At 40.7% G+C, this 144179-nt stretch overlaps 2 long non-coding RNA genes across 4 annotated transcripts; both read left to right on the top strand.

Annotated features, from left to right (window-relative positions):
• The first annotated feature begins 65441 nt into the window (after positions 1 to 65441).
• On the top strand, positions 65442 to 68415 carry LOC138065584 (uncharacterized). Its single transcript, XR_011138630.1, has 3 exons — positions 65442 to 65579; positions 65874 to 66158; positions 68219 to 68415. It is a non-coding gene; the product is annotated as an uncharacterized lncRNA (long non-coding RNA).
• A 1524-nt stretch (positions 68416 to 69939) lies between these two features.
• LOC138065583 (uncharacterized) lies at positions 69940 to 138848 on the top strand. Of its 3 annotated transcripts, none has more exons than XR_011138628.1 (5): positions 69940 to 70341; positions 98423 to 98472; positions 128536 to 128628; positions 135396 to 135558; positions 138307 to 138848. It is a non-coding gene; the product is annotated as an uncharacterized lncRNA (long non-coding RNA). The 3 variants fall into 3 exon arrangements; XR_011138627.1 differs by having other exon boundaries at positions 138239 to 138848; XR_011138629.1 differs by lacking the exons at positions 69940 to 70341; positions 98423 to 98472 and adding an exon at positions 121595 to 121769 and having other exon boundaries at positions 138239 to 138848.
• The last annotated feature ends 5331 nt before the right edge of the window (positions 138849 to 144179 follow it).

Here is a 144179-nt window from a genome sequence, read left to right as displayed (position 1 = left end):
CCTTCAGCTTGGCAGCGAGAGCAGACTCTGGGGAAGACATCATTGAGTCACAGGAAGTCACCTGCTGCTAAGGAGAAAGCACTTTTTTTACCCAAGGCAAGGAGCTGAGATACTGTTGAAATCCTACCTTAGAAACCTACTGTAGGATGAGATGTGCTGTACCTGTAGGTGCCGGTTTTGTCCCACTGGCCACAAAGGGAGCTCAGATCTAGATGCTGCATCTGGTCAGGATGAATCTCGGATCTTCCTGGCTGAGCGCTGCTCTGAAGCTCTCATCCTGTGACATGGAAAAGTCCCAGTTGCACGGGCCTCTCTCTCGCACAAGGCAGTTCTTTGTCATCCCACGCCGTATTACAGAACAGACCCACCACGTTACCTTATCCCCCAAGCCCACAGAACTGAATCAGAACTGAAAAAGCCCCTCCAAAAATTCACCCCGACCTACCAGAAGCATTTGATCTGCTCAGCTCAGGCAAGAACCTCTGCAGGGTCCCCCCCGCGCCCGGCTAGATAGCAGTCGTGGAGATGAGAACAAGGTGGGCAAATTTCATCAGATATCCTGGCATGTTTGGGAAGAAAGTTTGAAAAGGAGAAAATGGGAGAGTTTTTCTTTGCATGTGTTTGTGGTGGGGGGAACAGTGTGTATTAGCAAGTGATTTATCCTCTAAAAGCTTCCTACAGCAACTAGCAACCAGATAGTTTGGCAGATGATAACGAAATGAGCACGGGGCAGATAGGATTCAAGGGCACTGTTATATGTACAGCACAGTTCAGTGCTGTCTGCGGAGCGATACCACATTCAAAAGGAATGAAGAAGTCGAAGAAATAGCTTGCTGAACTGAGAAAAGGGGTGACAGACAAAACAACTGCCGTTCTACAAAGGTCGTTTCTTCTCCTGCCACCCCCACAAATGAGCTTTAAAACCGATTCCAGCAATAGCAGCAATTTTTTAAAGCAGGAAGCTTTGCCCCTTGCAAAGATGAATCAGCGGATGAAAGTCTAGGACTGATGCAACAACTGTATATGATAGTCAAACCAATACTCCCCAGTGTGTTTTGTGCAAGCCATCTTTTCCTTTCATTTGTCCTCTTTTTTCTAGCAGAGAAGAATTATTATATGGAGGATTAAGTGCAATTTTGCAGGATGCTTTTCAGTAGGAAACAGAAATTTTAGTTGTGGTTGTTCAGTTCTATTTTTCCTCTAAAAGGGATTTTTTTTCCAGTCAAAATTTCAACTTTTCATTTAAAAAAAAAATCCTTAAACCCAAAACATAGTAGTTTTTTTTTGGTCAAAATCTGCTCAAATTCAGTGTGATTTGAGTACTGTCCTCTCTGGGCAGGGCTACCTTACTTCAAATTACCTCTTCCCCGGTGTAGGGGGCTCCCTGTGTCGGGAGATGCTGAGGCACCTCGGGAGCTGTGGGGTAGCAGGAGTGGGAGCAGGGGTGGGTGTCCTACCCCTGGTGGAGAACAGAGGCATTTAAGACTCAGCATTTCATTTTCAGCAGTACCATAATTCCCATGAGGCACCTATATACTTTACTGGAAACCAGATTTGTCCTTTACAGCTGAAAATGTTCGCATTTTGAGTTTTCACACCTGCTGACGTTCTCTAGAGGGCAATAAGGTGCAGGTGGAGAAGAAGAAAACAAAACCAACCCTTTTGCAGCCACATCCAAGCATACATCTGCCTGGTGTAATTGTAGTGCACCTACAGCTCTTCAAGCCTGGGCGTCCGGTAGCACAGCCTTGTTCTTCTAAGGTCGTCTGTCGGAGGGCAGAGGATGAAGGGAATCAGATTTGATCACGGGGAAGACATTCTCGGATGACCTCTGGGGGGGGTTGGGTTAAAAATAGGTGCTTGTTTGGGACAGGCTGCAAGGGGATCCTCCACACAGTGAAGCTGTGGCCATCAGTGAACAACCCAGGAGGGCCCTCAGCCTTCCCCATATTGCAAGACTGCTTTTCCCTTCCGCTTCATATTCCTGCACTCATCCAGCACTGGCAGTGAAAACCTCCGTCACCCAGTTGGAATTTCCATATAGACCATCGCTGAGATCCCAGCACACAGCTCAGCTCGAGGGTAAGAGGCTGCAGGCAGTTCATGGCTCTGCAAACACACCCTGTTGAGTCAGCAGGCACAAGACCAGATTACATCTGGCTTGGGGTACTACCCATGGCGGTTGAGCCTTTTACCTTTCCACCGCACGACTCTGTTTCCTGTGCCAAGCCCATGTCAAATGTCATGTCAGGCCTTTAAAATCTCCCTTTAAAGTTTTCCCTTCCAAAAAATAAAGTGCAGTTTCTAGGAGGTAGGAAGCTACGAACTGCTGTCTGGTTTGATGTGTGTGTATTTTTAAAAATGAATGAAAAAATGTTCTGGATGGATACGGTGTAAGCCTGAGGCATCACATGGTTAGAAAGCTGTATTCAGTGTGCGCACAGATGTAATTCACTGTAAGGAATATGTGACACCATGCAGCAGTTCAAAGTAGCAGGCTGGTACTAATTACTATGCTCTTAATGACTTCATCCATCAAACCATAACATGTTCTATAATTACACAGTACAGCCATATGACAACCAAATGCCCAGCCACTATTTCATAGGAGTTGGTTACACAGCAAATTTCCCCTTTGATTACAAGCAGAAAACTTGAAAAATAACTTCGTTTAAGTCATATGAGCCCCAAAAATGACTTGATTTTACCTCTTACAATAGGAAAAAGTAAAATATTCCATCAAAGGCCTGGGAGCGGGGAAGTTGCATACAGATAAGGCAGGGAGGATCTGGTGGGATTCGCCACTTTTTGTACAGATCTGGATGGAGCACATCTGTACATGTCCCACTTAGACCACTAAAGAAGCTCTATACTGGGGACATGCCTTGAACTAAGCAAGTTGCACCTTCTCCACAAGGGCAGTTCAGTGTTGGGACTAGCATCAAATGGCCATCAGAGGGACTGTCTCAGGCAGACAATGCCTCAGGCAGACAACGACCTCAGTAACCTTAGAGGCTGCAGTAGGGACCTTACCATTGTTTGAAGAGAAAGGTCAGGTTCTGAAGAGCACAAAACACATTTCACCAGCCTGTCTCCACCAAGATGGCCCAGGGTTGGAGCAAGAACTGCTCCTGGCTGAAGAACAACTGGCCTGGTGAGAACAAGCAAGAAGAAAAAACATGTGAGAGAGCAAAAGAAAGCATTTGGAAGAGGTCACAGCCATGGAAGAGTCCCTGTTAGGTAAAGGCACATCTGTGCCATCTATCAAATTCAAGCCTTCTTTTACATGTTGTCTTGGGGTCCACACTGAAGGTTATCACTTACTTAGCAGCCTCTATAAACAATACTTCCTACCATTTCAGTTTCTTCACTTCCTAGCTACAGATAACCCAATGTGGTGTGTTTTGCCTTTATTGCTGGTCAACAATGCTGTACAGCAGGACATGAAAATTGTCAGTATTTAGGAAAAGTCATAAGAACATAGAATAAACTTTTGGGTTTCAGTCCTAGTTTTGTCATCTGTAGCCTGAGCTCTCTTTTCTGAAGAGGCACTGAAAGCTCTGGGATGAGAAGCAGGGTTTGCAGCTGTACTCCAATAGTGTGTCAGTCTCTAGGACAAGGATGAAGGTCGTGTGTGAATGAGTCCCAACTTCCCTGCAATGCTGGCAGGGTTTTCCCGGGATCTGGGCACCATCACTAGTCACACCATCACCATCTGCACAGGCAAAGCCTGTTTCTTCACTCTTTCTAAGACAAACACACATACTACATCTACCATCAACAACTATCCTCCTCCCCCAGCAAAACAGCACACTCCACTGCACACACTTCTCCCCTTGGGGAGAGGGTGTGAGATTAAACTCTGTGGCAGATGTTATTCACGCCGCTTTGTGAACTACATGAAGATGTGCTGGTGCTAGGGCAGACTTGGTGTCTGGCCCCAAGTTTTTTCCAGCCTTTTCTTCTTTCCCTCCAGAGATCCAGTCCCTTCTTCACTTCCACCCACTCTGTGACACTGTGTTCAGTGGTATAAATGGAGTAAGTATAGTTTATCCACTTATCATTCAGTACTGACTTCACCCATTTCCCATAATCAAAAAAGGTGAGTTTCCCACGTTTTCATTTACTATTTCACCACTGCTTTTTCTTCCAGAATTGCTGCGGAGGGTGTTGTGCAGGAACCTGAACAATAAAACTGCAGATAAAATAGAACATATCAGGACAAACTACATATTCCCAAGCTAATAAACCGTGAAGCTAACATTGTACAGATATCCTGCAACAGACACCTGCAAGCATTAGAGCTGATTGCTGGCTGGCTGAGTTATGCTGCGGTGGGTCCGGATGCTCAAAGCTTTCCTGGTCCTGAACTGGTTACAACAAAATGGGCGTTTTGTTCCCACTTTGAAAGCCTAACTTGCATACGAAAATTAGGGGGCTAATCTCCCTGGAGTTTCCTTGTAGAGTTGAATGCTCAAAACACTAAATGGGTGACTCCACAACTAGTTTTATTTCACACTAAGCCATTGACTACGTGTGTTTGTGTGTGCGCATGCACGTCTGCAAGGTACACTGGCACAGTGTATCTTGTAAAAAAATGCTTTTTACACCGATTTTTACTTAATAGCATGAAAAAAACACAGCTTCAGAAAAAATGGTCAGGAGCAGACCAGGATGTACCAGATGGGTTCTTATATCCCACCTCAGTGGAAAAATTACTAAACTTTAATGACCAGGTCCTGTCCCCAGTTTGGGAGAGATGTAATGTCTGCAAAGGGCCTGACCCAGCCCCAGTCAGGCAAATTGAATGTTATATCCTCTGGAAAGCATTTGAAAACGCTGCTGTCTCGCAGGATTGCTTAGTCTTCAGCAGAATTTACGTTACATGTTGGCGGTGTGCTCAGACACGACACCAATTCAAGGGATGTTATCAGTCTATTGCCAGCTTTACCAATCTACAGGTTTTTACACAGATATTGATGACATTTCAGCAACTTGATCCCAAGACCCACTCTCCTGACTCAGAGATGCAAATTATTTCTCATACAGAAACAGCCAAAACCCTGAACAGATTAAAATAGTGCTTTCTGCAGGAAACAAAAGGAAATATTGTTTTGTTTTAGAAAGGGACAAAATGTACAATGCTTGCTTTCATTAGCATTTCCTACATCTTAAGAGTATTTCACAATTCAATTATTGATGTAAAACTTGCAGTTTATAAGCATCAAAACAAACATTTTTAGGTACCTTTATTCTACTAGTAGATAATGGAAGTATTTACCTCTCATGTTTTTTGAAAGGTTAATATAGTTGCAGAGAAAGAACTCCTTAAAATAAATCTATTTCACCAATTTTTCCATTGTAGAACAATGCTTCTGAACTGTATTGAACCCCCAAAGGTGATTTCACAAAAGGCATCTGCAATTCTTAGCTAGTCATGTCAATAGTTTGTCTGAATAAACACCTAGGAAATTCCTTCATTATGTCCCTGCAATGGCACCGTCTTCACTGTTACTCCAAAACATTCTGCATTGCCTGTAACAGTCGTTTGCCATTTTCCAGAAGTGTCAACAGCTGGGATTTTTTGCTGAGTGGAATGAGGTCTAATACTCACCTCAGTGGCATTTCTGTGTTTGTCTGTAACATAACGCCTTCAGAGGGCTGTCGCCAGGGTTTTCTCTCCTATCTCTGAGTGACTGCTGGCGGCAGGCCTACGGGGCTCTCAGAGCATCTTGGAGATGAAGATCTTGGATCTTAGTCAGGACGGCTGCACCTCCCAGGGCCTCGTCTTTGCCTTCTGTTTACCAAGTATTTTCTGTGGTCTTGGGGTGCTCGAGTTCCTGGAACTCAGTTACCAAAAATGGCTCATAACATTTGGGTTTGTTTATAAAGCCTAGGGCCACTGTGCGGTTCGTTTATGGCTCCTCTGGTTAAAACACATGGTTCAGAAGGACATGTGGCAACACAGGAATCTCCTGGAGCTCCTGAGAAGGTTTGGTAGTGAAACCCCATCACAAAAATATTTCCTTCCTTTTCCCAGATGGTTGCCTCCCAAGCAGTGCCCTACAGAGAGCAGGGCACTCCTCGTGCTCCATCTTCTGCCGGGCCGTGGAGTGCCCATTCATTTCTCTAGATGGACATCTGTCTCTGAGCAACTTCTCACCTCTATAGCTATAAAGCTTCCTTACAAGGGACTTTGCCAGCATTTTAAATGATGGAAGCCAGCAGGTTTTATCCCCCTGTTTGCCCTTCTGTTGGTTTCACAGAGAAAGGTCAATATATAAGCTCAGGAGGAAGCAGGTCCACCTAAAGGAGGACCTTTAACTTAGGACCTTAACCTCTTAACCTAAACTGTTAAGAGGCACAATGGGCCCATTCCTAGAAGGCACGAAGAGCTGCCGTCTAACACTGGGCCATCAGCTCAGTCACCATGACAAGGTGATATGCTGCCACCCCAGGGGATGGCACCCCAGGGGATGCCTTCCCCCAGGGAAAGGAAGGCAAAAAATCATCTTTGCAGTAGATGCAGGCATAAGGACCTGAAGAGACAGTGGTCACCACCAGCTTCCAGGAGTAAAGCCTTTGAGAAAATTTCACGGGTCAGTATCTCCAGCTTGAAGAATGTCACTCTTAAACTGGGGTTTTCTCAGGTCTGTCCTCAGCTTGCCCCTTTTTGGACTCTACATTTGAACATCAGCAAGTGAGCACAGGGGACATTGGCTTAATAGGATCTCTGCTCCCTGTGGCACCTCACCAGCTCCATGCATCATCCCTGCCAGTTTGCACCAAGGCAGCACAGTTAAGTGCCCGCTGCACAAGGACTTGTGCTCTCTGGCCTTCGGCATGAAAGGCGACCACCAAGGTCAAGCCTTCTATTGTTCAGTGGGCAGCACTCTGTACTGTGCCATGGGACTTTTTTTGCCTATAAGGCCTTGCCACAGTATTTAAAATTACATTCCACTGCTCTCTTTTACACACCCTGGTAATAGGTTGTACGCATGAGCTGCCTTCTGCACTCCTAGTCTTTGTGCCTTGAAGCAAAGCCTTGTGGGTTGTTTAGGTGCTCCAGGCTTTTTGGGTTGTCTCTGCCAATTGCTCATCTACTGAACCGTTGTGTACCTCCTGCCTTTAACTAAACCAGAGTTGTCTGGGCTTCCTGTATGTCCACTGCAAATCTCATTTTCTAATAAATTGATAAACAGAAAGAGGAAGGTGTTCAAACAAGGTCCCTCTAGTTAAATATTCTTCATTGCTCCCATTCAAAAAAATACAATTAAAATTAAGAGTTTTTCAGGGCTTTGCTTGATGGGGTCTGGGTTTGTTTGTTTTTTAATCATTAATCTGAGACAGTCAGGCCCTCTATCCACAAGCAAAGCAGCACACGGCTGCCCTATGCCACAGTTTGGTATCTGAAGATGGGACACAAAGAGTATCAAAGAGGAGAATACTGCTGAGAAAGCACCAGGACAAAAAAGGAGGACAAAGGACAACTGGAAAAAATTGCTTCACCCTGGATGCCGCATGTGTCATGTTCTTGGGTCACTGTGGTATTTCCCTATTCCACGTAATCACAGCGATGCAGAGACAGCACTGAAAGGGAGGGAAATAAACAAATCTGCAATGTGAGGCACAAGGGACACAGATGTCGCCATCAGGCAGGAGGGCGCGGACAGCACCTGCTGCGGTGGCCAGGGATGGGTTCGTGCCTGAGGAGTCGATTCCTGCTCTCCTGGATCTGCCTCGCCACCGCTGCCCCTTGGTGTTCACCGGAGCTGGGGATCCTCTTGCTTGTTAGAGACACTGAAATAATATCAAGAAGCCACCTCCCAAACGGTGGCCCCAGGTCACCCTGCCAGTGATGCTTGATGCTTTAAAGTTCTGCAACTTTTTCTTCTCCACCTCTTGTCCCTTTTTACACTCTCCATACCAACCTTTTCCTTCTGCTATCAGCACCAGGTCACAGTTTCAGCCACACCGCTGACATGTAACCCACCTCAGACTCGACTTTTTTTTTTTTTCTGGCAACAAACAAAACTTCACACTAGACGCTTATGAGGACACATAGTGTTAGGCACATTTCTCAACTCCCACTGCTGTTTTCCCCAAGGCAATCACAAATACCAGCTTTAGGCTGCCCAGATTCAAAGCCAATGAAAGAAATCTGTGGTTAGCAAAAGAGTCTAAAAAAGGTGGAGAAAATTGGAAGCCAATGAACTGGACAAAAAGGGTAAAAGATGACTGCCTAGTGAAACTGGTCTTTGCTTTCTATGCCTCCCAAAAGAAAGTGTAATTGAAGTGCTCTCATGCTTATAGTCAGTCTTGCAGAAAAGCATCATGGTATTATGCCAGCCACGAGATTACTTTGCTCTCAATATTATTACTCAAAGAAGAGTTAAACACGCTCAGTAAGACTGTGTCATGGACAAATGATCCTGTATAAAAAGCCTGTTCTATAGCTGTCAGTGTGTTATCTTTCCTGCCTTTGGGAAAAGAAGAAAAGGGAACTAATCACCAGCCACCCTATCCCTAGCATGACAGGCCAATGGGCAGGTGATATTTCACTCTGGTTATGAATAAACTTGGCAATTCATAGTTTTGTCTAATATGGAAGGACATGAAAGTATTTTAGAGGAAGTTCTTGGGACACCAGACAACGATATCGTAGACTTAGGAGAGGGACACGTTTAGCTCCTTGCATTTAAATACTGAAAACAATAGGGCAAGTCTTCTATGTCAGATTAAGAACAGGTACAATCACATGTGTATGCATATGGGAATACATACTTCACACACTCACTTAAAGGAATAAGCTTGTGTTTAGCATAATATAGCTGTCAAGGGCTGTAGCACTGCATTTCTCCCAGCCTTCACAGACATTATTTTTAAAAACACTAACAAACAGCTCATAGAGTTTAGGAAGTTTTGCAGTTCAGGATGTGGCTTGGTTAAATTTTTACATATCAGCTGTCATAGCTGTATCAATAAGCAGCATGCTGTCACCCAAAGGGGTTGGCTCCATAAAACGACACAGAGCACCACATGTGGTGTATGGGGTCAGCTGCTTGGACGAGGCCACTTTTCACTCACTTGCCATAGGGTCAAAAGATGAAAATCATGTAGAAGGAATCAGCGGGAATCAGGAAATCGTGCGGGCAGCCCTGCCCAGGCTGTGGTGGTCTCAAGTCTTGTCTGAGCTGCCAAGTGGCAACAACTGAGGAAAAGCATCAGAAGAAGCCAAAACTTCTCCCCACCAGGAGTCAGCAGCCTGGAAGCTCCAGGCAGACAATGGCCATTGCAGATATTTAGGAAGAGGAAAAAACAAGACCACTCAGGCACTGGAGGAGCAAGTCCCACTCTTCAGACATCTTGTCTCTACCATGTCACCACCACAGTTTTCCATCCAAAGACCACTACATCCTCCTACTTAGTAACAGTGGCCCTTGTCAAAGCTTGTCAGCTTGTGCCAGGGCCCTCCTGTGTGCCCACCAAACTAACAATAGGCAAAGAATTATTTTAAGTTGATAATGGCGAGGAACAGGAAATCCAGAAGCTAGACATCGAAGACTGAGGTTGCTACCCTTTTTAGGCAGCGGTGAGAAGCTGAGGTATCACTCCAGAGTGAAATAGCTGACTTGTTTTAGATGTATTCATCAAGGAGATGAACACCGAAGCTAGGGTAGATGAATCCTAGCCAGGCCTCTGAGTACCAGAAGACACTTAGCCACCTCCCTTGCTTCCCATGGCTTGAAGAAGGCCAAAACAGCCTTTGCTTTCAGTAGTCATTTTGGCTCTTGGGACGGCCCCTCTTTCCTTGTCCTCCCGACACATAGATATCTCCTTTCTGTCCCCTCCCTAAGCGGAGACCCTAAGCTTTAGTGGTCTGTGTAGACCCATGGCTAGAAGGAATCCTACTGCTCTCCATTTTTAAAGGTCCAAAGGATATTATAAGGAAGATAATGAGTGCCCCGCGTATTGGAAAATGGCTTATTCCAGTATGTTTGTCATGGTAAATGGTACTATCGAGCAGAGAAGGAGTGAGCCTAGAGATAGCAGAGGTGAGCTCCACAGTTAGTTTTCTATGTGATCTTTACTGAACATCCTCAACTCTGCAGCCCAGTTTCCTTGCCTATAAACTGTGAATCCTGACTTCAAGTGTTTAAAATGCTTTGAATGCTATTAATAAAAGGTGACATAAGGGAAGTGTTTTGCTGCTATTATTTCCAAATCAACATCTATTTTTTTCTCTGCACAGTTCTTTAAAATTAACAAAATTCTTAGACTTCATTCAGAATGGGTTACTAGTGAACTACTTACGCAAACCTCAATGATAAGAATGCAAAGAACCCATTGCATTAAAATACACCAGGAGAAGAGGGGGGGAGGTTTTCTGACTCAGTTACTTGTGAAAGACAGTGGGGTGGGGTGGATCTGAGGAGAAACAAAGATAGAAAGTGATTGTGAAATGATAATATTCTTTCTGAACAGAAGAAGTAGTGCTATAGCATTTCACTTATTCTTGGCTCTGGGCAAATGCAGATTCTGAAGAACTGTGAACCACAGAGAGTTTACCTGTTTTTGAACATTTTAAAACCCTTGCTTGGAAATAACTTTTTTTTTCATTTGGGATTTTTCTTTTTGGTATTAGCTCGGTGTCATGTTTAGTGCCAAGATGGAATTTATTACTGATGGATGTCAATTCCAGCTCCTTGCAGTTTCCATGCGTAACACCTAAATGAGGCACTGCGGGCTGTGAATAATGCCTGGTGCATGCCAACTGATTCCAGAAAGGGTGACTTGGAATTTTTCAAGTTCAACCTTTTCATTCTTTTTACAGTTCTCTGTTCTCATCTCCTCCCCCTCAGCATATTTCCTGTTTCCTCATCCTGTAATAGTTATGTACACTTAAACAGTGGATCAAACACCTTTTGAGCTGTTGTTGTCAAGTTTTATTAACATTTCCCACAACGTTTCCTGTTTTCATACTGATACCCCAGCAAAGGCCTACACGAGTGAGCAACATGTCTGGTCAATACCTACTCTGAACTGCTGGGAGAGCATACTCTTCACAGAGCATTAACCAACCTAAAAGATATTAAAGCAATGTTGTTGCAGCCATAAACTTAGGAGACATTAAAGGAATCATTTCACCCACCAACAGAGTTCAGCCAGCTTTTAGGGAGATGCTATAAACTTTAAATATAGCAAGGCTAGACATGGACTTAGGACAGGGAGTAGCAAAGAATGTTACAGGTGCCTGAAAGCGCAGGGGGATTTGTATGTTGGCAGAAAGTCTTTTCGCAGCCCAGGGTAGGCACGGTGCGTCTCGCACTGTGCACTTGCAAAAAACGACATCTCATTTCTCCAGGCCACGGGATCTCAATTCCAGGTCCCATTCCTAAGGTTACGGCTCCAACAGTGCCATGTCCCAAAGCACACTGAAGATAGGCACTAAAGAAGTTAGGAACATAAGTAAAATTTCCATGGATTTCAAAGCAGCAGCTGCAGGAACAAGCTCTCTGCTCACAGTGTAAAGGTTATTAACATAATCTTTAGTATTCAAGATGCCCAAATCTGTAAGAGTATAATGCTGTAGGAAAACTGAATGACTAAGCCAGTACCAACGAGTGACTTAATGAGTGAGCTGGGAACCTCATCCTGGTCTCTGGAGATTGCTACAGTGATCTCCCTGCGATCTCCCTGATAAATACAGTAATATTTCCCTACTGAAATACAAATTATTTGTGTCAGTAGGAAGGAAGACATCAAGTGTTTTGTGTTAGCCAGCAACACTAACAGCAGTGGATACATCAAGGCACATTCAGAGTATGTCAGACAGTGACTGAAAGCGGTAGGAGAAAGCCTACGTTCTCCCACATCAAGCTTCAACAGGGTTTGAGGGAGAGGATTGGAGCTTTAAATGGTTTGAGACTGAAAAAGAAGCTAAATCACAAGAGAAAGCGATTTCAGATCCAGTGCGTCTGCACTTCTAACCAAACGTCTGTGCAAAAAAGGAACAGAGAACTGTTTTTCACAATTGAGTCTCATGGTGTTTTGTTAACGATGTTACTTCACAGGATGTTTCATTGTCTTCACTGTGATGATGCGCAAAAATACCTTATAAACCACTGTGGGCTGCTATATAGCACTTGGTAACATGAAAGAAATGTTTTTAGTTTAAAGACTGGCAGACTGAAAATCAATATCTGAGAGTTTTACCACTCACACCTGGCAGGCAGCCTCCCTGGTTCAATAGGATTTAAAAGCAAGAATAAAAAATATTAAGCCAGCTGCATCCAGGATGGTTTGTTTGACCTCAGGAAAAATTTTGAGCTAGATTAGCAGGTGAGGCTGCAGTGTTAGGAAACCAAAATTCAGCCCCAGGAATTCTCCCTTGCTGTCTACTCTTGTCTAAAAACTCTTAATTTTGGCTCGCACTCAAGACCTCCTTCTCTGACTTTGTGATGCAAACAGTTGGCCTTGAACTTATAATAAAGCCATTCCTAGTCTTTCAAAATTCATAAATCAGGTCCCCTAAATTATAAGATTTGGTAAAGAAATCCTGAGGCTTAATAATAATCATGTTTTTTTATTTTTGTTTCTGTTGTGCTTTCTAAGAGCCTGGGAGGGTGGAAAGAGAACTGATGACTTTTCAGGCTTTCCAGGTCAGAAGACTGCGCTAGAGCCCAGCTACTTTTCCGATAGTATTTAGGGCTGGGATTGCCATGTAGTCAGGGCTGGGACTGCAAGAGGAAGCAGCAGAGCTTTTTTGGGACGATCATCAAATCAGACCTGGGACTCTGCAAAGAGCAGCAACAGTAATGTCTTTACTGAAATGAAGATCCAGCATCAGAGGGCAGGAAACCCAGACCTTGTACCAAAGATAAAAAGGTCGTTTTGCACTCCCGAACCTGGTAGGCACAAAGATTCATCCGTTCTCCCAGAAGCAAGGCCCTGAAACGGTGATAGCTAGAGATGGGAAAGGGCTGAAGTCCCATAAGCTGAGGCCACATTGCAAGAGGAAGAGCAGACCTGAGGGTTCACTTACATGACCCGCTAAGACCTACCACTACCACCTTTCTGTCCCCAAACCTGCAAAGGGCTGTAATTTGGGTCAAAGCAGGCATTTCCTCCCAGATGACTTTGGGAAGACAAGATTACAGAGCCCTACTCATGCCAGGTTCCCTGTCTAGGCAAAAGCAAAAGGCTCTTGCAGAGGGTAGTTTAGCCTGCTGAAGATCCAGACCTACTTCCAAGGACATGTCCTTCTCCCCATCAACTGGGCCCCTTAGTTGGATGTGATGAGTCCTACCCAGAGCATCCCTGCTGTGTGTGACCCTTGTTTGCTGCAAAGCCTCAGCTGCGGCATCCCCAGCTGTACCAGGAGAGACCGAGGAGGGAAGCCAAAGCCCAGCTGTGCTTCCTGGAGGCCTCTGGAGCACAGGCAGGGTAGGGTTCGGCTGCATGGCAATCCCAGGTCTGACAGTGAGCATTAACGACTGTGTCAACATACTCCACAGCTCCACTTTTCTCTTTCAAATGAGCCTGCTGAGGAGAGCCAGCCCTCTTGGAGGAGCAAGGGATGGAGAAGACCGTCCATTACCATCCATCACCGTCCAGATCCACCCACCACCATCCTGACAAACATGCTTCTCCTAATGCAAATCTGTCCTGCAGAGAGGTGCTCTCACAAGCATCCCCACCAGCCCACTGACCCTTTTTTCCACACCATGCCACTGACTACTGGGGCTTTCTTAGTTCAGGCTGCCCATCTTTGGCAGGTCTTTTCCCAGAAGCTGCCCAGCTCAGCCCGTTCCTACAGTCACAGAAGCCAGCCCTCAACCCGATGCAGCGTCCCTCGGCAGGGACAGGAGTCGTCGCCTCATGAGGACGTTAGCACAGCTCTCGCTCCTGAGGGTTTGAAACTGGGGCAGGGTTTGCTTCAGCTCTCCGATGCTTGCTACGCCTAGCGTTTTGCAGATAACTACTGGTGTGCATCCCAGATTAGCTGCCGGTTTTGTGCGTCTGCCCTTCTCGTTGTTTGTGCCCATGTGTGCTACAGCCTGCTAGAGTTTAGGCCACAAAACGTCCAACCAGACTCTCAGAGAGAGGCAAGAAGAACCAAAGTGCCAAAGTTACCCCTGCATGTGAGCAAGTTTGCATTTTTAAGGCAGCTACGTTGTGCCAAAGGTATTGGGGGTGGGGGGGGGCTACTCTGCGTCATAAAATGTCAGTAAGCTTTTATACAACTACCAAAAAAAGTCTTTCTGGTTTTTTTAACACCTACAGAGTCTTACACGTTGCCTTTTAGGCGACCCAAAAATTCCCCTTAGCACTTTTATCGTTCAGCATCACTCCAGAGTTTAGTCAGCCAAACCATACCCTTTTCCAGTGTTAGATAAACTGCATCTTGAAAACAGCACAGACACACAAATATCGCCTCATCCTAGGGCTGAGCCACATGTAAAATCTCTATGCTGTTTTTCTACAGAGATGAGTAAGATTTTCCTGTGTAATTAATATATAATATTTTTCTGCGTGTTTGTGTAAATATGCAGAGCAAAGATACCACTCTAAAGATAACAATTTGTCAAAGTACTTTTTGCATTCTTTCAAATGTGGTTGTTTTGCTTGCAGTTTACTGCCTTTTAGTCATGGTTTTACATATGAAGAATTTTCACTGAAAACAGAATACTTACTAATATCAGAACCCAACATAAAACTCATAGTAATAAGTAGTAACAATAAGTATCGGGTTTACTGTTTGTTATTTTTTGTGTATCAGTGCAGTATAATATTTAAGAAAACGGAAGGAATTCTAGTACTTATTTATTTATTGCAGTTAAAATACGTAATTTAAGTTATTTGTACATATTTAGCAGTTGCGGTAAATATCATTCACACCTATTTTATGACAAATTTTTCCACTGTGGTATATGCAGCCCTCTTAAAGGATGACAGATCTATTTCTATGAGTAAATCTTACACGTGTGAGGAAGGCAGCAAATTCAGGGACCTCTCTAACAACATGGGGATGAAGAATGATTTGCAAGCACATAAGATAAAGTCCTTACTGAAAGGAGCTTATGTTCCTATTTAGAGCCAGTTTTCTAATGTTCATTAGCCCATTGTTTCTGAGATCTACAGAGAGTCAGGAATTCGGTCAGATGTGGACTCACTATTTATTTAATAATGCAACAACTAGCCTAAAACAATCAAGCAGGCCAAAATATTCAATTTATCAAGTATTTAAAAACTACGGAGCAAGAAAAGAGTGAGAATACGATATTTTTAAATGCAGGCTCTTGAAGAACAACATGCATTTGACAAAAAGTAAAATAAAATGGTCACTGATTCATAAGCAGCAAACAGGGGGCATAGAAAGACCAGAGTATGCAGAAACATGCATAGAAGTGTGCAGCTCTGTCTACTCCTGCTGGTTTTGGACAGGAGGCCTTCCTCTTCCTCTTCCTCCCCCCTTCTCACCAGCCTCCCAGCTCAAAGTTTTCATATTCAAAGTAAGGCTGCTTGCCACCGCAGCTGCATTTGCAGCCACCAGGATGCCTGCTCGCGGCCGTGCCAGCCCCTTGCTCGCCGTTGGGTGGCCTTTGGCAAAGCCCTGCAGCCTATGTGCGCCCGCCGGCTCCTACGGTCACGCTGTGCTCGCCGTAAGCCCCATTGAGGTAGCACAAGCCATTCAGCGCAGCTTCCATTTTGCTTGAAAAAACGCTGACAAAATGAGTGTTCGCAGAAAACAAAAACATCAAGTAACGCAGCACTGCCTCATTTCTCACCCTCCGCTCTCACCTTTTTAGCATTCGGTTACTCCTGCATTAGCAGATGCCGGGAGCAGGACTTTGCCCGCGCGCCGTGGGGGCTGCGAAGGGAGGACGGACCCACCAAAAGAGCGCAGCGGCGGAAGAAACGCCCCGCTCGCGGGAAAGGTGGCGGAGTTTGGCTTTTCACCGGCTTTGCTCAGAATAATTAGGGCTGCTGGGGGTTGCAAGCTGCGTAGGCAGCGGGGAGGTGTCTGGTGGAAGCAGCCAGGTCCATCAGCCAGCCACCGCTCGGGTTGCCCCGCAGCTGCCTGCACCTCATTGTGGCCAAAGACGCGTTCCCGCATGCAGGAGCTCTTTGCGGGCAGCCCGTCGGCGCGACTTTATCAGCGGCATCGCCAAGGCAGAAGGTCAGTGATGTACCTTCACCCTGGTTCCCGAGGCGAAGGCTCGAAACGGGCCGTTTCTTTCAGAAACATGATCTGAACGTTTCCTTTTCTCCTTCTCTCCCCCCCGGTTCAGCACAACCAGGTCCCCCGAGCAAGCGGGAGCCAAGGGGACCGGCACCAGCGAGCTGCGCTGCGAGGTGGCGAACCCAAACCCGTAAGAACATCTCCCAAATGAACGGCGTCGGCCCGCTGCAGCCGACCTGCACCGCAGAGCCACGCAGTCACAATGTGCCCCTGTCATACAGAAACTAGGTTAAATTAAAGGAGGTTGAATTAAAGGACCTTTATTTCAGCAGCGTTTCATCTGTTCAGGCAGGAATAGGTCCTTAGGAGGTTTTTCTGAGTAAGAGCTAAGGCTGGAATTTGGGATTTGGATTGCTGCAAGAGAAACAAATATCGTTGCAGAAAATAAGCATCATCAGAAGAACAGTGCTATTGTACATGGGTTTTATCATGTTTTCATTTAATCCGCACCAAAGTAAACTTTCCCAGATCTTCAGACCTTGGAAGCTGGAGTTGCTCCATCTTTTCAGCCACTCTGAATCTCCTTACCTGCCCTGGGATTCTCCTGACATGAAAAAAAAAAATATATTAAAAATAAAACCTGAATTACTACCTTATGCCTGGGGCAGGGCAGCACCGCGCCGGGGACCGACCACCTTTCCCAAAGCCAGACATCGCAACGCCTGGGAGCACAACACCCTGCACTCTGACATTAAAAATATCATCCGATAAAGAACGTGCGAGAGCCACAAGCAACGTAAACTGCAACTCCGGGCACGTTATTAATGACTAACTCCTACTTGGGCTAGATCTTACTCAGCAAACACGCAGCTGGGGCCTACACTTGGGTTTCACAACCACTTTAACCCAGCTCCGGTGGGAAAGAGCACTTCATCACTTATGACAACGAAAGGGCAATCATGATATTGTAACTGCTGCTCATCCAGCGATTGAAATTTATACCGGGAGAGGGGAGAAGAGGGCTCATGCAACCCTGGGCCTGTGTTAAAAGACAATATACTCCTGGGAAAGGCAGTCTGAAGTTTAACGAAACAGAATTTAATCTAAAAATCTTGCAGTGCTCAAAGCCAGACTGTAATTATTAATTATTAAACATTATTATCAGGGTCCCCTTTTCTCTGCAGGTCGCATGCAGGAAATGCTCTCCCACTGAATTGCAGGTGGTGGGTATGAATTGGGTCAGTAGGTTGGTTTATGCTCTCTGTAAATTCAAGTTTTACTGTAGACGTGGTATTTCCATGCTGCTTGCTTATACCGCATGCCAATGGCACACAGTTAGAATATTAGTTTTTCCTGTGTGCCCATCATGTAGCCATCAGCGCTAAGGATTTTTGTTATGGCGCAGGGTACAGCTTTTCATTGCTTTTTTTTACCTCCAAACAGTACTCATTGGTAATAACAGCTATTTCAAAATAAGTCTATTCTCAGATTTGGAGCATTCTATCACCGCTGCACCCTACTTTTCTGTCCAGATACCTCTTGCTAAAATACTGCTTGATAAATTTAGAGGAAAGGAGAAAATGAATGTTGTCCTTTCTCATTTGAAGCTGAAATACCACCTGACAAGATTCTGTGGTATTAAAAATGACGTTTACAATGTGATAACAAGATAACAACATTTTCCCAGTGTGAATGGCACAAGTAATCATAAAAGCAAACACCCTGGGCCATCTCTATTGAGTGCAGCTCACAGCATTGGTCCCAGAGGACTACGAGGGCTTGGTGGAGGAACGTATAACGTATCTCCTGACCTGTACTTGAACCTACCACTTGCTGTTTTCCTCTTATAATCTAAATCTGGAAATGTGCTGTCCGGTCAGTAGTGTACTACCAAAGCGCTCAGCGAAATGCTCTAGATGCCATAAAAGCGTGCCTGTGCTTGCAGGGCGGGAGTGAACCAACTGGTGAAATATAGCCCCGGCGCAGCTCGAAGGCAACAGGCACATGGACTGCGGATGCGGCGGGGGGGCCACCTGCGCACCCCATAGCTGTCCCCGCCACCGGCCCCCCACCTGCCGGGAAGCGCCCTGTTTCGTTCACCATGAGCGAGCGGGAGCTAATTTCAAATTTGCTACTTTACAGCAAATTCTGCGTGTCAATGCAGGCCATGCGCATGTTTATGACTTCAGCATTTCTTAAAGGACACTAGTTATCCCTCCATAAACTTTCTTGCTATGACATTGGGTAAGAAAGACAGCCTTTTCACTTCTATTACAAAAAAGTTCAAATATCACAATTTTCAGGTTTGCCAACCACACTGGTAGAAAATCTCAGTTCCTGTTATGAGGGTGCAGGAGTGGGCCAGTTTCCACTAATAAGGCTGTCAGAAATATGAACCTTTAGAAACGCATCTTCTCACTGTAACTCCAAAACAGCTGTAGCAGCTGTAGCGGTGGCTAAAGACTTAAATGCACCACTGAGACTTAACCTTGACAGTCAAAGTGCATGATCTGACCTAAAACCTACCTAAAACCTATTGAAATTGCTATGAGTTTTTCTATTGACCTCAGTGATTTCTGGTTGCATCTCCGAGTGAGTAACCAGGATCCCCACAGATAAGACGGGTTAGATGTATACATAGACATCCATAATGCTTTAAAAGGGGCTCACCTGTCTTTAGATATTTGTAGCTTTCTAGAAAAAGCTGATCCTCTCCCCAAGTTGCTGTGGGTTTGCTTCTGTTTTTTTTTAGTTTCTTAGCAGAATCCCAACTGGCCATTTTAATTGCCCCTATAGGAAGGGAGCATTTTTAAGTGTAAAGTAGTTTTTTTCGGGCTGTATGTCGCATTGACACTTCAACAATATCAAACAGAGTCTCATCTCTTTGTAAGCTGTAATGTGTCACTTTGAAAGTTTTCAAGCAGGACCATACCCTTTGCTCACTCTAATGGAAATATCTGATTTTTTTAAAGCTATGCAAAACGTAGGAAAATACAAACAAGCATAACCTTCTTTTCCCTTCCCAGGGTAACCGTGCACAACCTCGACTCAGTTTTCTGTGCTCGTCACGCGCTCTGGCTTCAGCGCCAGTGCCCAAAACCCTTTCGGGCACAGGCGGTGGCAGAGTTCAGCACATAGAAATCTAAATCTCCAGGCCTATTTTGGGAGTAGGCAAAAACTGAATGTAGAGGTCGATTTCAAAAATAGCATCTTCTTTACAACTGTCAATACTAAAACTGCTGATCAAGATATCAAAATTGCAATGAAGCAGATCACTTTTAAGCAGCTACAGCAGAATATAGAGAAGAGCACTTCCGATATGCTTAATGTCATTCCTGAGGGCACTTGTCCTGGCTTGGAAGAAGCAAAGGAAGATGGAAAAATGAACAAGATTTTTTAAAAATCCTTCCCTGATTTTTTTTTTTTTAGCAGCACATCACCTGTGGGAACAAATTTGTTCTTTTTCTTTCTTGCCAGACCGCAGTCTAGATAAATGAGTTTCATGTCAGAAGCTCAGAAGAGGCGCAGGTTAGATAGCAGCAACAGTCAAAGAGGCACCCTGTGATGCCGGGGAGAGACCCTGCAGGCAGGGGATGGCTGGCAGGACAGGCAAGAGCGGGACGCTGCCCACTGGGAATCCACCGGGAGTGCAAGCCGTACACCTCGTCTGGCAGCACCCAACCTCCTGTCAGGCTGGGAAGGAAAGGATGGAGGTCTGGACTGTGTTACAGCAGCTGACTGTACGTGGTAGCCGCAACCCAACACCGCGTCCAAGAAACACTCAATGTCAGTAGGTGAATAAGGAGACATCTCACCAGCTGCGCTCCTGGCAATAGCCACTGGCTGACAAAGGTCCCTTCTCAACTATGAAGCTGCTATACCTTATGTAAAAAAAAGATCTTTTAAAGCAAACTGAAAAGGGGGAAGGAAAATCAAGTTACACAATGGACTTCTGCCCTGACTGCTCTCTTTGACGGAACAGAGAGGAGAGGCAGACAGAAGAGAAAGCTAGTCTAAAAGGAGTTTCAGCAGATTTTCTGATGTCTCAAAAACCCTTTGGCATTTCCTGGTACACTGAAGATATCTGAGCACTCATCTCCAACGGCAGCACAAATACCATGCATTGCATGTGAACCCAACACAAGCGCAGAATGTCATGGTACCAGAGTTGCTCCACTTAGACGGTATGAATGGCAAGTGCTGGTACCTACCCTTCAGAGTAGGTCTTCAGGGTTTGGCAAAGGGGAAACGGGACCACTTAGGGGACCTCTTTCTCTTTTGAAGAAACCAGCTAAGAAGCAGCAGGAGACAGGTAAATCTGCTGTTTCCAGTGAGGCCATGGACCAATGCTAGAAGCAAACCCAACTAATAAATCACATACTGTGTGAAAGCATTAAATCATATACTGTACAAAGTAGTGTATGTTAAAAAGAGTCCAGAAACAGTTATTTTCATTACCCACTGAGGACCATCTATCTAGCAACTGATAGACTTTGGATGTTGTTTCATCAGCACTTGCCAGACTTCTCTTATCAGACCTTTGCTCCTAGGGAACACGAGGCTAAAAGACCCCTCCTATGCTTATGACTTCTTCTTGGACCACAATGAATTCTTTATATTTACAAAATCTTTATTAGTCTCTGGAGGCCCCAGATAAAGACAAAAGACCATAAAAACGTCCATAGGAGGTCAGACCAAAGGTCCCTCTAGCCCAATATCCTGTCTCTAATGTTGGCAAGAGCAGATGCCTAGGGAAGAGTACAAGACTAGGGCAAGCATATAATAAAACTACCCTGATATACTCTTTCAACCTCCGGTGATTTGCAGGTCAGGGACTTCCTGACCCAGATACGGTATGTTTGTGTTTGAAGACAGAGAAGGATTGAACCTCCATTCCAAGCATTTGAATACTATAGAAAAAAAAACCTCTACCCAACTTGAGGGAAAAATAAATATTCACTAAAAATACAAAGCTCATGGAAGCAAACTGAAAGTGTATTTCCAAGCCTGAGAAGTTAGCTCCAAGAAATCAATCAGGCTTCTGGCACTACGGCACGTCCTTCTGTTGGAGGGATGCCGGGACAGTCCTTGCTCCCGAGGCGGCGCACACCCATTCCCGTTCTTCCTTCCAGCTGATCCCCCGTGGGAAAACAAGAAGAATAAAGAGCTCTCGGCAACATGTAGGACTTGCATATCTCAAGACTTCCGAATCAATAACTCAAGCAGATATAACAGACCAGTTAAAGGTTCATTTCAGAAGAAGTAGTAGGTGTTTAGTCCAGGCATCAGACCAAAATGGTATCTAATTCTGGAATGTGATGGGCAAGTAAACCACTTACTGGCCAGAGCACATATATCCCTGCTGCCTGGGCAGTAAATGGAAGGAAGCAGCTGTGAGGATGAAATTAAGGGGGGATCATGGGTGGCCTGAACACAGGCCAGGGTGATGGGGACTGCCTGTGTGCTAGCAAGCACATGCTGAATACCTCCCTGGGGTCACACAGCCACCATGAAATGCTGCCGCGCTGCAAGCAGCTGCCTTCGGACCCAGGTTGCGAGGACAACCACTACAATAGGTCCCGGCAGCAACAACAACAAAAACAAGTGTGAGTCCTCCTACCACATGAAAGGCTGCACAGACGTTGCCCTGCAACATTTCTGCAAGGGCTTGGCGTTCGCATAAAAGAGCAACAGTGCTTCAGACCTACTCCACTTTTCTCTGTCAGCCACCACATCCCCTATTGAAATCATTTCCTGTTTTATTTTTAAGATGGTTGCTGTCATAAGCTATTGCTAGCATGGGGGTGGGGATAGGAAGGTGGTGTCTGCCTGCCGAGCACAAAACCCGGCTGGATTGAGGGGCTGGTCAGCAACTTGGCTGGCTCCGCAGGGAAGGGTGGTGGCAGAGAAAACAGAGGGAAGGGCAAAGGGAGGATGTTGCTGATCTCTTAATAGCATCTCTTTGGGAAAATCAAGGAAAACACGTCTGATAGGACACAGGGATAGAGCCTCATCCAAGGCTTTAACTAATGAGCTGACGTTTCAAGCCCTTGTGGTACCAGCAAATAAACCTGTGAGGGACAGCAGTACCTGTCCGAGGACGTGGGTCCACGTAAAGGGACTAGAGATACAATATCTTCTAGCAGAAAGAGTCACAGCCTGCATAGCTGGCCCCTCTTATTACAGTAAGTATAGCAGAAAAAGTCAAAAAAAGGGAAGTTCAAACTGCAAATGGTGCTAAATGATATCAGTAAGTTAGAACAGTAGTCTTCTTGTTAATATTATTTTTCTCTCTGAGTGCCAGGTTCATGTTCAATTTCCTTCAGAATAAGCCTACTGGTCCCTCATAGTCTCTCATGTTTTTTTATTTGCCTTAAAGATATGAAGCAGGTGGCACGGTTTGACTCAGGTGAGGGTGAGATCAAAAGGCAGAGCTGAAATTAATAACAAACCAGGTGCTAGAAACGATTTCACAGATTCTGAAGCAAACTCTTCAGTTTCACTAGGGGCCACTGTGCAGCACAGGATCTGCCCTTTCCACGGAGCTCTTAAAACAGGCCAATATCACCTCATGTGCAAAACCTGGGGGTTTTATGTTTTGCTGTTACAGATTGATTTCCTAAATGCCAAAGGTTTTCGCTCAAAGAACCCTTTTCAAAATTCACCAATAATCCCTTTCCAAAGCCAGAATAACTACAAAATTGAGCTTTTTTTCTATGCCAGAACTCCTGTAACTTTCATGGCCATGAATCAGAACGTCTTCATTCTTGTGGCATGTTTTTCACTTTTATGAACACTAATTTCACTACATTTTTAGAGTGGTGACTTTAGCCACAGCGTGGCTGCTGCTGAGTTCCCACGGCTACCAGTAGGACTTTTATGTGGGAAATCTGTGGGCAGCAGGGAGTCTCCCTGTTTGTATCAATATGAACTTCCCAAGAACATGAGCTTGACATTTTCTCAGCCCAAGAGCCGGAGCACACATGCTCTCACTTAGAGCGCTCTTTTCCTAAGCTGATGGCCATGTGTGATCATTTTAGTCTCAACAGTTTTCTAGTAGGCCTCTTACACACACACAACAACTCTTGCACAAATGAAAGTTTCTCTTCAGCTGGCCAAAACCCAAGCTCTGCAGACCGCCAAGTGCCAGCTGTAGGGTGCTGAAGAGCTGAAGCAAATAGCAGAAGATGCAAGTCGGGCTCACCTTAACCCAAGCCCCCTCGGCTTTGAAGCCCATAGAGGAAACCGAGAATCACAAGGCTGGATCCTCCCCTCCCGATGCATCAAAACATCTCTGCATCTGATATATCTTTTGACTTTTGGGGGAAGCCCAGAGCACCCTTCCACCCTGCGCTCTCCAAGTGGGCAGGAGTGCCTCAGGGCCACAGAGGAATTGATTTTCCCTCTCTGCAAGCAGCAGTTCAGCTGTCTGGGCTAGCAGGTCACCGCCAGCACGGCCGCCTTTCCCAGCCTTTCCTTTGGCAGCTCTGCATTCCAGAGATGGCCAGACACATAAACACATCTTCCGGGCTCGCACTCTGGCACACTTTTTGCAGCTGGATAATGAGATGAAGAGTACATTAAAAGCATATATATTGTCTTCATCAGTTGAAAAAGAAAAAAAAAAGTTGAATTTTTGTTCTCAGAACATAAAAATGCAGTGGGAGGGCAACAGGCAAATTGTACGGCTTCAGCTTTATTAAAGATAATATATTACAGGGAAAAATCAACTGTGGTGGTACACTGTGTTTATTCAACATTTTGAGGAGACCACATAACCCACAAAGACAACAAGACCAGGCTCAGTGATCATATCTCACTATAGCTTCCTATTCGCAGAACTGCAACCACAGTAATTGTGAAAAGGCTGAGGTCCATAATCACTACTAATGAACACCCGTACTCAGGAACGTGACACACTGGGAACCAAGGAGGTAGAAACCCTCATTCAACTGTTCATGACTTCAGTCAAAAAGACTGCATCAAAGACTTTGTCAATGATAGACACTAAGATTTTGCAGCACTAAGTTTGTTGTGAGACAGAAAACACGCCTGATCGCATATCAGTAAAGGTACAGAGTGCAATGAAAGCATATGAGACAACAGAGACTGTCATTCAAATTCACCATGTATGAGAACTTCATTAATACCTTATTCCAGTGCAAACTGGGAAAAATTGATCAAACTGATCTTATGCCTGAATAGATGACATTTTCCTAATGGTCAGATGAGTCTGTTCTAGACCACTCTTTAGATATTGCAGCCAGAGTAATTTTAAGATATTCAGCAGAATCCAAAAGAAAGCTCCAAGCCCCGACCCTTCAAAACGCTCAGGGTTCCCCATTTTTCAATTCGAAGCACCCAACACCTTTATGCACCTACACTCCGACAGCCCCTGCAACCTCCACTCCTCTTACCTGACTGCCGGTGAAGTCTGCCTTACACTGTTCCAGCCATATTCTTTAATACTGTGCCAGGTGTGTGGTGTGAAAAGGAATACAGTGAGATATACTGCTCTTCAGCCAGCAGTAATAATGTCAACATTTAATTGGGAGGGCCTGAAATGGGAAAGGAAATAAAGAGCTGAAGGGACTTTTACTGCTGCAGGAGGACCCAGGCACACTGAGCACCCACAACCAGAGGCAGCGGTGGGACAGCCTCCTCAGCCACTTGCTAAATGGCAACTTTAGAAATACTACAATACTACATTTGAAACACTACATTTAGAAATACAACAATACTACACTGGCCAAGGCCAGTGGGACCTTTCAGGAACAAAAATGTTAGAAAGAGTACAGCAAAACTCAGAAGCCGTGGGATGTGCCATAAAGATTTATTGTGAAGGATATGTGTGTTTTTCTGATGCTAGGACAATTTTTGACAATTTATATTAAAAGGTGCAGTGAAACATCTGAAATCTCCCTCATTCATGCTATGTCAAACACCAAAACAGTAGCACATCCCAGGCCTGTTTCAATCACCTGTGTAAGGCAGAAAGAGAAACATAGAGACATCACAGCTGGAGCAAAATTTCTGCTGAAAAATCACAGAATCAAAGAACGGCCAACGGTTGGAAGGGACCTCTGGAAATTATCTAGTCCAACCCCCCTGCTCAAGCAGGGTCCTCTAGAGCACATTGCCCAGGATCGTGTCCAGGTGGGTTTTGAATATCTCCAGGGAAGGAGACTCCACCACCTCTCTGGGCAACCTGGTCCAGTGCTCTGTCTCCCTCACAGGAAAGAAGTTTTTTCTCAGGTTCAGATGGAACTTCCTGTGGTTCAGTTTCCGCCCGTTGCCTCTTGTCCTGTTACTCTTCATCACTGAGAAGAGTCTAGCCCCAACCTCTTGACACCCTCCCTTTAGATATTTGTATACCTTGATGACATCTGCTCATTCTTCTCTTCTCCAGGCTGAACAGGCCCAGCTCTCGCAGCCTTTCTTCATAGGAGAGATGCTCCAGCCCCTTCATCATCTTAGTAGCCCTCCGCTGGACTCTCTCCAGGAGTGCCATGTCTCTCTTGTACTGGGGAGCCCAGAACTGGACCCAGCACAGCACATGTGGCCTCATCAGGGCTGAGCAGAGGTGGAGGATCACCTCCCTCAACCTGCTGGCAATGCTCTTCCTAATGCAACCCAGGATATACTCTTGGCCACTAGAGCACATTGCTGGCTCATGGGCACCTTGCTGTCTGCTAGGACTCCCAGGTCCTTCTCCATAGAGCTGCTTTCCAACAGGTCAGCTCCCAGCCTAACCCCCCTGCTTATGCATGGGGTTATTCCACCCTAGGTGCAGCACTGTGCACTTGCCTTTGTTGAACTTCAGGAGGTTCCTCTTTGCCCATCTGTCCAGGCTGTCAAGGACTCTCTGAATGGCAGTACAGCCTTCTGGCGCGTCAGCCGCTCCTCCCAGTTTTGTATCATCAGCAAACTTGCTGAGGGTGCGCTCTGTCCCTTCCTCCAGGTCATTGATGAATATGTTGAACAAGACTGGACCCAGCATTGACCCCTGGGGGACACCAAGCTACAGGTCTCTAACTAGATTGTGCCACTGACCACAACCCTCTGAGCTCGGCCATCCAGCCAGTTCTCAATCCACCTCACTGTCCACTCATCTAGCCCACACTTCCTGAGCTTACCTAGGAGGATGTGATGGGAGACAGTGTCAAAAGCCTTGCTGAAGTCCAGGTAGACAACATCCACTGCTCTCCCCTCATCTACCCAGCCAGCCACTCCATCATAGAAGGCTGTCAGGTTGGTAATTTTAGCCCATGGCTAGTGCAAGAATACCAAAATGGTTTCTCCACCATCTGTAACTTTAGTGAGTTTTATCAGGCTGTTACAGTGCCGGTGTGCGTCTGTGCCTTTCCTGTTCTAAAAGCTGATGAAGTCCTTGGCCAACAGAAGCTGAATGCAACACAGATCTCAAAGCTACCAGCGATCCTAAAAGCTGCATAAAAATAATTGACCAAATACAAGACAAAAAACCCACGGGGAGCCTCTAAAGGCCTACTGTATAAAAAAAGGCTGTAGTATCAAACTTTGTATTATGCACAGAGGAGACGCGAGCAGCAGGCTGGGCAGAGGAGCTGAAAAGGAGAGATGTGCAGGAGAAAAATGGGGAGCTGCAAAAACAAGGGGGAGAAGAGAGGATGGAGGGAAATGGAAGGTCTTTAGTCTCCCTCTGCAAAACCATGCAAAGACTTTTCGGTATAGAGTCATAGGAAGGGAAAGTGGGTGGCTCGAGAGATACAGTAAAAATGAGATTAGCTCACCTACCAAATTCTCACTCAGACTCCACTTATAACCGCTGCCAGGAAGTCTGATTAACAAATCTAAATTTAAATAGAACAAAAAAGACAATCCTATACAGTGTGACTAGTTCGTGAGGAAACCATGAATTTGCTCTTTTAATAACTAAGAGTCACCCAGCAAGTGTTCCAGAGCAATCTGCTCGTGTTTGTGGAATAAAAGGCTATCTTTGCTGCCCATGTATGCGGAGTGTGCTGCATTATCTGCCCAGATAATTGCATTATTTTGTCAGTTTGGATGAAATTATATTTTGTGAGAATGACAAAATAATTCCCCAAGTGCCAGTTATCTTTCTGCTTTCTTAGAAAATATAGTGTAAAATTGTTCCATTCAGGGAAGAATTGAAAAGTTTTAGTTACCTACTTGGTAGTATTTTGTAAATTACGGATGAAAAAATTTCATTGCCACTGCCAACATGAGACAAATGTTTTGCCAGTGCAAAAGACTAGAGCTGACACAATTTCTACCCCGAGCACATTATAGTTCAGCCCGGGGCATGCATTACAGACTTGGGTTTTTACTTTTTGCTGTACAGAGCAAGTATACTCCTACAATTAAGCCAGCGCTGCGTTTGCTTTGACCTTCGCAAATAGATTTCTAGATTTTTTTGCCCTTGGATATTTCTTTTATGTTCACTTCACTGAATATGAGAAATATCGTTAAAATCTTTATCTCAAGAGTTTTCCACCAGACGATATCTGAAATATAGCTTCTGAGGCACTTCCTTGGAGAAAGGCTTTACCACTTCTAAACCCCCGGAGTACAACTTAGGCATGCAAGTCAGTGAGAGTAAATACTACGCAAAATGAGTTAAGGTGGCAGAAGTGAGACTGCAGGCAAAACCCCCAGTGAGTCAAATTCTCCCCCAGCCACCACATTAAACTGTGCTGAGAGAGGTGAGATTGCACGAATGCCATTAAAAGGGCATTTGGCTCATTAATGTCCATGGGAGTTTTGCTCGAACGGGAGGGCAGTCCAAAATCTGAGGTTCATTAAAACCTACCAATCGCCCCAGACTTGGCTTTAAGTAAGAACACCAGGTCTGGGGGTTGAGTTTGACTAAATTTACTGAAGCAACCCAAGTCACAGGCTTGTTGGCACTACTCTAATCCAAATAAAAAAGGAAGCAGAGCCAAAGGGACTTCTGAGAAATTTCACAAAACTGGACAGGAATTGAACAACCTATCAAGCAATGGGGAAAGAGGCTGGTTCCTATAGATATGATGCATATCCCCACTTTGTTTATAAAGTGTATTTTAGCACCCCTGTAATCAGATCCATACATAATTATTATGCCACTGAACAAGGAAAAATATATTCTTTAACTATGACCATAAATTAAAGGCATAACTGGAGTCACAAACGGCATATCTTTGCAAATGTACCACTAGGCATAACAATTTTTGACTAAAAATTAGTAATGTGTTGCTTAAAGTGCTTAAATACAGAATCTTAACAAGTCTAATTTCATGTTAAAAATCACTAGCCTTTGCATTTTATCAGATAAAGAAAAAGGAAAGTATCACTCTCTTTTTCATGTTTCAGAACAAAAGCATGAGCTTTGAAGTTCTGTGTTAGTGAAAGAAACAGTTGCGGCCTGTTAAACAAGCTTTTGGTACTGAAAAGGTTAACTAATTTGGTTTCCATGATAAGTTTATCTGTGATCAGAACTGAGTCATACAGAAAATACTCCTACAAGATTTGACCTTTTACTTGTATCCCACACTGAGATAATATTATACTTAAAATGGATATCAATAAGAACTTTGTTTTAAAAAGTATATTTAAAATAAATTACTTTTAAATAACAGAAACTGTTTTCAATTAGCCCAGTTAAAGGAAATCAACTAGAAAGTTATGTATGCTTTTTTATTTTCTTTATATAAATTATACCCAGGAGTGCTATGATAGCAGCACTATACAAACTATGCACTACCTTTATATTTATTTCTTATCAAAATAAACTTAACAAATTAGATTTGTTTTTACAGCACTTTATATCCAATAATGACAATGTTGTATTGGTCCCAGGATAAAAACAATGAAAGTAGCAGCTGAATGGTATTTTTATTAAGAGTTAATAAAAATGTCTTGTGCAAACACAATGTACGAAGAAAATTAATTCCATAATTCCTTATGATGAAGGTGTCCTTTTCTTTTTTCTCACAATATCAATCTCATTTGGAAAGATCATTCTGAGGGGCAAACGCTACTTTTTAGCATGACTTGCTCAGCAAAATGATACAGCTGAACTTAAAACACTGCTGACTGCTGGGTATTAATAGTAGGACCTGGCAAATGTTTTGATAACTTAATACTTTTTAAAAGAAAACTTGTTTGTTACTGAGCCCAGTAGAAATATAATCTAAAAAATAACAGAGCTAAAGATCCAAAGAGATGTTTCTTCTTTTTTCTCATTTTCCCCATTTCCTCTACCTCGAACTGACTCCCCCATTCTAGCATTTTTAGAGGCCCTTCTTACTGGTAGCAGATTCAAATGTCTCCAAGAGATTCACTGTAGAAGTCAGAAAGAGTGTACACTTTCCTTCAGCACTGGGAAAATGGCAGGGCTGATAGCTTGGGTTTGTTACTAAAAATGAGTCCTAATACGAAAAAAAAATAATAAATTGTTTAGAACATGTGGTTTGCTGCTATTAAGTTAACAGTGGAAAATCTCATTACTTTTAAAGTTAATTTTATTTTGTGGTGGGATTGTTTTCTAGGCTGAAGCAGTTTTTCTCTTAAGCAGAGCCTGTAATCCTACCTTAAAGTCTTCTGTACAAGAAGTAACTCTGCATAGCTTGGCTAGATGCATGTTTTAAGTCAAAGGGAGAGGAGAGGAGAGAAGAGGAAAAAAGAAAAGGAGAAAAGAAAAGAAGAGAAAAGAGAAGAGAAAAGAGAAGAAGAAGAGAAAGGAGAAGAGAAGAGGGAAGGGAAGAGGGAAGGGAAGAGGGAAGGGAAGAGGAGGAGAGGGGAGCAGAAAGGAGTGGAAGGGAGGAGGCTTTTTCTCACGCAACAGTCGCTCATGGCAATCTTCTTCAGCTCTTGCTCTGACTAGAGTAGTTTTGCAACGAAGATCTTGGATCGAGAGTGCTCTTAGAAGACTGTAGAGGTTTCTAGTTCTGATTTATTTTCAAGTTTTAGATGCATCTAATCTGACTTGTGCCTTTTAATTGGGGCCTTTTCGTGATTTACAGTAACAGAGAACCAAATCTGGTATTTGAGGTGAAAATAAGCCCAGTGCTGACGCCTTGTTTACAGTTGGCATGCTATAGATATATCCTACTTGCAAATTACTATGATGATTCAAGTCTGAAAACTCTGATGGTTCAAAATACCAAGTAAGACTCGGGGTCATATGAGACATATTTTCCACCAACAGGCTTCTGCGGTGACATATGCTCACACAAGATGAACTTCTCTTCTGCAGAGCTGAGCCATTATATCGTAAGGTCCACTCAAAATAATCCCCCTGTAACTCAGTTTGTAAGCTGTACTTCAAGATACCCTGAAATCTTCAAACTTAACCATTCCTTGGCACTCTGCACTTTCCTACGTACAGGTTCTCCGTGAAAATTTGATATCTGCCTCCTGAATAAGCAAAATACATGTATACAAGACCATCAGTTATCTCATATCACATTTTGTTTTGAACATCTCCCTAATCCTTCTCAATAAAGCTGCCAAAGTCTGAGATCTACACCTAGAAGCTGACTTGCTTAGCCCCACTGCTGCTTAGACCTTGCGTTTTCCATCAGGCATAATTTTGGAAGCTCAGGAGCTCAGTCTCTCAAAATTTTCTGGAAACTGGGAAAGGAAAGGGATCAGCCACTCAGTAAAAGAAGGAACCCTGACCAGTCTGAACTCATAAACACTCAGTAATACACTGCTAAAAGTATCACTGTCTTGGTGCAATTCATAGGTTCATTTCTAGCCAGTTCCACTAAAATTTTACAGGAAGGTAAAGCAGAACAGAGGACTGTTCAATGTTTCATTTTAAATACGAGCACCTTGGGAGAAAGGGTCTGATTTTCACAAATGCCTGAGCACCTGGAGCTCCCAGGGAAGCCAGCAAGAGCAGCAGGTGTTCAGCATCTCTCAAATATCAGGCCCCGAACTTAAAATACCTGAATCCCTGGATCACCTCCCAGCGGTGCAGGGAGTGACCCCTGCTGTTTTGGGACTAGGTGCCGTTGGGAGCATTATTAGAGATTTAGGAAATGAGTTCAGAGCTGGAGATCAATATAAAAAAACATACTGACTGGGATTTGAGTCTTAACCTCATCTTGTTTTACAGATGAACAAAAGCTAAACGTAGCTAGCCTGGGACAGAGAAAATTTCATCTCTTGACGGATGTCTGAAAACATCAGCTGAGAGAGAAGTAAGAGTTTAGAAAGCAAGAGCAAGAGGGATCTTACTCTGATTGGAGTGACGCTTTAGAGCTAGAGAATTCACTTGTCCCGTGGGGTAGTGAAACCAGCTCATTTTTGACATCACCAACTGAAAAGTGAACTTGCAAAAAGAGGATTATTTCCAGTGCTGAGTGAAACTAGCTTGTTCAGTTTGCAGAGCTTTTGTTAACTTTCTTATGTTTTGCTTCATACAGCCCTATACCCCAGGAGTTTTGCTTTGAGTTTTAGCTTCAAACAAAGCAAAACCCATTGTAAACCACTCAATTTTGACGTTTCAGGTTGAAACCAGATATGACCCACAAAGTTTCAAAAGCCAAAGTGCAGAGTACTAGCAGGCTGGGTTTTAGCTCAGCTCGTTTTCAAGCTGTCCAGTCACCACATTGAGCGTCAGAGATGAGCTTTCCTGACGCGCCATGGTGTTGAGGTCTGGCTTTTCTTTGCAGCCCCGTATCTGGATGAAACTACTCAAAACCACTGAACTTCATATAGTGTATTCTAGGATTAATAGGTGAAGCAATTTCACCATCAACTGTCAAATTAAATTAACGTTAAATAGTGCCCAGTGAGTAATTGTTGACCTTAATAGGTTTGTTTCTAGCTAAACTAAAATTGTTACAAAAAGGTAAAGGCTTACTTCAACAGAAAGCAAGAGGCAGAGTTAGCGCTATTTACTACTTAAAGTTAAAGCCATTTGCCATCTTTATTTTAACACACACGGCTTGTCAGAAGCAGTACGTACAGGGTCCGGCAACATCTTCCTGAAGAAAGCTTTGAAGACACACCTTCGTATACATGTTTTTATCCTTTACTTTATGCACTTCACACATTTGTTTTCTTAGCAGCCCTTCAGCCCAATAACTAACACATTGGATTATAAGTCTTACTGGCTACACAAATCATCTCCGTCTAAATTACAACAGCACTTATTATATTTCCGTGGTCATCGTTTAATCTTCCAGTGTATTAATAACTGTTGCCAATTTTACCTAGCAAGCAAGCTAAACACTCTAATTTGACCAAAATATTATGTGCTTATTTTTCTTTCTAACCATCAAAGAAGTTGACTACAACTATTTCAGGTATCAGCATTTTTACCATGTGATCCACTTACATCAAGCAATCTCTCTAGACCTACGTCCTTCCTTTTTTGAATTTCCACTTAACCAACAGGATCAACAGGTCTCCCTCTCTGTGGGTGGTGATAATATTAGTATGTTATTGCCCAAACAACCTTTCTCTATAGGGAAAAGCTAACATTAAATTCTTTAAATTTAAACCACATGTATTTTGGTCTCAGAATTGTACTCTGTATTAACTCTCTTCTGTGATTAATTTGTGTTGCTAAAAATGGTTCATAAAACCAGTTATTTAAACTGGAAATGTTAGGATGCAACAGACACCTAAAATTGAGATAAGGTCTACAATACATCAAAACATTTAAATAGTAACTGCATATTTTCATTGCAAACACTTTTAAAGAACTGATAATCACAAAGCTCTGGATATACTCAGTGTAGATCTATGTTTCAATAGCTATGCTCTTTAGCCTGTGTCATTGAATTTAAGCAATTCATCAAGAGGTTTTTGAACGGTTCCTGTAAGTGACTTTCATCTTATCCAACAAAAGGTGTCGTTTAAGTAGGGTACATGAGATATCCACTAAGGAGGACAAATTATTTGTGGGTTGACCACATACAATTTCCTCTCAGTACTCTCTAGAAGAGGTACTGCCATTGTATATATTTTTTGCATATATTACCGTAGGGTGACCACAAATACACAACTGCCAGTGGAGTAAAAATAATGGTATTTGGGACAAATACTTGGGGACTTCTTGTTCAAACAACAAGAACCATGGCTGGGATAAAATTTAACAGTTTTCCAAAACTAAATTGTTCCTCATTAATATTTTTGATGCAGCTGCAAATATTAAAAAACAAATAGACAGATTAACTCTTAAACTTTGATTACTTTATAAATTTGAAGGGGGTCAACTGCATCAAATTTTAAAACAGTTTCTATAACCTCTACAAATGAAAGTGTTTATTTAAATAATATTTACATATATCAATTCTTATAGTTATTATTTTAATTATACATTTCATGTTTCATCATATAGATGTGTTATTAAATATGTACAAAATTGCAAACCTTTATGTTGCAGATAACAGAGTTTAGACACAAGCACATTATCCTTCGGACTGCATATTCTAAAACATGTACCATCTCCTAAATGCAAATTCACACTGCCAATAGTTGTGTGTTTTTTTTTTTAATCTGGGCTGCTGTTGCTAATTTCATAAGCTAAATGTTTCACTGCCGAGAAAACATTTTGCAGTCTCTCCCTGGGCTAAATTAATAAAAGACACATCTTCTCCCAGATTAGCTGGGGAAGCTGGCTGGGGTCAGTAAGTAATATCAAGAATAATAGTCACCTTAGGTGGTTCAAATAACTCAAGAGATGTTCTGTGGGCTTGGTCACACATTTCAGGGTGCTTATGTCGCAGGTCTCCAGGGCTTCCTGTGATAAGCATTCTTTCCTGTTCCACAATCTTTCAATTAATTCACAATCCATACACTTCTACGATGTGTTCTGATATTTGGTAAAAACATTAAAAATCTCGTTACTCCCTTCTTAAGGGACAAACCATTCCAAGTTCTCTGTAGGAATCACCTTCTGTCTTCATCGAGGCTCAGACTGCCAGTGACCAGTGAAATGAATGAAATGAAAAGGGTGTCTGTTTCTTGTTTCAAACAACCATTGCAGCCATGCCTTGGGGTTCATCCTAAAAAATGTAGATAAAGACTTAAAAAAGAGTATAGCAAAACAATTATTCTGCTTCATTCATAAATTATAAAATTGATATTGTACACTACAAAATCAGATTTTATGATGGCTTTGTAATTCCTCCTTCACCACACCTTTACTACAGCAATTTGTTTTTTTAACCTTTTGCAAAATTAGTCCAGATTTCTATAGATTACAATGCTAGTAATTGATAAAAACAGCTAATGGGAAAGTGTTTTCTGCCTATAAAATTCCAGTTAATGTCCATCGTGAATTCTATCCAGAATTCCCATCTCCAAGAGCTTTAAGTTTGAGTTAAATATTTTATATATACAAAATATATACTTGTAAATATTATATACATGTATAACAAATTGTTCCTGTTATACAAGATCAGTTCAGTAATACGCAACCCGGCGTTGTATAATTCACATATAACTACATTAACTAGCATATTCAAGGCTTTTAACTTCCCAAATAGTCTCTTCTTAAAGTCTGTCAAAATAAGCTTTTGTTTTGGCTTCTCTTATTCAGTAGACCCTCAAATATGGACCTGATTCACAGACGTTTGTAATTACTGCAAGTATTTCTCTAATTCCCTCCAGCTGAGTGCCCTGGCACCTCCAGTCACCAGTTTCTTCCATGAAATTAGTTTGCCATATCATGCCCAAAACTGAGGAACTATGCTGACTCTTGCCAGACACCTAACAGTTGGGAACGTCAGACCACTACGTTCCTCACGAGAAGCCCGTTTTCTAGCCAAGGCCTGCATGCATTGATTCAAAGGGAAAGTTCAGTTACTCAGTGCCCAAAACAAGCAGCCCCTGCAGTATTATCGCCCAGCACGTCTTCTTGCTGACCGTGGTGCCTACCGGCAGTATTAGCAGCTGCAAACTAATACACAGGTTGGGCTCAACCATCATAATGCAAAACAGACTCTTGATGGCATTCTGTTAGACATACTAACTCCGTACGTATTAGATATAAAATTACTTTTCCGCCTCTATGTCTTGTTAAACTTAAAAAAAACACCTTAGATGGAATAACCTTCACAGCTGTGCTATCTTTAATTTTCTTAAACATTTGCTGAGATATATTATCTTTTACAGTGTTTTCAGTGGCAGTATCTAAGGGAGAAATTCAAATGCCTAAACAAGGGCACCTAATGCCACCTGGAACACCCCAGCACACCCAAGGTGCTTGCACAGGGCTGGCAGATACGAGGCAGGACTTACAGGAAAGCCCGCACCCTTTGACCCAGCAGTCAGAGGCCAGCTAGGATCCCCAGGGGGTCCAAAACATCTATATTTAGGCACCTGCATTTCCTCTAGAATGAATAAAACATTAAAATAAAGCAGAAAAAAGGAAACAAAACTTGATACGATTTCACTTAACTAAAAACATTAAAAATACATTGTAAAGACTCCAGGGAAATATTTTTCCTTTCATATGCAGACTAAATCCCATGTACTTTACTGTATGACAACCTGCTGGAGATGATCACTGCTTGTTATCTACGTCCCATAAAAATAAAGAGCATAATTAGTCACATGCAGAATGCTTCTATACTTTTTTACTTCAATTTTTAAAAGATAGCTACATTTTCAAAATTAAATACTCAGAAGATCAGAAAGCACTAATATAGGCTTCATGCAGATGCAAGACTTCTGCTTTTAACTATTTTAGAGTGAAGTCTTTAATTCTAAGTTTAAACACTATTTTTTGTCATTCAGAAACTGAGTTCATGAGAAAAGGGTTGTGACATTCGTATTTAATAACTTATCAAAACAGATATGGCTGTCTACAGTACAATTACCTTACATTTCTTCACTCCAATTAGAATTCTTAAAAATGTGAAATTAATTTCCATTTTACTGTGTTCCTTGCCACCAAGCCCTGGAGCCTGTCCTCTCGCCTTTCCTCAAGCAAACATCCCTGTGGTTCCAGGAAGAGCTTTGGCTGAGCATCATATCACAGTAGTAAATGATCCTAAATTTATCGCAGCACTTCTGAGAATGGCTGAGGGGATGATAAACCTGGCTGGGCTAGTCAACCGCAACATGACTGTGATGAAGATCCAGAACAGGTAGGCACAGAGCAAGGATATATCAGACGAAATATTTCCGGTAGGGTGTGGAAGTATTAATGATGTATGCAAGGTAATAGGGAATGATACACACTTCTGCTTCGTGTTTAAAACAGATTAATTTAAGTTAAAGCAATGTGGAGGGATAGAAGAATAATCTTCTGAGAGAAAACTAGGCAAATTTTACTAGTCTAGTCTAGGATGCTGGGGCTCAGCCTTCACAGCTATGTGCTCATTCAGACTGCAGGGAAAGGGACCACCAGGGCCATCACAGCCTCCCCAGCCCACAGTCTGTTCCTGAGGTAGGTGACCTTCAGGTGAGATGTGTGCCTTGGCAAGTCACACACAGCACCCTGGCCAAAGGTTTAGCACCTCCGCCTTACAAAAATAAAGCCTGAAAGAGACCATCATTGTCTCTTCAAATACCCTGGTACGGGGGAAAAACATGACAGAGGGGAAAAAAAGCTATTTAAGATAAAGGGACAATGTTAACAACAGGGCTTAGAGTAGCCATGGGTAAATTTGGGCTGAAAGATAGAAAAATGTTTGTGATCATCAGAGGAGTGATGGGTTGGAAAAAACTCCCAGTAGGAATAGTGGGGGCAGGACACCTTCTGCACAGATTTCACAGCAAGCATGTTTTTAATAGCCAGAAGACTAGACTCAGTAGACTAGCAACAAGACAGTAGGATCCTGGTTCTCCATAGTTCAGCCTTAGCTTTCTCAATGTGTATATCAGAAATCAAAAATAATCTCTTCATACTAAAAGAAGTGGCCACTAATAAACAGATGTACACTGAAGGGTGAACACGAATAGCATAAGAGACATTAAAATGATTTGGATTTTTTTCTGCTCAATTGTCATTTATGACAGCAGAAAGTGAAATCCTACTGTTTGTTGCTTCAGAGTAAATCCCCAGCAATTCTGCTGATTTCAGTTGTATCAGTGAGATTACTTCAAGTTTACCCTGAAGTAAATGAGATATGAATTTAACACCTTCATTCTGTGTGTCCTTTGGGGGAAATAAAGCCCAAAGCCCATCATAAAGATTGATGGATATCACTGGCTTTAAAGTCATTGGGGTTGAATACGGAGTGGTGAAGATGCCACAGAGAAAAGTGAAAGGCAGGAGGCAGCTTTAACTGGACATTGGTTTGCCTTGCCAATCATCTGCATTTTGTTGGTTATATGGCAGGATTACACGGTGCACTACAGGTTCTTAGAAAATATGCTGGTAGGCTGTGTTTCATGCAAACCAATCAATTTTGTCTTGGTTTTTATTTGGAGTAGCATATCTTTCAAAAGCTATATTTTAAGCAAACATTCTTTTTCTTCATTGTCACAGCCAAATTCTCCAGTTCTGGGACTTAACAATATTTTCCTTTTTCCAGAATGACACCTGCTGGTGGGAGAAGCATGGATGAACTGCAGATATTTTTATAGATTCAGCTGCAGCTAACCGGAGACACTCTCTGAGCATGCTCATCATCTCTGTCCAAGCAAACTGCTGATAAAACAGATTTGGAAACCGTAGGGATACCATAAGGCACATGTGGTATAAGCAATACAGTTTTCCAATATGACTTAACATTTTATCTTATTACATCACCAGACTACTAACACACTGTTCCAGTGTTGGAGACAATATTTTGGGAAGCCCACAACATGGCTATGTCAGATTGAGGTAAAAGCCACAAGGAAACCCCTTCTATCTTATGCAAAAAGCTGCTGTGCTGCTTCAGACCCTTGAGGGCAAGTAAAATCAGCTGCTAATGCTACTATTTGTGCCTAACACCCCAAAAGACTAGCATCTCAGAGGAGAAGTATTGTGCACAGGATCCTGATCCTGTAAAGCAGGACGTAGCTAGGAGAGACAGAGAACAAGCTGTACCTTTGCCAAAATTGTGACACACATGCCAGGCAGCACTAGGCTCTGTAACAGGCTTCCATATCTGCAGCATCTCCATCTCCTGGATCTTCAGTAGTAGGCTCCCCTCCAGCTAAACTGAAGCCAGACTGGAGCTTTTGATCCTTCCAGTGCATTTACAGCAATATTTCCAAAAGCGACTTCCAATACCAAGAAAATCCTTGTTGGACATACACAACTTCATTTCCTTTTTCTAAGATGCTAGCTAGCCACAGTTTGCTATAAAGGCAAGGTGAAGTGCAGATGCTCAGTGCCCTGAAAATAAGTTTAAAGTTGGATTCTGGAAAATCTAGACATCTGAATTACTGAAGCTACCCTGGGATATTTTTGGAAATGAATGTGTGGTAATTTTAATAAATTTTAGATTTTGAGAACCGTGTTTTAAACACGACTTGTGAATAAATATTTGTGAAAAAATGTCTAGTTAAAAAGAAAAGAGTATTGAAAGTTCAATTCAGAATTAAAATTCAAAGAATTATTCTAAATTATTTACAAGAGCACAGGCAAACATACACATTCAAATGTGTTCCCCTCAGCTAAATTATGAATATACAGGTATTGCTATGGCTTACCCCATTGCAACATCAGAGGGCAAAATTTCTTCTTAATTAGAGCTCAGACTGCAGCTTAGGAGACTTGGCTTCCATTCCTGGGTTTGCTACTGGCCTGCTATACAGCTTTGGGCTAGTAACTTCACATTCCTGTTTCTTCAGCAATCCCATCTGTGAAAAGAGGATGACATTGTTTTATTACAAATAGTTAGATGACTGATTTCCAAAGATTGTTTTTATTTTGGTAAAAGTAAACATATGAAAAGTGGGTACACTGTTGTAAACTCAATGGTAAACGTAAGATACTCGAGGCTGTCTGTTTTAACAGATTAGATCTGGAGAGTTTCTTTAGCCATATTTCTCGCAAACTTGACCAAAGCTCCAGTCCCACCTGTGGCCGTACACCTTTCTGTTACAGCATCTTTGTTTTTCACGCATGTAACTATGACTATCAAATTTGAAACCGAATAATAACGTCAATTTACCATTCTGAACCTTCTTAATAAAGCAATGACTATTTATGAAGAACATGCTTACATCCCACTGCCTTCAGAGTGAGACTTTAGCCCAGGCTAAGCACTCTGCTTAGAAAACCAGCCAAAAAACTGAAATAATCCCCACATCTGTGATAGCCTCACCACTTGGGCAAGGTTTGAACTACCTGAAAAGTTGAGGGGAAATTGCAAAAAACATGCTTCCAGTTAGCTCAAGCAGACCCTCCCTTGAGCAGGTCACTGTCAACAGCTGACTGTGACTTTTTCAATTCTGTGCTAGAATTCAGCAAAAAGACATTTCTGATCCAAAAGTGACAGCATCACTTCTGTTCTCAGATTCCTTTCAGAGGTTAGCGTTAGTTTTGAGCTCAGCTTACTGCTGAGCCTTAAATATAAGACTGTCCAGTTTTTAATGCTACACACGTAGAATGAAATTCATGCACCTGGTAGAAACAGCCTAGGGTTCAAACAGGCCTCTGCACAAGGATAAGGGCTCTGAATTTGACCAAATTGTTCCACTTTCTCAGCTCTATTTATTTAACTCACGTTGCATGGGATAACCTTAGCATTGGAATTACTTTCATGTTCTTTTCTTTTTATTCCATCTAGGATAGGTGAAACTTATCCTCTAACACCTTGCTCACTGAAGTGAGAGATATGTGTGATTGCCGTAGACCTGGTTCACTTCTTATTAAGCAATTACCAGAGAACTGTATTTGGATCTGAATACGGCTGGTATAAAGTTTTTAAGTATGCTCACTGCTTTTGGTGCCACATTACTAGCATCACTTCCACCATTACCAGCATCAAGTCCCCCATCCCTTCCCCCATCCAACAGCTTATGCCCTATAACTAGTTTCAGATCATCCAAACTCCATTAGCTGCTTAGCCACACTATGTCCCCAAAGCTCCCACTTGAAGGAATTCTGGTTTTCAGATGACCTCTTCAGGGACAGCCACAGGCTCTGCAAAAGTGATCTCTAACATAATTAAGCATCACTTTAAACTGCACAAGTCATCCCTGTAGAACAAGAAAAATCCATATATCATGCCTTGGTTTAAATTTTTCACTACTTTTGTATGCATGGCTTTTTGTCTGCCTGATGGACATGCTTCTCTTTCTCCTGTTACTAGCTTCCTTTAACTTGGGTGGATTCTGCACTTCAAAGAGTACTTCCTTCCCCCCAAAAATATGTCATTACCTTGCTTTTCTCCAGCACTCTTTGTTTGTCTTGCCCTCATAATTTCTGTATTTGTAAGGGACTTTATCAGTACTAATCTTTTTGTTCTTTCACTTAAATCACTCTCCTTCCAAGCTTAGTCCTTTGCAGAGAAGTTGAAGAAAACTGCTCATCTCTAGGGTGCTGTAACTTCTTTGGTCTCTGCAGATACACTTCATCCCACATCTCAGTGATCAAGTGCTTATCCCAGAAAGATGAATGACACGTAACTTCTTTCTCTTTTCTGAATGTTGCTTACCTAATGTCAGCCTGGAGCAATCTGGAAGGCATAGATTTGCAACTGGGGAAGTGTGCACATTTCTTCAGAGCACTAGAGGACAGTGTATGCTGGAATCCCCTGGTGTACAAGGGGAGTACGCGCACTGGTGACACCAGGAACTGAAACGCTGTGCAGAATGCTGGAGCTTCCCAAAACCTCAGCCAACCAGCTTATCTATACTTCTGTTTCTGGGACAAGGTCTGAAAATAGCCATGAGTACAAGCTATACTCACTACACATAAGGGAACTTCATTATAAGGTTAGGTTGGAAATTAGACAATTTTTCTGCTCTGTCAAAGCACTTGGGCAGACAGTGTCTCCACACAGACCATGGTACAGCAGAGTAGGTTTATAGTTCTCTTTCCTTCCCATGTCCTTTAGGAACGGTTAGTGACGTTTGAGTCTGAAATGCAGAACAGATACAGAACCACAACAGTTCCCTAGAATGTAGGAAGTAAGAAGGTTCCTGAGCTTTGTATATGTTTGTATTTCCACTTTTTTTATTGTCCTAACCACTGCATCCAAACAAGCTGCAGGTAAACTCCATAGTAAATTTGATTAGAGAATGGCAACTGCATTCCTCTTCTTCCCAATTCCCTCCTTTTCTACTTCCCTATTTCTCTCTCTCCTTCCAAGGAAAAAAGATATTTTGGAGAAAAAAGTGAATAGAAAATAAACACACAGACCTGGAAGGATTTCTGGCCAGTGAATCCAGTCCCACCCGTCATTGGCAGCCCGTTTATAAACCAATAAGCTCCATGTTACTTCTTTGCTTTGACAGAGCAGAAAAATTGTCTAATTTCCAGCCTAACCTTACTCATTACCAATTTGTATCCATTTGTTCATTTGCCAGCCTGTTGCCTAGTGCAAACAGTATTCTCTCCTTCCTTAATGCTTATCCTTCGCTGTATTTACAGAGAATACACCCCTTCTCAGCCCTCCTCCTTGTTAGTCAGGAATTTTTCTGTCCTTTCATAATAGTCTCTCCACTCTCCCAGTCATCTCAGCAGCTCTTTTCTACTCTATTTTATTGTGAATTCATCTTTCGTGAAGACAGGTAGCCAGGACTGCACACAATATTCCAAATGAGGTTTCTTCAATGCCTTGAGCAGCAACTTGTTTCTACTGAAAATAACTCTTGCTAGGATCACAATTGAGTTTTGACTGCCACACCAAGCTGATGGCTCATTTCCGCTCCTCAGTAATTTCCAGCCAAAGATCTCCCAGTATGCAGACTGCAGACTGAGGCTAATTGCGGAAGCATGCACCTCTCTTCATGTTGTTACATTTTATCTTAAGTGTGTTCTTACATTAATGACTCAAGTCTACAAGATCATCCAATTCGTTCTGCAGGATATTCAAAGGTGTTTTTTTTTTTTAATTGGTTTCATCGTGCAACTTTGTTTCACTGACAAGTCTTCTTGGGAGACTCCAACCTCTGTCAAGGTTATTAATGAAAATATTTAATAGGATCAGAACCAAGTCTAGTGGAATTTTACTAGTAGCCTCCTTCTTATAGCTCTTTTCCCTTTCAGCACAACACACTATATCTGCTCTTTAGCCAGACCCTTACAGTTCCTGTGTTAATCCCCATTTCTCCAGTTAAACTAATATTATATACCATAGAAAATTCTTCACTGATATCCAGAGAGCTTAGATTTACAAGATGCCTGTTTTTCAGCAAACCAATGTATCAGATTTGACTAGCATGGTCAAGTTTTTTTACAAAATTGATTATTTGAATATGGTTTTCTATTTACTCCATATACATTTATTTCTTTCAAAATCTGTTTTAAAGCTTTGTACCATACCCTTGAGGTCAGATTAATAGGCATATTCTTGCCCACTAGACTTTCTCTCACCTTCTTACTTTCTTACCCGGAGAAATTGTGTTCCAGTCACAGGTTAGCTTTCTCCATATGAGACTCTCAAGCATGCAATTTGACACGCTTGTCCTGTTTGAATTCCGAAACAAGTTATCCCACTCTCTCTTAGTTGCTTTGAGGTTTGTGTTCACACTGCATCCATTTCCATACCTCCAGTAAGCATCCTGACTTTGGCCTGTTGATAGATCTTCATCAGTTTAGCCTAGAGGTCCAGTACAGATTATCTTTCATCTTGATCTTGTCTTCACTGCACAGGAGCTTTCCTCTCTCCTTCATTTTTTCTGGATGTTTGAAGAACCTTTTGCTATTTCTTTCAAGCTCCTTTTGGTGATTCTTACTTTATCCCTACATACCTTGCCTTCTAAGACACAGTCTTCTTTTCTGGTCCCTCTTTTTCCTCTGTTCTTCTACTACCTACAGATATCCTTTCTGTGCTGATTACCCATGAAATCAGATCTGGTGTTCTTCCCTACCATTTTTTCTTTTGCTTGGGATACAAGTTCTAGTTTTCCAGCTGAGAGTTAAAAAAACCTCTAAACCTCCTCCACATTTCAACCTATTGGCTCCTTAGTCTAGATGACTTTAATAACTAATCATATTGTTGATCAAAATTTTCCTCTTCAGAATCAGGAACCTCAACTACAGTTTCGCTTATGTTTATTTTTCTGTTTAATGTAAACACACTAAATCTGTGAGTGCTTCTTTCAAAGCTTTTTTTTATCTTTATTCTTCTATAACAGCCAGAACGCTCATCAAAACTAAGTCTGAAATAGGAGCTGGCACTTGTGGAGAGATTTGGTGAAGAAATAGTTCATTTATCATGCGTAGGGCCTTTGAGAAGCAGGGCCATACTTCTGTACTTCTTCCTCCAACCTGTATCTAGGAAGCTTAAGTTTCTTTAACTAGCTTTGGCAAAAGCCATTTTGACAAAGACAAATTTTGTCCTAGGCCAGCAATAAACCAGGAATAAATATCGATAATCTACTTCTTTCTGAGGGAGAACTGGTGATAAACTTTTTTTTTTGAGAAAAACAGTATATGAAATTTTCAGCTCACTCCCAAAGCAATTGCATCACTAGGCTGCACAAACCCCAGAGCTGCCGGACTCCTGGCTGCTGAAACAGTCAGAAAGCTCAAAAAGGCAGCAGCCCAGAAACCAGGAAGCCTAGGAGTTCTGGTTTCCGCCTCTGAGGGAAACCAGAAAGGTCTGAGCCTCCACCAGCGTAGCAGGAGGAGAGAGGAGGAACCTGGAGAGCCTGGTAGCCCACTGCATGGACAAGAAGGGAGCTGGCTACACCAGCTGGTGAGGTGAGCTTACCCATTTTCCTACTTATCACTACGGTGCTAGTCCAAGCGTCTCAGTGGCTTGCCCACTGGAGCCCTGAGCAGCTGACTGGTAGGTGGGCTGCTAGGGGCCAAAGCAACCAGCCTCCCTGCTTGGTTTCCCTCTGAAGTTTCAATGGGACTGACACATTCCCAGGGAACAGCTCACCCCGTAGAACTGGCATTTTCCAGCTGAACACTGCTCCATTAGAAAAGTTTTGCCAAGCTCCTCTTTGTAGTGCGGTACCATCTCTAGTTACTAACAAAACAGTTAAATCTTTTGCAAGCATTAAAAATGTGAAGCAAGACATTTCAGCCACTAAATTAGTATTGCTTCTGAGGCAGACTCAACAAGAAGTTTGTGGGAATTTTTGTCTAGCATTGTTTACTACTACAAATAGTTTATCAAACCTAGTCCATTCAAACTGTTCAAACTGTTCAAATTAAAAAAAGCTTAATTCTAGCAGTATTTTTTTCTTTTGGTGTATTCTCACTCATTTATGCTAATACAATAAGAAAATGATGAGCACGTTTACAATAGCATGATGGAAACTTTCTGCTACATTTCAGTGAACCCTAATGTGTATTTCCAGGAACACTGTCAAAACTGATCACATGAAAAATACATGAGAATTAGGAACAAAACTGCTTTATCAACTTCTTCCATTACTCATACCATGGGATAGATGGAAGATCAAAACCAAATGCATAACTTTCAAAAGCCTTTTAAAAATTTGGCTGGAATTCCCGCTTTGTCACTTTTGTGAGCCACACAGGGTGGCCCACGGTCTTTCCAGAAGCAAAACGCCACCACCTAAAATAAAGCAACAACATGTTTGAGGATTAGGCCGAAATACTGAATTGTTTAATTCAAGAACAAATCATGTTGTACTTTACTTACGCATCTGCAAACAGAGTCGTATATGATGAAACAGAAGACTCTCCTTGTGGTTTTGTGTATATCATCCTTGTCTCTTTCATAATTAGAGGACCTAGGCTATGATTAAAGTCAATTGCAAAGTTCCCATTGACTTCAGTAGATGTAAACCAGGCATTAATATTACGCTTTTCCGTTTTCTTGAGGTTTAAACACCTCATAAAATAAATTTACAGATGAACTAGTAAATGTACACTTACAAAGAAACCTCCTAAGGAGTCCCTGAAGCCATATTTTTTAATGCTGCTATTCATTCAGTTTATATCAGATAGATTAAGGGACTGTCAAACAAGGGTGCATAGACCAAGAACAGTAATAGCAAGTGCTGAAAATATCTTCCAAAATATAATTCCAAAAATATCATTTGATATATTTGATAAAACTGACTTAGAAGCCGGTTTTATATTATGCAACATATTTCATGACCTCAGAAAAACCCTGTTTATTTATCTGTCTATCCCTTTCATTGATCTGTAAATGAAAACATGTACAGTATATGCAGCAATTTTTTTTCAGGAACCCTTTCAAAACCACTCATATAAAAATATGAGTAAAGCTAATTGAGAAAGAGAGAAAGAGCGAGAGAAAGAGAGAGAGAAGCTAACCAATCAGAAGTCAGAAATACTACCCTCTGGAGCTAACATTTTCTTCGGTAGAACTATGTGCCCATTAGGCATAATTTTTGATCCTGCAGACTTTCCACATGTAAAATTCCAATTGACTTCAGTGTAAATGAATGAACTGCAAGATTTAATTAACCCTGCTGAGGTCTGAAAAACAATCTCATATGCTGCCTGAACATTTCCATGAATTTCAGCAGTTTTCAAGATAGTCTGCCTAATTCATTGCCAAGTAATCATTTATAAATACTTATAATGTGTAAATATAAATAGAAGATGAGCATTAGATACAAGAAACTAACAATAACCCAAACTCACTTGATGAAGGCTTTATTAGATGCAACAGTATAGATTACTTTACTAAATAGAGTAGCGATTGATGACATTTGCACAGTCACCTCATTCCCAATACTACCGGCATGAGCAGAAAGGCTCTTTTGGTGACTAGTAACCACCTGGGAAATGTTTGTTAAGTGATTTGCCTAATACCACACAGGAGCGCCGTGGAAGAGGCAGGGATATGGTCCAGCTCTCCAGAGCAGAATTCAACTGCCTTAACCAGAAGACCCTGTTTCCTCTTTCTACCGTGCTCTGCTTCATTCAGTAAATACTTTGCACCTTTTCAACAAGCAAGCAAGAGTTGTGCAGTTACATCCACCAGTTGTGCCCAGTGCTGATTAATCTACAGCACAGATCCATGCTACATATAACAGGGCTGAAATCACGTGAGAAAAAAATAGCATAATCACAAAACTAGAGTCAGTATTGTAATGCAAACACATATGTTGGAAACATACTGGGGCTCACAGATCATTCTATTACTCTTAACTTTAGGATACTTGTCCTTGTAGCTAATATTGTCTTAATGCGGAGTTTTGTATATACTTACATATTTAAAAACAAACTAATAAACTAATAAACACTATTGCCAATATGTGGCATCATACTCATACCCACAGACACGCATCAACTAGGATGGCGACTCCAGAACCAAGCAGACTTCTGCCACACAGACTAAAAGAAACCCATGGCAGAGAATCACAGAATCATGGAATAATTTAGATATTGGAAAAGATGTCAGGAGGTCATGTGGTTCAACCTCCTGCTTAAAGCAGGGTTAATTTCAACATTAGGTCACATTGCTCAGGGCCTTGTTGAGGTTGTCCGCCCTCTACCCACATTTAGGCTTAGTGGCAAAAGGAAACTTTGCCAGAAGCTTGCTGACTGCACATGAATGATAAGATTTAGGAGCCCTGAGTTTCACTGCAGGTCAGGAGACAGGCTCCTTGCTCTCCCTTCTACCACTTAGCTTAGAGTAATAGCCAGGGACAACATTACAGGGGTTGTCTTTGGTTTGGGCTCTGGAGCACCCAGCTAGTAGCTGTTCAGCCATTCTGTGTGGATGGTGTATGGAAAGTCTGATCACGGGATGGAGCTGTGTGAGGTGAAGAAGATGAAATCTCTGGAAATATTTGCTGTTAAGCTTTAGTAAATCTCTATGGAATATTTGGTAACTGTGTTTTTTCCACATCTTGAAACAGTTGACCAAATTTGAAGGGTTTTGTGAGGATGGCAAAAAGGCACATAACCTAATTCAAAGGCAGGGAAAGGCCTGTCTTTGCTCCAAAACCTTTTAAAACATAGGGATCAGATTTTTTTTTTTTACATAAGCAGAAAACCATACATTTTACTAGCCCTCTTTTTACAAATAGTTCAATCACTTTGGCTGATTCAAATCCTTTTTAAAAAAACTAGAGTTTGATGTTTAATATAAATAATTTTGATCTAAATCCATAAAGTTCGGCAAAGTTTTCAACAACTGAAAACAGAATCTTGTAACAGAAGTGTTAGGAAACCTTCACGGGCAGAGCTGCCCGTCCTGCCTGCAATATTGTTTGTTAAGCACTTTGGAATCCTTAGAAATGAGCAGAACCACATAACTGAAGCTGCTGGATTGCACTTCTCTACTCCCTACTTCTGAACACGCTGCTGTAATATCTTACTGTTAATTATTGTTGTAAACCGCAGCTGGCTGGTGGGAGCACCAGTCAAGTATGTTTTCCTCTGGAACTAAACTCCAGGAAAAGAAAAAATTCTGAATATGCATTGCATCAGGATTAAAGACAAATTTTCAAGTTAGCTTCCAGAGAAAATGCTGGTGCATTCAGACCCTATTAATATACAGGGGAGGGAGTGCCAAAGGACGAGAGCACTCCACAAATACAGCTGCAATTCCATGAAGTCAGAGCGAGCAGCTCCTTGCCCACAAGATGAGGTAAGTAAGGGATGTAGTATAACAGCCCACAGAACACAAACGGATCCTGCAGCTCTAACCATCTGGGCCACGAGGCCTCAAAACTAATAATATTAAGCATACCGTACTTTTGTTTTCAGCTTGGATTTTGTTTATGTTTAAACCTATTCCTTTGACAGTTCTAAATCTTAATTTTTTTAATGTATTCTCTTTGCCATTGTTATTATTAAGAGGGCTTTTTTTTTTTCTGAGCTTCCAATGTGCAACGTCGCTAGCTGGTAAGGAATCGCCAATGAACTCTCTCGATCCTGTCGTACTCAGCAGAAAGTTTGCTACTGATTTCAGAGGAGCAAGACTTTTACCCTGCAGGAAATCAAGGTAAGTGGGAAATAGTACTCATTTCATCCAATTAAATAGTAAAGCTCACACGTTTTCAGCGTCTCAGTCCACAGACATTTCCTTTTTCTGTCAGGAAAACACAGTTGGGAGGATATGTAACATAAAGTAAAAAAAAAGTGCTGTAACACAGAGTGAGACAAGGGGACCAAAGCTGTAAATTCCTTCCATCGACATGGTAATCTGTATTTGTAAAAGGCCAATACTGAGCAGACAGCGAAAACAGAAACGCATAACCACATCACATCATTCCACTGCCAGCAACATTCATACTAATTTCCACCATCAAACACACAGTATGATTACTTAAAGGTTTTTTTTAACCAATTCTACTTATAAAAACAAAATCCTCAAGATGGTATAACTTCACATTTTCATATTCTGTAACATTAATATACATCAAATTGGCAACAATCTGTACCTTGTGTACAAGCCTCCTTCAGGGTCGTTAACACGGAATCAACTCCTTGCAGTAAGTAAACACTTCTTTTTCTTGGTTTTTATGTTAAAAATTGAAAATTAATCTTGCAAGTCATTTTGAACCAGCAAAACAGGGCTGACAAAGCAAGCACTGTAGTCTGATATCTTTTATTAGACCAACTTAGAGTTCAAAAATATGCAAGCCTCCTTGACCACACAGAAGTTCATGCATCCAGGACTCCAGGCTGGACCCATAAAATGTATTAAACTACCTGCTTTGTCACTACATATATACTATATATTATATATATATGTATATAAAATATATACATATATACATTTGAAAGGCTTTGGAATAAACTGTTCATTGATACAGGTTCAAAACAACAACTCTGAAGGACTTGTGTGGATTGGCATGTAGCCTTGCTATAGATCAATGGGTTTAATATAGACAGCTCAGCAGTGCACAAAATAAATCCTGCTTCTGATTTCTAATGAGGTCTAATTCCTATGAAAAAAATCATGACTCTTAATAATAGTACTGGCAACCATATATTCTTGGCTGCTAATAGTAATAATAACAATGAGAATATCTGGCAAAGATATAGCAGCGTCTTTCATGTGAAGTGTTTTACAAAGAACAATAAAGAGAGTTATTAATCATATAACTATGGTTCCTCAGGATGTTCTATGCAGGTATAATCCACTCTAAATGTATATATATCTTTTGCATAAGAATTTAAATGGTTTTAATAGATTTGTCCATAACAAGTTGCTTACATATCCTGCTCATCTCTGCTTTTCCTCTCACAAGTGTGTAAACAGATCACCATCCAGTTCTTCAGCCACTTTCAGTCCAGATGACAAGACTTGTGCCTGTGGAGCAGAGGGGCTAACTGTGGGAGCTACAGACAAAGAACATAACAAGGAATTACAGTTACAAAGGTAACCACTCTTCTTTCTTCAAGTTCTTGCACCTGTGAAACTCCTTACTGGTGTTTAATTAGGACTTCAGTCCAATATCGGTAATTCATTGGAATGAAGAGTGAAGAAACAGTGTCTTTCTGCAGTGTTAAACCTTTGTGCTACCACCAATGAGTACTGTTTTGTAAGTATGAGGATCAGTGATCGCATGGCTTCTTAGATACTAGACTTCTGCCAGGGCACGCTGTGGAGATAGTTTGTGCTGTAGTTGCATATATCTTGGTATGATTTGGTGGATCTAATCTGGTATCACCAAATGAGGCTCTAAAGCAATTTGCTAACTCATTCTGAATGAGCTTGAAGATGATACTACGTCTTTTTAGATTTGTTCATATACAGCAAAAGTTGTTTGAGGCCACAGAGCATCAGAGATTTGCAGAAGAGCTTTGTCTAGCATAGGTAATACATTAATGGTCTTTCAGCATTCCAGAAGGATCAACATTTTGATCCTCCTACCAGTAAACCTGGTCCTGGGACAAAATATTGGTAAGTGGATATATTGATTAGTAAGAAATCTGAAATCACCTTGAGAATAAATTTAAGATGTGGCCTCAGTGTTACCCTATCCACCTGAAAATAATATGGAGGGTTAGACATAAAAGCTATGACTTTATTTATCCTGACGTAATGGCTACTAAAAATGTGGATTTCATTGATAGATGATTTAGTAAACATGACGACAGCAGCTCCAACACGGCTCCATTAAAGATAAAAGTAACATGCTTAAATCTCATGAAGAAGGATTTTTTTTCTTGTTGGTAGAGAATGTATGTCAAGCCCTTTAGAAAGCTAAGAACCACATAATGAGAAAATAACAAAGAATCAGCACTCATACGTGTTTGACTGGAATTCCCACTGAATTGACTTTGATAGATCGTTTTTTCCTGACAACAAAGAGACCAGAAGGATTGCCTGGACTGCAGTTCTTCATTGCAACCTATGATTAAAAATACTTCATGTAGCCAAATGGAAGCCAAGGAAGGGGCTTTCTCCCTATAAGTATGATTTTCTGCACTGCTAGAGTAAATCCTGTCCAGAGATCTCATCTAAGAACATCAACACCAGAACCAAAATAAGGGATGCTTTTGCTTCTGAAAGTTCAACCTCCACTGTCTGTTGCAGTATTACCTTGAAGGCACTGACTCTGTCCACCTCAGTGTTTTGTGGCCTTTTCTTGTTTGGTATCAGTGGAGGGGACCGAAAAGCTAAGAACTGTCCTCCCTTCTTCTGTGGGTTTCAACAATAGCTGACTGCTGTTGCAATGCTGGTATTCTGGAAACAGTGGTCTTTGGTGCAGCTGATGACAGTGGGTGGCCTCTTTCTGCCCCCTCCCCCCCCCCAGCAACACCTCGTTCATCAATGGGACACTACAGGTGGAAATCACTTAGTCACTGGAGAGAAACAGGTACTTTTAACACGTGATTCTTCTTATCATAAAGCCAATGTGAAAAACAGGTCAGATGAATATTTCCCCAGAATAATCTGCTCCTCTCCATTGACTACAGAGGTTTCCTAAGGTGACATGCTCAGATAGATGCAAATATCCACATTGCAAACATCTGCATTTAGATAAGCTGAATCCCACCCTAGCTATCTGTATTTTGGAAGATACTGATGCCTTATGACACAGAATCACCTATGAGGTGATACTACCTCACAGTCTTCCAAATTATAAAGACCAACAATTTTGACTTCCAGGTCTTTTCCAGACATTGATAATGAATGACAGACTGCACATCTGAAAGGAAAATGGCAACTTTTCTCAAGAGTAAAACATTGATTACGTTCATCATGTCATCCTTCCTTAAGATACAGCTTAAAGCATGGGAATTTCAGTCTGTTATGAAGCTGACTTGTAAAAGAAATTGCATATATATTACCTTGCCAGCAAACTCAGAGAAACCCTTACCATAACAAAAAATATAGCAGCTATGAAGTACAGTAGTAACAAGCTATCCCTAATATCCCTAATAAGTAAACACCAGGGCTGGTCTAGTTCTTTGCCAAGGAACCATCAGGAGGAGCTCTATGCAATTTGGGGCTGCTTGTTACCCTTAGATGGAGTCCTGTGCAAAGAAAACACACACTCTGTGTGTTAACAGATGCAAAGAAAAATAATAAACTTTTTATCTTGTCTTGTAACAAGATACCTCTACAATAGTTTCATGAGGAAAAATGAGGAGAGGCAGAGCTGTTCCATGTGAACAAAAAGATAAGAGAGGAAGGCATAACTGAGGCTACTACTTCCAGTTCCTACAGCACAAGCTATAAAATTGCTCTGTCTTTCTCAGGGAGCTCTTCTTACACTGCTTCATATTGTCTTCCAAGCTAGAGCAGGCCTAAGGACCTGCTTTAAAATGTTTATATTGAATTAATTTTAAGTAACGATGAAGGGTAGAACAAATGATCTGTTCAGCTGACCATATGTAGACATCTACCTAAGAGTGATATGAATTGTCTGAGCTCCATTGACTATATTGACTAGCCCTCCTTTGACTTCATCAGCCCTTAGACACCTAGCTCCCATGTGCACACCAAAATTTACCTGGAAGATAAACATCAGAAATCCATCCCAGGCTTCACAACTTTCATTGGCAGAAAGGACAATATTCCAGATCAGTGTAGTAATGAAATAAGTGATCTTAATAAGAAGGAGAAACAGTCTGAAAAAACAGGAGGCAATTCTACTGAGACAAGAATAAAGCTCTACACTTAGGCAGCAGATAGAAGATGAGGGATGACAGGCTAAGTAGCAGTTCTTAAAAAAAATACCCTAGGATTATAGCTGACCATAAGCTATCAACAGTGTCATGTTGTTATGAAAAAGCACTCATAATACTAGGATGTATGACTGGAAGTATAGCCTATAAGACATATGAAGTAATCTTTCCATCCTGTTTGGCACTGGTTACATTGCATCCAGTTTTAGGCACCGCACATCAGGAAAGATGTGAAATAAAAGTAAAGTTGCAAGAATGGCTGGAGGGTGAAGTAAAAATAAGCTGATCTCAAGCCTTTTTAAGTCAAGAGACAACAGAGGTAGCACCTGGGCTTAACTTGCAGCAAAGGAGTTTCAGGTCACAGATCAGGCTTGCACATGTAACTTATATATTTCAAAAAGGAAAGTTGCTTTTTTTTTTAATGATTAAGCACTGGAGTATCACCTTTGAATCTCCATTCCTGGAGATCTTGGAAAACAGGTTAGTTAAATTTCTGTCAGGGAGAACACAGGGTATATTTAATCCTCCCTTGGTCAGAGGAAAGAAGTAGAAACTCTCAGGTCTCCTGCATTTATACTTCTGTGATAACACCCATCCTAGGGATATGCAAGCTAAAATACAGTTTGGCTTAGTCTACAACTGTGTGGTATAGCCAGAGTCAGAACACCTTGACTTATCTCATTCCTCTTCAAATGACGTTAGCCAGTAATATTTTACCTGCTCTTAAGACAGGCAAAATTTGTTTTTAAGGGACTCATTCTAAAAATAATGCCCACTTGCAAATTAAAAAATGTGTATATAGCTACAAGTTTACTTTATTGTTGAATCTGTGCATATAAACTGAGCAATTTTGTCATTCTAATGCATAAAAATCAGACTTGCATTTATAGCCGTAGCAATTACTCAGCATAATAAGTATGTTCATATTACATAGCAAATAGTAGTACAAAACTGTGTGTACAGTTTCATGCACTATTTCTGTATTTTTGTATCTTTTTAGTTGCCTGTACAGTCTCTGGCACAAAGGTACCAAAAAAAAAACTTCCAAAGGTGAAAGAATGCAACAGTATCATTTGTCTATCAAATGTACAGATCACTTTCAATTTCTTTAGTGACTTCCCTGCAGAATGGTATTAACACAGCCCTAAAAGCATGATTTTACTCTTTGGCCTTTTCAGAACAGATGGGTTGGGGGATCACTGTGAAAACTGCAACTTCTTAACCTTCTAACATAACTGTTAAGACTAAGTACCTTCTTAGAAACCCTGCCAATCATTAGCACCGAATTAAGTCAATTTTCTGGCATTATATTTAGCTGATCTTGTGCTCAGTGTACAAAAAATAGCTTGCAATTTGTTCTAGATGGCCCAGGCATGCACCTACTACTTCTGTGCGGTCCTATGGCAATATTACGGATCCTTCTAGCAAAATAATGTTTGAGAGACATGACAATTAACATTTTGAAGTCAAGTGTTCTTCTAAATGTTTGAGAGCTTCACCTGCCTATGTTTCCTCCTTTCTGCAACTAATTATCATGTTAGCACTTCTGTTATCTAGTTCTTAGGAGTTTTTACTCAGTTTTTGAAAATAAATTCCACTCCAATTCAATTTCAGGACAGAGCTGCTAAACTGTATCATAGAGTTCTGCAGAAAAAGTCTAGTATAAACAGTGTATCTCATGCTCTGCAACCACTAGAATTGGATACATAAAACTGCTCTTTATGTGCCCTGGGAAAATCCTCTTCAAAACTGTTGTTTACAATGTTGGGCTTTTAGAAGCTGAGCCTGAAAAAGTAGCCACGCGTGTTGCCAGGATTTAATAATATTTGTGACCTTATAACTGAACGAAGTCATCAGACCTGTCTGATTACAATAAAATTCTCATGCCATCTTTGGCTTCTGCAGCCCCTCACATAGTAAAGCAGAAGCCAGCGGCTCCAGGGCACTATCTCCGAGACCTCCATCAGTGACACTCACCATCCGGATCTACAGACGTAGCACAGACTAGCTCTGTCCCTTCACTCTGTTATCACGTTAATGACATGCTCAGGATTTGTCTACACAAGGTGCTTCATGAAAATTAACCTGGATTAACTAAGTAAAGTAAATGATATTGGATTTAAACTCTGAGTATCTGCACAGGTGTTTAATACTGTTTAGTCAGTCGGCATTACAAATGAACTGAGATTAACTTCCCTCTTTCACGGGGATGAGTGTTTGATGCCAAGAACTCTGAGAGCAGTAGTTTCTTACTGGGTATTTCTTAGTGTAAGCCATAACGCCCTCTCTTTTCCCAAGGTGTTTTCAGGGCTGGGAGAGGATCTAAAGCTGCAATTCTTAATCAGGCAACAAGAGGAATGACGGTAGTTATAAGAGAAGTGACATAGCCAGTAGAAGAGAAGCTCATAATTGTATATGGGGTTATTACGGGATACATTTGGATACTGTACATTTAAATGGTGCCTTTTTGATATCAACCTTTCCTAAAATTGAAACAGGGCATTCCAAACGGGGAGCTTTTGCCTCTCTTTCCATAACAATTAATGGAGACTGAAAGTGGTTTGTAATGCACCTGACACCAAAAGAAAATCTGTATAACTTAACTTTAGATATCTAAAATACATGTCTACATCTGACCTGTCAGATCAGGCTCTTTACAAACGGGCATTTCTGCATGCAGTTCCTCTCCAAAATAGTTAGATGAATCATACCCTCGAAGCACCTATTTCTCCCCTGTGACTATAAAGGAGCATGATGTGACACAGAGTGTACACTCTACACCTCTAACATGTGAATGCATATCGGGTTTTCCATTAGCCTGATATTTGTTTCATTTTGGCATGCCCAACGAAGGATGATCAAGCTAATGACTGTATGGTTCACATCTCCGGATGCATGTTGTATTTTCCGAGTCCCCACGCGGAACATTTTCATTACATATCTGAATGAAAGTCATATGTTAATGGTTCATTTTTTCTTTTGGTGTGCTCCAAAGATACAACCATTTTCTTTTGCTTTTGCTAAAATTAGTATCTGAGTATCACTTGACTCAGACACTACTGTTTTAAGACACCGTACTCATCGGTAGAAAAGACAGATGGAAAAGACGCTAGGGTAGTGCCTAACATAGGATGGCTCTAGCAACCCTACTACCCAGCTTGTGACCTTGCCAGATGCACTTCAGCTTGGGAGCCCCACTTCTCCGATTTGATTTCAGTTAGGCTGGTGCCTCCATTTAAAGCATAGTTTGGGAACTGCTGCTCCAGGCCTTATAAAGGCTTAAATTATGTGTATGTAGTCTTTTTTGAATAAAATTAGATCGTTATATATTAATAAGGTTTCTTTCTGCAACAGGGTAACAGACAGGCAAACTGGAAGGTATCATATCTTGTCCATTTTTGACACTGACACATGTTATTCTTCTAGCCATGACAGACAAACATGATTTAGAGAAATAGGAAGAGCACAAACTGGCCAGAAAGTCACTAAAGCATTTATCAATAGTTAATTATTGGAAAGATGTATAGAGTAGGATTCCTCAGGAGTCTGTGCTGAGTTTGGGGGCTTTTCAATACTTCCACTAACAACCTAAATGATGGAAGACAGAATATGCTTATTCATCATTGCAGACAATCCCAAGCTAATAGAGATTGTTAGCTCCCTGGAAGATAAGACTGAAATTCAAATTATTTTTACAAATTGGAGAAATAATGTTAAAAAACAGGTGGCAATTCAATAGGGAGGTATGCAAAGTTCTGCACTTACACGCCACACAAATACAGGATGCGCAGGAACTGATAATACAACAGCCGTGTAGAAAAGCGGCTAAGGGAGCACAGCCAGAATACAATCAACTGTGCTGCTGCAAAAAAAGGCAAATCTTGTACTGGGATATATAAAAAGGAAGACAGCCTTTAGGAGACTTGACTTGTCTCCTCCTTCAGCAGTGGTAAGGTCTTAGCTGGAAAACTGTCTAGTCTGTGACACAACGCAAGAAAGATTGGATAGAGTTCAGAAAAGAGAGATGAGAATGATCAGAGGTCCAGAAAATATGACCCCGATGGAGAAAAAACAAAAGAACTTGCATGGTTTAGTCTAGAGATGATTAAGGAAAACATGCCAGGAAAAGCCTTCTGACGTGAAGGACAGTTAAACACTGGAATAGTCTGCACAGGGATGCTGTGAAATCTCCATTCTTGGATGTCTTTAGGAATATGTTAGGCAAACATCTGTCAAGAAAGACAACGGAATAGCAGGTAGGTCTTTGGGGCATAGGGAGAGGTTCGATGACCTCTGAGATCTCTTCCAACACTATTTTCTAGGATACAGTCATTCTGCATCTTCTAAATTTTTTGTTGTACTTTGGAACAATTGTACAAAGAACAGCATTTCTCATTCTGCATCCTTGGAGTTGAATGCATCTGAGCTTTGATACTTGCTATAAATTCACAAAGTCTGCTAGTTCTCAGAGTTCACTGCACTAAAGCGAAGGCAGTTAGACAGCCTGCTTTTATAATGCTTTCATTGAATAAACTTGCAAAGCTGCTACCTAGAGTCTACAGTATTGCTCAGCATCACTTTGTTAATTTGGAATCCAGATCTGGTGACTGATTTAGGAAAACAGTTCAGCTAATCCCTAGTGAATAGAAATCCTCAGCCTAAGACTGTATGGCTCACCAGATTCCCACACGTGCAAATGCAGCAGCTGCCTTGCAAAGGCAAGTTAAAATATCAAGTACTAACTTCAGGGGGGTTTCACATGATGGGTCTATTTTCCTTCCTTGGAGTTTTAAGGCTCCAGCTTCAAAGCATGGAGTAGAGACAATCAGGAACTGCATAAGCCTACCAAACTTTCCTACTATTCAATTTTTGTAGCAACATAGCAAGTGCATATATGCGTACTGGAAAGCTCTGAGTACAGCAATGCCAGCAGGAAAATATGCAGAGCTACTGCTGTTAAAGAATACATTTCAGCTAATTAGCCTTGTGTCGTTTCTTCAGGCAGTCAACATGAACAGCATGTATACCCATGGGATATCAATAAGCTATATCTTTTTAACTATGTTCATGTAACTGCTTTCTGCACTACAAAGCAGAAATTCAGAGAGTGCTATGGATAATAATTCCTCAGTGCTTCTGGGAGCAATTTTTTTCTTATGGGGAGGCCCCTATGCAGATTGTTTCCTACCTTACAGGAGGCCCATGTTTGACTCAAAACCGTTTGAGCTTTGGGAGAGTGAACAAGGCCCATCTCTTCACTCAAACTTGGTACGGGTTTGGCATCTAGCTGATTTTCCCGGGATGTTGAGAGAGGCCAGCCAATTACACATATATTATACACTCTATGTGCCCCTGTAGTAGCAATCAAAATTTAGAAATAAATTAATAAATATTTTTTTAAATTATTTTAATTATGGCAGCAATGAAAAGTCAGTTATCAGAATTATTGCAGAGCCATAATAACTGCTTTCAAGTGATATTGCATTCTGAGTGATATTGCATTAGCGAACAACTCTAGTTTCCACTAAAGCCACCACTTCCACTGGAGCACACCAAAACTAGTTTCCACTAAAGCCAAGCGCAAAACTTCCACTTACCCATAATCATAAGAATATCAAAATCCCCTCTACTACTTACAGGATAAGTTTTGAGAACATCATGTAAGTTGCCCAGTTATATATTGGCTTATATACGATCCCAGATGTCTCAGGCGCATGCCTCCCTCTTCTCAATCCTTGCTATAACCTTCCACTCTAGCCCTTTCACACACTTTTTTCCACCGCTTTTCAGGAGAGATTTTTTTTTTCCTTCCAACTGAAGAAAGCTGTATGGGATTAACCCTGGAAGGTGTAAGTACCTTTTTAAAAGACTGGTGCTTCTCACCTGCTCTTAGAAGCTAAAAGATTTATTTCTACAACACTCCCACTTCTTGTCAGTCCAAAAATGGAACTCATTTCTCTAATAGGCCAGTGCAAAACACTAATACTTGTAGACCATGACAGCTGAAATCCCTTCCTTATCATTATCCCTTCAACTTCCCTTCCCTTAGAAGCAGGATATTCTTGCCCACGGGCATGTTCTAGTAGATGTACATTTGCAATGGAAGATCTCTGAGATAACGCCTAAGAAAAAAGCAAGTCCCAAAATCTACAGGTATTTGGATACCCATCTCGGGCTAACCAAAGAGAAATGATGAAATGGGAGTCACATGCCCAAGGATCCAAGATGACATTTGAGGATCCACGCCTATGGTCCCATCTGAGCTACCCAAACACCAAATAATTCAAGATGCTCTTTGTATGGAGGGAAGTTTCATGTGGTAAACTTGGCTGAAGTTTCTGCACTAAACATACTTCTGTGCAGTGTATCGGGTGTCGTTGGTCTGTTCCCTGAAATCTGTATCAGAAACAGCGGATGTATACTACTACATATAATTATATATCACATATAGAAAGCAAGGATAAAACTATACAAAGATATGCTGCTTTTGTTAACTTAGTAACAGCTTTTGTGGTGTCACACGGAGTGCAGCCACTCACTTGAGCTGTAATAACAGGCAGGCTGTATTTACTAGAATGAAATCACTGCTTTCTGATGAGTAATTAAAAACTTGCTGAATACCCTTTCATACTGGCATTCTCTTAATAACTTTTAACAACTAACAAGACTCTTTCTTTTCATATGACTTTTCATAAATGTTATCTGTCTTGCTTATATCCTTAGGCCATCATGGCTACGACAGGACTAATGCATTTTATAAACATGCTGCAGCCGTCCATAATCCTTATACATTAATACATAGAATTGCTGTAGTGTTACACGGTTTCTGGACTCCCAGAAAATGACTTTGCCCAAATAAGCTTATAAGTCAAGTAGGCAAGAAGAACAGTGTGTAACAGCTGATAAAAAGTAAAACATACACACACACACACACACACACACATCAAACTGAATAAACGCTGATCCTGAGCACACGCTCTTTTCTTCCAGATGTTTTCCCTTACACCCATTTGATTCTTTATGGGGGAAGAATAACCGCACTGTAAGGAGAAAGGACATAACTAACACAGGACCTACAAGTTTGATGCTTCCGTATATAGACTTTAGGGACCTAGCCCCTAAGGTAGGATATAAAACCCCAAATCAAGGGCCTCAGTTCCCTGTGGGATACATGAGAGAAGTCTGGAATCCCAGGGGAGTGATAAAAACATATTTGCACATTAAGTCATGTAGAACTAGCTGATACAAAAGGCCAGGCACACGAAGCTGCTGAAATCTCTTTCTCTCTACTTTGCACGCACCGAAGCAACAACTCAGAATTAATACAGACTCTAGGCTGCAACCTAGTATCGCTCTTAAGTACTGAGCATCGCTATTATGAGTAAGCACTTCATCAGGACTAATACTATTACACCTGCACATCACAAATCAGCTCAGCCACAAATACACACTCTTTGTCACCCAAACTACTTGCATTTCTAGCCACAAATACGTATATCACAGATATTTAATAAAGTTTCTCCATACATGCGCCCTTTAGTACACTAATCATTTTGGTTACTCTTCCCTGAATTCCCCCTAGAGCACTAATTAATTTTGGCAGAAAAGTAATACTAATTAGTCTATTAAACTGAGGAAATATTAATTCAGATGCATGCAGAGACATTTTTTTTTCTGTGTTTACTCTTAATTTACATCTGATGAGTCAAATCCCCAATGGTACTTTGCCAAGTTAAATAAAATTTCACTGGCAATTAAAGTTGTCCTATGGGATTGTAGGAAATACACATCTTAATGAATTTGCTCCACTAAATGGATATGGCCAGGAGTAAATTACATTTAATATCTCTAAGCAGAAGTAATCAAGAAAACTTTTGTTAAGAGCTGCTGGCATTTCTGAGTGCAATTTATTTTCAATTTAAATAGCTGAATACTGATATGGGTAATATAACGCTATATAAGAAGTTTGCTCTTTCTCCGGGAAGTGCTGTCCCACGCTTGCACGCTCCAAATAATGCACAAAGAACTCCAGCAGCTTGCAGCTCATGTGAGAGCTCTGAAGTGCCACAGCTGAAATGCAAATTTGACATAAATGTTATCCAAAAAAAAAAGTTCATGGTAGTTTTTATGTTTATCTTTGTCCTTTAGTTTTCAGATTACAAGGACCCACTTCTACCACAACAAATGGAATAGCAGAATGAGATCTATTAGGACCAATGTTTCAGGTTTCCCCTGACCTGCAAAGGAAAGTGGTGGTGTGGTGTGCCGCACCTGGGCCTCGCAGAGCCGTGTCCGGTCCCGGGCCACAGCGGGCTCAAGGGTCCGAGCCTCTTCTCCAGTCCCAGGGCACGGTGGGCTCAGGGGTCCCAGGGCACGGTGGGCTCAGGGGTCTCAGCCTCTGCTCCGGTCCCAGGGCCTGGCGGGCTCAGGGGTCTCGGCCCGCAGTGCCGAGGCGAGGGGGACGAAGGTGCGCTGGAGCCAAGGGCTGCGGGGACGGCGGTTTGCTGTTTTAGAGCAGAGGGAGGGGTTAAAAAAAAAACAAGGGAGGAAACCAAAAGGTGTATTCAGCACCGCTGCGGGGGGGGGGGGGGAGAGGGGACAGAAAGGGCTGATGTTATCAACTGTATCTTCGAGCTCTAGGCAAAATATTGATTTTTTTTTTTTTTTTTTTTAGACTGAAGAGCTCCGGGCGTTTCTCAAACACCGCGGCGCGACACCACCGTAGCACTGGCCTTGTGCGTAACGCGAGAGAGCGACGGCGGCTCTCCGGGCGGCGGACGGGCCCCGAAGCCCGCCCCGGGCGCAGAGCTGCGGGGAAGCCCCGGCGGGGCCGCCCCTCTCCCGGGGCTCCCGGGCCGGGCCTGGCGGCCGCGGGGCGCTGCCCGGCAGTCGCCCCCGGCGGCTCCGCGGGGCTCGTAGCCCTGCCCGCGGCGGCGGCGGCGGCGAGCAGCCTGCCCGAGGTTTCTCCGGAGGAGCCGGCCGCGGAGCGCCGAGCGGGGCAGCGGCGCGGCCAGCGGCACCCGCCGGCGCCGCAGGCCCGGCCCAGCACGGCTGCTGGCAAAACACCGGCGGCCGCTTCGGACACCCCCCCCCAAATGAAGCCGCTCCTAAAAAGTCAGGTTTCCCCTAGAGAGCTCTGGCTGGCACTGCAAACCCGGCAGCGGGGCGGGCAGGGGAGAGCTCCCACCTCCCCTCAGCCCCCCAACCCCCCCCTCCCGAGGCGCCTCGGCCGCCTCTTGGGGGAGAGGGGGGCCGGGCTGGGGCTCAGCGGCTCCGGGGCCGCCTCCCCCCGCCGTCGCTGTCGCCCACCGCGGGCGCGGGGCCGCAGGCGGGTCCCTCCCTGCCGTCCCCGACCTGGCCCGGCCGCTGCCTCCTCCGCGCCCGCTGCCCTCTCCCAAACTGTCCCAGCACTGTCCCAGACTGCCCCAGCACAGTCCCAGACGGTCCCAAACTGTCCCAGCACAGTGCCAAACCGTCCCAGCACTGTTACCGACTGCCCCAGACTATCCCAGACTGTTCCAGCACTGTCCCAACACCGTCCCAGACTGTCCCAGCACTGCTCCAGCACTGTCCCAGGCTATCCCAGCACTGTCACAGACTGTCCCAACACTGTCCCAGATGTCCCAGCACAGTCCCAGCATTGTCCCAGCACAGTCCAAGATTGCCTCGATCTGTCCCAGACTGTTCCAGCACTGTCCCAAACTATCCCAGCACAGTCTCGGACTGTCCCAAACTGTCTCAGCATGGTCCCAGAGTGCCCCAACACTGTCCCAAACCGTCCCAGACTGTTCCAGCACTGTCCTACTGTCCCAGCACGGTCCCAGCACTGTCCCAGCCTCTCCCAGACTGTCTCAGCACTGCTCCAGCACTGTCCCAGACTATCCCAGCACTGTCCCAGACTACCCCAGCACTGCTCCAGCACTGTCCCAGACTATCCCAACACTGTCCCAGCACTGTCCCAGCACAGTCCAAGATTGTCTCGATCTGTCGCAAACTGTTTCAGCACTGCCCCAAACTATCTCAGCACAGTCCCAGACTGCCCCAGCACTGCTCCAGCACTGTCCCACTGTCCCAGCACGGTTGCAGCACCGTCCCAGACTGTCCCAGCTCCTCTGCGGGTAGCGCTCTCGCTCCGGCGCGTCCGCCGCCGCGCACCCGCCACGCCGACCCAAAGCACCGGGGCTCGGTGAGCGCAGCGGCTGGCAGTGACTGTCCAAGCGCCCCCGCACGGGTTAATCGCTCCCCAGGACAGCTCTGGCCACTGCCACAGAGGCACAAACGATTTGTCTTCTCTGCTAAGGAGAAAGGCAGCGGGGCTCTGCCGAAGGTGACCTACAAGTTATTTTGCAGCTCAGATACACTGTTTGCAGTGTTACCATTTAACGGGAAACTCCAACTATGTTTCCGCTCCCCCAGGAAAGCGGAGCACAGACAAATCTGCAGCTCGGGGGTGTCAAGTTTGCAGAAAATGGCCGAACACAAATTTCTTTTTGCATTTCCCTCCCAGAAGAAGCTGAATCCGGAAGATAAATGACTGTTTCGTGGTAAATACTGACCAACAGCAGCAGCTGGAGACGAATCACCAGAACACACCAGCATTTTAACTGCAGCGTTTGGAGGAGAGGGGGAGAAAAGGGAGATTTCCGAGCTGCCGCAGCTGCCTGCACGCCCACTGGTTTCACTGGTTCGAGCGTCTGCGAGGAAAAGATAAGAGGCTTGTGCAAAAAAAAAAAAATCAAAAACTAAGCAGCACTAATTACTTGAAAGTAGGTGCAACTCTGCAAAGCTGCTAATCCCAGCTGGGCGCTGGGCTGGCCGAGAAGGAGCGCAGCGCACGTGGCCGAGGCGGCGGTGGCAACTGCGGGCTCTCGGAGCCCCTTGCCCGACCGCTGCTCCCTTCACGCAGCAGCAGCCGGGGGAAGATGAAGGTAGCAAAAGCCAAACGAATACACAGGTCCGGGGAAAGGCGGCGGCTGGGAGGGCCGGCGGCGCGGCCGCGGCGCCCGCCCGCCCCGCGCCGCGGGGCTCAGCCCGCCGGGCAGGGCGCTCCGCGGAGCCCCGGCTCCCGCCGCTGCGGGCGGCAGCTCCGCGACATCGGTTAAGCGCGGGAAAGGCGGTAGTTAACTGACAACTCGCCGGCGGCTCTCGAAGAATGATCAAAAGTGAAAGTCTGAAAGACCCCCCCCACCCCCAAACCCATACGTTTTGGTTCCAGTGGAGCGGGACGAAAATGATTGCAATTATCGACGAGATCCTGAAAGTTATTCTTGCTTTTCAAGGAGTCAGAAATTACTTTTCGCGTTGGTGTCACTATCATTTCGGTCTGTATAGAAATGCCCGATACATCAGAAAGTTTCTATCGAAGAAATTTTAGTATTTTACAGTAACTACTCCTTTTCCCGGAAGCCAAAACCAGCCCGGGAAGCAGATCTGCAGACACATAACTGCGAACAGCTCTCGACTCTGCTTCGCCCGATGAAGCTCATTGCAAAAAAAAAAAAAGGCTTCACTGCCCGGATCCCTCTTTCGCACCGGATCCTGCTACAATGTCACCGTTAACTTCCCTGGGAACAGAATCGGGCCCCTGATGAGCACTCCTGCCTCACCGCCCAATGCTCGGTATCTCCCCTGTACCAGTACGTAACCGAGAAGAAGAAAGCACCTACGACAAGTTCAAAAGCCGGCTATACTTCAGAAAACAGTTGTTGTTTTTTTATAGTGATAGTCCAGCCTTTTCTGACCCTCTGAACTTTTTTTGCTTAACTGTACCGTTTGACTTTCTGCTAAAAGGAGGTAATTCTTCGCTTCTTTTTATGTGCTGAATAACTCTTTATGTGCCGGGAGAAATGAAAGTATCAGCAAACTCCCAAAATCCCGAGCATTTGCACTTGTTATTTGTAACAAGGGAATTTAAAATCGCTTAATTTAATTAAGCCATGACAGCAACGTAAGGCAGTCGTCTGCAGAGCTGAGCCTGCCTGAAGAGCCAGGGGAACGGACGCCCCAGTCTACGCCAAGTTTGACAAGGGACGAAACACGCAGGTAGCCCCGGTGCCACCGGGGGGCGGGAGGGGGATCGGGGCGGGGGCACAAAACTATGGGCTTGGGGACATCTCCGAGCAACAGGGTGTCCGAGAACAGGACGTTCAGCAAGCCGACATCGAGGGGATGAGCCTGTCAGGAAAGTGAGGTGGCGGATTTGGTTGTCCCCGTCAGCCAAGCGTTCGGATTGAGGAAGGCAACGGGGCGACAACCAGCCCTTGCAGCTGGCGACAAGGGGGCAGCCGGGCCCGCGCTGCCCCGTCCCCTGCCCCGCGCGGCTCCGGGGCCACCGGAGGCACTACACAAACGACACCCCTGCTCTTGGCCACGGATCTGAAGCAACTGAAATAATAATAATAATAATAACAAAACAAAAAGAAAGAAAGAAAGAAAGAAAAAGACAAGCCGTCGCTGGGAAACCGCTATCCAAACCCAAGTTATTGTATTTCTTTCGCTAAGGGTTGTCATTATTTGCTGTATATATCCTCCCTCCAGTCAGTCGTGACGAGCACTAATTTACACAGAACAAAGACTACGACTGACACTTTCCAGCTACACTAGAAAAAAAGAAATCAACTCAATTAAAAATAACGATTTTCTTTCTGGACAGCTACCAGAGTTGTGCCCTTACCGTCCCGGGATTTCCATTTAACCTCCCTAATACCCTGAAAGGCTCTAATCATTTTTCATATATGGTATCGTACCTTTTCATTCCTGCAGTACAGAATAGTACCGGGCTGACCACAGACTGCTCAAATAGTTAGTTTGCTCAGATTAAAAAAAAAAAAAAAGGGAAAAGAAAAAGAAAAAAAAGTGATCAGGCGCACGAGGTTAATTAAATCCTGCAGAGATTCAGTTGCATGAGCAAAAATCATCCAGTCTTTAACAACCTGATAGCACATGCTGGATAGGTACAACGATGTCTGAAATAATAATTACGAAATTACGCAGCTCTAGATATACAAAAAGTTTCCAGATCATTAAAAAAAAAAAAAAACCCTCGGTAGGACTGACTCGTGTTAACCGAGGCTGCTGATCCTTCAGCTTCCCCTTGACGCGCAGATCACGTCCATTTTTCTCCACAGGTTTCCCAAAATCTCGCTTTTCGAGCCCATTCTGCGGGCTCTGCTGCACGGAAAGCAGAGCAGCGATTTGGGGAAGCGCAGGGGGCTCGAGTGCCCGCCCTCGCCCCCCTCCAGGGCTCTCCAGCCCCTCCCGAGGGTTTTCCAGCGCGGAGCAGAGGCAGGTCCCCATGCCCCGCCGTGCCCGGGTCCCCGCCTCGCAGTCCCCAGGGGGCTGCGTTTCCCAGGGAAACCTCGGGGCTCCCGGAAAACTCCCATCTCCTGGCAAGCAAAACGCCGAGGAACGGAGTGGCACCCTGGGGTCTCTCCTATTTCGCTGGAAACGGAGAGACACCGTGTCAGGCTTTGCTGGCACCGGCGCAGCGAGGACCCTTCCCGCTGCCTTTCACTCCTTCCCTCAAGCTCTTCTCCTCTTTAAATAAATCTGCTCTTTTTTTTTTTTTTTTTCCCCAAGCGCAAACCGTCCCCACATTACCTTCTCAGCTGCCTTTGACGTTTGGAGGTTGCGAAAAAAGGAGAGGATTGAAGCTGTGGTTGCCACCCGTACCTTTCCGTGACACCACGGGGGAATTTTCCTTTCTTTGAAAATCGCGCGGGCGAACCCATTTACTTTATTTGGTGATCGCTGGCCAAAGCTGCGCAGCACACAGCCGAAGCTGCATGTGCCAGTGTGGCTTATCTCCATTATGAGACAGTGGGGATATCCCCCTCAGCAGCAGGCTACAGTCTCATCCGTCAGGTAAGGCATGCGCCGGGAAACGGTGCTTGGAAAGGTGCCATTTCCCCCCCAGATACCCCTTCCCCGATCCCCCAAGTCAGAACAGGCATTCTCCTATTCTTCTGGCTGCTTAGGTACACATGGAGCTACTTTCGATTGCTATGTGACAAGCTCGCTGGTTTCGTAAGAAGGGAGACTGAAATATAACCATTTCAGGAAACACAGAGCTGCTAAAAGTTAGTAGTAAACAGTATCAAATCAAATCGCGATCACGGTTGTGAAAGGACTTTTCAAAAAAGGCAAGTAAACTGAATTCGATCTCTCTGTCCCATTCTGGAATCTGGAAAGTCGCTTTACTTCGCCAATAAAGTCCTAAAAGTTTGCAAAAAGTTATCAATAAAAAGCACTTTGGAGCGGTGTGCACACACGGTAAACGCCTGACCGGAAAATCCAGGCATCTGGAGCTGAAATTTGTCGTTTCTCTCTGACTGCTGGTGTCAACGGCATGTTGATAAATAATAACTGAGAACTGAGGGGGAGCAGCAGGGGGGAAGGGGGAGGCAGAAAGCACTTCTTTCCAAAAGGCGGAGTTTTTGAGGTCATTTCAGCTAGACTCTTTCGTCATTTTGAATATAAAAGAAAGCTGAGCGGCTGATTTCCTTAGTCACTCGTCTGACTCGGATGGTGCAGTAACATCGCGTACAGATTACTTTAATCAAGATGTTAAAACATGCTTGTTCTGCCCCTGATGTCCGACTGTGCGTTTAATAAAAGGTCAGCGTCACTGTCCGAGCTCGCTGCAAACCGGATTAAACCGTAAGCCTTGAGAATATGGACACTTGGAACATAACCGTTGCTACGTTTGTATTATATTACAGAAGGAATACTGAAAGCTGTTCGGGAAGCAAGTACTTTTTGAGAGGAACTTCAGCCCTTCCTTATCTGTCTTAAGAGGAAAACAGTACGCACCATGTAGTAACTTTTCCCTATAAGGCATCTACTATCCGGTGCAGTAAACAATCGGTGTCCCTTCAGAAAATGAAGGACGGTTCTGTCACCGGCCTCTTAAAAACCCGGAGGAAAAAAAAGGAAAAAAAAAACCACCCTTCTACTCTGCTTAAATCAGCTTTCCCTCTCCCAAATCAGCTAGTAAAATAACAGCGAAGCAGGCAACCCGCGCTGCCTCTTCTGCCTGTCCGAAAGCCTGCAAAAGCAGAGGCTCTCACTCTTGCCCTCAGAAGTGAAAGCGGGCGGATGCAGCCGCGCTGCTGTGTGCGCCGGGGGGGCCGGCGAGCGGCGGGGCTGCGGCCAGCGGCGGCCGGAGCCGCGCGGCTCCCGCACGCCGCCGCCCGCGGCGGGGCTGGAGCGCACCGGGCGGCGAGCGCCCGGGCTACGGCTGCTCGCTGCTGACTCAGAAAAGCAATGTAGGTCATAACGAGTTTCCTTAAGTTACCTAAGTACGAACAATTAAGCTTTTCTTCGGAGGCTTCTAAAGTGCTGTTGCAACATTTCTAAACGCCGTGGCTTGCGCTGAAGTTCAACCCCCATCTGAGCAATTACGCTGCGGCTAACCAGATAGCGTTTGGAGTCTGTACGCCTGCTTTTTGGTACTCGCACATTTAACCTCTTGCTTTTATCTCCCTTTGCCAATTTCCATCACCACGCTACTTTTTCTTTTCTTTTTCTTTTTAATAATCTGCTGTCTCAGGGGAGTGTTCTTTTTTTTTTTAAAAAAAAAAAAAAAAGCGCCAGTGCATCACGTCCCATTTTCTTCTAAATTTTCAGGAAAGAGGAAAGTGAATTGCCTACCTACTCTCTCTTCAGTTTTGAACTCTTTCCAGGAAAGCTTATTCGCAGTTTATAGTATAGGTCTCTTCTTTATTATCACTACTTACTAATTCACAGGACGAGTCGATCTTTATACAAGCAGTTAAGGGGCTATTAAGAGATTTCATTTTTACCAACGGTTTTAACACTATACATAAAAGACGATCCGTCTTTTGAGTGACACTGAACACTGTCCGTCTTCGAACTAGGTAATTTTCGTTATTTTTTTCCTTTTCTTTTTTTTTTTATTATAGCAGATAAGAAGAAGAATAGCCATAGTCCCCACGGAAAGTTCAGCAGGGATAAGCAAGCATCGCGCTCTGCCTCAGCAGCAGCGAAGTGGGACGGAGATCTTGCTGCGAAGCACAAAATCGTAAAGAAGAGGAAAAGGCAGGATCGGGAGACAATTCAGGAAAATAACCGCAGTAACTGGTTTTATTTTATTCATTCAGAGCTCTGGGTAACCGTTCCTTCACCTGTGATCCGCTCCCCAGACCCCAGCGCCTTTCTGCAGAGAGCTGAGCGTGTGCTTGGGCTGGGGCGGAGGGGCGGATGTCAAAGGGACTCGGCCACTTTTCGGGAGAGGCATAATCGGAAAGGAATCCGTTGTCCCGAAGCATAACTAACAAGGGGAAATCATCCGCCCATAGTGTTTCGCGAAAGCAAAGAGGGGAAAAAATTGCAAAGCTCGCCCGGTCCAAGCGCTGTATTTCTGTTCGGCGGCACACAGCGCCCGCATGTCCGTTACAGAGATTTTCAGGGCGATCACCCAACTCGCTTCGCTGTCCCGCACACCTTTAGCCTCCCTCCTTCCCGGCAGTGCCTCCCTAACCGCGCACTAACTCACAGCCGGCCTTGGTGCTAGCAAGAAAGGATTTCCCCTTCTAAACCGAGAAGGCTGCCAGCGCAGCAGGAGTCCCACGAATGTTTCGCCGCAGCAGCAGCAGCTCCTCGGAGCGCCGAGGCCGGAGGCCGGCAGCGGCCGGCAGGCTCGGGCAAGCCCGGGGCCCGGCCTCCGCCCGCCCGGGGCACGGCGCCTCCGCCGCCGCCTCCGGGCACCGGCCGGCCGGCCGGCGGGGGCGAGCACTCGCCCTCCCAAAACCGAGCTCCAAGTACGTCCTTTCTGCAGCCCGCTCCCGGCGCCGCTGCGGCCCACGGAAAGCCCCTCGGTGCGCCGGCAGCTCGGGCCGGCCGCAGGCAGGCAGTCCCCGGGCGGCCCCGGCACGGGCTGAGCTCGGCGCACGCCGGGGGACGCGCACCGGGCGGCGGGCAGGGACGGGGAGGGAGGCTCGGCACACGGGGAGGCCACCACCGTTTGGGAACACACTCGTTCGCCTCGGCTCCTCTGGAAGGCCCTCCTCTTGTGTTTGCAGTTTTCTTTGTTTACATTCAGTTCAGAAACATTGGCCTTAGGCCAGAAAAGTGCAGTTTCATTTCTTGGATGGCGGAGGAGCCTTATAACTTCACGAGCAGCTAAGGAAAGGGCTCAACACTTTCCTCGGCGACCGCATCCCCGTTAACCCTTCGGCCGCCTCGCCTGCCGTCCTTCCCTTCCCCTCCCGCACGCCGGAGCTGCGAAGCAGCAGCCGCAGCCTCGGTGCACCTGCGAGAGGAGCCGCACGGCCGGCCGCGCCGCTCCCCCTTCCCGCCGCGCTCCGGCCGCGCCGCCGGCTGCAACAAGTTTTTCGCCTCTCGCCGCCTGACCGGGCAGCGGAGCCTGTGCCCGGGGCAGGCGGCCGAGGCGAGGCGGCAGGCGCCGGCGGCCCGCGGGGCGCTGCTGTGCCGCCCGCGGCAGCCGAGGCAGCGCGGCTCTGCCCGCCGCGGCCGCGCGTGGCACGGCGGCGCCGCGCCGCCCGGCTGCCCGCGCGCGGGGCGCGGCTCCGGGGGGGGGGGGAAGAGAGGCGGCGCGGCCCCGGCGGCGCGGAGCGTGGAGGGGAGGGGGGGGAAGAGAGGGCGGCGGCGCGGCCCCGGGGGGCGGCGGGCGCCTCGGGTACTTCAGGTCGCGTGTGTGCGCTGGGCTTCTCGCCCCCCCCCACCTCCATCCCCGCCCGCGGCACCCCCCCCCCCCCGCCGCGGAGTAAGTGCCACCGCTCCGCCTTCTCCTTTTCGCAATGTTGACGCAATCTATAAATAGTGGAACAAAAGGACCAACTTCCTCGCAGCTTTGCTGAAACTGCACAAAAAAGGCAACGGGGGGGGTGGTTATTTTGGTTTTATTTTTTTCTGGTTAAAAGGCGAATCTTCCCCCCCGCCCCCCCCCCCGCTCCTCTCTCGCTACTGGAAGATTTTTTTTCCTCGCTGTCTCCTATGCTGGCAACGTCCTGCAAGCGGCTATTTTGCTTTGCACTGAGAGAAGGGCTCCCCCCCTCTTCTGACAGTAAGTGCTATTTAGATATTGCCTTTTCTATGGGGAAGGGAGGGTTCCTGCTCGCCTACCTGCTACACGGGAAAGTGGGAGGCACGTAGGAGAAATAAAGAGATCGGCGGCGGCGGCGGCGGGGAGGGGGGGTTGGGGGGTCTGAAGGCGCTTTGCCGCGAGGGGTTGTGTCACAGAGCGGCAGGACACGCGAGCGCGCCCGGCTCTGCCGCCGGGCATGTGTGCGCCGGGCGGCCGGGGAGCGGGGGGGGCCGCGGCCAGCGGCGCCAGGGAAATAGGTTAGAGCGGTGAAACGGCGACGGGGACACTTACTGCTGCTTCCCGAACAAAAGCTGACGCACGATATTAAACGGGCTTTTGTTAGGGGGAAGTGTGTGTGTGTGTGCGCGCCCGGGGGAAGCGGGGGGGGAAGCTGCCTGCAGCAAGTTGCCGTGCGGGGAAGGGCTACCTCGGACTTGTTTACCGCCGCCGCCGCTCACCGGCGCGCTGACTGCACGCGCCGAGGGCGCCGGGGAGGAGGAGAAGGAACCGCGGGAGCCCTTGCGAGGAGCGGGCTCGGCGGCGCTGCCCTCCGCCGAGCTGCCCCGCACGCTCACGAGATGCTGATACGAGCGCACACACGCGCACCCCCCGCTGCCAGGCGGCTCCGTGCGAGCACGGGCAGTTACTGGCCGGAGGGAGAATTACATCATCCCTTCTCCCAGTGATGCTACCTTTCGTGCCGCTACCATGCGCGCAGGGAAAACAGCGGGCGCGGGGGCGCGCCTCCCCCCCCCCCACGCACCCCGCTCGGGCGTGCGCCCGAGCGGGGTGCGTGGGGGGGGGGGAGGCGCGCCCCCGCGCCACACACACACACACACACACACACAGAGCCGAGTGTTTACAGTGCTCACACAGGCGTATTGTGACGTCACGTGAGTGACAGCCCAGCGCGCCAACGGGGCGCGGCCCCGCCGCCCGACGCGAAGCCCCCGCCGGCCTTCCGCTGCTGCCCGCCCACCTCCCCCCGCGCGCGCCCGGCCCCGGCCGGGGGGGGGGGGGGGAACTGCGGGGGGGGGGGGAGGCCGAGCCGCGGCGGCGGCGGCGGCGGCTCGGCCGGGCTGCGGCGCGCAGCGGAGCCCGGCGCAGCTTCCCGGTCCCCGCCGGCCTCTCTCTCTTCTCCCCCCCCCCCCCCCCCCGCCATCGACCCGGGGCGCCGGGAAACGGCTCGGCCCGGGGCCGCTGGTGCACGGCTGGTTTGTTTGTTTTGTGGGAAGGGTGGGGCTCGGCTCGGCGGATCGGGAAGGAAACTTTTGACAGGCTTCTGGGGGAAGGAGAGAGGGGAAAGGGAAGGAGAAAAAAAAAAAAAAAGGCAAATTCGCGTTTGGCCCCTAAACGTATTCTTAGCGCCCCCCCCGCCCCGCCCCAGAAATTAAATTGGGTTTCCCTTACCTGCTTTTGTTGCTTAACCTCAGTCCCCTACTGTGAGAAGCGCAACCCTCCCCCCCCCCCGGCCAAGCTTTGCACAAATCTTACTAGCTGTGAGATAACTCTGCCAGTTCTTAAAATGTCTCGTTGGGGAGGAAGCCTAAGGCAAACCTGCAGGTGTGGCGGTCACCAGGTTGAGCACGCTGTATCAATACCGCTCGTATGTAGCAGCAAAATACAAAACGCATCATTTTGCAGCAAGATACTAAAGCGACCGCTCGAGGTAAAACAGTCTTTACAAGACTAAACGCTCCAAAAGTTAACAGCAAACTTCGCATGCCAGTAAACGCCTCTTCGGGGTAGTTTACGTGATGTTGATTAATCTGCATTTGACATTTTAAACAAATAGTGTATGTTCAAGAAGTAATTTATTGTAAGAGATTTAAGATTTATTTGTAAATTTAGAAGGTTTGTGAGCTTAAACTGCCGTCTCAAATATTTAACACTCAATTAGGAAGAGGCTGGAACACCATGGGCCGTCCTAATGCAAAGCAACAGGCTTTCGATAGTGTTTTTATAGGAGACACGAGCACAGAAACCATCAGACCGAGCGTCCCCATACAAATCAATTGTCAGTAGTGGGCAATAAAAGGTTGATATTGGTTCAGAATATTTAAAATATTAGGGAATACGTTTAAACATAGCAAACAAAGCTAGATTCCCCACATCGTATACTTTTTCATGTTTTACAATTGTAATATTACACAGTTAGAAACTTAACGCAGTACACTACTGGAGAAAAAAAAAGATTTTTGTTTTACTTACTCAGTTTGTCTAAGTATTGAGGTAGTACTTACCCACTGCAAAGTCAATAAATCCATATCACACTAAAAACAACAAAAAGTGTTTTACAAACTGATACTTGTTGAAAAAACGTTTGCCAGAATGCAGTAATATAAAATTACTACGAAATCATAAGCATTTACTCATTGCAAAATGGAAGTATCACGAACCTCTGTTTAGTAGTACACATAGTTTTTAATGTGTTAATGGTTTTGGTTTCTTCAAAGTGTATTACTTTTTGAAGTCTGGGTGTTTCTATTTGTGCAGAAAATAGACTGAAAAGCTTTGAGCTCCTACTGTTACAAAAGTTAAAAGGAAACAAAGTTGAGCTGCTAAGTCGGCAGTCTGGAATGAGTCAATAGTATCTCCTTTGTCCTGCTAGCTTTCTCTTATGCTGTATCTTTGCTCTATTTCCTCTACACAAGCAAAAGAGCATTTCTACCCTTAGCTAAATTAGAAATGTATTTAGTAGTTACACTTCATACGTCTCCTCGTTTCTAAATATTCTGTTCTGCCTTTAAAATTCAAATATATCTGCTTTTTTAGACCACCATACTGTACACAATGGTTGCGATACTGTCAATGACTGTATACTCACTTCCTTAACCATGCAGATACTTACACATTTTCCATTATCTATAATTAATGGAGCAAATTATTGTTGTTTTGTTGTAGTGCACCTTCAGAAGGGAACAAATATGCATTTTTAAAGCATTCCACCATTTCTCATTTTTACATAACTAGACGGGGACTGAGACATGAAAGAGATGAAAATAACTCCCTCTCTAGTTTACTTGAGGATTCCCTAGGAGTCTCAGAGGGCAAGGAGGTAACATAGCTGGCTTTTACGACAGGATCACAGGTCCTGACACAGGGTCAGAGAGAATCCATGCTTGGCTAGCCCTGTGCTCCAGTTCTCCTTAGCTGGTAGCTAGTCCCCTGAGGGATCAATGTCAACTTAAGCATGTTAAAATCTACAAGGAATAGGTAGACCAAAGGCTGAGAGAGCTGTAACAGGCTCCTGGAGGGCTCCCTACTTCTGGGGCACTTGGAGCCCTCGGGCAGCTGCTTGCTGTAAGAGCTCTGAAGTTGGTCACAGGAAGAAATCCGAGTGGCAACAAAATAAAAGAAACCCCAAGGTTGTAAGTTTTCTGAAAACAAGAGGTGGGTGGATGCATTAGGTGGACAGGAAAAGTGGCTTGGGTAGAGACGTGGCTCATGGACTGAGGTCTGGAAACCAGAGCCAACTCCCGTCACTGTGCACTAGATCTCTGTGTACTTCAAATCTACTTTGCTCTGAAATTCTGGCCTTCGGATTGGTATTAGTTGTTCTGCAGATCTGCCATGCTCCCAGAGAAGATAAACAAATGTCAATTCAGTATCCCACATGTCAGGGTGCTAGTGTTCAGCTAATAAAATATCTCTGTATTACATATGTCTCACATATAATAATGTGATAATCCACTAACGTAAGGAGAGAGAAGTATATATACATACACAGAGTTACATCTCCTCACATTAACAGCCCCATTTGTTTTAACCGTCAAAAAGCACTGGAAATGAGAGTTGGATCACTAGTCTGCACACAAAGAAAAGTGAAACTATTCATTCACTAGGAGGTTGAAATCTGTATTTACATATATACAATATATAGCTTTAACTTAATTTTATGTTACAGTATAAATGCTTGTTACGTATGTGAGATCAAGATAATATTTTGTTGGTTTTATAAACATATACCTTGCTTATTATTAATTTATCTAAACGTGCTTTTCTTCTGATGATCTGAATTACATAAACGATAAATTTAGCAGATGATTACCTGAATAGTCATTCTTTTCCCTTTTGAGACTCGAGAAAGATTATCAGGGGACTTATGCTGTAGCGTTACATCTGTGACCATTCTAGCTGTACCACTTTGAGTCTGATACTTTTTACTTCTTAAACATGATTTTATACTTCATCCCCCCCTTTTTTTTTTTGAAATACATTGGAAAATGCAATCTCCTGATTCCTAACAATAACAAGAAGTTTTCCCCAGTGACAATAAAGGCCTAGGCTATGAATTTCTACAGCTTTCATTTAAAACTTAAAATATGGTTCTATCTTTTTGGTTGTAAAGGGTGCTATTAGTATTAGTGAAATTTGGAAATATCACTGATACAGACAACATAGTCTTCCTGGTTCTGCAAGGAGGCAGTTCCAGTGTTTCAGCTGTTGCACAGTAGCACTTTTACAAAGTAGCAGCCATGCATAACTAACAAGACTGAAAGTCCAGTTACTGCTGTTTACAAGCCTCTACCTAGCTCTTCAATTATCAAAAATGTTCATTTCATATTGTTGCAGCCCTTTGACAAAACTATTAACAGTAGAAAAGTACAGTACTTTTTCAAGATTGACAAGATACAGGGGAGAAAAAAAGTTTTAAAAAATGGAGCCTGAGGCAGAGAAAGAAAGCAGCACAGATCCAGCTACCCTTTTATAGTAACTGGTGTTTCTGGAAGTGGGAAAGAAAAGAAAACTCTCCTCTCCTTCCAGCAGCTAGAAAGTGATGGTATGACCCTTTTAACCGAAGACTGATAGCGTTCTGGGAGAAAACTGTATGCAACTTTCATTTCTAGTATCTGGAAATGAGAAGTACCTATTTTCCCCAGTTCCTTCTCTTGCACCTACTTCTGGATTCTAGGTCATGTCCTATAGTTATATTAATAATATAATAGAAAATAGAAAATAGAAATAGAAAACTAACAGAATAGTTTTCAAGTTTGGCATTTATGCTTCATAAAAAGTAATATATTGTCCAGAATACTTTAAAGTATTATAATTTAGTTTTCATGAATATTTTCTATTCTATCTGTACAGCTAACATTCTTAATACTATACGATAGCTAAAAAGGGCATTACTTTGAAATCTGCATATAGACACACATCTAGCACAGACTAAAAATATACACTTAGTATGGATTACAGATACATAAATTTTTCTATAAAAGATAAATGCAAATTAAGAAATCGGTAATAGTTCATCAGATGAGAAATATGCATTTTAGACTGCACAAAGAATTAATAAATGTGCTGAAAACTAGGCAACATCGACTGGCGAAACAGAATATTGAAACCACTGTGCTTTTTCAGGACTCTTACTGTGCTTGTTTCTGCCTGAATGTGATACATACATGAACATCTTTTCTCATAAAATAATAAATTTCACAAAGATTCCACTGTATGACAGTATACTGATTAGCTGTCACAACTGCTGACTAAATATTAATTTTTGTAGTCTTTCCACATTAAATCTATGAACTACTATATCTTGATAACTTTTCAATCTCTAGCCACAAGCGCCATTCCAATAAAATAAATCAAAATTATTACATTTTTGACAAATTTATTTTTATTTGTAGGTTAGAGAAGAAATAGATAATCTCCTCTGATGAGGGCTTTACTTCATTTTCGTTTTACCATGCTAAACAGTGGGATAAACACTGAAGACTAACTAGAAGGAGCTACACATCGGTGCAATCACTTCAGTTTCGTAACTCCTACACATTTTTATCCCTTATAAGCATTAGAACAATGATTTACATGCCAGTGAGGGAAAATGAAAATGAGGGGGAAGCTCGTTATAACACTTTAAGTGTATTTAGTTTCTCATAACACAGACTAGATTAAACCTGGCCTTGTCTTCATATGACACAAGAACTGTGAAGGGTGAGAGCAAAGGGTCCTTTCTCATAATGGTCACGCACAATTAATGCACTCTTCACTCAACAGAGTAAACCAGACCCAAAATGGGAAGGACGATCTGGGCTGCTATTCTTTCACCTTCGCTCCCCACCCCCATCCCTTGAGCTGCAAAGAAAGGATCAGGTTGCACTATTTTAAAAGCTGATGCAGTATGCACACTTCCTCAGTGTACTGCAGAGCACGGGGAGAAAATCTCTCGCAGAGCTCCCTGCAGGAACCCATGCTACTTTACAATAGGCTTTGCTCAGAGATGTGCCTTATCAATAGAGCTGAGCTTTCAATTAAACAATGAAAAGTTCCTTTAAGTATAAAAAAAAAAATTAGGGAAGTATACAGATAAGAATGTTATTAAACTAACTTACCTTTGACACATGGTTTGAAAGCTTCAAGCTTAACGCAAGTCATAAAAACCGTAATATTACAATAGCTCAGCACTATAGGTAAAGCAGACCTGTAAACAAATAAAAAGAAATCAAGCAACTCAGTATAATTTTCTGAACATGCTTAACTAAACTGCACAGATTCCAGTCAGAGCTGTGACCAAAAGGTAGTCAGTGGTACACAGAGGCTAGAAGAGCTATGCAGTTATGGTAGTGTCTGTCAAGCAGCCCAACAGTGAGAAGGTATACATGTAGTTTAATCTCACCTTATTCCACTTCTACCTGAACTCTGTGAAAGATAGAAAACCTCATTCAAAGCTTAAAAAAGGCTTTTGAGTTCTATAGATAAAACGTTGTATATTAGATCTAGGTACTCTGATTACAGTTGCTAATAATATATGGTTAAAAAACAAAGACCAGCAAACATTTCACTTGAAAGAATTAAAATAATGACAGGTTGCATCATATGACAACAAATATATAAGTAGTAGTAAAATTGTACATTTCTCATGCATGAGATTCATCATTCTAGGGGCAGAGGCTGCTGGAAATATGCAAGAAGTACATGAAAATGGAGGGAAAGACAGGAAAGGAATTAAAGTTTAATGGAAGATGGCTGAGTTTGATGACTGAAGTCTCTAACAAATAAGAAAGCAGTATTTTATCCAGTTTATAATGCTGTGTAAATGAATGAATCAAAGCAACACATTCTCTTGCAAATCATCTCACAAGGATTCTAACTCTGCTGAGGTTACAAGTGCCCATGACTCTTACTTTCCTTTCTCTAATACAGATATCACCTCTCTATATATAGAGGTGTATATATATATATACACCTCTCTAACCATATGAGTGCTATACATTGCATGCTGCCTTCTCCTTGCTTTTTATTTTACCAACCTATTCCAAAAATTAAAAAAAAACAACTTTCCCTACCATCTTTTATGTCTCTCTATAGCCTTTCTCACATTGAGGAGAAGTTTCTTGGTACTTAAGACGACAAATATTAAGGTGTAAGGAAAAATATAAGAAGATTACTTAAGGGAGAGAGTCTGCAGCTTTGCAGGAAAAGGAATACTTCACTTAGTAAAATGCAATTTCAGTTCTTGAACTGAAAGAGACTGATGTTTATATTATCACTAAAACTTCTACCGAAAGGGGAAGAAACAGTAACTTTAGACAGCAGTTCAAAAGGAAGTTCCGTCTCAGTACAGAGCAAGAAATTTAAGTTCTTACAGTACAAAAAATATTAAATCAATGCCGAACTTCTATTAGCCTTAAATACTGAGGCATGGGGGTATACTGCTCCGCTGTCAGTCTTTAATTTGTCCAACAGCCTGAATGCTGAAACCTATACAAGAAGATAATTACTACAATAGCATTCATCAAGCACAAAACTGAGATACATAGAAACTTCTCCAGCTCTAACAAAGACACCATTCAGAAAAAAAGCATTTCAAAGATCGCTGTAGATGCTGGACATAGCTTGAATCTTGAGTTAAAGACAGACATCCGCTAGCCAAAAGGAAGAGATCTAACAAAGGAGAGACTTTCAAGTTCCAGACTTTCAAGTTTGAGACCTCTAGTTTGAACTTATCTATGTTTTCACACATTAGTAGATTCACTGAGGTTAGAAATACCCAGCATGAACAATGAAAACAAGCTCTATCAGTGGATACAGCATGAACACGATAACATAAGTTTTCCAAGTCTAGAGCAATTGTCAAGCAATTGCTGTTTGTCAAGGCAATACACTTGATAGTCAGGGTCATCTAACTTTACGGCATTTCATTCCATCTTATTCTGAGTCAGTTCTTAGTAACTCAGCTGGCCACCTTTCTTCACTTTGTGCTGAGTGTAAGGTGCAGATACAGGTTTCTTCCGCTGCATGCACTGAAAAATCTCAGGCAGGTAAAATCCATGACAATGGATGCAGCTACCACACCATGATGCCTTACACAAGCAACAGTTCCTCGAGTTTTGTTCCAAGATGCATGAGGGCCTGTGCAGGTCCCAGGAAACTCCTGGCCAACTGACCATTGACCAGGGCTTTCTCAAGTGCTTGCAGCGCCCACGTCGCATCCAGTTAGAACTACAAGTGGATACAATCAGCAGACCGGTTGGATTCATTTAAGTGGCCAATTTTCACTATGATTTAAAATAGAAGAAAAAAGTCTATTCTGATGCCCTTTTACATTCGTATCTGTTATTTTCATCTTAAAAGCCCATATTTAACTATAGCCACTCCACAAAACATGATGATTCTTTTTGCTCTCCAGATCATTTTTCCGTAACTCTACAATTTTTACTTTATCAACAACACAGCTAACCTCTGATTCTTAATTTTTACATTTTATGATAGAAAGTTTAATTGCTTTCCTTTACTACATGATTCAATCTTTCAATTATAACTTGTAAACTGTGTGTAGATGGAAAAAGTAATTTAATTAAAATGTAGCAAAAGAGCAATTCATTTTTATCAGTTAAAGTAAATAACTGTAAATGTACTTAACATGCAAGGAAAAAAGTACATTTATCAGAACATACTGCACTGAAAACTGATTTATCCAACAAGGACTAATCACTGTTAGCTGGTGAAGTCAAATGATTGTTTCTGGTCACCACGACCTTCAAGATTTTAGAACTAGTACATCTCATCCTCTTACAATTTTCATTCATGGACTCAGTGAGAAAATGAAATTGCCTTTTTTCATCTCCCAGTGGATTTTTCAATTTTGAACATACTGGTCCTTAATATAAAGTAGATGAATACATAAAAAAAAAGAGCTATCAAAAGCAGTTTCAGCATTCTGCAGGTTATAGTTCCAAGTGCTCTGCCAGTGACTTCCATTTGCTCAGGGGTTTCACTGTCTTTAAAACTTTGGCATCAAAAAATGTGTTGCACAGTATTTTTAATTTTTGTTATTTTAAAAGACTATGGTAAATTTAACTTTAATACAGGCTGCCCTACTTTCATATTTAATTTTAAGCGGTCTTGTTAAAAAAAAACATTTAATTTAAATAAAGTGTATATATATAACTCATTAAACATATATTAATCATTCCAGGAGGCCACGCAAGTAATAGAAAATGTGGATTCCTTCCTTTCTATCAGCCATTTGTATTATAGTATGTTCAAAATAGAATGGGTTCCTACCGTGCCTGCTGGTGTACATATAAAGTTAAAGAGACAGAGTCCTGGCACAGAGGTTTGCCTTAATTTGATCGACACCTGAGGTGCTAAAGTAAAGCCAAACAGGAGAAGCTTTTTTTGTAAAACACTGGCTGTTCAGGTGCAGACTTAGCAGCACCAGGAGGTAGAGGATGAAAGGATGCTATGAAGGGCTGAAGACCCTCCCCTGTTCCTCCATCCCTTCCAATTCCCCTACCCCTCAAGCTCTGGCTGCCTTCAGCTATGCCTGTCTGCTGAAAATTGGAAGAATTTTAAACTAACCAGGGAATTAAACTCCTTAATCTCTGCTAAATATACAGACTTCCCATTGAATTTCCTTGTCCTCACTGAACTATGCAGGAGGAGAAATCCAGGTTCAGGGCAGCTCCCCAAGCTGAAAGGAAGAGAAAGAAAGTTATTTCTGAGAACTTCTGAAGATTTTGATCCTGGCTTTCTGAACCTGATTTTTTGAGGATTCACAGAATCACAGAATAGTTGAGGTTGAGAGGGACCTCTGGAGATGATCTGGTCCAATCCCCACTTAGGCGGTGTTATGTAATACCATAAATGAATCAAAATGAATATTAATATTCATTCTATTCATATTATTAATACTTAATAAGGATGAAATTCCTGCTGCCAAATGTCTATGCTGGAAACAACACTATCCCATGGTTTTTCTGTTAATTTTCTTGACCTTTTCTGTGATGGGCTTAAAGATTTCCTCTCTGTAGCAAACAATCTGAAGGTAAGCAGGAGCAAAAAGAAAAGGCACTGGTCAAAATTACAATTATAGCAACTAGTTTCTGTTGCTATAAAGAAGCAGAAAGTTCGGTTTTGATAAGGGTACGATGCAGTGAGGAAACAGAAATGAAGCAGAGACATTTAATTAAGCTGTGTTATAAAATCTTCAAAATACCACAGACCACGTATTTAGCAAAGCTGATAGAGCAATAACAGGGAGGAAGACTGAAGTAGGCCCTAGTTGGCTGAATTTGGAGAGAGGAAGGTCCTGAAAGTATTTGTTTCATTACTGCAAAAACTACCTTTAGAACAAGATTCATACATAAATCACAAATAATGTGCCAGGCATGCACTTGGCACATTATCCTGTCTCCACAGCAGACATAAAAGCAGGTTCTTACCCAAGTACTCCCTCAGAAAGAGCAAGACCAGGACAATAAATATGATATTGTCCCTGCTTAGCCTTCCAGCATCCCACTGGTTTTTAGCTCAGGGTTTTTCCTGAGCCTGAGGTGGTTTTTCTATTCAGTGACCTTCACTAGATCTCTCTTCCAAGGTCTTGTACAGTCTCTCCTTAGATCCATGTGAACTTCTTGCATCTATACTATCTTCTGGCGAAGAATTTCAGCGGTATATTACCCATGGATATATAAAACAATGCAATCCATTATGTTATTGGCTTTTAATCTGTCTACAAGCAGCTTCATCTGATGCTCCCTCATTTCTATATTGGTGGAGAAGGTGAAAAGTCAGTCAATGTCCATCCTTTCCATATATCATTTTAAAACATTTTTTGCTATTCTGAAGAAGTGTTAGAAGGGTGCTGTTATTACAGTCTCTGAAGTAGGCTCCATTGCCTCTGTCCTGGAAATCTATTTCTTCTTAGTTCTGCCCATCAAAGATTGGTTTGCCTGCTATCTGTGGCAGATGCTGAAGCTGCTATTGCCCAGAAGTCCTTCCAAGATCCTAGGGAACTGGAAGCTCAGATGAGCACATTCTGAAAAAGTCACTGGTTCCCACTGTTAGGGAAGATACATTTGAGGAAAAGATGCAGTCATGCATATTGTGCCCTTAACAACCTGCTGGTCTTCCTGCAAGCAGAATCTAAAAGAATAGTAGGGAGTGGAAATGAGGAGAAGAAAATTTGCCAATCCACAGAAATCAGCCCCCTTCTAAGAAAACTGCTTGTTAAGAACTAAAGCTCAAGGAATGAACGTAAACTTTAGCTGAAAAATGATTTAAAAAACTGAAGACAGAGAAGTTCAAGTTTCCCTTAAAGGAGGAGGGCATTGTTCCTAGAGTTTGGCAGTGCACCTTAAGCAGATACAATTAACATAGTAATTAAAACACCAGAAGCTGGTGAGAATTTCCTGTTACTTCATTTGGAGTTTCATAAAACATATAGTACATTCCCATTTTCCATCGAGTCCCTGCTATGTGTCTTGCAAGGCATAGGGATATTCTCAACCAGAAACAGGAAAGCCTAGTTTCTATGGAAAAAAAAAAAAGGTAAAATGGATAGATGGGACAGATTTCCATTCTTAGGTAAAAATATAAACAAAGTCCCTTCAGAAATCTTCTTACTGCAAGATGAACAGTATATTGTATCCCAGTACAGAAGAAGATAGGCTGCTATTGCAGAAAAATGGACTCTTAGATGAACTTTTAGAGAAATTATGTAAACTCCAGTTAGTTCCAGAGCTAGTAAATAATCCAGTACTATTCAAATAGAAGGGGCTAAAGGAAACTCATAATGCTAGGATACTCAAACTTTAGAAAGTCTTTACATTTAGGTTGGCGAGGAACTCTATTTAAACTGACTCTGATACAAAATGACCTGTGCCTTTGCAAAATGGTTTCTGTCAGTAGACCTCATCTAGGCAGCGTCCAGTCTATCAGCTGTAATAATGCTGACTCTGGCTGCAGGTTCTGATGATTATTTAGGGAGAATATGTTTGGCTAAGCTCATACAGAGACTGTATTGAAAGTTTCACAGGATCCAAAGAAAGGTATCAGAAAAAGGCATAGAAAAAAGATGTTATTCAATAGGCAATCAAAGCAGTTTTTCAGGAACTCTCAGCATCCTTCTTATTAGAATGGGACACCTATTCTTGCCTGTTATGAACGAGTGCACATACCAGAGTCAGCATTTGAAAAAGGTAAATCTGGAAGATCAGTCATGGTTGTTGGCTCCCTGCTAACATTATCTGGTTAGATATCTGAAAGTTGGAAAGGTTCAGAGGCTCCAAAGTCATCTAACCCCAAACATTGTTTGGTTATGACTGACTGAATTCTAGAGCCATATGACTCCTGAAAGTTTCTGAAGATGGTCTTGCCTGTCATCGGCCTATGGACAAAAACATATAATTATCGCATTGGCTATTACTTCTTGTTTGGTAAATCCCTGAAAAACAAAATACTTTTTGTTCAAGGCAGAGGGCCCCGAGTCAGAGATATTTATATGGATACCAAGCATCCCCTGAGGATCAGAGAGACCTTGAATTTGACCAAATCCCTATCGCTGTCACCCAGACCTCTGGTAAATGAAGTTGTAAAGAAGGTACTCAGTGTATCTGTGACGGGTTCACCTGATTTTGAATGAGGAGAGGACTTATTTGTGTACCTTAGCCATTCGATGTGGCATATACTGTGTAGCTACAGGGCCGCTGTTTCAGTCAACTTTGTGCAGAACGCAGACAAAGTACGGGATATTTTGTGAGAGGCTGTAAACGCTGAGGGGCGTTTCACTGACCTTAATGGGCAGCTTAGAAGTTGATTAATGTGACCTGTTACTGTCTAGGATCTCTCTTGGGGGAAGCAAAAAGTTCTTGATAGTCTGGTGTATAACAGGGATGCCATTAACCAAGTGTTTCAAATCAGTGTTGCTGTTTATTAACTCTGAGAACTATTGAGCATACAGTTTTAGAACTGCATGAACTGAATGGATCATCTGTTGTGTACTGCACTTGAGCTCTTTATCTTCTGAGGCTGTTAGGATGACCACATTTCAGGGGGGTATGGGGCACAACAAAAACAACAAAAAATCCCCCTTGGCTCCAGAAAAAGACTGAAGGGTAGCACTTTACACAGGTAGTGCGGCATTCCTACTGGGAATGTAATGTCTTCTCCCTGCTGCATGGACCGCTACGTAAAAATAGACATGTTGCAGGCTGACAGTTCAAAATCACTGATGAGGGTTTGGTTAGGAGATTATGGATACTCCTGCAGTCTGAATTTGAAATAGCAAATGAAAGTGCTGAGGCACTGATAGTTCAGAATAAACTGCTAGCAATCTCATTCTTTCCTGCAAAGAAAGGAGAAGGTTCTGTTGCAAAATGGTAACGGTACCTTTGCATCTGCAACCAGTTGTAAAAGGGAATCTGCTTCTAGTGTTAATTGTTTCCAATACGCTGGATAGCTTGTTAGAGAATAACAGATAGAAAAGTCAGGAGAACAACAGTCATCACTCAGCAGTATGTACAACAAGGTACTGAAACTGCCAAGACACTCACTGCCAAGCCTCTAAATACATAAGGTGCTCAGCACTCAGCCAGTCACTATCATGGTCAACACTCTCTGCTGCTGCATGGAACATCCAAGAAATAAAATAGGTCTTTTCAGGCCCTGGACTTTAAAATATGTGAATCCAAGACGCATCATGTTGCTGATGAATCTTTCATCCTTTGCTACATGCAGGGACAGCAACTTGGGCTCGGAACCATGCTCCTTTTGCCTCTGTCAGACTTTCCTGTCAATCTCAGCTTTTAGGACACTGAGTAAGAGACACTGTCCTAAAGCATAATTATAGCTTCCCTTGTGGAATTTAAAAATAAATTGACTTCTGTCCAAGGAAGGTCTTCTCCCTGTTTTCCACACTGTATTTTTCCTCTTGGAAAAAGGAAACGTTACTATGGGACATGCCTCTCTCCAAAAAGAGTATTGTCACAAATAGGTTCTAAAGAATCAAACTAAGACAAATCTTAAATCCCAGTAACTAATGACTGTCTTATCCCTATATAAGGGGATGTGTCTAGCATGTTAATTCAAACTATGTTTTGCTAACGGTCATAAGGAGACAGAAGGGACTACGTTAAACTAATTACACCATGATATATAAAGTTAAATGAATCACATAATAAATCTACTGCATTATTTCCATCTTTGCAGCAAGATGGAATAATCAAAATCATGAATGTTTGTACTCACTTCACTATTTAGTGCCCTGAGGATAGAGGACATGAAGGTGCTTCAAGTGGTAGTCTACTGATACTATCTAACAGATTCTGCTTGTCCAAATAATTTGTCCTTGTACTCACAGGGCACATGTATAGCAGCAACGAAATCCTTCTCTACAAGCACTCAAAGAAGAAGCCAAAAGCATCCTAGATGAGTTATTCATGCACTTCATGAAAACCGGGCAATTAAAATAACTCTCTGAGCTTTGGCCAACCTAGACAGAAAACTGGGTTATACAAATGTGGGGCTGAACATATGCACAAACTACATTAAGAAAACATCCTTCTATTTATACTGTTGCTGTATATCACCATATTAGTATGGAGAGTTACACCTAAATACAATCTCTAAAATTCAAGAGAGAACATTTTCTGAATTCTGACATTCTCTTACTTTTTTCTCAAAATTGGTTTAAAAACTTCCAAACTGTAAGACACTAATGCTTAAAATCTCTGACCTATATCCAACCATAGGACCGTTTTTCTGAATTACAGTTTCTACAACTTTGTCCAGTCTAATTTGAGTTATTTTTCAATAATGGAATTACTACCACTTTAAAATATTTTTACATCTGTTAAGATAGAATAACTCAGAATAACTGCACATCGTGTTTTCCAAATTCTTACCCATGCCTTCTAATTATAGATATTCCTACCACCCTTATATATTACTACATTTTTTTCAGTTTGCTTTTATATTATTGCTTACACCACATAGTCAGTTATCCAAACTGCACATATTCTTTTTCTTCCTAACAGCCCCTTAATTATTTCTTACTGTTTCTGAATGTCCTTAATTTCATCTGTAAATAATAGTTTCAAAAGTATCAAATGACATTTAAATTCATGGGCAGCATTGAAAATGGGTCTCAGATCATTCTATTTTATTATCTTTATATTTGTGTGGGTAGCATACTATCCAAAACAGATTAACAGACACCTTATTGGGGGTTGATTTCCATAGTAGTTGCACTGGGCCCTAGAAGACAGTCAGGGAAACCGAATTTTTCATGCTGATAAACCCCTTCTTGTTCATTTCCTTTAGTCAACAGAAAATTATTTTGAAACTGTTCAATTTAAAAAAATTAAATGGGAAAGCTGAAAATACAGTTTATATTTACAACGTCAATCTATAAGTATAAATGTAGCTGTTCAATTTTTTAAAAATTATGACATTAATACAAATGTTGAAGAGCAAGTTCTGCCAAATAAAAATAGACAACTTTAGATTTCAATTATAAGTAAAAGGAGCTATAGTAGCCTAGCATTTTTCTCCATTTGTTCAATTCATTAAGGCATCTCACAAGTTAGAACCATTATTCTCCGTTCAAGAAATACCTAGGACCATAAGCTACTTCTTTCACTTTCATGAAAAGTCAAGTTACTCAACTGCTTTCAGAGGGCTTTATAAAACAACATTTTATTTCTATCCAGGCATTATATTTTCCTATCCTTGTAAAGAAGTGTGAGTTAAACATTCAGAAGTTACGTGCTATACATGCTCCTTCAAAAACTTCTCTGTGCAACATACTGTTTTTCTTCTCTATATAAATTACATTGGTAAAAAAGTATATTGGTATATGATTCCTATTCTTGCTCCATGATCCTTTGGAAATTTTAACCTACAGTGTACTTTCTAGCAAACAAAGTTATAATGCATTCAATTATTGTTGGCAAATAAGACTCCTAAAATTAAACATAACAAAATGAACTATAATCTTTCTCCAGATAGGTGTGTATTATAAAAGTTTTAAGATTTGGGTGGTCTGCTTCTAAGTAAATTCTCAGATGACACAGTAAATGTCCCCTAATTAAAAAAACAAAAAAATCTCCAATCCTGGTAAAACTAGATGTCTCATTTGCAGTATTAAACAGGAAAGCTACACTGGAACCCTTTGGTTCTTAAATATCAAGATAACAAGACAAATCTACAGAAGTGAAGGGTTGCGCTTTCCCTTATTTAAATCTTCCTCTCTGGGAAGCTGAGTGAGTGAAAGTCACTTGATTCTCTGCATATCATTCACATTTCTAATACAGCTGCTTCTAATAACTGAAACCTTTCTAACAGGACTTGGAAGAAGAAAGTGCAATAAAATGCCCACTTTCAAATGCTCACAACTTTTCCTGTCACAGACCAAATATAAGATCAAGCACTGAAAAATAAATATAAGTCACTAAGTAGTTAACAGATACACATTTTTACTATTCATCACAGTAATTACACGTTTTTCTCATTTTCCTTCTAATGAATTTCATAGACAGAACAGACGTTAGTTTTCAGGATCAGCAATTTGGGCAAAAGATCTTCGCTCCTTCAGTGTACTTGCTCTTTCATGCCACATATTTTATGCTCCAACAAAAGCATATATATGAATGACTCTTACTAGAATCAAGATCATGGATGCCAGTAACATGAACCATACATACTTTTTAATACTGTTTTTGAGTGTAGGAAAATAAAGTATCTTGAGCTATGGAGCACAAATATAAAGGGCACTTTTAATATCACTAACCAATTTCACTTAAGGGTTCCATTACCGCAGTATAGATAACACATTTAGGTATCATTTTTATCAGTAATTACTGCTTATCACAGTTAAAATAGGTTGTTACTCCTACCACAGAAAGTAAAATTGATCATCAAAGTTCTAGGAATTAGATTTTATTCAGGAATCATAGGCTTTTTCAGACATTCTGTCAAATAATAAATTTCAGTTATCTGAGACTTAACAGGAACTACATATGAATGCAGCAAATTTCCCCATAATACCAGCAAAGCTAAACATACCTGGAGAGTACATGCTAGACAGAATTAGAAGCCAAGGAATTAGTGTATTGACAATGGTGAAACCAGCTTCATGTCCAGGGGACCAAGTAGTGTAAACAGAGTACTGGTACTGCATGACCAGGTAAAATGTGTTATCCTTGTTTATGATCTGTAAATACAAATTATGTCTTCATGAACTTCAAAATTAAAATCAATGACAATCAAAATATATAAAGGCATACAAAATCCAAGGATAAATCTACTGACCAAAAAGTGACACCTGCATTTTTTGCTGATTTATCATGTGTTCAGATTACCCACTTTCATCTCCACATCCTAGAATTCATCTTTCAAATTTCTTTTTTAAATTCCAGTTTATTTGTTGTGTTCAGTGGAGTAAACACAATTAGGAAAGGAGAGAGGTGCAACAGCATTATGGTGACAGAAACTCTTTCTCTAATCTGTTCTCAATTGCCAGTGAGGAAGATTCTCCACCATCTCTAGATAGCCTGGTTCCAGTGTTTAACTCTCCATGTAGTTAGAAGGATTTTCCAAATGTGTACCCTATTCTTCCTCATTGTAAGTTAAGGTAAGTTTTTCTTGCCCTTCCACAACTGAGTATAGAAAACGATTGATCACCATCTTCCTCATAAAAATCTTTATATATTAGATTATCTATTTCCCCTCAATCTTCTCCTCTCTGGACTAAACAAATCCAGCTCTTTCAAAACTCGCCTTCTAAGTCTTGCTTTCCAAAAACCTTGTCACCCACACTCTCTCCTGTGGATTCACCTTTACCTGGACATTAAAATCATGGTCCTTTTCTAGATTTCATTTTAACATAGAGATGCAACAATTTTATTCACTGGCTTTTAATCTGGTCATTTTGTATGCGTGTTCTTTAATTTTGCTTAATCTTTAAACATAGACAATGTTATTTGGGATTTTGTGGTTCTGTACAGCAGCAGACCCGGCAGGGCCTTGAAACAAGACATATCTGTCAATTTCTTCAGTAAGCTTCGTGGAAATCAGTAATGACGGTTAATTTTCTTTAAATGTAGAACAGTTTACTAGTTTTCTTCTCACTTTTTTCCTTTCCTCCAAAGTACCGGTTAAAAGATATATATGCCTTCTATTTAGCAACACTGTAACTTATTTTTACGTTTAACAGCTGAAAAAAGAATTACAATATCCTTAATAAACAAGCAGATAGATGGAGGGACTGGTAGGCGATATGACTGCATTCATCTAGTTTTTTAGAAAATCAAGCTAAAATAGAAAGAAGATTTGACCCAAAGCCTGTATCTGACTTTACTGTCTCAAAATAGATAATAAGGTAGATGATGTTGCTAGTTCAAGTACATTATGGTGTTCCTTTTTGATGATTACACAATTATTTGTGGTGAAAGGATGTCACGTTCTGCATTGTTTTCAATATGAGTTTTGTCTGAATAAAGCAGAAATATTCTGGACCAAGAAAAGTAAAACAAAGGATGTAAGATAATAACAGATCAAAGAAGTGCTTTAAATGCTGCAGTGGCTGTCTTTCTTCACGTTTATTTCCAGATGCCTGCCTTTAGAGAAGTCTCTTTTTTAGTACTTTTTTTAACCAAAGATAGTTTATCCCAGGAATCTCAAGATTATTTTCTTGAAAAAAAAAAAAAAAGTGAAAAAACTGGGCAGTGGTTTATGACATCTAGCCCAGATTTTCTGCTTTGCTCTACTTCACTTGCACAGACCATGCAACTATACCACAGTCACATATGAAAGTTCTTCTAAGAAGTGGTTTCTACAGTTTGGTTTTGCTTTTAAATATTCATACAGTTTATTCATAGGCTAGTTTCATAATGAATTCCTGAAATTTAGTAGTTGCTTTTTTGTAATCTAGTTAATCTGTCCATCTGCAAAACATCCAAATCCCGTGATATCTAGGCGTGATCTCAATATACTAAATGAGCAGATTGGCTCAATGGCTCCCAGAAGCCTTATGCTCCTTCTGTCCTTACTCTCTGAGCTGCCTATTCCCCGTTTCAGGAAAAGCCTTTTACAGTCCCTCTAGGATTCAGCCAAATTTCTAATGCAGCCACCTCCTCCTAGCTATATCTCCAACTTGGCTTCCAGCAGCTCCCAAAAACGACGTCCCCCCATTTCCTCGGGAAACTTTCCTGAGAGGCTCACCCAGCACACAGATTACTTAAGCACAAGTGATGGGCACACACAATGTATCTACCATGAAGAGAAAGACAGTTTAAGAGCACTTAAGAAATTCAGCAGACAATTGTACCCACATTATATGTCATGCCATTTTTCAGAATCTTTTTTTCATAAAGTCTTAAAATGACTGCTTTTTCCCTAAAAAGAGGAACTACCAGTTCTGCTAATTCAGCCACTAGGTTTAGAATATATAATATATTCAGAGAGAAGTGGACAAATTCAAATTTTTTTTAGTTTCATGCCTTTTTCTGGAAGTACACTCAAGGGCATCATAGCATTAGAATTCTATGTAACGCTTTTGTTTTTCCAAATTACAAGTTCAGCATTATAAGAAAGAACATATTTTCAACTAGATATGTAATGTGTCTGAGAGATTTGCTTTATTTTTTCTATTTTTCTTATATGTTTCATTTACACTCTCTTACTTTTTCTGATATATTTTCTACTTTCTATTATCTGCAAGAAGAGAACTCTCCTGAAGCCAAAGCAAGTCAAAAATCATACATTCATGTTGTAGAATTGATTTTTTTCCCAACATAGCTCCCCACTGTGTTGCACATATGGTTGATAGCAATGCAGTAAAGCCAGAAAAGGCTGGTTAGTTCCTCCAGAGAAGCTGTCTGCATTTCTGCAGGACTGCTTCTCCAAATACATTGTTACTTAACCCATACGCAAATTTATTGCTGAATAGCTATCACGATGGGCTATTCGCTTCCTTGTCTTCCATTAAGAACCATTTCTTTTTAAGAATTGTTTCCAAATACCTACTACCAATTCTCCTTCTCAACTTCTAGCTATTTTTCTTTGATCTATAGCATTCTAAAATTTTGCCCAATTTCTTTCTTTCTTTCATTTATGTCCTGTGTATACTGACTAACTTTAACCACCCTAAATCACTTTGTTTGTAGATTACATACATTTAGCAAATTTAGTCGTTTTATTTTAAGAGTGGTTACCTGTTTTTGTATTTATCTATTTTCTTTTAAATTACCTGTACCTGACTCTTCATACCAAAATGCCTTGGGCATTCTACGTATGGTTGTAACAGCACTAGATGTAACAGCTCTAGTAACTCGCTAGCTCCTTAATTTTATATGCTTTTAAAATGCAACATTTAACATACAAATAAAAATAGTGACAGCTTTTTTTTTTTTCTCTCATAAACCCAATGGCATCCTGATACCTTTCTTGAGCTTACTGCACTTTATTAGATAGAAATTTCAAGGACTGATTTTGCAAGGCGAAGCAGGAAGCAGGCATCCTCAGCACTCTACCAGAGGAGCTGACCCTCTTTCAGAATTTGCACACAGTTTGTATTTGAGAAGTTTATTTCCTCTCTTTTTGTCTGAGTAACTTAAAAGATAATATTCAATTGAGTGCTTATATACTGTGTTCTAACACTGTCTGACTTCCAACATTTTTCCCCTCTGATTTTTTTCTGTCTTCAAACTTAATCAGTTAATCCTAGGTTTTAAAGTAGTCTACTAATGTAATTTTATTTCCTCTATCCGTGTATCCAGACCAGTTTTCTACAACCTGTAAAATTCGAAAGGATAACGAAAACAAGTGGTGACCTCACTAGGTCAAAATAATGACCTGGAACCTAATAATAATTACATCACGTACTGGAAAATTGTCCAAGTAATACAGAGATTATATTAATCCCAAGATATTATTGCATATCCCTTTCTGAAATCTGTATAAATATTCAGTAAAGCACTTATGCCATAATATGCAGGATGAAATCACTATTTTATATTAACATGTGCGCGCTTCAGCACCAGGTCCTTCTCAAAAGCCTCAAAATAAAACACCATAAGCAAATGTATTTTAGACCTTCATCCTACAAGGACGTCCACTTAGGTAGAATCCAACTGCTTTTTAATTATGAACTAAATCTACTTACCCAAATGTTTATATACTAACTTCTTCATTGTAACCTTGCTTATTTTGAGAAGAATATTCATTCATCTAATAGGCTTTCCAGTTTCCATCTAAAAATACTTCCCCATTAGAGAGCTACTGTTTTACCTTGAATTTTTCTTCTGACTTTTTTGATTTCCTGGCTTATTTTCAGATTTCTTTGAGATAAAACTAATACATGAGATCCAAATTTATACATTCACTGGACATTTATGCTCAGCAAAGGGTAGCCTAAAAGCTACGTATAGATTATTGGCTTTCATGACATTGCAGCTTTAATTTAGAGCAGGCTAGTACAGCTATAATTACTGCCAACTGGATGCAGTTCATAAGGTTGCATCTGTGTTAGTAATCTAAACAGAGCCTAGGCACAGGCCTCAGCACTACCATGTGATAATCCATAGCATTTAACTGTTAGCATACTCTCTGGTGTGCCTGTGACCCATGCCAACAAGCACTTAGATGAAACACAGCAAGTTTGGGAAACAGCATGGGTTAGGAACTGCTCTCAGTAGGCAGTACGAACGAGGCTGCTCTGCTTTCGGGGGCAAGGTTTCCCATGGGAATGTGAGCTGCAACGCGCTATGAACTCATGACTGGGCTACAGCCCTTTTTGTTCTCTAGTCATCTAAGAAAATAAACACATCTGAAAACTGGTAGAAACTAGGCATACCTTCTTATGCTCCTATTACCAGCTCTGTGCTAAGGATGACCGCTGTTGGCACATGAGAGGGATAGGCTGGTTTTAAGGCGACTGTGACTTCCCTACAGGAAAATTCCCAGCCTGGTGAGCACGGAAAGATCCTGCCTCCTTTGCGCTACCTGCATGTAGTGGCCAGAACAGGAGGACAGGATCTGGCCATGAATAGTTTCAGATACTTTCCTGTATTTTTAATTATCACTTTTATTTATTGTTTCTTCAACTCTCTTTTCTGATAAAGGATGTGATTTGTAGGCAGTGGTGTCAGTTTTCCTTTTATTCAGTGTTATTCTACTGGAAACAAAGAGAAAAGTTAACAGTTGAAGATATTTGAAAATTTGTTTTACTGCGTTTCTTCTTTAAAGGTTTCATATATTTTCAGGTCACGTTAACACAAGTATATTAACAAAGATGTTAATTAGGCTTTCTCAGTTAGCATCACGTGGTCCAAGCTTTCTATTGTTTTCTTTATTTTATCTTTGCATGATGACAAGCTTAAAGTCCTCAAGTCCAGTTCCTTTTTTTTTTTCAGCTCCTACTCTATTCTTTTGTATTTAACTTCACCAAGCGCTTAGTTTTAGGGGAATCTTGCTTTTATTTCAGTGTTACTGCTGAACCAGCTTCCTGCTATTACTCTTCACCCTCCTTTCTGTGCTTTTCACAATATGATTCACAATAAAAAAAAAAAGAAGTATTGTACAATCATAAAGCATTCATTTTAGATTCATTATCATTTTTTCCTTTTTCTGATCACTACCAGATCTAGGACTGCATTACTTCTCATTACTTCTTCCAGTTGTTTTAAGTACTATACAAAATATCTTCCTGTAGCATATTTTGAACCATATTTCTTGCACACAATTCAAATCCTTTTTCTACATTTTTTCACGTTCTCCTTTTCATATCCTCCTAATCCTAGAGAAAGTCACATGAAATAAACCTTCATCACAACGTTCTTCATGGATTTTGCATCTTCCATTTTCATTTGTGAAATTATTTCTGCCTCTGCTAGCCATGTGAATTCCAGGATCTGCTTGCAGCGTGGTTGTTTTATAAATTATGCTTCCCTCACCTTATCTTCCTTATATAGAAACAGACGGTTATATTCTATTTATGTCTTAGCCAGACTTGTTTGTAATGCGATCAAAGAACATTTCATGGAATTTGTAGTTGCACTGCACCACTCAGGACCACACATATGTAAACTGTGCTTATGAACAGAAATATCTAATTTTGCATGATTATTTCCTGTAGGGACTTTCTAGATGACGTATGTTTTCACATCTCAATGTAAAAACGTTCATTCAACTTTATTCTTCTCTTACAAGTGTTTTCCTATGGTTATATTCATCCACTTGTTGAAAAATCCTTCCTGGTTTGTTAGGATTTCCAGCTATGCCTTCCTCACCATTCCTCTTCTATTAAAAAGGCAGACATCTTAACTGGTTATTTCAACTGAGACATAACCATCTGAACATAGCAAACTGGAAAATATATAAACTTTGGTGTAAAAATCATTATATTTTCAAGCTACAACTGCTTCTTCTTTAATTTTTAGATTAACTTCACTATTAACCAAGAATAATAATTTCATAACTTAACACATAATCAAAACAGTACTCTCAAAATCAGTTGATGCATCTATGCTAATTTAAGTGAGTTTTATGTTTCCTTTTAACAACGCCGATGTTGTCCATTATTTCTCATGATGAATAAGACCTTATTCCACAAGTACTCTACTGTAAAATCAATACAACTATCCATTAAGTAAGGGACTATTCAGGATCTGTTATTGCAAAATATAGTTAACAGAAAGGACAAATCTTCAGTAAGCACTGGGGACAACTTTATGCATGCCAAATTATACTATTTGAGGATATAGCCCAGAAAATCCTAACAAACAGGTTTTACGCAGTTTTTAAGATGCCTCTTTCTTTCTACGGATAATTTCCATATGATTCATTTCTTATGACAAAACTAGTTACCGCTGATTCATTCCAACAAGAAAAAAATTGTTGCTACTACCGTACAATAAAAAAAGTCATTATATAGATAACTGCTTGAGAGAGTCCGAAGTTCCTCTGCTTCCCATTTCTTACGTGTAATGCCATCTCCATGCTCAGTAAATGCAACTGCCAAGGGGCTTTTTTGATGGGCTCAAAATTATGCAAAACCCTGCTTATAGCTGCACTGACTAAAAACCTGTGCGCATCACAAATGATGCTCTCAGCCATTCCTCCAATCAGTCTCTGGTAGGTTACTATTATATCATTACAGTAAGTATCAGAAGAGATTTGAGCCTCATTATTTAATATATCATGTTTAACGTATCTAAATAGAGAAGTTCTGAACTTCACTACTTAAATTTAATCTTGTGTTTAACATTCCTTTTAGAGCACTATCTCAAACCCAAAGAATTCAGATGGTCTAAACAACATCTAGTATGCATAATAAAATATATAGGTATATACCCCTCAGAAAGCATAAACTTTTATTACAGAATCCTGCTACAGCAAAGCATGATTTGCAAAAAAATCCCTAATTTTACTAATATTACTGGAGTATACATTCCAGTTGCCTTATCATTTTTACTTTAACTGCTTATATTACTATCCATACAAAGCATTCTTTGCATTATCATTTCTCTTCAATCTATTTGCAAATAAAATCTAAAACCTTCTGTCATACCACTTATGAATGCAATATTATGTTTGCTTTCATTCAGAGTCTCTGCTTAAGTCAGCATTCCTGTACTGAACCTTCTTTCTCAAGCCTATATTTTTACAGGGATGTTTGTTACTGTCCATAATTATTATGCCATTGATGCAGAAGGCATCATACTTTGACATTGCAAGCCATGTGGCATGAAAAACTTAAAGTGCTGTCACTGAATTGTTAAGTTTCTTATACGGCTTACTGAAAATACTAAAAATAGCAGATCCATCCAGTGTTTAGAAGTAAATATATTCTTGAATGCATGTGCACAGGAAGCTTGAGGCAGTATTTTAGAGAAATAGATATATACATAAGAGAGAAAAATGGATTAATATTGAACTAAGAGAGGTAGGAAAGTCCAGTGCAAAAAGGGATAGAAAAAGGAACTAAACAAAAAAGGAAGAAAACAGAAAAGGAAAAGAACTTAAGAGAAGGAGAGAAAAGATCTTTAAGCGTAGGTACAAATCAAGAAAAAAAAATCCTGTAGAAAAGAGGAAAATAAGTTAATCTTTTAATGAGTCCACAACTTTTAAAAGACTATCCCACTTATTCCAAGTGAGCCATGTAGGTCTCAAGTCCATTTTAAAATAAACACTAATGCTATATTTTCTTAAATTGAAATGACTTTAATATGGAATTTATATTATTCACATTTGATGTTACATTTCTGTAAACTTCTTTAAATTACAAGCTCAAGGCAAGCAGCTCACTTTACATGAAGGCAGAACAATACCTCTTAACTATACAAAAACATTACAAATTTGTAAGAGTGCTGCATTTTTCTTATATCTCTTCACTATAAGTAATACATCTCATGGAAAATACTGCTATCAGCATGAAAGCAATGGGTCGGCAATATTCCACATCAGAAGTCAGGACAATATTCTCAACATGGGAGGGAGGATGGCTAGAAAGGTAGCAAATGAAAAACTTCAGAAAAGATAGTAGCTAAAAAAAACTCAGGAAAAAAGCAGGGAAAGATAAGATAACAAGATGGAAAAGGACAGGAAAACCTAGAAAACACACAGGAAATAGTAACAATTGTACTTGTTCTTTTTGTAAATAGTACCAGAACACAGACAAATAAACGTATGGAATAAGATGCCATTCTTAACTAAGAGAAAGACGCCTACAGATAAATCCTACTACAGTATGAAATTCTGTTATTCCTCTCAAAGTGAGATTTTACTCACTTAACTTGCAGTTTGAGCTAGTCAATCCAAGGCAGGCTTCCTGTGTAGTCAGTGGAATGAAATGGGTACCTCCAGAGGGCGATTCATCCCATGCTAAGGTCTGAATCTCAAACTCTGCATCACATAATCTAAAACATAATTAATTTCTTAAAGTTCATGAGGTATTTCTGAACCCAGTAGCATATCTTTAAACTGAACTTATTTACAAGTAACAATTTTTGGATTAAAATAATTTGAGGAACAGCATATTTTCAACTTCCTTTACTCTGAACAAAGAAAACCTATTAATGGCTTTTCACTGCATGGAAAACGCAGTGGTTTGTCCTGTATGATATTTTGTTATTACTGAACATTATCTATGTTTACTATACTGAGTTAAAAAAATAAGTCTGATTCAGAACATAGACAGTTCTCTTTTCTATTAAGGCTAGCTATGTACTACGGAGGCTTTAAGCATATCCACTATAAGTCTGAGCTTGACATCACCAGAATTCTATATATTCTTGACATTAAGCTCTGAATCAAGAAAGATCCCATTTATCTGATAATTGCAATGCCCTTTGCTGATATTTCAATAATTTGTTACTAAACATAGTATATACTGTTGTGAAAAAAACATTGAAAACCTATGCCTACACATGGTCATGAGTACTACATTGTACTGGTATTTACATTGTACCAGTTATTTTAAATGAACTATAATTAAATACAAGAGTCTTGGGTGAGGGACTGGTTTTAAAATTCGCCTGTAGTCCAGTCTGCGTGCAGGAAGCTCTAGTGTGGAGCAAGACTGCCATAATAATCTCCTTATACCACCTTAACCAGATCATCAGCCCAGACACAAAACTACTCTACTTTTACAGAGTTTCTACAGACTCTGCTCTTACAGAACAACTGCAGTACTAGAGAACCAGAAAAGAGGCTTGAAGAGGGAGCTTTCTTCCTGGACACTGCTCTGGGGAGCTGGCAAGCTACACCAAAGTGACAGAGCACACTTTCTTGTTAGTACAGAAAATCTGAGAAACATTATCCTGGGCCCGTTCAATTCATACCTCATTGCAGACCTATGCATACAACGGTCTTGTGCACACAATGTTTTTAATGACTATGTCAAAATAAAATCATCCTGATATTGCATATTACATGAAAATAACACAGAATGGTCAGTTAAAATGCAATTTAAAGCGGTATCGTCAAAATCTAAATATCAGCCCATTTGAAATGGGATTTTGCACTGAAGAATTTAAATAACCTAATGAATTACTGACCCCTGCAACATAAAATAGCTTAACACTAATGCAAGGCAACATAACAATATGAACTAATTATAAAATATAGCATGAAGCCTCTTTATTTAGAGCTTCTAAAAGTTACGTCTGCTTCAATTTCATTTTCCTTTCAGAACGAACATAAAGAGTACAGCAAGGATAGCAGATGATTTTCTGCAATGAAGCAGACACTGCTCAGGGAAGGGAAGCCTATCACACAGCAATTTATAACATGATTCTTATGCATCTGTACTAGTATATCTATTAGCACAAATTAATGCAGAGCTGTTCTACCTTCCAAAAAGTAGAAGTTACCTCTCCAAAACTATTTGTGAATTGGCATCATAAGGGTTCGCTCTGTTCCACCTATTTTCACACTTTCTGTCACCTGTCTATAATGGGGCAGTTTTACAGGGGATGCTACTCCTCTGTGCATCAGCTGAAGGTTCAGTGGCACCAAAGCATTGCTCAGGTGGATAGTTAGGGTGCTTTATGCACACCACCAACTGAATGTAAGAAAACAGGAGGTCCCTATTTCTCTATTTAAAAATAAATACGTTTTTTAGCATGATAACTCCTGAGGTTCAGTTGCAGCCCCTATAAAAATATTACTTTATTGCTCAGTATAAAAGGGTATATACTTTCCCTAAACATTTACCTCTCTGTAATACCATATATATCATAGCAATCATACACAAACTAAACATAAATAAACAAATTACTGCATTAAACCTTTTTTTGCCAATTTCCTAATTTATTTTGTTTTATTACAGTTTATGGATGAAATCCGTACGCTGATGCCTAACCTGTAATGAAAGCCGACGTAAGTAATCTATTGTTCTACAGCTACATTTCGTTAAGAATTGACTTTGCCTAGTCTGGTTGAACAATGATTAATTACTAGCTAGGCTTTATATTTTTAGTAGAGTCTCATTGAGTCTCATTTTCCATTTAAGTTATGGCAAACTGAAGTGAAGATAGACAAACATCTTCTTGATTTAGAAAATCACTTTTACTTCACTATATACAGTACAGAAAGTAATTAGCTAAATACACTTTTTCTAGACTGCAGGGACCCAAATACCATATGGACATTTACAAGTACTTGAGAATGGAGGTCAATTTTCAATTTCAGCATTATTACAATTAGGCTTTGCAGTCAAACTTTGATACTGTTAAGTGCTACTGCCCCCCCCTCCAATGTCAGTAACTAGCATTAACAACATCAATAAATACAAATAGATAGCTCTGATTCCCAACAATTTTTTCAAGAACTAACTTAGAAACACAGATGATGGGGGCCACCGTTTTTTGGTAGGATAATGCATTTTGTGATGGAGCCTACCTCTGCAAGTCAATTTAAAGCCTTCCTTAGAGGTAACCACGCTAAAGCAAAAATGCATGTTAGTCAGAAAGCTAAAGACTCAATCTTTGTATAAAGCATAACATGCCTGAGCACTAAATAAAAAATGCTAGTGTAAATACTTGACTCTTCCCCTTTCACCCTGTTGTTTCTCCTACGCTCATTGCACTGTTTTTCATCTTTCCTTTCCTTCTGTAAAGGAGTATCATTTCCTCCTCTCCATTTCAGTTGTTTCTTCCTTTCACATTTGCTTTTCCCTGTTGACCCATGTTCCCTGTCTATTTTCTGAAATCCCCAAACTTAAACTGTTATGGATCCAATCCTGGGGTGAAATACCAAGTCCTGCATGCTTTCAGTGCGGTCAAAGAGAATCATGCCACTCACAAGACTGTACCGAAGCAGTTTAGCAATAAATGTGCCGATTTGTCTTTAACTTGAGCTGGGCAGGTAGGAGCTGCTGCTGACTTGAAGCCATGTATATAAAAGCATGATCTAGCTCCAGGATTTAGCAGATCACATCCTTCTATCAGAATAGTGAAGCAAATAGCAGGGCAGATGTAAGCATGCTTGGGATTTTGCACTCTACAGTGTGTTATGAAACGGAGGTATTTCAGGATATGCATTTTTCTATACATGTAAGTCAAAGAGTGATGAATTAAATTTGAAGTGTTAATATTCCCTCTTTTCTGAACAAGTGTGTATTACAAAGTTTTAAAATGATCAGAATCTGGTTTAGCAATGAAAATCTTTTTAGATACCTGTAATATCAGAAGATAGAATGAGATCACCATTCTGTAGAGAGTTCTGCTCACACAGCAAAACATGCAATGATTTTCACTAGTCTATGGAACTGTATTATCAACTCTGATGAAGTATTTTTATGTTTAGCTGTTATGAGAAGTGCATGTCTAGTTCTCTCCCGCAGTAGCCATTTTTAAATCATGCAGTGAATATTTCAACAAATGCAATGATTCATGTCTTTACATACTTTATAACCAGCTTATGATGAGATATTTAGAAAGAGATAAAAGTACCTAGGGTTAAGACCAGTATATTGTAAACAAATGTAAATATTTTTGTCCTCTAACAATTCATAAACAACTTTTATTACCTGTATCCCTGACACAAATTTTTAGACTCTTGCTCTTCTGATCATAAAATCCATCTTTACAAGACTTGTTTTTTAAAGTAATATAATAGCTATTACCGCAGATGTTGTTTCACAGATAGCACCAACACTTGGTGTTTCATTGACATAATAAAAAGTCAACTCAGTGTAACAGTTATCATTGCAAAGGATAACGCCAAAACTTCAAGTTGCTACCTCTCAGTAATCATGAACCCCTGAAGTCTTTAAAGTTAAAATGACATATAACAGGCAACAAGAGTAGTCAATTTTTAGAGACTAATAGTGATTCACTTATTCAAATAAGCTCTACATCCACTATAAGGATGTATCCAAGAAATACATCCAAGAAATAGTTTTCCATCAAAATGTAGCAAAAAAAAAATGTATACTTTATTTTATTATTAAAGTGATCTTCCCACATTAGTTATTGGTGCTGTCAGGTGCTGAAAGATGTATTAATTGCCTAATGAATTTGAAACTTTTAAAGGAAGCTTTTTCGCTAGCTAAGTTTAGTCATGGACATAAGCATACAATCATATATTAAGAAGAAAAAAGTTAAATAAAAGCTTAAGACTTCTGAAAAGATCAGTATTAAAAAGAGTTATGCTTAGGAGGTTCCCCTAAGACAGTGATTTTCAATCTTTCTGCAGACCCTCTGGACTTCTTGAACAACTTAGAAGGGGTTTGCAAAATGTAATAAAAAAAGCAAGCATCCTGTCAGTAGGCTTTAACTTATTACCAAGACGTGCACTCATCCACTGGAAATTTTTAGGAAGGTCATAAATCATGAGAGATTACAAACCATAAGGAGTTAGAACCTAAAAGTATAACATTTTTCTGCTGTTTAGTATGATTTTTTTTAATAACTTTTATCTTAATTCATCACATTCAAATGAGTAGTACACGAAGAGGGGCAAAAGAATAAAAGAATTCTTTCTTGATCAGCAGATTTCAAATTATGGGACTTGTCCCCTCTTTCTCCTGGAAGAAGATGCAAAATAAATGTTGGGGGGGGACATTATTATATTGCACCCCATGCTTCCACAGCATCTCATCTCTTATCTGTCTGCACACACAGTGCAGAACCCCATAGGCAGGAAGCATAAGAAAGAACAGTAGAACAGAGGATAAAATATGAGAGGGAATTGTGGGACCTTTTAAACATCAGCATAAAATTGTTCCCGGAGTAAGCAGGAAAGCAGCGTTCCTATTTAGAAAAGGGAAATGTTCAGGAATCAGGCAAGAAGCTGAGGTTCCAGGAGGCACATGGGAAGGATTAGCTAGGGAAAGCATGGAGTGAGCTACATTCAGATAGAGAGCGGTAGCTACGCTCTGGGGTAAAGCGACTTTCAACTGACCCCAATACATTTATCCAACTGCGATCTCTCTGACTCCCACAGAAACCCTGTTCTGACCCCCATCTCAAATTCTTTATTCACACACACTGATTCCCAGTTCTACTCACATAACCCAGCACTGCTTCTGTACCCTCACACCTCGTTTACACACATGCTAATGCCTCTCTCTGGTCACTCTAATGTGACATCAGGAAATGACCTTTCCAGGGTACAGAGGAAGACACTCTCTCCCTCTTATATGTTCTTTCTGTAATACGAGGAAAAGGTTCCCTCCTGACCTCATATCCAGCTAGTAGCTTAACTCTGAGTATGTGAATAAGACAAGTCAACCGTATCTACTACATCTTAGAAAACTGAAAGAGATCTTCAAAATCACAGAAGTTAGCAAGAGATTTTTTAGCAAGATAATACAACAGCATGTACACTACTAAACCCTTCATTTTCCATTTATGTATCAAAGCATACAAATAAGAAATATGGAACAAGAATGGTTAGACAGAGCATGCTCACTTGCCAAATTGTCTTTAACTTCTTTTAAAATGCTGCTGTCAATAATTTTTTCACCAGTATTTTGTTTAAATTATGTAAACTAATTATATAAACTAATTTTAGAAGCCCATGACAACTGACTTCTTCAGCACAAACACAAATTCATACCATTTGAATAAAGTCTTATCTGACATTCCTCAATACTCAACAACATTCCTAACATAAAGGTGTGAAATATGTTGGAAAAAGCAAGATCTCTACAAGCTTCTTTTGGTTGTGCTTGCATGATACTCAGAACAATGAGGAGTAACCCATGTCAAGGGAAGCTAAAAGCACTGATAATACAAATACCTTATAATACTAGAAAACTTTCAGTAGGGAAAAAAAAAAGGGAACCGGGGACCTGATGCGAGGACAAGGAAGATTCTTTATAATATAAAATTACCTTTCTAGGAGCTTACATAAATTAAAGAGGGGTTGGTCAAATGGACCCGGGATTTTTTAAAGTAACAAATAGAGATTATAACAAGTCATTAATACTTGTACAGAAAGTATGTTAGCAATGACAGAATAGAAAATTAAAAGATCTGTTTTTCTGTCAAGGTGAAATCAGATATGTATTCACAGAATGGCTGAGGTTGGAAGGGACCTCTGGAGATCAGCTAGTCCAAACCCCCTGCTCATTCACAAGATAAGATACCTATTTTCAGCTAGTAGAGTTGAGTTTTATTCTTTGTCTTTTAGGGACCCAAGACTTGAAAAATTATACTCACTGCTCAGAAAACTGAGTCATGAGTTTATATGAAAAGTAGGGGTGGCAAAGACTACCAGCAATATTGAAGGCAATGCCACAAAGCCTGACAATTCTGTTACTAGACATTGGGAGAGCGGAGCAGGAGGCAGGGAGAGAAGGCCTAACGCTACCAGCCTGCTCTTCCTGGCTCCTTTCTGGGAACGCTCTTGCTTGTTTCTGGTGGAGAGGCATGCAAGCTTTCTAAAGCTGAAGAAATAGGGAGTGCTTCTTACCTCTACATACACTCCAGAACAGCAATTCCCAATTTTTCGGATCAACAGATCGTTATCAGCCCTCAACATTTTTCACAAACCACCACACACACCTGATCAAACTTTTATTTGAAAACACTATTTAAAACATTGTTAAGTATGGTTTAGTCAAACAGCTGTTCAGCTTACCATAGCCTTGTAGACCACTAGGGGTTTGTGGACTACAGTTTAGAAATGAGACCACTTCAGCTGCTTCAAAGGTATAATGATGTTCACTACTCCATTCCTCCCCCCCAGACCTTCTGATTGCTCTGTAAAACATTTCTGCTGCTTTATCTGATATCCCCTGGGATTAACTTTAGGTTCTGCTACTGCTTTTAGCTTTCCAAAGTAGCAGCAAGCCGGCATTCTCCATTGCCCACAGGCTTCGAAACAACAGAAATAAAACCATTCAGACCATCCATAACATCACTGCTAACCGACAAAAGAACAAACAGAAGCAGAAGATTAAAAAAAAACCTGTAGATTTAGAAAAATTAGACGAGTTTATGTGTGATTCATGTTTGAAAATTTATCTTCAAACATCAAGAGCGACAAACTTTTATTTAAAGAAAAGCTATAAGTCTGCAGAAAATATAAGGTTGAGGGTTGGATATTGGCCACAGCTGGTCGAGGACTAGTGTAGTTTTCAAGGCCTGTAAACAGCTGGATATTCTGCACTTGAAAAAGATACAGCCACTGAACTTTGGCACGTGAAACTGGTGATAAGCAGCCTTTTGCCACCTTAAAGAGCACTTAAGCTAAACACAACAGTGAGCAAGTGCTCCTTTTTCTTCCATTCTGAGAAGCAGGGAGCTATAGTCCCCCTACTAAACACTTCCACACACTCATAGCTTTAGAGACCTTTCTTACATTACTTATTCCTCAGCCAACATTTTTTCAAGCTGAAGAATCCTGAGCTATTTTCTGTCCTTGCACAGGAGCTATGCCATCCATACCTCTTAGTCACTTTTCTCCACGTCGTTCTCATCAATGCTCAAAATTAACCAGCATTCCACCACCACTTCTCTGTTTCACGTTCCGTTTCGCCACTTTTTACTATCAACTGCGTTCAGAATGATTTCAGGAAATTAGCAGGAGCTGCTGAAATCCATGCAAATACCAGTTAAGATGGCTGGAGAGCCCTGGCTTCTCACAGCAGCAACATACCACCCATCAGCTTAACAGTAGCATTCTGCTTCTGTGACAGGCAGGAGCTCTGGGATCAAAGTCTGTAGTCTGGGCTCAGTAGAGGCTGTGAGACCCAGAGAAACGGGGAGAAGAAACTCGTCTCTTTAACTTGCAGCCCCTGCTGCAGCTACAAAGAACAGCTACAAGTTCCTGCCCTCCTGAGCAGCAGGACTGGTCAGAGCCTGCTGAGTTCACAGCTTATGGGTGACTGGCTGCTGTAATCCAGCAGCCGCTGCCTCTCTGTGCTGGTAGATACTGCTGAACAGCGGGTCAGTGATATCTGGCCTCTGTGACAGCCAGGGCTCCTGGCTCACCACAGTTCCTGCTGTGAGATCCTTCTGTGACTCTTCAGAGTCAGCATTAGGTCTGACTTGACTGATATCAAAGCTTTATCATTGCACTGTTTAGGCCCCTTTTCAGGCCATTTAGAAACATGCTGACCAGCAAAGGTGCTAGTACAAATCTTTAGGAGATGGCATCCTTAAAACTACCCATTGATTGCTATACTGTTGCTCACCCTGTAACCATTTATTGATCCATAAAAAGATCTTCTTCAGTAACCCAATACTTCATTGTGTTAACCGTGTTTGGTGAGGGACCTTTTTTAAAGCTTTTGCATCACCCTTACCTATGTATCTGTTGACTTCTTCAAATAACTAACAAAAGCTCCAAGACAAAACTTCCCTGTACAAAAGCCAAGATGATGGGTGTCTATTATACCTATCCATGCTCCTAGTAAATATATCCTTTATCACATTCACTATCATTTTGCCTGTCATGGAAGTCAGACTTATTAGCCCAAGATCTTCCCTAGAGCCCTTTTAAAGATTGGTGTCACATTTGCTATTTTCTGTTCCTCTGTTATCAAGGCTTATTTAAGTGATAGATTATACAACCCAGTTCTTGGTTCAGCAATTTCCTTTCTGAATTCCTCTAGGACTACTGAGTGAACAATATGTTATCCTGCAATTTGTTCATGTTTATTCCACCATTTTGTTCTAAAATGTCTTTTATTGGCATTTCAGATTTGAGATTTTCCTTAAAACAGCTTTGGTGGGGGGATGTCCCTAACCTTCCTGTAATAAACTTTGCCAGGGCAAAGAATTCTTTTTTTTTTTTTTCCTGATATGGCTTTGTCATCTTTAAATATTCTCTTTACCCCTGATTATGCATTGGCCTCACAACCCTATTAGCATATATTAGGTCTACATTTCACTTGCCAAAGTTGTGCACTTTTTTGTTTTGCTTGTTTGAACTTCACTTTCTGAAGAATGTCTTTTTGTTTCTACTACGTTCTACTGTTCAATTGTGCTGGACAATTCTTGTTTTATTGGGTTAGAATCAGAAAGCAAAGTCTCTGTGTTTCCCCAAAGTAGTTTACCTTGTTAACTGATCCTTTTAACTTTAATTTAAATTATTTCTTCATATCCACGCAATTCCCCTTTTTTAAAGTTAAACAGTACTGGAATGGGCTTTTTGTTTTTTTCTCTCCTACAAGCATGACAAACTTCAGTATGATATGAGATACCACTACTGAAAGACTCTTCCACAGTTACTTCTTGAACCAAGTTCTGTGTACCACTCTGGACTAAATCTATGGCTGTCTCCCGTCCTGCGGATTCTCAAGCTAGTTTGCTCAAAGAGTAGTTCTTTATGGTACCTAAAAATATAGCCTGTGCATGATGGCCTAATGTTAAATTTATCCAGCCTATATGTAGATAACTGAGAACTCTAGTTATGATCAAGCTTTCTGGATGTATAGCCTATCTAGTCTCGCTCAGCACAGTCACTGTCTCTATCCTATCAGCTACTCCAGAGCTCTTACTACACTTCTCCTATTCAGGTATAGAGCCACTCGTAATTATGTTCTGTGGTATATGCTGATGAAATTTAACTTATTTGACCATGTTTTCTTTAGCACATATAGTGCCATTTGTTTGCATAGCCCATTCTATCATCTCTGTATCATCTATACACCGACATTTCAGTGTCACTTTCAAAAAAAGGAAAGGGATAAATACAGACCCACTTCCAGAAAGAGGGTAACATACCTGGGAAATTCCTGATGCAATTCACGCTTACCACTCTTCTGAAGAATCATTATCTCCAAGGCACCAGGAAAACAGAGCACTATGAGATAAAAATGTACCTAGATACCAAATCAGAACTAGCGTAGGTTCCTTCTCAACAGAGAACCAGATGGCATTTGAAAAAGGGCTGACCAACAGGACTGCTGGAACAACTGCTTGTGGTCATTCAAGATTTCAGTGCCAAGAGATGCTGTGTCAGGAAGGGTATGCACTAAGGAACAGATGAATGCTAAGGAAGTATACAAAGTCCTTTTTCTTTTTGTACACACTGGAGAACTCTGAAATATTCATGTTACTTCCTTCTATCATGAGGAAGCAGAGTCTGCTCTTACTGCTGTGGAGAAGCTAAGGGAGGGATACTGTCAGGGCACAATGCCAGTAGCTACTGACTTGGGACTGACTGTTGAGAAGGCCTCTGGGGTTAGCATTTTATCTGCTGGCTGCAGCTCACCTCTCTTTCCCTTTTGTGAGGCCTCTATTTGTAATACCCTCTTTCTGTATTAAATATGATGTGACAGGAGGCACAGCAGAATCCAACAGATACACTACAGTATCCAATGGATATTCAGTATTATTATTTATTTGCATTACCACAAATCTTATGAAGCCTCACCCTGGACCAATTCCCATTTGTTTGGGCCATGAATAAACACACAACAAAAAGTCAACGTGCTTGAATTCTACACATAGGAGACAAGAGAGAGATTATGGCAGAGTACAAAGTCAATGACGCAGTGCTACTGTGATAAGCGTTGGCATTAATATACCTGCAATATAACTATTGTCTAGGTGGGTTGTTTTAACCTTCACAGTACATAAAACATTAAGAAGATATTAAAGGAAGATAGTGAGCAGTTCTGTTTATGAAGAAGTCAACCAATGCATGAGAGGCAGCTGAAGAGAAAGTATCCAGTGTCGTCTGAAAATTTAATGACTGAATGATGGAAGCTGGCATCATATGTTGATCAAAATCAGTGTCAACCTCTTGATACTGAAGGAGAGAGATCAGGTAGAAGTAGTCTTGATGGGCCTTGAAAACAAAGACAGATAGCTTATCTTTATTGTTTTAAATTGGAGGAGGGGGTTGAAACAGCCAAATGAGTAAGTTTGGAAACTGATATTTACAGTAGTACTACGAATAGATAATGAGCATGGCAAGACTGCATTCATCAAGGCAAAAGAAAAAGATTTTCTAATAAAGATATGATCCACAGAAAACCTGGATGAGAAGTATAATTGTCTGAGAGAGGAAAGAGCATCCTTAGAAGGGTTGGAAAAAGATTTCCAAAACTCAGCTTTAGCCTAGATTTGATGACTTAAAACAAACGACAGCATGATGGTGTCATTTACAGAGGATGCAGTGAAGTTTATGAGGACCTCAAACTAAATTTGAAAAAAAGTACCAACAAAGGACCAATAGCTGTAACTGGAAGTGAAGAACTGAGGACACTACTGAAGAAAGTTTTCATGCATTACATCTGCTTAGGAGTGGAAAAGACTGGGAGGAGGTATATGAAGTGACACATAAAACATTGTTTTTCCTATAAATACTGTGTAACCAGAAAATTCTTTTATGTCACATTTAATACTAACTTATTATTGCTATCTATGCTACCACATTTTGACTTTCAAGGATTGAAGAAAAACAATGTTCATGACATTTGTTATAATATGATGGGTGCCTCATCCAACATAAAAAAAAAAAAACATGCTACATCCAGCTTGAAGACAGGACAGCGGTGATACAAGCCAAGCGCAAACAACAGCAAAGAAAAAGAATTTACAACTTAAACTTACAATGACTAACATGCTGAATGTTCAGGCACGTTCCTTTGCTTCTTGTTCTTAGCGTACAGAACCACAGCTATCGTCTCCATTTCCCACTAAAGCAAACTTACTCTCTGTTGCTGCAGTTTGGTACCTTCAGCTTCTGAAGTATTCCCAAGCCTGCACAATGGTACCCATGTAGCAAATGCTCACTCCCTAAATTCCATCAGCATCAACCACTTTTCTCTGTTTTTCTAGTTTCAACTCTTTAAAGTAGGAACCTGGCATCATAGCGCGGGTTTAACCAAAGAAACAAGCAGATCAGATGCTCAATGATGGGAGTTAGCAGCAGTGAGCAGTGGAGAGCTGGTTACAGCAGGAGACAATCCAGAGTTCCTTTTCTTCCAAATAATAGTTGTAGCAGCATTACCTCAGGCAGAATAGAGCTGCACCCCTTCATTCTCTCCCTCACAGTACTGGGAAGGTGCTGTCTCAGGAAGGAGAAGCAGCCACATCTAGGTGATCTGTCTCACAGTGGAGACGACTGAACACAATTGGAAACATATGAAAGATCCAAGGGATTCCTCATATCCCACTGACTACCGTGTTACCTTCATCCCTTTTCTCCTCTGTAACTAGATCTATTCTGGGCCACTTTTTTTGATTTAGTTGGGAGGGACCTAGGGCTTTGGGAGATTTTTTTTTGCAATCACCTAATCTCCCTCTCCTTTCCTTTCTTTTACCTGACTTAGTGTAAGTAAAAATAAATATGGCTAATAGGATGAAAAGGTGAAAAGAGTAAACTGTTAAGTTTAAATATTTTAAACAGAAAATATGCTGATCAAGATTTCTTTTGTAAAGAAATTTTAAAGAATTTGTAAAATGAAATATCCAATGTTCTCCAATCTTCATTTCATTTTATATTGAAAAATTTCAAAAAAAGAATTGTTAACTTTTTAAATTAGAACTTTCAAAATTCCCGTTCTGTAAAGAAAATAATGAAATTGTGTTTTGAGGCCTACTCAAGATTATACAGAACTTAATGATTTTGAAATGTATTTGAACAAGAAATTCTGGCTTCTGCTTAGTATTAACTGTAGTTTAGCATAGATAGCCCACTATCCTCTGCTCTTAGTTCTGTCTCCTTGAATCCTAAATTTATAAGGATAATTCACAGCTAGTCACTGACTGTTCTTCAAAGCCCATATACTTCTCACTAATACAATGCAATTTTAGAGAAAAACATTTACTGAAAGTTTTGAACAAGAGAGATGTGTAACTTAAATCTATCATACACTCAGTGCAATGAGAAATATCAGTAGCTAAGCATTTAGTTCTCCTTTCAGGAAGATTTTTTGCCATCCACTTGCCCTTTTTAAATCAGAAGCTCTAGTCTACTTTTGATCTGAGTTTTTGATTTCTTCTTTGGTCTTACTCTTTCTTCAGATTACTTTCATCTCATGCTGCCCTTGTGCCAAACGAAAAAAGAAATCCTGTCCTCCTTAATCTTTACTCACTGATTATTCTCTGCATCCCTGCTCTGTGGGGAAGAACCTCTAACTGTCCTTACGTACAACTGTTCCAGACCTTCACTCCCTCCTTAATAGTTATCCACAAATTCAACAGCATTTCTAGTCCTTCCATTTTTCAGATACTGAGACCTCATTGAAAACATTCTTGTATCTGAATACCAGAAAGGAAATACGGGATCACAAAAAAGGGCATGGAGTTTATAATATCACTTTAGTCACGCAGGGAAAACACCTCCATGTAGTTTTTGCTCATTTGGATATAAAAATAGGAATCATAGCAATGACTGTACCCATAGCTGCAGGAAAAGAACTTCCTCTTTAATCTAAGTGTGGATATTTATAGTTATTTTGAGTGAATCCACTGGCATATGATATGGGTAATTATTATTGATTAAGTACAAAGTACTTAGGTACAATAAAATATGTAGTTTCTGCCAAAGAAGATTACAGTTAATCAGCATGCACGATCAAATTCACTCATAATGCCAGATCAGTTTAGTTTAATTTAGCCAAGTTACACTGACACAAGTATAAGCGCACATTTATTAACATTTCAATATTCAACTCAGCAGAAGACAATTATGTTAGTAAATCTGTTTGCAATACCTACACAAATACTGGTAGCATAAACAGTTTTTATAGACCTATAAATTTTGAAAAGGTTATGGGTGGAAGTGAAGAGCAAGCCAGAGAGGCATAATGTTTTTGAAAACAAAGAAGACAATCGATTTAAAATTCCCTACCTAACAGCCATACTGCTGGACTCCAGGCTCACATGGTAAATTACTTGAGAATAATGAAATCTCTATCAGAGATGTTGTATATCTTTTCTAAAGAGAACTGAAGTCACATACAAGCCAAACCTCTCAATTCACCTTTTTTATCCTTAGCAGTATATGACTATCAGAAAAGACTAACTATTGAAAAATTCAATCATTTCAATGTACTTACAGCTGAATTTTCTCATCATGTGACCAACTATCCACAAAGTCTCAGTGCCATTAAGAAGTTTTGAGGAATATATTATTTGGTACTGCCAAGAAAAAATAATTAAAAGAATGCATGTAAATGATATAGATTTTCTAATCAGAAATGTTTTAGGATTATTTCATGTCTGAAATACATTTGGGGGAAAAGCAGGACTTACATTATCCCACAAGGCAGGTTCCAGAACAATCAATGATACACTGACAGTATTCACAGTAAGCAGTCACAGTAGGGTCCTGATCTTGCAATTGAATTTTCAAAAACAGAACCCTGCAATATTGCCGAATCTCCTTAATTTCAATAGGGCCCTACCCACACACGATCAGTTACAGAGTCCACCTATGTGGGAGTAGCAACAGCGAGAACAGGACCTTTTCCTCCACACACCTGCAAAAATATTAGGATAAAAAACATAAAATTAGTAACGTGCAGCAAAACCTTCTGATATCCTGTTTTATTACAGCATTTAGCACATAATAAAGAAGTTCCATACATTTTTAAGTTGCATATTATTTATAGGAATTTCTAGCTCCTTTTTTTTACAAAAAATGTAATTCCTAAATGCTTAGGAATTTTATATTTTGTGATAGGACATTATGGGAGCTTCTACTGATAGGTATTTCAAATATTAGTTTAGATGCATTTTTAATTATCATCTCCTATAAATTAATTATCCTAGTTTCTTTGGTTTACTATGCAAGTAGCTGTTTAGCATTTAAAACTATGTAAAAGCTGTCCAAGAACACTCATTTCTGAGATACCACAGGTGTGTGAATTTAATGAGGTCTTCATGATGGTGAAATGATCTTACCACATATAGCAGCACACATATATCATAGGTCTTTGACAATACATGATAGAGAGTAGTTTACCATTAGTCATTTTTAGATTAAAATGGTCCAGCTTTTTTTAAACAAAAACCTTATGAAAATCAACTATCATTAACTATTTGCTAAATTTAAGCTCTTAATGAACATCATTTAAAATTCAGGAAGCACAAAATACAATATTAAACTAACATATATCACTACTTTGCTGTTAACACAAAACTTAACTTTGACCTTACTGTTCTTTTTAAAAACATATATACATTGATCTCTACAAGGAAAGTATCACCAGTTGCAATTGGTATTGCACCAGTTGTATAAACCATTTGAAAACAGACTAGCCACGTGTTTCATGAAATAATATTTAACTGATGGCACTATGCAAGAGGTACTGGTGATAAAGATTATAAAAACAGCCACTAGATCTTAGAACCATGCAGAAGACATTTCTTCATTCCTTTAACATATATATCATTACAGAAACACCTATATTGCTCTAAAAAATTAAGACCATAGGATTTAAGAATCTAGCAGAAGGCCAAAGGTTCCATATAGATGGAACACTGTTTGTTTGTTTGAATTGCCAGTTGTTCCCTTACTGGCTTTAACCTCGTGAAACAACAGACAGGCAAATGAACATAACTTTGAGAATAGTATCCATTTTCTGTTCCCCACCAGGCTGATGGTTTTTAACTGGGCAGGAGGACAAACAAAAAATTGGAAATGCACATTTCACACATTAAGACAAATTTCACAGCAGTTGTCTTAATAGTTATTAAAGTGCTTTTTTAAATTTACATTTCATATGCATGAGTCGTAGGTTTCTGTTATTCTAAGAAATTAAACTATTTCTGAAGAACAGTGCTGTTGAATCTGAACTTTGTTTAAAAAGTGTTATGTGATATCTTGAGCCCCTGTCTAAGATTACACAGAAAATTCAAAAACATTAAACACGCCTGCCAATTTAGTGCTGCCTACCTGAGCCTGCAAGGAGAATGAACCAGTGCTTCTGACAAGTGTAATCTGCTCATTTCTCACTGACTGAGAAGAATGGACAGATCATACTTTTCAGAACAGTCAGTTTTCCTGGAGTTCATGATCACGCAGCTACAAATTTAGCATTTTCCCAAGATGCAACGGTATGTGGTAACTTTATGCAGCCAGACCTTAATATTGCTTTCTGTCTCTGCCTAGCTCCACATCTTTCTTCACTAAGGAAGTTAATTGGAATACAATACATGCTTCCCGCACAGTTCCAAAAGTGTAGGTTGTAGGATGGGTCAGCGACCTAAAGCTGCAGTCCAAACTACAGCCAGTTTCTGGTGAGAGCTGAAAACACTTTTACAGACTTGACAGCCTAACAAATAGCTCAGCTGCTGACATCCAAACAGTCAAAGAAATGAAACACTAAAGCTGCCTGCAACAGTTACCTTCTCTGACATGGGCAGGAAAAAGGTGTATCTGATTCAGGTATAGAGACAACCACAAAATTGAAGGATTAGAGAGACTAGGAGACCCCACCAAAACCAAGCTGATTCATGACTACTAGTAGGACTAACAAAATCTAGTTACCTGTCAACCTGCTGTACGCGCCTCAAACACACTTCTGCAGTAATCCAAAGCAGATACTACCCCAGCTGGTTTCCCTTTCCTTTCTAAACAGATTTCCCTAAATTCCTGCACAATACCCCAACTTCTGACTATTAGAGGATCAAGAGGCAGCTCATAATGTGGCTAGATCTGAGCCGCATGTGCCCTGACTGGCAGGCCAATGAAACATGCTGACTGGCAAGTCAACAGGTTGAACAGAATAGAAAATTTCTGAGTCTGTGCTGCAGCTTTTTCTACCCTACAGCACTAATTTGAGTCCCTTTCCTATCCCCAGCTGCTAGGTCTCACTCAAACTGTAGAAACTTGTCTTTGTGACCTCTGTCTCTCAGTGCAGCTGAAATTAACCAGTGGATTCAAAAGCTATTAGGAGGCTGACAGCACAATCCTGTATATCTTGTTTTATTCAGAAATTGGCCATGAAAACATTGTAGCATAATCACTGTGAAAATAACTAATGATTTTTTGTGACTTATTGTTTTCATTCAGGAGTCACATCACAAACTCAGCTAAGAGAGAACATAGATTTTTACGTGGTGATAGCATAAATTAATCAAAAGAATGTAGGGGCTGTTTCAGTAAAGCTGGCTTTGTTATGCCACTGTGCACAGGACCTTAAATACGTACCACTTCATAAAGGTATTTTAAGAGGTAAATTTAAGAGAAATAAAGGTCAATTTAAGAGAAATACAATTTTATATGTACTTTTTTTCATCTTACCAAGACTGCAGTTGACTGCCCTTCATGCTTCTCTTCCAATTCCATGCTATCTCTCTCCCGAGCCTTAAGAAAAGTTCAGTGATACATATTTCAAGATAAGAACAGTGGTGACACCAAGCTTAATGAATCTATTCAGTATACTTTGACTGTTTTTTTTTTGAGCAAGATTAACATTTATTAAAGAATCACCTTAAAATCCTGATCCTACTGCCTGGATCCTGATATCCTGACTTAGGAAATAATTTTTAATGTTATGTAAATCCTGTTTCCCTTTCTCATAAATTACACCCGCAGTGCTATTCTTCCCTTTTTTATCGCTCTAGCACTAAATTTTGACTTGTGTGTCTCTCGCAAAAGAGGCATAGTTGAAATCAGAGGGTTTTATTTGCTGTTGGATTCCAGGAGCTGATGAAAGGAGGAAAGAAACTGAAAAAGTGTAATGACCTCTCCAAAACTCTCATAAAAAGAAGAGACAAAGAATAATCAGTGTAGAAAAGTTAATAGAAAACTGGACGTTAGAGGAAAGGTTAGCAGGAAACAATGTGCATGAGAAGAGTCAGGGAAGTGAACACGATTTAACAGAAAAGGGGATGGAATAAAAGAAACAAAATTATCTTCTTAGCAGAGCACTGAGAATGGGATTTTCAGAATGGTTCAACATTGGCCTATCTCTTCCTCTACTGAAGAAAAGAATTGTATCAGTTCCAAATATGCTTAAAGAAAACCTTTTAAGCATGTGCTTAACTTTAAGCATATACAGAATTTAAACTCATCTCAGCAAAACAGCTAAAAAAGTGCTTAAATTAAAAACAAATTTAAGTCATCTTGTAATCATTCAGTACGTCTGTACTATCAAGTATGCATTCAAATCCAAGCCCCAACTCCTTACCCTGCTTATATGCTGACTCACACTTTGGCTCTAGTCTGAATCCAGCCTATTGGTTATCTGTTAGGCAAACTCCAGCAAAAGATGCAAGGGAATAACTTGGATTCAGTCTTCTTTCACAGGCCATACTCATGCAAGTATTGTCATTTACGTACAAGCTTAACTGTTTACTGAAGCAGAATGTAAATAATTAAGTGCTGAAAGTTAACTTAATTGAAGAATCAGGTCCCCAAAAAAGGAAACTAAAGAAAAAGTGGCTGAGAGAGAAAAAAGAAACAGACTGTTGAATCTGCATTAAAAATAAGTGACCTCTGGGTTATATCTCAAAGCACTGCCTGAAATCTAGTGCTTCCTTTTGGCTTAAGTTTTAAATCTTATTTTTAATACGCTCAATGGTAAATAACTCTGGCAAAGGTTAAATTAGTTCAGTGGTTGATAATAGCGCTAAAGCAATTCTTAACTCAGGATGTAGCCAAGTTATTAGTATAATGGACTCACCATCTTTTCTGCATGTTTAAACACACTTGTACCTCCAAACCCAATTTGGTAAACAGCTGGGAGAGGGTTAATCTCCAGTGTTCCAATCTCTATGGTAACAACCATAGAGATAGGAGGAAATGTGGAAATCTACGCTGCTAGTAAGGTTGTTTCCCTTGTACTCCTTACTCTACAATACAGTTACTAAAGGAAAAGAGAAGTTGAGCCACTCAGATTGCTAAGTGAACCAAAAAAAAAGTTAGGGATACCTCTCAGCATCCTATGAGCTTCTGGTTATTGTGATCCATCTCCTAAACCATGGATCATTCTGTGCACCATTACTTTAAGCTGTTACCTATCTAAATGACCAGGAAGCTGATAGCAACACTCAACAACTACATGCTTTATACATAGATATGTACAGATATTCCATCTTTACATTCAGTTGTAAAAAAAAAAAAAAAAATCAAATTCCCTGTTTTTAAGACTTATGCTTAAAAAATACATTTAAGAATCAATGCTTAATGATAGTGGGGAGGCACAGTAAAAGATTCGAGAACTGCCTAAGATAGTAAGTTAGAAAAAGAATTAATTTTTCTATAGATTCATTTACCTTGTCATGAACCGGTTAAATAAGATAATGTTTTATTCTTCTTAGGAGTATTATGAGCATTACTAAAATTTTATAAATGTTTTCAACCTCAGATTTCAAAATTTTCCAGAAATTGGGAAACTAAAGAAGCAAATAAGTTGAACAGCAAAAAAAAAAAAAAAAAAAAAGAGTGCTAGCTAAAACATTTACAGATCCCTCACTCCTGCATTAATTTCAAGGGCATTTCATTTAAATGCAGGCATACGTATCTGCAAAGTTTTAAGTGTTATTCTTTCAAACAATTCCACAGATCTGAGCTTTACTCCTCTGAGCAGTGCCACCACTGAAACTCTTCATGTGAAGAGTTTAGCACATGCATAGGACTAAGACTAATGTAAGCAATATAGAAATTAGCTAATGAATTCAGTGTATCGCTAACAACTATTTCTGAAGAGTCAAGGACAACTAGGAAGATAGCAAAGCTTGAGAAATTAACAACTGAAATACTGGGGGGAGGGGGAGAAATGAGGTTATAGTCCCAGCAATTACCATAGGAAAATCTAATTTTGATACCTATTAAATAGCAGAATCAATACTAGGAATAAAAAATAACAGAACATCCCCTCAATAACTTAATAATCATGGCAACTACACTATTTTCTCACCATTTGATGAGTCCTCTTCAGTTCAAGGCTGAAGTTCATGGGTACTGTGGAGAAGATCACTTGGCAACTGTTCCGCTGTAATTAATCCATGAATAAAGAATGGGCTTTAGTTTTCACAGATGCAGAATCAGCACTTTTCACAACCATTAAATTCACAAAAATATTAAAATATTTAGAAGTTATAGTTAGGCCATTCTAGCAAAACTTTACTAGGAAATCTAAGTTTAATAACAATTACATCTTCCTTAAATCCCCAGAAAAGAGTGATATGTTCATTATTATGAGGCAGGCCTACAGCTATGTTAGGGTCAATATTGTAAGACCTGAATGTAAATATAGTAAATCCAACCTTTTGGACTATTATATTCGTCTTTATGCTATTATAAAGGCTGAAAAAAAATTAAACTGAAAGTTGGCTTTTGAAAAATCAAGAGGCAGTTAACAGTAAAAATTTGCTATAGTTTTTTCCATCTAGAAGTTCATAGGAAATTTAATAAAGTAGATATCAGCACATATTTCTTGCAGTCCTTACTGCCGAGAAGCACCCTTAAATCAGGTGTATTCTGGCAAACTCAGAACTCTGTTTTCACTGCTATTACAGTCGTACCTTACAACAGTAAATGCTGTACAGTTGGCTCTTTCTAGATTACAACTTCTATCATTGCTGGTAAATGGAAATTGCAATGATAATTGCAATCCTGTATTTGCTAGGGTAAATCAGAGCCTGAATGGCTACAGAAGAAAGTAGAAGACTTATAAGTGAAAGAGGACATTCAACTACATATACTAGATCTATTAAACGGAAATTTTAAACTTCAGTAGGTATCAAACTTTTAGAAGATGTCTGATCGGAGGCTTAGATGAATCTATAATAAGGCTGGCGATCTAGTACAGAAGGCAGGACGAGTATCAAGAGAAAGGCGGGGCTCAAATTAGGAAAAAACCAACCTAAAAAATATGAAATTCCTATTGGCAGTATGCACCTATCATGCCATATCGACACAGAATACCAAAATGATAGGCAGACTGTGAAATATTGAAAGGATTATTATAATTGCCACATACTGCGTATATCTTGGTGCTCTCCAGTTGGTCTGAACTGACCTAGGGACTGGACGGCATGCAAGTACCCAGGCAAATCAAAGAATCTGACTAAAAAGTTACATAGTAATGACAAAATGCCAGTTTTCATTCTAATGATTCTAGTTCATTCTAATCCGCATGGTTGTAAAACAATTCTGAAAAAAACATATAGCTGGGTAATTTGTAAAGTAGCATGTGCCTGAGTCAGAAGACAGCCTCCAGCTTTCTAACCATCCCTATTAGCTATGAGCTTCGGGGCCATTTTGGCAGATAAGAATCTTGCTTTGTTTCAGCAGCCTTTCAACTGGACCCAGGCAATTCAGTATACCCAAGTATGAAGTTTGATGCATGTAGGAAACTCCAAGTACGGGAAGCTGAGGGGATGTCATCTCAGCAATGCAGGTTATTGTAAGTTCCCCTCTTCTGCTCTATACTGATTTGCTGTATAATTTTCAATCACAAATTCAGGGTCTCAAGATGCTACAGGCCCTAAATCCACAGTCCCTGAAGAAATGCCTAGATCTCTAGGCTGCATCCTATGGTCAGCAATTTCTCTCTTCTGACACAAGAGAACCTGCACAACAAGGGGAAAAAATTCTATCTTTCTTACAGACTGGGGCTGGTTCAAGTCTATGGCATGAATTTGCCTAGGAGCTAAGGGCCATCAGAAACCTAACTACATTTTGCTCGAAGAACAAAACACATGTCTTTGACCTTGCCTCACTAACATAAATACGTAACATGTATATGGAAAAAAGGACAGACAAACTAAAAACACTCAACTGCACATGTTCCTTCCTTTGGCAACAAGAGAAAAGAATAGATAACATGATAAATGTTGGTCATGTCACTTATTGCAATATCAGAAGATTCTCTGACAGCGTAATGACACTCTGAGGAGAAGAATCTGTAATGGCAGATATGCACTAATAGAAGGTGCTCAGGTAGTGCTATAATGGGCACTGAACTAGGAAAGTAGTTTATTACAGAAAGTGCAACTTAATCTCATATTTGCTACCATAGCAGTTAGGACTTCCACCATTCTGATGAGCCCAAGTTATTTGGAATGGAAACGTAATCTAAAGAATTGACATTACTTTTAGTGAGGCTCAGAATCCCTTTCCTCTCCCTTCTGTCCTCAGCTGTGTTCCTGCTGTGACTTTTTGGCTTCACTAGTCACTGAGGAAACAAGCTGATGATCCTGACCCAGATGCTACAGCCAGAGAATGCAAAACCCACCTCGTATTGCATAGATTTTTATAATTTAGCAATTATTTGCCTAACTTTCTTACTTGTTCCGCTAGTTAAATATTTAACCATCCTGATCTTTAAATTAATGTAATTGTATACTATAGAAATTAAGTCCCAGTGATATGAATGGAAGAATCTGGCAAATCAAGACTGTTGCATTAGGTTCTACTTTGTGCAGTTACAAGTAATACTGAGAAAAAAAAATGATTGTGTAATACAACTATGAGCTTAAATCTGAAATATAAGAACATAACAATGAACAGGACTACTTGGTGTGCTCATACATAATGATACCTATTTCAGCCTGTACAGAATGGGGGCCTGCATGCATTAGGTATGGAATCTGAATCCGAGAGCAAGCAATGGCTATTAGCGGATGCAAAAACAGCACTTTCAGTAAAAAATCTTAATGAAACCATAGAAATTACGTTTCAAAGGACAACAGAGTGAGTCACACAATAAAATACCATGTCCTGTTTAACAGAGTGACATTCTATCTTCTGTATCTCATTTCTATATTATGGCTAGACTAAATGGTTATTCAGATGAAAAATAACACCTAGAATTATTTTAGGGCAAAACTATACATAATCTGAATATAGAGAAGTGGTACGGGCAACATCATAAATTTATATTTTCCTTTACTCCTTTCATTCATATTTCTACTGCAAAGTCCTGTTTTCACATGCACACAACCTTCAGAAAAAAAAATTTACAAGATATTTACCATCGTTCTTTTCAGTTCAAATGCACACTTTTTGAAATTTTCACTCATACTAATTTTAATAAAGTAAGAGTGAAAAGGTAAATATACTGCAAATCATCTATATTTTCTCCTTTTTAGCACAAAAATTCTTACGAACTTAAAGTTTTTCAGCTGGCTAATTTTCACTAAGAACTTGTTAAAAAAAACAAAAACTAGTTTCTTGAACACCACTGCACTTCAAAATCAAGGAAAATATCATAACATAAATACATAATATTAGCTATGTGATTACTTACATGTTGTTTTGCCTTGCTGTTTCACTAAGGAGTTCCAGAATTGCATTTTTTCTGACTAGCAGTACAGTTTTCGTAGCCATGATGGTCTAAGCTTTCTGAGCCCAAAAGCTTGCTGTTTTCTCCAACTGTGTCAGTTGGTAAAAAAAAAAAAAAAAAGGAGGGAGAGAGAGAGGGAGAGAGAGAGAGAAAGAAAGAGAGAGAGAGAGAGAGAGATTACCTCTCCCTACAAAGCTTGTTTTGCTTATATTTTTGACTACGCAGCCCTAGAAGTGAGCAGTGGAATCATTAGCAACATTAGGCCCTTAGCCTGCAAACATTTGCCTGCAAGTAGTCCAGCTGAGTTTAACAGGACTAGCTCAAATACGTGAAGGGAAGATTTTCAAAGTCAATGGGAAGAGAACTCCTAGACTCTCATTATGTACTTTTGAAAATCTTCTCCGAGTCATGGGAACAGCAGTTTGCAACTCTGAGGCCTCTGCTATTTACTGCTGTACTTTCTTTCTTTCTTTCTTTTTTAAGAGCGTATTAGATAAAAATTCAAGTTAAAGATTCTGAGGAGCTGTTTGCACTGATGCCTTAGGTTTCTCTACAAAACCTGGGGGTCTGCACAGGCTGAGGAGAGCTCACAGGAAAGAATCCTTCCACAGTCAAAAGTCAAGTGCAGACCAGTGGTTTGAGCTGCACTGTAATCTGCCTTTCCTCCGTGGCTTTGAGCAACTCACAACCTCCATCTCGATTTCCCCATCTGTGAAATGGGGATAGAAACACTAACCAAACTATCAGGTACCTTATGATTAGTGAAAACTCGGGAGTCGGGGCCGGGGTGGGGGGGGGGAGGAAGGGCATGAAAATGAAAGTTCACGGTTGCTTCTAAGTATTATGAAAAGGCCAAGCGAATCCTTCCAAAGCTAAACCTTCACTCCGTCAAGTAACTCAGGGAGGTATTTTTTTTCAAATGACCGGTGTAAGGCACTCTGGGCCCCATCTGCCCTGAGATGCGCCCACACAGCAGCGCTCGACCTCGCTACGTGAGAGGGTGTTTTGCGAAGCCGGGGCGGGGAGCGGACCGGGGCGGCGGGGGGGGGGGGGGGGTTGGGGGGGGCGGTGAGGAGCGGGGCCGGCCCGCAGCCGGTGCGGCGGGAGGCAGCGGCGGGTGGGGGGGGGAGGGGAGCGGCGGTTGCCAGCGCGGGATCGGGCCCCGCGCGCTGCCTCCGCGGGCAAGCGCCGAGCGCTTCAAACCCGCCGACTTCGGCGCGGGGTGCGCCGGGCCGCGGGGGGGGGGGGGGGGGGGGGAGGCTGCAACCTGAGCGCTGCGGGGGTCCTCGGGGGTGGGGGGGGGCGCTGGTCGTATTTTCCTCAGGTCCTTTTCGCGCACCCCCCCTCCCCCCCCCGGCCGGTTTCCTCTCCGTACCTTCCCAAACGCGCTGCCCCCCCCTCCCCCAGCCCCTTTACCTTGACAAGTCCACAGGGCTGGCGGTGGTCTCTCTCTCACACCCATCTCTACCACACCGCCTCTCCCCCACGGACCGGGACTCTGGGTGACATTTCGCTCCCCCCTCCTCCCTCTCTCCCTCCTCCCTCCTTCCCTCCCCCCCCCCCATTAGTGGCGGTTGGGTTGCGAGCGCGGGAGCGCGCGCTAGCGGGGAGGGCGTGGAGCGCGCGCAGGCTGGGAGCGGGCGGCGGGGTGGTGGTGGTGGGGGGGGGAGCAGGCGGGAGGTGGTTGGGTGGGGGGGGAGGGGCGGCATTGACAGCGAGCGCCGTGTCCGTAGCGCTGCCTCAGCCCGAGCGGCTCTCCCCCCGCGCGCCCCCCCTCCCTTCCCGGCATGCCCCAGGGCAGCGGGGCTGGCTCTAACGAATTTGAATGAAGAGCCCTGGTCTTTCGGCGCCATTTTCGAGTGATGCCCGATCGCATCGCTGCCGCGGGGGAGCCGCAGCCCGCGGGGCCGCTCGCCGCCGCCCCGGCCGCTGCCAAAACTCACCTCCTTCCCTCTCTCTTCCCCCTCGCCGCCGCTACCACCGTCAGCGCGCTTCGGAGCGGGTGCCGCCACCGGCATAGGCGGTAAGAGCCGGAGGGACCGGGCGCGGCTGGGGCAAGGGGAGCTGAGCGGGCGGGGGCAGCGCGTCCTGGGAAAACGGGGGCAACCGCTCTGCCGCCGCCGCCGCCGGGAAAAGCCCCCTCGGGAGCTCGGGCGGCAGCGGCGGGGGGGGGCTCCCGGAGGCGGCGGCGGCGGCGGCAGGTCTCGCCGTGGGCTCCCGGGCGGATCTGTCACTCGCTGCCCTCCGCCTCAGAGGGTGGGTGCGGGCGGGAGCGGCTGCCTCCTCCGGCAGGTAACCCCGCTCCCCCGGGCCGGCGACGGCGGCGGGGAGCATCTGGCCGAGGCGGGGCATCCCGGGCAGCGCCGCTTCCCACCGCCGCCCGCCCGCCTGCCCCGGGGGAGCGCGGCGCGGAGGCGGGCGGCCGGGCGGGCGGCCGGGGGGGAGGCACGGGACAGCCGGAGCGGAGGGTCGCGCCGCGGCCCCGCTCTCCCGTGACATGACATGACAGGCTTTTCCTCTGATCCTTCTCTTCCCCCCCCCCCCCCGCCTCCCGCCTTCTCCCCCGCCTCTCCGCCGCGGAAATTTCGGGGCAGCGCTCGGGACACGGCGGCTCCTGCTTCCCGGCTCTGCAGCAGCCAGGATGACTTCCCCACTTACATGCACATCTCCCTTTCTTCCCCCCCCCGCCCCCGCCTCCTCCTTCCTCTCTCCCCGTGTTTTCGTAACCCGGATTAATGCCCCTTCGCTCTTCCCCCTCCTTTCTCCCCCCCCCCCCCAAAATAAGAGGACACCCTTCGTGTTTTTTTTTTTTTTCTCGGCTTGTTTCCTTTCCGTGTTAGCAGATTAACTTCTCCGTTTAAGCGCTTTCTCCACCTCCCACTTAAGCGCTTAATTTCCCGTGTCACGATATCGGAGTCGCCTTTAGCAGAAACCTGGGTGACGGTTATGGTGCCACATGCTATCACGTTTATCGTCTCTGTCCCCTTGGGTATTAACGAAAAACCAAAGTCCTGTTAATCGCGTATTGCACAGGGCTGGTTTTCTTGTTTTTTTTTTTTTTCTTTCTTTCTCCTCTTAGCGTTAAAACGCGAGTTTCCTTCCTGAACTAGAGGGGGGAACGTAATCCGAGGCCATTTGAATTGTGCCAGTTATTTGTAGGTGTTTTCCTCTCCTCCCACACACCCCAAAAACGAGTAAATACCCTCCCCGCAGATAGCCCAGCCTTATACTGTGATCAGATCTGGCCATTCACCTCCTCTTCTCCGCCTACAAAATTCTCTGTCTCTGTCACCCGGGTCGCTATTTGTCATTGGCTTAGCTATTTTTTGGTGGCTGTTTCTATGTCATTTCTCGGTGGCCAGCAGCTCTCGGTCTTTCGTAGCTTGTAAGCGTGATCGTGCTTGTTGTGATAAGCAATGAAATCACTCTCGCCGTGTATCTGATGAGCGATTACCCCGCTGCACACGCATAATATGTGACACTGTGCCTTTTCCTCCACGACGCTGTTTAACCCTCTCGGGACTGGGTTTGGCGTGGGCGCTCGCCTTTCCGAGTTGCGCACACGCGAGACATCTTTTTGTTGCAGCAGCGGCTCGGTGGGAGCGAAGGCAGGGATAATAACGTGCCGTGGGGTGGACGAGCCACAGACAGCGCTAGGCGCGCAGGAGCTGCCAGGCCATCGGGCTCTTTCCCAGATGCGATTGCTAGCGCTACTTTTTATTCCTCTTCCTACTTCCCTATTCGCTTTCGGCCGCCGAAGGTTTTTTCCGAGGCAGGGAGGCGTATGGACGTCTTACCAAACGCTGTTTGATCCCCGGGCGCTCGGGACTCCCATGGAGCCGGTGGGAGCGTAGGATGCGCAAGGCAGGCGGCATCGGGCCCCGCTGAGGCGCCCGTTCAGAGCCTACCGGACCGGCTGCTGCCCCCGTGATTGGCTGCGGGGCCGCAGTGCCGGGCTCGGAGGTTGGACCGGGTCACCGCTCCGCTCTGCTCCGCGCCGCGCCGCTCCGCGCCCTCCCTCCCCTCCCCCCCCCCCCCCGCACATCCCTCCGCGCCGCACCCCGGCGCGCTGCGCCGAGCGCCCTCGCCACCGAGAATAACGAGTTAACCCAATCACGTAGGAGGGACGTAAGGAAGAGTTGGGGTGCAGAAGTGCTGCACAAAAGATTTCTGTGTACACGGCTGCAAGCTTGTAGCCTTAAAGTGAAATGCAAAACTTAAGCGTTTCCAGCATGGTAACTGGATTGTGATTCAAGGTATTTTCTGTGTAGTGCAGAAACACAATAGTGCAAGAAGATTTTCCTGTCTCGAATCCTTAAGGTTTCCTTGGGTTCTTTTAATCTAGTACACAAATTCCACTTCTTTCAGTCCCTTTTCCTTAGGAACAGCTGCTTCGATTGTCTCTACGGTTTATTACCTTTACGTCCTCACAACTAGAAAATTCAGTTTAATCTCTGAAATTGCGATACTAGTAAGATCCTACTGAAATTTAGCACTTATTTCTTTAGCTTTACATCATTATTCCCAGACTGTTTTAGGAAACATTTTTAACAGTTACTGTGGGAATGTGTACAAAGCTGTTTCGTTGTAGCTGTGTACACTTTGAAATATCAGCATTTGAAAAGATTTACACTATTCAACAGTGGAAGTAAACTTACAAACACTGACTTTCACTTTCAAGGAAATAACTGTCCTGACTCATAGTTCATTTAGAAAAATTATATAATTCATTACTGTACAGGTGCGTATACTCCCCCCCACTATTTGACGATCTTGTTCGATAGCATGCAGTTTATGCCTATTTTTCATTTTAATTAAAATCTGTACTTAGTTCATACTTGACTATATCACAGAACTCTTCCTTTTAGCTTTTTTATTTCTCAGCTGCACCATTCCCATATTTTACAATTACATAAAGGTGGGTGTGGCTAAAATGAAAGCAGTAAGCAATCTAATATCAATATATGGTGTATGCTAAGTAGTTTTTGCTTTCCTATATTTGATGTACCCCTTATTTTGAGGTATTTGAGAAAAATCATGTAGCTTAAATAGACCCTTGTAGAACTGCTTGCATTTTTCACCTTAGTTAAAATGTCAAACATTAACTGGGGTTACTTGGCCCTGGAAAAGTTACATTCAGAGGAAATACCAAATGAACTTAAAGATCTAAACATATGTATTTATATTATATCGATAAATGAAAGTTAAGCAATAGTCTACTAGTCATATCACTTTAGGTGTACCTTGTAGCATAGTAAATTTATTATTTTTTAAAAAATTTTCTTTTCAGTCTGATCCTTTGTCTTGATTCTCAGAAAAACATTCAAATAAGCTTCAGTTGTCCTCTTAAAAAAAAAAAATCTAAGTTTTACTGAAAGCTTCCAAGCAATATCCTTTCTTTTTTATAAATATAAATCTACTGAAGCTTGAAGTAACTTTGAAATTTTTCATTTTCAAAAATAACAGTAATTTGAAAGTGTGACTATGTGTCTATGTGACTTTTGCATGAATTACGATAGTATTACATAGGAAACGTATTGTAGTAGTGTTTTAAAGGTAGACTTTATGCACAATAACAAGATATTACAGGGGGTTTTTTTGCTTAGTTCGTGGAACTGAGGCTTCTTACTATTCCATCCAAAAAGTAGTGTCACAGAAGAAATTTTGCTCTGAAGTTATAGCCTTTATTTGCTTAATTATCCTTATACTTACAAGACACATTCTGTACTTAAGTGCAATTGGAACTCCATACACACTACCTGTCTGTGTACACTCTGCCTGTGAACACTTTAGGGAAGGTGCGCATCTCATACATCTTGAATGTCGAAAGCCATCCTAACAGGTGTATCTACACTTTTCCATAACACTTTTATGTATGTACAAGCACACTGCCCTTCTTTATGTAAAAAGTAGTCGCTTAACAGCTAGCATTTCTTTTATGGGAACTTACTATTTTTATTACTTGAATCGGGAAACAATAAACTACTGAATATATAGAGAAGAACTGGGAAACTTACTACTATATTCTATGAATATGCTGCAGGTATTCCGCTTCTCAGATATAATCGTTCCCCCACCCTCAAAAGCCCATTGCTAGTCATTCCTGTAATTTACATTCATTACAAGTAGTCCAAAGGTAGAGCGCATCTTGGACTTGTTTTAACTCTCTATGAAAGCAATAGAGAATGAAAATTGTAGGCTTTTGTGTACAAGCAGAAAATAATTTTTATGGTAAATGCCTTAAAAACAAAAGAACTAGCTTTATGTACACAAATAAGTGTCTCTGCAGATATATTCTGTATATACGGTATTACAAATTTTTAAACAGTTAACATCCAACATTGGAACCTGAGCTCAAAAATTATAATCTTTTCTATTAACAGTATTACTTAGAATATTTTGTTTGAACAGGCTGCTTAAATTACTTTTGTAGATAGTTCTCTGTGGGTCTTCTTACACTGCAATCCATTTTTTTTTTTTTTAATTGAACTAGCAGTGTACTTTTAAGATAGAAATAATAATGATATGCCCCACAAATATGAAGAGGGTAAGAAACAGAGTAGAGATGGGTAGCCACAAGTTTCCTATAACTTTTTTTTTTTAAACTCGATGAAAATGTTGCTTTGCAGTTTTATTTATTTGTGAATTGTTGGCACGAGTTCTGTAGAATTTTGAGGTAACTGTGTTTTAATACACAACAAGCTAGATAAGTTAGGTTTAAAAAAGAATCTAGTTCTTGAAAAAAATCTTAATTTTGGATAGTAGACAATTTCAGAAATGATTAGAACTAACTAAGTATAAAACATAGGCAGAAGCTTTTAATAGGGCTCAAGGAGAGGTCTATATTGACTTTTATTTTTTTAACCCTTTAGTATAATTTTTAAAAACACTCCAGTTCTACTAAAATAAGCTTTGGGATATCTCTATCCACTAGACAGTTGATGGTACAATAACTAAGAAATAATTTTATTCTTAACTTCGTTAATTTTGGCGTGAGAACTTCCAGCAGGCTTGCATGAAAATTGCAGTGGGATAACAGAACTTGAGCTCTAATGCAGCTATAATTTTGGCAATTTTTTACTTTAATATTTGCATCTAATTATAGGTTATTGTACCTCTTAAAAATGCATTCTCTTTACAGAGAGTACTAGGTTTCCTACATCTTATATAATTCTGAACACTTCTTTATATCTTGGCAATGAACAGTTGCTAGTGTATAAGGATGACTCCCCCCCACACACACACATTTATTACCATATATACACATCTACAGTAGAAAATGAAAATTATATATGCATCTAGCTTTTATTTTGTTAAAAGTTCCCTGAGATATCTTTTAAAACCAAAGATGATAATGTTATATTGCTCGAAACTGAAAAAATAGCAGTGACTTTCAGTGATCGTTATTAATGTCTAAAGGAAACCACTGTTAGAAATAGGAAAAAAACCCTCTTGACTATTTAGTTTGTTTTCAGAAACTGCAGTGAGTGTATCCACTGTAAATAGATTTTATTTAAAAACTTTTTAGCACAGAATCTAGTTGCAACTAGTAATTTTATGCCATGCTAAATAAAATACAAAATAAGACCTGAGCTGAGGAAAAAGATAATTACACATATTGATTAACTAGGCTTGTATTTTCATATATGATGGTTTTATGGAAGTCCAGCTTCAATATTATCTTTAAGTGTATTAAATCCCAATGTAAGCATTGGGGGAAAATTTTCGGAAGCATTTTTATGTTTCTAATTTAATAACAGAAACTTTAAAAAAAAGAAATAAAGGGTGGACTGGAAGAGATGTGTGAAATATATGAGAATACAGGCAAATTCCTTTTTATTATAAAAGTAGGGTGCTTATGGTGATAGGTCCTTAGCTGTGGGTTTTCTTTTTTTTTTTTTTTAATTTTTTTAGTATTTTCTGGAGTATGCTTAAAGAATAGAGAGCAAATCTGTGAAAATATTTGTAAACAGGTGACCTAATCTAGGCATCTACTGCTCATTTATTAGACATAGGATGTATCTTGTCACACGATCTACAGTACCAGAAAAAGGCAAACTAAATTTAAGAATTTGTCTATGTGAATGCATTATTTCCTCCAATAGATATTTGAAGATAGTTACTACCTCTATCAAGTTATACTTTGTTCTTAACTGATTACTCTCATGTCCTATATATATGTATATGTATATATGTATATGTGTGTGTGGTTTTTAGGTTTTTTATTTCATCTCTGAGCGTGCATGACTACATTTTCCATTATATGTTTTAAAGTAACTAATATTTATACAACTACACTTTTGTAAAGGCACTAGCGGTACTACTCATGTCTTGAGGAATAAAAAATAAAGCTCCTTAAAGAAAAACACTAAAAGCTGAATACTTAATAGTCAGTAGCATATCTGAGAAGTATGACAGTAGCACACTCGCATCAGTTAGGCAGGTCTACTTACCTGTTTGAGGGCAGAGGGAGAGGTTGGGGGAGGGGTGGCTCCCCCCCCCCCCATTTTTTCTTTCTCTTACTTTGCTCTTAAAATTCTGTGGGAAGAATGAAAGCAGGAACATACTAATCTGATTTGTTTCAGGAGGCTTCTGATAATAACAAGGCATATCACAGGTGTTCCTAATCAAGTCAGTTTGGTTAAAAAAATAAGTATTTTTAAAATTAGGGTTTCCTGTAACATAGACAATGCGAGGGTCAAACCAATGACCTACATCTATGTTTGGGGATCAACCATGAAACTGTGGGTGTTGGAAAAATGTTATAATACATGACACTTTTATTGCAGGTTTCGACCTTTCAATAGAGAGCTGATTTTGGAGAACGACTTACTCCTGTGATTGAAAAACTCTCTCTGGAAGGTTGATGGAGCATGAGCATGGTATATATTATATTAACGTTTCTCTTATTACATATGTTCTTTATTTCAAGCAATTTTTATCGTAATATAACTTCTTTGGATAGTTCAAAATAAGCCAGTTCTGCTGGGTTTGTCCAAGATTTTGTTTGTTAAAATAATTCTTCTTCACACTCCTTCTGTAAAATTTTAAAAGATTAAGTAAAAGTGTTCACACAGGCTGCCTTCAGAAAAGAAAGAAATAAAGTAGCCAAAGTATGCACAAAAAGCTGAGTTTGCAGTAGCCTTGATCACTGAAGTTATATAAATTCTCCATATAGTATTGTTCTCGTATTCTTGTCTTGGCAATTACTCCAGCTGAAATCTTGCTAATTCAAGAAAAAGATGTGGGTGATATAGTGTTTATTTTTAAGTAACTTTATTTTTTGTCAGGTATGTTTAAAGAAAAGAATAGAGAACTAGTTAAGTGCATTTCAATGTAATGTGCAAAATCTGTTCTTAAAAGTATTAATAAACTAGCTACTTGACAAGTAAAAAAGCAGAAAACAGGGAAAATGATTTGCAGAGTGCTCCACCTTTATAAGAACAGTCAGAAATTTGCAATATTTCATATGTTTGTCAATAAATAACTACTATATAGTAAAACAGTGAATAACTTAAGACTAATAAATATGAACTATGCTACACTCATCTTGCAAGTCCTGCATTGCACTAGAAGTGCTAATTTGGCTGAAACTGAGAAATCCATTCAAAGTAATCACAACCTATCTACTTGTATATGAATAATCTTCACTAACTATTTACATAAACAATTGAAATTAAAACAGTAACTGTGCTTGGATTGAGTAAATTTGTTAAAATAGTAAATGGAGGAGAAAAAACTGTAAAACTTTATCTTCAGCAAAATATATTATGGCACAACAAATTTTATGAACATGTCGTGACATTAGCAATTCCAGCTTTCAGCTGGAATCCAGTTTTTATCCTTAATCAAATCTGTCTGTTTTCAAGAGTATTTTTTTTTTAGTAGGAAGTAATTGTATCGTAATATCAGACAAGTTTTAAAAAGCAAAATTTTAGATTGTACCAGTAACTGCTAGCTTATACCAAGAAAAGGTTCCAGCAAATCTAGTGAAGTGTAAATTTCATTTTTCCTCGATGTTGTAACTAATGCCTAATACAACTGAAGAATTGGTAGCTTTTACTATTAATGCACCTCCTATTCTAGAAGTATTTGAGGCAGACGTCCTGAATATATTTTTCATATATTGCTATGATTTTATGAGTTGCTAAAACCTCCTGCAGATGAAAAACAAAACTTGGAACACACATAATATAGAATCTGGGGAAAACAAGTGAAACTTAACTTTATATAAACTGCAATTTGTGATTAATGAATAGATAATTTTTTAAGTTTTAATCTCGTTCTTCTTTTTATGATTAAAAAATGACAGTAAAAGTACTTTTATTAATGTTGTTATAGTGTTGGGATAACATGTCTAATATGATAATAAATAAATAAATATTTTACAGTCTGTCTAGAAACTGCTCTAAATATGCTACGTTTCTGTTGGTTTTTTTTTTTTTTAAGTTCTCATAAGAATGTAAGGATTTCACAAAACACTTCTATGATTTTTTTTTCTTTTTTTTCCTGTACAAAAGCAATTACATTCTTGTTAATGAAAATCAGGATTGTATTGCAAGGCAAAGGTATCTAAGGCTCCCTTGTGACATATTTAAAAGGTGAAAGTTTGATGGAGTGTTCCTTGTCTGACACAAGTTCAGAGTATTTCTCATAGAATCTAATTCTGCAAAAATTATAGTCTCTGGTTCACAACTGTAAATCAAAGGGATTTTAAATTTAGGGCCTAATCCTGCAAACTTTTAAATACACAAGTTGTCCTAATGTCTCAGTTCCATGAAAAAGGATTTGCAGAATCATGTTCTTATTAGATCCAAACTTTATTTCATTTCATGAAGAAAAGATACTAAAATGTTTTGAACATTGAAACAAGTCTTAATAAATTAACCAAAAAATGTCCAGGGAGGAATTTTGCAGTAATGCATTTAATTACAAGTCTTACTCATTTACAAGCTCAAATATCTGTCAAGTGTGCTGCAGTTGTCAGTTATCATTAAAATCCACTTCTCAAGTGTTGATTAGCTCTAGAACATTTTCATGCTGAAATTTGGCCTATATTAATTTTGTTCTAGAACTTTTCTATATTTAATAATCAGCCTGGCTGTTTTGTGGCCCAAGAAGTAGTTGAAGCTTTCAGGAGAGATGCGGGGTGTGTATTTGTTTTATTTTATTACTCTTAGCTTCTGCTGTTACAGTTCCTGTTTAGGCAAAATTCCCACTGATTTTGATGGAAGATGAGCCTGAATAAGGGCTGAGTGCCGGCCCCTTAAAAATTGTTGGTGTGGCTATTACAAATTGTATGGTTAACTTCGTAAACTGTTTTGCAATATCTGATTGTAATGAGACTGAAAAGATAAAAATGTACAGACTACTTTGCTGAAGGGCTTCCCGAGTGTAACTTTTCATGGTCACTTTTACTGTTCGTAATATAGGTATTCACATGAGGCTCTACAGATCTTGTTGACTAAATCATAATTTGATAGCTGACAATGCATGCTCATTACTGTTCTGAAAGTGCTGTTGCAGATGACTTTGTCAACTCATCTATGCTTTCTTTAAGGACTTATTGCTTTTCAAATGCAACTTAAATAATTTTCCTGAAGGAGATATACAGCTATTAATGCAACCCGTGCCTTGTTATTACAACACATTTGAAATCAGCCATTGTTTGAAAACCCTATGATGTCTTAGGCATAGCTGTTCTAATTTTTGAAATCTGAAAGAACTGAATTTTCTGGATTTTGTTAGTGTAATGTTAAGGCTGGATTTATTTTACTTTAAAATGGAGTTCTGTATACTATTGGATTTAAATAAACATTTAATTTTTTTTATTAGGTCAGGCATTTAATGATACATCTATACTGCAAGGATTTCAGACTGGTACACAATTACACTTCATTTTTTCTTACCTGTTGATAAAAATGGTCTTGCAAGGCAAATGTGAAAGAGGAACAAATGACATATGAATTCTTTAGGAAAAATAGTTAAAACATGCTAATTTGGGATATTTAAATACCTGTTGTTCTTACTCAAAACCAAATATGTGAGAGTAAGGTATTGCTTTTTTTTTCTTTTTTTTTCTTTTTTTGGCAACAAAAACCTAAGTAGAAATTCCTATAAACCCATACATTTAAGCTGTGGATGGTGGGGGGAGAAAAATGTAATCAGAGTTCTCTAAAAGTTCAACTACTGTACTGGTGGCCGGTTAATCCACCTTGTTTTAGGTTGCTGTTCACACACTAACATGAAAAAGGGAGAAAAGGTATGAAGATGTGTTTGCTAACTGAGTAGTGTGTTTGAATAAGCCCTATTTCTAGCTTAGTTAATTTTGAATTTATTTTAACTATATGGCTATTCAAAGTAATTATTTTTCTGAGCATGGGGGGACTTTTTTTTTTTTTTTTGGAGAGAGAACAATTTTTTTTCTGATAACATTCTAAATTTTTTTGCAGCAATATTTTGAGAAAATTAGTACTTATAGAACAAAATATCATGCAAATAGGATGTGAATCCCACTACTAAGACAATATTTTTAAAGCATGAGATCTGAAATATTTATATATTTTTTTAATTTGTGCAGTATTTAAAAATCTTTGTAATGTGTGAGCATCTCTAAAATATTTAAACCTTCCATTAACCCACTAAACTTTAAGAACATACTTTTTACTTACTGTAAATTCCCTTTCATGTTTTTTTTAATACTTCAATCCAAAAATTGTCATGAATTCATCCATCAATCTACTTTTTAGTTGGTGTTAACAGTGATTTTTTTTTTTTCCTAGTAAGAAATTGATCTAAGTGTTAATCTGAAAATTAACTTAAACTTATTTGAAAATATTGTGATTATCAGCATGGTTGTGATTTTAACTGATAATTTCCTACTGCAGAATAGAGCATAGTGTAAGTCACTTTTAGATACATTGAAAATTTGGGGAAAGACAGAACTTACAGTGGATCTGAGAAATATTTGATTATATTTTCTGTACAACTTTAAAGCAAAATGTGCTCTTGTTAGATTGAACCGATACTGTGGTCTTGAGGCTATTATCACTTCAGTAATTCTGGAAGCACTTTGCTTCCTCCTATTATAAACTCTTCCATATTTTGGTCAAGATCAAGAATTAGGAGAGGGGGATGCCTTATCCACTGAGAAACATTTGAAGGGCTCTTACGAGAAAGTCAGTCTCTAAATCAAAAAAAAAAAAAATTATATATATATACACATAAAATAGCTATTGCAGAACAGAAGTCTATGACACAGGGGTGACAGTGTCAGCAGTATCTTGCACGTGACAAACAAACTTTATCAAAAATAACTATCTTCTGTTTATGTACCTGTACTTTTCTCCTCAGGCTCCCCAAAAACAAAAGATTTTCCTGGGGTTTCAGGACAAGGGAGAATGATGCCTTAATGGCAAGCACAGCAGTTATGCAAGCATCATATGTGTATTTTCTAAATGTATTAGATCCCTTTATTCCAATAATATTTTTCAGTTCTCAGGTAGAATGAGTATTAGTTAAGGATTGTAGCTGTGTATGATTCAAGCATGTGTTTGGGCGAGAGGAAGTGATTTTTGTGTTGTTTGTTTTAACCAGGGGTTGTGTGCTGATCTTTGCTATGGAGGTGGATATCAATAGTCCAGATGGTATGCAAGGTTAACCAAGAGTATGTTCTCCATACTTCTTTAATTGTTAAAACTGTACTTTTTAAAGCATAAATTCATTGGCTCTCTGATCAGTTTGAAAGTAGCTAAAATGGGTTAAAATAAAGTCGGAGAAAAATGCTTATACTCTTGTTCATAGAATTGCCAGGTTTAAAATCTAGATATTCATTTGCATGGTGCCTGTTTTGTATCCAGTTTAGAATGTAACTAGGAGACTCTTGAACTAGCAGTGAGAGAATAATTCCTTCTAGAGTATTAATACTGGTAGACAGTGTTCTGTTTTTACACCAGCAACTCTTCAATTTTCATTAAGGTCTTGATTCCAGCTATGTCACTGTAATTGCAGTGATTTTGAATATTGTGTGTTTGTTTCAGGAATTTATACTCTTGTAAAATTCTGTAAGAAATCAATGGAAATGCAAAATACAATAATGTTCATAAATTATCCCTTAAATTTATTGCCCTTGGTTATTTTTTCCTGTTTAGATCTGTAGATTTCCTCTTGCATTTTTAGTGTCTGATATTTAGTTTTAGTCCCACAAAATCTTTTGACATGAAAATGATCATTCAAAATGTTGTGCAATCATTTTAGTTTTATTTTTAGGTTACTATAACTTATGTTGGTGACCCACTTGCCATTATGTAAAAACCTGTCGTTGAGAGAGGAATTCACAAAGCCTAACACTAGAGGGCAATTCAAAGCAGGAGCCTAGCTTACCCAGTGCCCCAGAGCAACTCGGGGTGCCTCTGCCCCCCGTATTGGACAGAGTGGAACCTATGAAGACTGCCCTCCCCGGGCAAAAGTTGGTCTTTGTCACCACCCCCCTAAATCCTTTATTTAGCTCACTTTTTCACGTCTGGTAAATTATTTCAATATATCCTTGAGTGCTTCCACTGAATTAGGAAGAACTTAAGCCGGTTCCTATGCTTTGTTGAATTAAAGCTTAAGAAACCTCTTATTCCAAAGGTTTTTTTCCCCCTCGTTCACTCTTGCCACTGTCAAAAAAAAAAAAAAAAAAGGGCACAAATTGCTCAGCGTATGTGTCGGGGGGGGGGTGGAGGTGTGTTGTTTTCTGTTGTTTTTAATCTGTTCTTGTTTGCTACATTGAACCCTTAAGATGCTTTCTGAAAGATACAGATTTTTGGGTGATAAAGTAACATTACACAGATACTTAGATGCAATGCCTTTTGTTCTTAAGGAAAACACACTATATGGTGAGTAAAAAGTATTCTGAATTTGCTTAAAAGCATTAGTAGCTGAGAAAATACATTTTTGACCAATTGTAACCTATTTGCAGTAATACCAGTAGCTAGGAGAGCTATTGCAAAATATTGCAAAATTATGTTAACTAATAAGAAAGTATAAATAATTCATTTTATTTTAATCAGATGCTGTATTTAATATTAAACTGAGGTGGAGAGATCATCTGTATATATTGTGCACAGTTTAGAAATTTACCTAATGCATTACATAAATTATAGTTTTCATTGGTTACAATGTTCATTATAGATTTGCAGAATATCAAGAACACTTGTAAATAGTAAACTGCAATGCAAATAGTGATGTCATCATTCTTGAAAAGCACTCAAGAATTCTTATTTTAGCAATGCAAGTTCTATCTCATTATATTGAAATGTATGTAACCAGCCATGTAAATGCTTGCAAGTGCCATAGTACAAATTTCAACATAAGGGCATTTTATAAGTGTGTGTGTTTTTATTTTTATATGGTTGTGCTGATCTTAGATTTAAAAAGGCATGATGGTTCCTACATTCTATACCCATTTTTTTTTAGCAGTAGTATCAGCATTCTTTGCACAACTTACTGTAGATGCATGTCTCAAACTTATTCTTGCTTTAACTGCTTTTTTCTTTAACTTTTTTTTGTTAAGAACACTTGCTCATAGTCACTTAGGCAGTGCCACAAATGGGTAGAAATATTGCAATGCATTGTAACAGTAAACGTTTACACCTGTCTTTTGCAGGTCTGATCAGCAACTCTGGTGTGATTTGAAAATATGTAATCTACTGGCAATAATGTGCCCAACCTTAATTGGCACTGGAGCCTTTAGAAGAGAGATTATGTCATCACACAGAATAAAATCCAACAATAACTGACCTTGATGAACCTGTGAAAGAAGAAAACAGGTTTTTGTTTTTTTTTTTTTTTACTTCTTAGTTTGTCAAATGCACAGAAGAAAAAAAGGATAATGGATCATGTGGAATTTAGCCCACTCTGAAGCGAGTAGGTTCTCTGGGTTTGGGAGGAGGTTTCTATTTTGGGTTATTTGAGGGGGGTGGAAAGGGATTTTGAAAATTAGCTGATACTCATGGACGGTGATAGATGAGATCTTTATAATACATGTGAACTCTTGAGTGTTCACCTAGATTTGGTATGAATAGTCACATATTCAAAATCAAGTGCTTAAGCCAGGCATGCATGTAAGTGTTTTTGTGTGTTTTGTTTTTTTTGGTTTTTTTTGTTTTTAAAGGAACTGAATCCTTAGCCTTTTGCAGGTAAGACATTAGCAGTTTTAGAATAAGCATTTTCATGTCAGCCTGACTCACCCCTCCTTTTTTCTTTCACTAGTTTGATTTTTAGGCCTCAATGAAAGGGTTAAGGTCTGTTGAAAGATAAGTTAATATCTAAGGCTGTCTTCAGAATTTTGTTTGTTTGAACAAAAGCAAGAACAAATTCATAAGTACCAGCAGCATGCAGGCCAATATTGCAATATTGTTCTGTTCTATCTTTAAGCAGGTGGTTTCATGTGGCAGGCTGGAAGAGATTCTTTTTCTTCCCAGCTTTTGACAAAAAGATGACGCATATGACTCAGAATTAGAAGGGGAAATCTGCCAGTTTGCATCAGTTCCTTAACTTGTGGGTTGCTGTTCACCACAAGGAAAATCAGTATTTTCACACCAGTGCTTCTTGAGAGATGAGAAGTAATCATTTCCTTCAGAAAGTGTAGGATGATTGGAGTAGGCCTTTTGTATGTTATGCTAGGCTTTTCATATAATAAGATATTTTTCAGCTGCATTTAATTTTAGGAGGAAAAAAACAGAGTTCTTAAAAGCTACATTTAATGTTTAAAATAGGAATCAGATATCTCTTACAGCTTAATGCAGAGTAAAGGCAAAAGAATCTGTTTTCTTTTGAAAACATTACACTTCTATTTTGATGGCCATGAAATTCAAACCATTGTAGGTTTCCACAGTTGAAAGGTAAGTTTTAAACCTTTTTTTTTTTTTTTTATTTAATTCAGCATATCTGAATCTCAAATTCTAGCCATCTGTTTTGAAGGGAGAATACATATAATGAAGATCTGATTTTTCAAAATGACATACTTTTTGTAATTTGCTCTAGCAGGTCTATACTATTAAATTTGCACACATGAAAGCTTATTTCTTAAGGTTATTTCTCATGATATAAAAAGATAATGCACAACCCTATTTTTAATTCAGATTCTTTCATATAGGTTTGGAATATGAGGGGGAGAGGATTCTCAGAATACTGACATTTGCTCAGAGAATGTACTGTCGACTAGTCTTTCATTTAAAAAAAATCTGCTCAATGTTAATTGCTAAGAGATTAGTATCTTCTTTTTGGTTTGTGGATATTCAGTAGACAGTCTGATAGGACAGAGACTACAATTTAGATTTCTTGACTGCTACTGTGCTTTAGGTATTGCATTATACATCTTTTTCTTAATATATTAACTTCTAGTTAATTCAGCATGGTTTTACTTTAAGCTTGTTAGTGAAATATTGAAAATCTAGCTTAATATAAAGCCATAAGAGGCGCCCAGCATCCTTATCTTTTTTGTGGTGGATAAAGTTCCTTTCATTTGGCAGAAGTCGTCTTTTGTTGTTGTTTTAGAAAGGCATATCCTAAATGGTTCTAACTTGAAAAATGAGCTTCACTACTTAGCAATTTGTGACTGCCTTAGAAAGCACAGTATACGTCCACATTAGCTCAGTTCTGTGAGCAGTGGGTCTCATTGAGGGGTAGGGAACAAACCCATAAACGTTTTTGGAAGTGAGTATATGCATCTATGCATGTAGATAGATCACTCTTCTATGGCTATCTTATTGGGGGTTGGAGGGGGAAGGGAATAAAGCAACCTCCTACCTGAACTGCTGCTTATGTATGTTTCCTCAGCTACCACTGAATAAACAAAAAACTCAGTAGATAATATTATTAGGAATCTGTATGCCACAGATGTTAAGGACACTCGAAACTGCTATTCAAATGAATAATTAATAATTAGGGTGTAGAAATACAGCTAAGGATTGGAAAAATTCTAGCAAATACCAGGGGGCAATTGTTCTGCTGTTAAGGGAATCCACTAGTTAAGAGTCTAGCTGATTTCCTCCAAGGGTTGCAGTCTTACCTTTTGTAAGTCATACAGTTGTCTGGTATTTTCTGGAAGTCATGATATAGAACAAAAAGATAAATTTACTATCTAAGCCAGGGGGCAGGCTACCAAGAAGCAACTCTTTTTCAGGACAGGAAAACCCTATTTGTTCTGTGGCTTTGGTCTTTTTGTGCTTTGACCCTTGTTTTGCAGCACTGTCCCTCTGACCCTAAATCTTTGGAAGCAGACATGCAAAAAATTTAGCCCTCGCAAATGGGATTGCGATCAGCGCTCTAGGCCAGTTTTTATCTTTTGACATTATGATCCCATACAATTCTGAGATGCAACAAAATGGTTTGTGATTCTGTGCAGTGCAAGCAGTATGACTTGCATATCAGGCCGAGTTATTTTATATATATAGAGAGAGAGAGAGCTATATTCTGTGAGTTGTTGTTGTTGTTTACTAATTTCAGATAAGACAGCAACTAGGAAGGCGCAGTCTACCGAACACTGACTACTGAATTTTCCACTTTTCCAGCAGTAGTTTGAAAACTACCCCCTTTGTAATTTTATGGGAGACAAGAAGAGCTCTGATGTATATTATAGAGATAGAAGATCTGAACAGCAATATCTGAATAACTTTCATACAGCCTCGGTGCCAGCTTTGGTTGGAAGAAAGCAAAATTTTGCACTAGGCCTGTGATTGTTTCCTGGACTAAAAGAGTAAGTCTTCTAAGAATAAAAATTAAGCCCTCCCCCCCCCCCACCTATTTGTTGATTTATAATTGTATAAGAAGACTAGAAATGAATAAAATGGACTAAACTGAGTTTAATTCTTTTATCCTTTTTTTTTGGAAAAACTAGGAGGAATCTAATATATTTAAGAGGAGAATCTGTTCCCTATCTTAAACCAGCTATATAATGGAAAGTTATTGAGATGTATGGCATTTGTTATTTGGGAAAGGATTGCTTCATTTTTCTCTTCCACCACAATGATTCCGTGCACTTTAGCAAGCTTTTTGTAAGATATATGTTTATTGGAGAACTTGTAAAATGTATGTTTTGTTTGAAAAGTTGTTAGGAAAAACTTTTAAAAGACTAATTTAGAAAGTTGAAGTTGTATTTTAAGGAAACTTTGGCTCCCCCCCCCCCCTTCTTTTGTGGTAGGTTCACTAGACTTAGTATTGATACCTTTGTGTTAAAAATTGGAAAAAATTAATATTTTAATGCCCACTACAATGAAAATAAAATTTCATAGAATTTAGAAAATAGCTTCTTCTTTTTTCCTTCATTTTGCATGTGTGCTTTCAAGTAGAAAGCAAAGCGCTAGTATAGTTTGAAAGTCTTCACACACAATTTTCTTCCTGTGTACATGCGAAAGGTGCAGAGAAGATGTGTTTTTGAAAGTCCTGTGCAGCCTATACCAGTGCAATCAAGAGAGATCAGGAAAGCTTTTCTGAAATACAACTTCTACAAACTCTGATAGAGCCCAGAGCTTGTTACACTTTACAAGTTCACTGTGAAGTATTTCACATAGCAGTCTAGTTAAGGCATCAACATCTGAGAAATCATTTTTAGAAGCTGGAGAAGAGATGAGGACAGTTAGCTTTGCTTTATTTTTAAGCTAAAGTCAGTACTGAAATATATATTGATATTATTTCTGTCTGCTACCTATGCCAACTTCCCTCAGTGCTGCTTTTTGACTAGCAAGTTTTAAGAACAGACTACCTTTAGTGTCTTGCTTTCCACATAAATTCAGTGCGTTTTGAATGCTATCCACCTCTCCAATAGAAGCATCAATATTGTACTACAGAACAACTGTTTTCATCTTGGTATATTTTTATGGCTACAATGACAAAACCAGAAATGCAGCTCATACAACAGAAGGTGTGAGTCAGGCAATGTGAGCAGTGGATAGCAGTGGATAGTGCTGAGATGAATGTAAAAAGGACGTAAAGCTGAATTTGATGCTGGTATACCGTAACTGCATTTCCAAATTTCTAGGTATTTTTGTACTTTGGAATGTCTTAGTGTTTTACTTCCCTTTTTTATTTTTGGGTGGCCTTGTTTATTATTTTATGCTTACCTTTTGCAGTAGTTCTGCAGCTAGTCTAAGTCTTTTTTTTTTTTTTTTTTGGTGATTCTTGGAGAGATGGCTGGACACATTATATAGAATCTCCCTATTTAATAACAGCAAACTTCAGTAACAGCAGATGCCTGCTTAACTTTCATTATTAATATATATATATATATTTTTTTTTTGTTGTTACAAGTTAGGCAAATTCTTACCTACCATGCAACTTCTCTAGTTGCCCCAACCTATTACAATGATTACATGGTGGAAATTGTTGGTGTGATGATGAAAGAGTTAGCAGACAATCCCTGTTTTGTAAAAGTTTGGATGCTATACCTTACTTGTAATTTGCAACCAAAACTCCAGCTCAGTGCTAGTCACCTCTGTTCAAATGTTCATTCTGTTTGTGTTCAGAAAACTACCTAAATTGTTAATTGTGAGTTCTTAATACAAAGTAGTTGTAGTCTTAGAAATATTCATCTGCTCAGTAGACAGTAAAGGAAGATTAATTATATGTGAAGAGCATGCATAAGTTTCATCCTAATTGTCTGTCCCTTTCTGAGGTGAAGAAGTGGGGCTAATGTGTTGCTGGATTACAGTTATGAAATAAAACTTGCATAGAATTGTTAAGTCAAGGCCATAGATTGTTTTTTAGAAGTAGTCTTAAATGCAAATTCAAAATTTTACTGTTAGTTCAGGAGAAAAATAATTAAGGTATATCGTTTGTTCTTTTAATTCTCTTTCCTCCATGACCACAAAATAATCTCACTTAAGATGAGTGGATTAACTGAATATCATAGGTTATAACTGAACTAAACAATAATGCAGTAGTAGTTAAAAGTACACTGCTGCAATGCCTTTAAATTAATACTTTGAAATGATATTTTAATCTTTTTAAATATATATTCATATCACTTAAAGCAGAAGCTACTGACATGAAGAATTTGAAGAAGGCGAGTTGCTTAACAAAAGCAACCAGAAGGGAGAGAGAAAAGAATGTTTAACTTACGTTTAGCTCCGAATGTAAGTTTTAAGAATGAGCAAGAGTTATAAATTCCAGTGTATTTGCAATATAAATATTGCAGCATTGAGTAAGTATATGACAAAAATAAAGTGAAACTACTTTTGTTTAAGCAGGGGGAGTAAACTGTATTATCAACACACAGCTAAATACACTTGCAGATCTTACAGTTTGTGATGTTTGATGTTAGAAACGTTTAGGTTTCTTAATATTGAAGGGAGAATGTCTCTTTAATTCTGTGTTTTCCTGGAGCTAAGGAGCCCTAGTAGCCGAAATGAATTTAGTAAAAAAATAAATATTTACAGCAAGTATTGAACTGTCAGTGTATATACATGTGTTTATTTGTATTGAATGGTGTACGAGGGTCATTGATTTGGGAGCTCTGAGAGGCGAGCATTGCAAATTTACCTGGAGTTATCAAAAAAAAAAAAAAAAGTTATAACTGTAAAATATCTATCTACTGTATGAGTGGACATTACTGCCTTCATGGAATTTACAAAATGGGACACATCTGTCACAACTGCCCCATTTCATACTGTGCAATCTAAGTGCAAACTGTCTCATTTCTAGTTTAAACTAAGAAGCTAAAGTGGGGAAACTGAAGTATGGACATGTACTCTTTCTGATGACTGCTCCGGGGAGAATGCAATGCCACTGGTAGACATATAACACAATGGTTAGACTGTGGAACGCTAAGTCTTTCGATGTATTTCACGTTGAGATTTCTGGTTTTAAATGGAAATGGGGTTGGGAAAGGGTCATAAGGAAGAGTGAAGCAATAGCCTTACTGGTTCTGTGTTGCTCTATCTCAATGAGTAAGTACCCCAAACAATGGAATATGACTGTGTGCAAATAGTGTATAGGGGTATAAATGTGGAAGTTATTTTGGCCTAGAAATACCAAGAGGGTGCTGTTGATGTACGATCAAAAGGCACGTGTAAATGTTTGATCTAATTTTGTGTTCTTGGATGTCAGAGATCTTATACTCTATTAAATAGAAAGGCCTTGATTTGTTTTCCTCCAAATCACAGGACTGTCAGATTCCTGACTAATGGTAATCACCTTTTTGAATGTAATATGCTATGTAGGGTTTAAGGAGCTTACTAGTATTTTTAAGAGCAAGAAATTTAATTGTATTTGATTTTCGTGAGATCAGGAAGAAAATTAATTGGGCTTGGTGCTGTCATAAACTCTTAACCATAAACTAACAAAAACTGAACATAGTATTTGATATTAAGCATGGTCTTTGATAAATCAACTAAAATGTATTGAAGTCAAGGGAAGGCACCTCCCTTTTTATATGCATATACATATACATTTATGTGTTTAAATATGCATATATATACTATATATTCTTTTTAATTCATTTTCTAACAACGTCCCGAGTTTCTGTGTATGCTCTTGCTTCTGTGGAATTTAAATTCTGCCTCTTCAGACTTCCACCTTCCCCAGCAGAGCTCTCACTTTGAGAGGTCTAGGGAGGATTTAATGGAGCTCTTCTCTACTTACATGATTCCCAGCCTTTATTACAGTTTCCTGAACCATCCCCCTCCAACTGAAGACACAAGGAAAGAGGTAGGAGGATCACTTTTGATGCATGACTCTAATAGCCTTATGACCAAAACATAGCGCTACAAAGCTTTTTACAAACACCGCTGTAGATCTATGTTCAGCAGAATTCTTGCTTAGATTTTAGATGGCTTTTGCAGGTTAGACCATCAGTACTGTTTCATGCTTGTCTTCCTCCTTTCATCCTTTTCCTGTTCTTCATCTCCTCCTCACACATTTTTTTTCAATTTAACCCAAAAACTTGCTTTTACTCCTTACAGAGAAAATGCATTTTTTAATCATGAAATAGAAAATACATAGTTCTGCTGTGTTTGTGGATTTTTAGTTTTTGATTTTTTTTTTTTTTTTTTGTTAGCCATAAAGTAGAAAATGCACAATCCCATTATGTTTATGAGGTTTTTCTGTTCATGTTTTGGGCGGGTGGGGGGAATTACTTGCAAGTTCTACTACTAAAGCACTTGCTGCCAAAAATACCGTAATCATTCTGCCAAGTCTTAGTTTTGTGATGTGTGTCATTTAATTTGAGAGATTTATTTATGCAACAGCAAAAACCTCTATGCTTATGCTAGAAAGCTAACAACAACTAGGCAATTGAAACAACAGTATCTAGTTAACTATACATAGTTTACACATGAAGAATTTGACCTGGACATACAGATGAGAAATGTATTTCCAAAGGAATTAAATGTTGCAGCTATCTTGCTTACTTTAAATAATTTTCTTTTGATCTGTTAAGGTAAATCTGTATGTAAAAGACAGTATTTGCTTTTGTTGGAGAATATGTTTCATAGTCTTTTTCCCCAGAAAAGTTTAAGCAAATCTCTTACTGGTGAGTAGCATCTATGCTTGCATCCACATTTTTCTTATCTGAACCCACCGCTTTATGTATATCTGCTGGTGTGTTCTTTCTCTCTTTACTCTCCTGGATTATGCCTAGCACAGTTTCTTCACAAAGAAACAGCTGGCACAGCATACCTTTGCTGTTAGTTTTATCTTGATTTTATATTCAGATTTTACTTTACCAAGGCACTCAATAAATTATGCCAATATAATCCAGCTGGCCTATCCTCACCATCGGATAAACGTAGGCATTAACAGTGGGAGGGAATCTTTTTAAATACTGTTGAACAAATATCCCTTGTTAAAATTGTCTGTAAGATTTAGTCTATATAAAAGTGTAGATATCGTTGCTCACGTATACAATATACCAGAATTAGCTCTTCTGTGCAGCTCTGCAGATAGCATAAGTACTTAGCCATATAAAAACCTCAGTGTGCAGCAGCTACCTGTATACTTACACTGGCAAATCTCACTTTAACTGAAACAGCTATACCAACAAACCCTTCTAGCAGAGACCAACCAGCCTGCAGTATTACTGTAGGAGCAAACATAAGGAGGAAGAAAAGGAAGATTTACCAGACCTTTCCCCTTTCTGGCGCCCCCCCCCCCCCCAAACTGTTTCATGCTTAGCAACAGCCCTTTTAATATATGGAAATTGTTTTATCATGAATTGCCCAGAAGACTCGTTACAGTGGAATGGAGCACTTGGGTCCAGTCTGTGTAAGTAGCTGTTGTCATAGTAGTTTTGTGTACCTTAGCATAAGAAAAGGATACCTGGCAGGGATGTGAACTAAGTCTCTTGCCTACCTCTTCCAGTTAAGTGGAGTCATCAGTTTAGGCTAAAGGCAGATAATAAGCTCCTATAAGTTACTATCTTGCTAATGATCTGATTGTTTTTGGTTTTTGTTTT

This window comes from Struthio camelus, chromosome 1 (assembly GCF_040807025.1).
Source record: "Struthio camelus isolate bStrCam1 chromosome 1, bStrCam1.hap1, whole genome shotgun sequence".
NCBI classification, from domain to species: Eukaryota; Metazoa; Chordata; class Aves; order Struthioniformes; family Struthionidae; genus Struthio; species Struthio camelus.
This window is presented reverse-complemented; position numbering and strand designations above follow the sequence as displayed.